Source organism: Silene latifolia, chromosome 3 (assembly GCF_048544455.1).
Source record: "Silene latifolia isolate original U9 population chromosome 3, ASM4854445v1, whole genome shotgun sequence".
In the NCBI taxonomy this organism is placed as follows: Eukaryota; Viridiplantae; Streptophyta; class Magnoliopsida; order Caryophyllales; family Caryophyllaceae; genus Silene; species Silene latifolia.
The window spans coordinates 75,353,421-75,497,599 of NC_133528.1; the positions used below are offsets into that span (position 1 = coordinate 75,353,421).

At 41.0% G+C, this 144,179-nt stretch overlaps 1 long non-coding RNA gene across 1 annotated transcript; it reads left to right on the forward strand.

The window, feature by feature from the left end:
* Positions 1–50,432: 50,432 nt before the first annotated feature.
* On the forward strand, positions 50,433–53,459 carry LOC141646142 (uncharacterized). Its single transcript, XR_012545377.1, has 3 exons — positions 50,433–50,643; positions 50,732–50,781; positions 53,091–53,459. It is a non-coding gene; the product is annotated as an uncharacterized LOC141646142 (long non-coding RNA).
* The last annotated feature ends 90,720 nt before the right edge of the window (positions 53,460–144,179 follow it).

Below are 144,179 nucleotides of genomic sequence, written 5' to 3' on the forward strand. Positions count from 1 at the left end.
AGTTTAATTTTAATCGGCTCGGCTTCTTTAGCTTTGATAGACGGTTTGGAAATATTATCGTCAGTTCCATAGGTGACTCGATTGAGTTTAGTGGACACTCGATCGAGTTCAGGGGTGACTCGATCGAGCCCTGAGTGTATTGGATCGAGGAACCTACTTTTGTCGAATGTCGTAGCTGAAACACGCGAAAAATCACCGTCGGGGGGTGCCTCGAACGAGCCTATGGTGTACTCGATCGAGTAGCTTGGTTCCTCAATCAAGCCTTGTGCTACTCGATCGAGCATCCTCTGCAATCCCGTCTTTTTTGCTTTTCTCGCTTTTCTTCAAATCCCATGTTTCAGTTTCATCAATTTCTTTTTCATCGTCACTTAGCTCCAAATTACCCAATCCCTTAGGATGCATATAGGGAACTTCATCATCATTAATGGGCATGTCCGGACCGTGATAAGAAGAATCACTCCTCAAAGAAATAGCATTAACTTGCTCATGTGCTTGTTTACCTTGAGGAGGAAGACCGGACTGTTATGAAGGATTTTGAGCCGCCATTTGAGCAACTTGAGTATCCAACATCTTGTTATGAGCCATTAGTTTAGAGAGCTGAGCCGTTTGCTTTTGTTGAATCATCAAAGTTTGTTGCAATAGAGCCTTCAATTCCGACATCTCATTACTTAGAGCTTGAGGAGGAGGTTGCATCTGTTGAAAACCTTCTTGATTTGGCTTAACAAAATTACTTTGTGGTTAATTGCCACGATTCGGAGGGATAATATAAGCATTCTGCGTCGGAGCTTGAGCAAAAGTATTCTGACTCCTTTCAGGGAAGAAGTTAGAATATGGAGTACCTTGCTTGAAAGACTGGAAGGCATGAACTTGTTCAATAGTACTCAAACACTTGGCCGCAGTGTGGCCATCTATCCTACATCTCTCGCAGGACACTTCTTGTTGAACCATATGAACCGTCTCTTGCTTACCCAAAGACTGAGTAGTCTTCAATTCGGCTATTTGAGTCGTTAGAGCCTCCAATTGCGCCGCAATGACATTGTCTGAACCACTTTCTCTCTTACTTCCTCTGGGGTTATCATACTTAGTTGTATGAGTAGCTATGTGATCGATTAAAATCCATGCATTATCGTCATTAGTATTTTCTTGGAATCTCCCATTAGCAGTTGAATCAAGCAAGGCTCTATGATCATCATACAACCCGTTGTAAAACTGGTTGCAAAGGAACCAAATTTCGAAGCCATGGTGAGGGACGGACCGAATTAGCCGTTTAAAACGAATCCAAGCTTCATTAAAGTCTTTGGTGGGACCTTGCTTAAAACTTAAAATCTGACTTCTAAGAGCATTAGTCTTCTGCGGTGGAAAATACCTCTTGAACAATGCAAGAGCTAGTGAAGTCCTGTTAGTAATTGCGTCAGTCTCCATATCCAAGTCACGTAACCACTCAGCTGCATCGTCTCTCAAACAGAAAGGAAATAAAGTCTGTCTGACTTGATCTTGAGTCACCCCAGCTGTCAAAGGAATAGAGCAACATGTTAGAGTAAGTGTCCTCGACAATAGTGCGATCACATGTTTAAATCTCATGATAAGAATATGCAAGGGATGATTCAATTATATAGTCAACTGATCAACATTAATCGGTAATGATTGGCTAACTAGAGTTTGACATTACCGTCGTTTGAAGGTGGTGATCAGTTGATCCCTTAAGGTCACACCTATAGGACAATTCCCTTAATATATAAGTTAATTAATTGTATATCGATACAAGTTAATTAACTTCTTAAAATTGAACAATTTGTTTTGTGAGTAAGAATGTTTATATATTATTGTAATTCTATTAAATAAGATTCATTTTAGTAATTAAAATGTTTGTATTACTAAAATTTTATTATTGTTTATGAAACAATGGAGATAAGAATGAATGGTTAATTATAATTACAAAATATTGTGAATTATATTAACATGACTCGTTTTATGCCATGTAATTATGAATTACTAGACAATTTGTTATTTGTGATTTATTTAATTTATATAATGATATTTAATTGTAAATATGCATTAAATTGATTATTAACATGTTACGTGCTACATGTTACATATTGTATGACCATATTACAAATAACAAATTGACAAACATAAAATGGATGTCCATTTTATGGGTGGACCGAAAAATTGGAGGGTTTTGGGGTTAGTGGGTGTTTTATTTTAATTGTTAAAATTAGACACAATCATTACCTAAAAACTAGCCTTGCATACCTATCATTTTGAGAAGAAAAAAAGCAAAAGGTGAAGGCCATGCATTGGCCTTCTACACCTCCCCAAACAAACACCCCCTCCATATAATGAGAAAAGTGTTCTCATTTTTCCCAAATGAAATATTAACATTCTTATATGATCATTCTCACACATCTCGAAAATTAGTTTTAGATCTCAAATTGTTCAACCAAATTCTAATATCACATTATATTATTACTAGAGTAGTAATACAAATATTATTAGAATCTTTAAGGAAAACTAGTATATTAATCTAGTTAATTAATATATTAGTATTAAGGTTTTTGTTTTGGGTGCAACAAAAGGAGAATCTCTACACTTGAGATTTGTTTTGGAGGATCATCCATAATCTTTAAGCTCAAGAACAAATAAGGAAGGTGTCCTTATTTGTGCCCAAAATTTTGAACCATTTACAATGTAAGGAGCATTGTTTTCTTCTTTATCTCTTCATTTTTGTTATGAATGCACTAGACTCTAAATGACTTTAGTTAAAGTGTTCGTTAGTTCACCATTAGAAATGTCTAATAATAGAAATATGAATCAAACAATTAGTATCAGAGCATAGGATGTTGCATACATAATCGATTTATAGTTTTTTCGAATTATAAGTAACTTAAATAAAACTAATAATTTGTGATTTATTAGATAATGTCACAAAAAAATATTGCATGTTATATATTCTGGTCCTAAAATGTATTTAGGTCATTTTGATGATTTATGGTATTTTATTGCTTATTTTAATGATTTTTAGTGATTTTATTACATTTTAATGGGTAAATTGGTATTTAAAATACTAAAAATAGTTAGACTTCGTTTCTGATCTTGAAATTTTTATATGACCTCACATGCATATTTTACTTATTGTATGTCAAATTTCGTATAAATTTGATTTATGTTGCATGATTTATGATTTTTATGAGATAAAAATGGAATAAATGGAGGTAAAATGGTTAAAAATAGTTAAACTTCGAAATAGCCAATGAAATTTTAATATGTTGTCACATGAACATTTTACTCACTGTGTATAAAATTTAAGATGAACTTGATTTATTTTCCATGATTTATGAATTTTTAGTGTAAAAATTACATAAATAGTGACTATTTTAGCAAAAAAATAGCTAAAATGAATTACATGGCATAAAAAAATTATTTTAGGTTGAATTGTTATCCCACATATCAGATCTAAAGTTGAAATTATTAGATTAATTTTCATATGCTTTAGATGTTTTATTTGATAAAACCGATAAATCGCAACTATATTTTTCTCGAAATAAATTCGAAAATTTTAACCTTGATTTTTGATATTATGAGTGTAATGGATATATTCCAGAATGTTCAAAATTTCAAAATTCAAATTTTGAAATTATTGTAATTTAATTTAGCATTATTTCATAAACGTTATGATTTTAGGGTCAAATATGAGTATAAATATTATATCAAGTTGAATTATTGTCAAAAATTGAGTGATGACTAATTTTTGAGTCCTAAGACAGTTAGGATAATTAACTTGGGCTAAAATTAGATTTTAGTATTATTTTGCGATTTTAATAAGTTACAAATCGTGAATTTCCATAAAACCGGGTTATATGTACGATAAGTTTAAATAGGGCGATTTGGCACATAACTTGGCATGATAGATACATATTATAATGCTGAATATTTCATTGATGAATGTCATATTTTATTTATGTAATTTTATCATAGTATGGCCTTAGTTTTAATCGATATTTCCCGTAATGTAAGGGGATATTGATTCGGTTGTAATTTAATGTGATCTCGTATCACTTTTATTTTTACTAGTTTTTCATATTACAAATGTATAATAGGAATAACTATGTATTTTATTATTATTTGTAATTCCGGAGTTCCTTCAAGACGGTCCATTCGGAAAGGCGTTCGACAAAGACAGTGTTCTTGGGAGGCATGCCACTTGAAGATTCAAGGGACCAAAGGAGTTGGTTTCCGAATTTGTAATAGATTATTTGATTTTCTATTATTAGGAAGGCCATACTAGGAATTTCTTATTTGCTTTTCATTTCTTTTAATATGTTACATACATTGCCAAATCGCCATAACAACACATGCATATCATATCGAGTCTTCCACCGTGTCAATTATAATTATCGACAATTCGACTTTTTAGCTCACTTAAAAATTGATAGATAATAAATTGACAAGTCATTCACTTTTAAAGGATTGAGACTTAGCCTTACCAAATAGTAGGAGCCCATGAATCTCAATTTCATAAGGGGTACAATACGATTTTTCGGGGTACTTCAATTGACGTTGGGTAATAAATAGTTATTACACTTCGAAAATTTGGTTGGTCTCAATGAAAGTATTTGCGATCGTAGCCGCAATAGGTTCGGGCTAAAGATGAACTTAACGTAAATTCATCGACCGAGAGTTCTAATTGTAGAATCGGTTAAGAGGGTTAACCCACCAAGTTATATTAGTAAAGGTTTAGAGGGCTCGTTTGCTCACATCCAAGTTAATATGAATTTTGGGTCTCGGAATCATTTATTATAGTTGGGTAAAGGTCATTATATAAATGCTTTACTTGTCAAATATGTTTACAAGTATTATGACGATAAATGTTAATTAATTTCCTTCATATCCGTTTTGTTGTTATCTTTTACCGTAATGGATTCATCAAACTCATTAACACCGATCACTATTGAATCATGTCACAAATCGTTCGGCGAAATTTGCTCACTAAACAACCTTGATACGACTAGAGAAATTCATTTTTGGCATTGGTTCCGATAGAAGTCTTAACTTTATTACTACTTCCTCACCTCCTATCATATCTAGCAACTTAGTGGATAAGTCTTGTGAAGACAACCTCACTAATACCATGAGATCCTTGTCTTTGGAAGCAAGGAGAAATGATGAAGCTAGTGGGAGTTTTAGCAAAAAGCTTGCTATCAAGAAGAGAAAGTTCAAAAGGAGGAAGAAAAGTAATAGGTCTAATTCAAACCATTGGGATTTAATGGCTAGTGGGACTACCAATAATATATGCCTTTATTGTCATGGCATGGGCCATTGGGTGAGGAATTGCCCCATCTTTTGGGAGATATCAATGATGGACTTGACGTTCCACTTGGTAATAATTCTTCCAAAATCTTTGTTATTGATATAAATTATACTTCCACCTCAACATGGGTATTGGATACCGGTTGTGGTTCTAACCTTTGTAATCATTTACAGGGGCTTAGAAACTTGGAAAAGCTAAACAAGGGTGATGTGGATCTCCGACTAGAAAATGGAGCTAAGGTAGCCGCCACTTCAAGAGGGACTTATGTACTTGTTTTAACTAATGGCTTTGAGTTGTACTTGTATAATTGTTATTTTGTACCTTCTTTATCTAAGAACATCGATTCCGTTGCCATGTTAGACATGGGAGGTTTTTATTTTGCTATTAAGAACAATTGTTGTGTAATTTCTAGAAGTAAATTGGTCATAGGCCAAGGCACTTCAATTAATGGCATTTATGTTCTTGAAACTTTTGACTCAAGCAAAGATATCTATAACATACAATCCAAAAGACTCAAAACAAGTGACCCAAATGAATCGCACATTTGGCATTGTCGATTAGGTCACATAAATGAGAAACGCATTAAAAGGCTAGTGTCGACTGGAATTATTAGACCATTTCATTTCCAATCATATGGAGTATGCGAATCTTGTCTCCTTGGCAAAATGATTCGTGCCCCTTTTAGTGGTAAAGGGACAGGAGCAAATGATTTATTGGGACTAATACATACCGATGTATGTGGTCCAATGAGTATCACCGCTAGGGGAAATTATGACTACTTCGTCACTTTTACCGATGATTTAAGTAGATATGGGTACGTTTACTTAATCAAATATAAAAGTGAAGCATTTGAGAAATTTAAAGAATTTCAAAAGGAAGTAGAGAACCAATTGAACAAAAGGATTAAAGCACTACGATCCGATCGTGGTAGAGAATATCTTAGCCATGAATTCGATTCTCACTTAAAGGATTGTGGTATTGTATCACAACTCACTCCACCTGGCACACCTCAACTCAATGGTGTTGCTGAAAGGAGAAATCAAACCCTACTAGATATGGTTCGATCTATGATGAGTCAAACGGATCTACCAGATTCATTTTGGGGTTTTGCGATTCAGACGGCCATAAAATCATTAAACCAAAGTCCAACCAAAGCTGAAGATAAGACACCTTATGAGATATGGAAGGGAAAAGTCCCAAACTTGCCATATATAAAAATTTGGGGTTGTGATGCTTATGTAAAGAACAAGTCTACCGAGAAGTTAGCACCCAAATCTGACAAGTGTTACTTTGTAGGTTATCCTAAGGACACTCGTGGATATTACTTCTACAACCGTCATGAGAACAAAGTGTTTATGGCTTATGAGGCTGTCTTTCTAGAATTGGATTACATTTCTAGGAGACAGAGTGGGAGAAAATTTGAACTTGATGAAGTTCAAGAACCACAAACTAGAGAAGAGGCGCAAGAAGATGTTCCTTCATCGTCTAATGAAGTTGTTGTTCCTTCCGAACCTAGGAGGTCAGGTAGAATTAGTCACCAACCCGATAGATACATGGGTATCATCGAGATGGACGACGAAATAGACGTCTTAGTTTTGGAAAGTGACGATCCCGCAACCTACAAAGCTGCAATTTCTAGTCCGAATTCAACTTTATGGCAAGAGGCCATGCAATCCGAAATAAATTCTATGCATGAGAACCAAGTATGGGACTTGGTTGATTTGCCTAAAGATGTGAGACCTCTTCAACGCAAATGGATCTTTAAGGTAAAGAATGGTATAGAAGGGCATGATGATGTCTACAAAGCGAGGTTAGTTGCAAAAGGTTTCACCCAAGTTCATGGTTTACACTATGATGAAACCTTTGCCCCCGTAGCCATGCTTAGATCTATTCGGATTATGTTAGCGATTGCCGCTTTTCATGATTTTGAAATATGGCAAATGGATGTCAAAACCGCCTTCCTAAATGGGTATTTAGAGGATGAAGTGTACATGACACAACCAGAGGGTTTTGTACATCCTAAAAATCCTAACATGGTATGCAAACTTAAGAGATCCATCTATGGTCTTAAGCAAGTATCAAGAAGTTGCAATCATCGTTTTGATCATGTAATAAAAGAGAATGGTTTCACTCGAAATGTCAAGGAACCATGTTTATACATGAAGTTTAGTGGGAGCAAAGTTGTCTTCCTAATCTTGTATGTAGACGACATACTACTCATTGGTAATGATATACCAATGCTTACCTCTGTAAAAGGGTGGTTAGTGAATCACTTCCAGATGAAAGATTTAGGAGAGGCACATCGCATATTAGGTATCCGGATCTATAGAGATAGAACTAAGAGGATATTGGCACTAAGTCAAGAGTCTTATATTGATAAGGTTCTTCGACGTTTCAGCATGGACAAATCCAAGAGGGGTTTTATTCCAATGGGTAGTGGGATTAGATTGAGCAAGTCTCAAACACCCACAGAACCTGAAGATGTTGAATGCATGAAATTGATCCCTTATGCTTCCGCCATTGGATCAATCATGTATACCATGATATGTACTCATCCTGATGTATCGTATGCTTTGAGCATGACAAGCAGATATCAAGCCAAACCAGGTGAAAGTCACTGGATAGCCGTCAAGAATATCCTTAAGTACATGAGAAGGACTAAGGATTCATTCTTGGTGTTTGGAGGAGATTCTGAGCTAAGTGTGAAGGGTTACACCGACTCGAGCTTTCAAACTGATAGGGATGATTTGAAATCCCATACTGGCTTTGTTTTCATGATTAATGGTGGTGCGGTTAGCTGGAGGAGCTTCAAAGAGTCGGTCATTGTGGATTCTACAACGGAGGCTGAGTACATTGTAGCATCAGAAGCTGCCAAGGAAGCCGTGTGGCTTAGGCAATTTTTGGAGGAGCTAAGGATAGTTCCTACTGCCAAAGATCCTATCACGATCTTCTGTGATAATAGTGGGGCTATCTTTCAAGCTAAAGAGCCCAAATCTAGTAACAAGTCTAGACACGTACTTAGAAAATTTCATGTAATTAGAGATTTCATCAAAAGGAAGGAAATAGCGATTTGTAAGGTTGGGACAGATGATAACATCGTTGATCCTTTAACCAAGCCTTTATCGCAGGCTAAGCATGACAAACATGTAATTTCCATGGGTCTTAAACGCATGCCAAGTTTGTATTAGATTATAAGATATGAAATGAAAAACTTTGTTTTTGGTTTGTTCATATATGATAATGGCATTTATCGTTTGAGTTTCATTATGTAAACTCATTTATTTACTACTTTGTTATATCCAAATAGGGTGTTGAAATAATATTGAACCCTATTAAAGTGAACTGGATTAACATAGTATTCGCCCCTAGTTATTTATAGGAGGTGACGTCTCGAAGTGACTAGAATGTGATGCGATTGATGGCAATTTCAAGTGCAATAGGGTCATGTTGGATGACTAGTCGATCACATAGACAGACTGTATGGGACACTCTGTCAGGCAGTGACCGCTTATAGAGTTCTCGAAATTCATAAAGCATGTTCGTGGCGAGAGCTACTATAGTATTCTTATGAGTCAATTCTTTTGACTAGAAACTATTCGCCCAAGTTGGCACAAGTTTCTGATTGGCTTTGATTTATACTCTACGACTATCTTAAATGAAGTCAAATGAGTATATTTTGGGTCATAATGAATTGTGGTTATACGAAGGGAATAGTGCGATAGGAACTGTCCACCCCTTTGTCAGGGTTATTTAAAATCTCAAGGCCACTCGAGGAGTAGTGAACTGAAATGCGTGGCCACGCTCGGAAGGTATCTGCGGCAGATAATTTTGGTCAGAAAGTTACTCTCCAGATCGAGGAAACCACTCAAGATATGATCAAATGCAAGTACGACCTGCAAGACACCTTGCATTGAGTGGGAGATTGTAATTGGACAAGAGAATTGGTGACGCACACTTGTCTTGAACAAGTGGGAGATTGTTGGAGTATGTGTCCTCAACAATATTGCGATCACATGTTTAAATCTCATGATAAGAATACGCAAGGGATGATTCAATTATATAGTCAACTGATCAACATTAATCTGTAATGATTGGCTAACTAGAGTTTGACATTACTGTCGTTTGACGGTGGTGATCAGTTGATCCCTTAAGGTCACACCTATAGGACAATTCCCTTAATAGATAAGTTAATTAATTGTATATCGATACAAGTTAATTAAGTCCTTAAAATTGAACAATTTGTTTTGTGAGTGAGAATGTTTATATCTTATTGTAATTCGATTAAATAAGATTCATTTTAGTAATTAAAATGTTTGTATTACTAAAATTTTATTATTGTTTATGAAATAATGGAGATAAGAATGAATGGTTAATTATAATTACAAAATGTTGTGAATTATATTAACATACTCCAATTATATTAACATACTCCAACTACTCCTGTGGATGGGAGAGCTGTTGTGGGGTTCCATACTCCAATAAAGAGGCTGGTTAAGATGCATAGCTGTGAGAGGCCAAAGGAGGGATATAGCAATGAGACATTTGGAGCTTACTCCTATAAGGAGGTTGCTGCCTCTCCTCCTAAAAGGAACAGTGCTGAAATGGGTAATGCTTCAAAAACTGTCTTATCTAATGGATAGGATAGGTTTTTGGAATATTAGAGGGATGAATAGAGTAGGAAAACAAAGAGAAATTAATACTTTTTTGCAAGCTAATAATATAGGTTTATTTGGTTTACTTGAAACAAAAATAAAGAATAAGGCCTTTCACAAGGCTTCTAGTAGTTTTTCTAATTGGTGCATCACTACTAATTCTGGATATCGTTCTGGAGGACGCATTTGGATAATCTGGAAACCAAGTTGTTTTAGGGTAAATGTGCTGGAATATAATGCTCAATATGTACATATGAAAGTTGATTCCTTGGTAGATAGGAGGAGTTTTTGGCTAACCATGGTGTATGCCTTCAATGGACATCATGAGAGAGAACCTCTGTGCGATAATTTGAGAAAGAACGCGAATTTGGTAACTGCGCCATGGGCAATTGCAGGAGACTTTAACTGTGTGCTGAATGTTTCAGAGAGAGTGGGGGTAATACCCCAGCTGGTGAAATGGAACCATTTAGAAGATGTGTTGCTGATTGTGGGGTAGTGGATATTGCTGCAATAGGGGCCTTGTATACCTGGAACAATAAGCAGAAACCTGAGGAACGAATATATAGTAGAATTGATAGATTCTTGGTCAATCAAGATTGGTGTGACTCTTTTACTGATATATATGCACACTTCATGCCTGAGGGTTTATTGGATCATACACCATGCCTGTTAAAGAGCACAAATCAGAGTCAGGGTAAAAGAAGCTTCAAATATTATAACATGTGGGGTGGTTCAGCGAAGTTTATTCCCTTGGTGAGGGAGAATTGGGATGCTGGTTTCACTGGTACTCCTATGTTCAGATTGGCAAAAAATTTGAAGAATATGAAAGCTGTTCTTAAGGAGTTGAATAAGGAGTGCTTCAGTGATATTGAGAATGCAGCTGCTATCCTTCAGAAACAGGTGGAGGGATTACAGGAAGGGATTAACAGGGATCCTACTAATGTGCAAAAAATTACTGAAGAGTATGAAGCCTCTCTTAAACTGTAGGAGTTATCTAAGGCCAGGGAAAGCTTTCTTTCTCAAAAGTCTAAACATCAATGGATCAAGGATGGGGATGCTAACAGCTCATACTTTTATGGTATGCTGAAAAGGAGGAGAAATATGAATAAGGTTGCAATGGTTGAGGACATGAATGGCAAGATGTGTGATACTCAGGAGCAAATTCAGAAGGCATTTATTGACTACTATCAAATTCTGCTAGGATCAAGTAAAGAAACAAAGAAGATTCATAGGAGAATCATTGCCCAAGGCCCTGTATGCAATGAGGACCACTGGTATAGCCTGAGTAAACCTGTAACTGGGGAGGAAATTAAGGAGGCTCTATTTAGTATTCCTGACATTAAGTCTCCAGGGCCAGATGGATACACTAGCAAGTTCTTTAAAGACGCTTGGGGGGAGATAGGAGGGGATGTTATAAGAGCAGTTCAAGATTTCTTCCAGAGTACGCAGCTCCTTAAACAATTTAACTCCACGAATGTTACACTTATTCCCAAGTGTGACAGGCCAAAGAGTGTGCTTCAATTCCGGCCAATTGCTTGTTGTAATGTTGTGTACAAGGTCATATCAAAACTTCTATGTTCCAGGCTAGCTGAAGTGTTACCACATATTGTTGGACAGAACCAGGGAGCTTTTATACAGCAGAGAAGCATCCAGGAGAATATACTAATCTGGCAAGATCTGATCAGGTTATATGAAAGGCCTCATGCTTCTGCAAGGTGTATGTTCAAAATAGACCTGCAGAAGGCCTATGAACAGTGGAATGGTGTTTTGTTGAGAATCTTTTGGAAGAGCTACATTTCCCTCCTGAATTCAAAGCTATGGTAATGCAATGCATAACTACAACTACTTTCTCACTCTCTATAAATGGTGAAATGTTTGGTTACTTCCAGGGGAAGAGGGGCTTAAGACAGGGGGATCCTCTCTCCCCTCTGATCTTCACATTATGTATGGAATATCTGACCCGTACCCTACAATATGCCTCATCAAAGTTTGAATTCAAGTTCCATCCTATGTGCAAAAAACAAAGACTTACTAGTCTAATGTTTGCTGATGATGTCATGTTGTTCAGTAAAGGGGATGCCACCTCTATGATGCTGTTGTTACAGTCATTTGCTACATTTTCTAATGCTACTGGACTGCAAGTTAGCGCCTCAAAGTCTAGTGCCTATTTCAGGAATGTGCCAGAGCAATTAAAGTCTGAGATACTGCAGTTATCTGGATTCAGTGAAGGGAGCATCCCATTCAAATACCTTGGTATGCCAATCCAGACTACAAGACTCAAAAAGCAATACTGTGAGTGCCTTGTGGATAAAATATGTGCTAGGATACATGGGTATGGGGCAAGAAAATTCTCCTATGCAGGAAGGTTAGTAATAGTCAAGAGTGTGCTTAATTCTCTCCATTCTTACTGGGCATCTATGTTTGTCATTCCCAAAGGAATCATCAAAAGCATTGAAGCAGTTTGTAGAAACTTCCTCTGGGATAACTCTGCATATTATAGAAGGACTCCTCTTGTGGGATGGGACACTATTTGTAGACCTAAAGATGAAGGAGGTTTGGGGCTCAAGGATCAGGAAACTTGGAATAAGGCCATGGTAGGAAGGTTGGTTGACTGGGTATCTACGCAAAGAGACTCAATTTGGGTACATTGGGTGCAAAGTAACTATCTTAAGGGTCAGGAGTAGATGGAATACAAGCCTAGTACAAATTCAAGCTGGGTATGGAGGAGAATTTGCAAGGTTAAGTACGAGATGAGGACTGGTTATGTCAATGGACAGTGGAATGTTCAACCAGGAGGTTTTACTCCAGCTGGTTGTTATGCCTAGTTCAGAGGGACAAGGCCAAGAGTTCACTGGGTTAAGACAGTCTGGAATGGGTGGGCCTTACCTAAGCACCAATTCTTGGGTTGGCTGGTTGCTAATGAGGCTTTGAATACAACTGCTAGATTAGCAAGGTTTGGGGTGGATATTGAGGACAGATGCTCTCTGTGTGGTCTAGTTTCTGAAAATATTGAGCATTTGTTTTGTGATTGCCTTTACAGTAGAAGAATTGTACGGTAGTTGAACAAGAAAACTGCTTGGGTGTTTCCTGTCAGGGATGCGATGGACTGGTGCATGCATAGAACAGGCACTATTCTTCAGAGAGGAATACAAATTGCTATGGTGATGAGCCTCCTGTACCAGGTCTGGCAACAGAGAAACAAAGGCAGGAATGAGAATGTTCTGATTTGTCCAGAAGTTATGGCAGGTACAATTTTGGAGGATATGAGATCAAGAGTTCGAACCCGAGAGAAAACAACGTTGACTTTTGCAGAACGAGATTGGCTTGTTAGAATGCGTCTTATAGAATGATATCCTGTGTATGATCACCATAATGTAATTAACTTTTTATTATTTATATAATTCTCACATTTCACCAAAAAAAAAAATATATTAACATGACCCGTTTTATGCCATGTAATTATGAATTACTAGACAATTTGTTATTTGTGATTTAATTAATTTATATAATGATATTTAATTGTTAAATATACATTAAATTGATTAATAACATGTTACATGCTACATGTTACATATTGTATGACCATATTACAAATGACAAATTGACAAACATAAAATGGATGTCCATTTTATGGGTGGACCGAAAAATTTGAGGGTTTTGGGGTTAGTGGGTGTTTTATTTTAATTGTTAAAATTAGACACAATCATTACCTAAAAACTAGCCTTGCATACCTATCATTTTGAGAAGAAAAAAAGCAAAAGGTGAAGGCCATGTATTGGCCTTCATCACCTCCCCAAACCGGTACCCCCTCCATATAATGAGAAAAGTGTTCTCATTTTTCCCTAATGAAATATTAACATTCTTATATGATCATTCTCACACATCTCTAAAATTAGTTTTAGATCTCAAATTGTTCAACCAAATTCTAGTATCACATTATATTATTACTAGAGTAGTAATACAAATATTATTAGAATCTTTAAGGAAAACTAGTATATTAATCTAGTTAATTAATATATTAGTATTAAGGTTTTTGTTTTGGGTGCAACAGCAGGAGAATCTCTACACATGAAATTTGTTTTGGAGGATCATCCATAATCTTTAAGCTCAAGTACAAATAAGGAAGGTGTCCTTATTTGTGCCCAATTTTGAACCATTTACAATGTAAGGAACATTGCTTTCTTCTTTATCTCTTTATTTTGGTTATGCATGCACTACACCCTAAATGACTATAGTTAAAGTGTTAATTAGTTCACCATCAGAAATGTCTAATAATAGGTATATGAACCTAACATAACAATATGTAACAAATTTCTCCATGTGCTAGGCGGGGTCCTCTCCTCCTTTTCCTCCAAACAAATTTCTCTTAACCAAGCTTATATATGAGTGCTTGATCTCAAAAGTCCCCTTATCAGTGGCAGGGAGCTTGAAGCCTTTAGGAATAGAATCAACCGTGGGTTCGAAATGACTTCCCAAGGTAGGTATCTTTGATGTTGTAGGAGTAACTGGTGCATAAATAAGAGTGTCCTCTTCAAAGGACGAATCTTCTGCAAAAGTATACCGCACGTAGTCAAGTGTACTCAAGTCTTCCACCTGACTTACCTCTATTTGAAACTTTCGTCTGTATCGAAAAGTCTTTTCTGGCTCGGGATCAAAAGGTATAATCTCTAACCTGTTAGACCTGGGCATACACAAAAACAACAAAAAAAAGATAAAACTGTCTCAAGGAACTAATGCTCCCTTAGACAAAAGACAAAAGTAAATAAAAACAAACATAAAAATTGTTGCCTCCCTGGCAATGGCGCCAAATTTAATTAGCTTATTTCAGTCGTTGGCCTATCAAAATAAATCCTAAATTATTTTTAACTGGTAGCTAATGGCAAAAAAGGATCGAATACACAGGGAGGCGAGTTAATTGTTCTAGTTTACTAATATTTAAGTTTGTCTTAAAGGTAACAATTTTATGGGGGGTTGAATGTTTGATTTCTAAACTAATTGCAAGGTAAATAAGACGATATCAATAATAATAAAGAGTTTAGGGATCGGGTTCACTAGGTAGTCATCCAAGGGTAAGATTTAATTCATTGATTGAGCAATTTATATTGTTGAAAGTCATATGGTCGGTCGATTCTAATATCTCTTTTTAGATCCAACTCAACATGCTATCGCTCTCATTAAGTCGGTCTAATTCAATTATCGTGGCATATACTAGTCTTAACCCGGTCGGTGAAAATCCTAGTTTATGCAAGACTAATTAATTAATTCTGATCAGTAATTAACTAATTAGAAGTAAGATAATAATTGAACAACAATCAAAAGCAACTAAGGGGAGGCATACATATGCATATAATTATGACTCATCAGTCAGGACTTCAAGAGTGCGGGTGTTGGCTTAGATTTCGACGTTGTCGGCGTACTGTTTGGCAAATCTAACGGCAACTTCGTCCCATGTGGTAATGCTATTGTGGTCGAGGGAATAGTACCATTGGCGGGGAATTGGTTCCAGGGATGATGGGAATATCCGGGTGAAAAGTTCATGCTTGACCCCCTTGATGGACATGTAGTCCTTAAAGGCCCGAATGTGATTGAGCGGGTCCTCCACTCCCTTAAACTTGGGTACATCAGTCAAGGTAAAGTTATCAGGCAATTGATCCCCAACGGATTCAAATCTGCGATTGTTCTCATGGTGGATGTTGTTACCACGGGCCAGGAGTTGTTCTTCCAAGAGCTTGAGCCTTTTTTCGGTTTCAGTCAAAGGCGGAGTGTTGTGTTCTCTGGTTTCCTTGTTTTCCAAGGTGTCGATACGGGTCTCGACACGGTCCAGGGTGACCTTAAGAGCGGTGAGCAGGCTGGCTAGCTGAGCAGTCGTGAGATCTCTGTTGTCATCGTCGTTGTTGGATGATGCTGAAGACGGGGCCATGGCTCTGAGGCGGAAAATGGCTCACGTTACATCCCAATCCGACATGGTTTACTGACTAAACGCAGAACTCAACAAGACGAGGACAACCGTGTGTGGTGCCTCGGTGCTGACTCGATTTATGATGTGGCGGTGTTGGCCAGACTTTGACCCACGTTCCACGTAATGGCGTGACGCCGTTGAACGAGTCTCGAGGTGAGACGACTCATAAGTAAAAACCCATAAGTATGTTTGCTTCGACTCGAGAGAAACGAGACGGAATTGGAATGGTGGACTGAAATTTTCGAAAATAGAAATTTTCAAAAAGATTCATTTGTCGTTTTATGGACGACTTCCGAAGAGTAGGGATCTTCAAAGGTCGACCAGTTGAAAAGTTATCTTAAGTTTATTTTCAAAAGACGGTTTGAGTTCGAGTTGCGGCAGCTATGGAAACAATGTGTCGTTTCCGAAGACGGCCTGAACATTCAAAATCGTATGTTTTTGAAAATCGAGTTTTGAAAGGTTTAAAAAGGTTGTGGTTCTGGGGACGGTGTATGGTTCTCAGGATTTGAAAAGCCTCGAAAAAGGGTGTGTGTCATTTTCGGGTTTTGAAAGAGCCATTGTGTCAGCGCGAGGTGGGTTAAAATCCGTGTCTTGACGTGGCGATTATAACGGCATAAAAAAGTGTTTTTGAAACGGTTGTAGAAAACCGGGTTTAAAAATCGTCATTACGACGGCCTAGAAGGCGTGTTTTTGAAATGGCGGTAAAAAATCGGGTTTGAAAATCGTCATTACGACGGCCTAGAAAGGCGTGTTTTCAAAATGGTAGTAAAAAACCGGGTTTGAAAATCGTCATTACGACGGCCTAGAAGGACGTGTTTTTGAAATGGTTGTAGAAAATTGGGTTTGAAAATCGTCATTACGACGGCCTAAAAAGGCGTGCTTTTTGAGATGGTTGTAAAAATTCGGGTTTGAAAATCGTCATTACGACGGCCTAGAAAGGCGTGCTACGGTCGGCGAAAGACTGAGGTTTGAAATGGCCATTATAACGGCGCAAAAGGGTGTTTTTGAAAGTTTGGAAATGACACGGAAGGACTTATGATCACATAGCACATAAGCACTCGTAGTTCATTATATTATGCATAATGCTGACACGGGTTTTGGCTTAAAAGGGTGGGTTACACACCAAGCGATCAAACCCCGATTTTCGATAGGGATACCAATCCAAACAAAATGTTTAAGGAGGGTGCCCTAGCCTCGTGCACGAAGGAAATGAAAGCTTTTTGACGAAACAGAAATATGTAACGTCAATGGTATGCTTGACTCAATCGGGATTCGAAACGCAAGGATGAGAAAACTCACGCCGACGGGACGAGCCAATTAGTTGATAAAGGTTAAGTTGTGGGCCCGGACAAGGAACCCGACTTATGACCGTAATATTAATTCATGCATTTCAACCAAGACCTTGTTTGAGTATCACCATCTAGGGATCATAAAGACACAAGTGTCCTATTTTCCCCCAGCGGAGTCGCCAACCTGTGGACATGGGCCACCTGCGACGCCCAGCCGATCTGTGGACATACAGCGGTTGGAAATCCACACTCGATGGCGTAAAAATGCTTTTGACCGGATCGTTTTAGATCGGTCAGTTTCGTCTCGGCAAGGGTCTCGAAACGATGCAAGTGATGTTCGGAGTCGCCACCAAGCATTTGTGGGATGCTTGGAACCCGTTCAAATCCACTTTATACCTAGGTCAACCAAGACAAAAAGTGGTGTTTGACATAGGTACTAAAGATAAGGAGTCGTCCCTCTTTAGCATCCTATCTCTAGAATGACTCTCGTTCGCCTTGGATAAGGTCGTCCACTATCCAAAGTTTCTGAGTAAGAGGTGAAGGTACGTATTGGGAAGCCCTTTAATCAAACACCCAATCCCGCCCGCGGTAACGGCCTCTACTGATCGATCGTGGTTGGTTAAATGCAAAAGTTGATAAAACAGGTAAATGCATGAATTCGCATGCACAAGTTTGAAGCTAATATGTGAGCTTTCTATGTCGGTTGTTTATCTAAATATCAAGTAATTAATGTCAAGTTGGATTTAGAGTTGATTTGCATGCAAGACGGAAATTAAACATCCATTTACCGAGTTAGGTTTATGGTACATAACGTGATCCATTTGTCTTAGAAAGGCGTTTTGCAAATATAAGATAAAAGGGCAGGTTCGTCATCTTATCCGTCTTGTATTCGGGTTAATCGAAGTCGGGATCTTCCTAGACGAGTGCTGAAAAGAAAGCAGGACCTGCATCAGGCAGCCTATTGAGGCGCGAGCCATCAGGCGATGCAAAGGGGCTTGTTCTGGTTAGAAAACTGGAAAACAGTTGGCCTATTTAGACGCGAGGCAGCTGATTGTCCAATGGGACGTCTTCTGACTGTTTAAAACGTTTGTAAAATAGTTTTTAAAGGGGCATTTGAACCCGTCTTTGTTTGAAAAGGTCGTTTAGACCGCTTTTGTGTTAATGTGAGGAACGGAACTTGAATAATCATCATTGTATTGACGATATTCGATGTCGGGTTCGGTTTTTCAAGCTTGACATTAATAGTTTTGAACTATGTTGATTATGAACTAGTTGTATTAACTTCATTTATTTGTAATTAGTCAATGTTTATCATCGTACTCGGGTTTAAACCGACATAGTATGTGGAACCAAGGATGACTTATGCGTGTATGACTAATATGTTTGTTTTTGAAATGTAAAGAAATGAATAAAAGGTTTTAAAATGCCTTTTAAAATGTAATTAACCAAATGTTATCACAGAAACACGGATTAAACCGTCATGGTATAAGGAACCAAAGGTGAACATATTTTATGGTTAAAAAGTTTATCATAAAATGATTTGAAATGGTAAAACCCGGTTATAAAATTAAATGAAAAATGGAAATAATGAATCTGACCTGAACATCTCATTGAGGCGCGAGGTACTATTGGTGACTAGGACCTTCTGTTTCCGGTCAAAATTCGGTTTTGGCTCATTCGATTCGTATTTTGGGCCATGTTATGCATGTTTTAGCATGTTAAGGTCATAAAAACAGATAAAAAGACATGAAAGAAGAGGATTATTACGCCCTCATACTTACATGCTAGGTTTGAGATGAGAAATCGACGGACGTGTAACAACTTTTTTGGCCGGAAAACTCGGTTGAAAACCATTTTAGCAATGTAATGAGTGTTTGTTTAGTTTAGTGATTGTGTAGTTTGTCGAAATGGACGGTCAAGTGATTTAATGCACAATGATAGTACCAAACAATGTGTAAGGCTTGTATTTTTGATCGGTAGGTCGAAAACACGTGTCGGTTTGTGACTTAAGAAGTCGAGTCTAGAATTTTAAGGGAGAAATGAGGGGGCAAACACTCGCGTACCTTCAAATGGTGGCATTTGAGGAGTATTTATAGAGGATTGAGTGGTTGTGTGCATTTTGAGCGACGTGGCCGCATGGCTACTCGAAGAGGCGCGAGCCATTTCGCAGGTCTTCGAGCTGTCTTGTCACTATCACGCATTTGAAATCATGATTTGTTCTATCCTAGGTTTTGCATGGCATGATTGTTGTACTTGACCATTCAAGTATACCGTGTATACTTAACATGAAAGCTTTGTGATGTTTATTTTTTGTGTTTGACTCGGTTTGACTCGTTGTTGGAGTCAGGATTTGAATTTTTTAGTCGGTTTTTAGTCCGGTGTCGGTTTTGACTCTAGTTAGTGTCATTGTGACCCCGTCGTCGTGCATAAAACACTCCAAGTACTTTTGAAAAATTTTGAAAATGTTTTGTTTTCGAAATCGTTTCGAGTTTTGCGATATATAGTTATACAAAACTGTCGATTAAACGCTGCGATTCCTAAGCATGTTGTAGTCCGATAATCATCGAGTGTTTGTTGGGGATTCAATAGATACTGGGTATCTACAGCAAAACAACTGGCTATGGTCAGATTTTGAAAGTTGAAAACAGGCAGCCTCTTGAGCGCAAGCTAGGGTGTGATTCAAGAGATGCCTTATGGTTGTTAAAACAGTTGTTAAAACCGTGTTTGTGCTAAATATGTGGAGTGTCATGTGAATGAATCATGATTATTACTATTATGTTAGTAATACTCATCATTGGACTCGTATTTGCAAGCTTCACAAGAATAGTTTACAAATAAAAGTGTAAAATGTGTATTCTTAGCCGTTTTATCATTGTACTTAAGTTAAATCGACATGGTATTTATGTTAACCAAGGATAACATGCAATATGACCAAGATAAAAGAAAATAAAAAGTAGAAGAGAAAAGTTTGATATGAACTAAATATGTTAAGTTCGTTGCTTTGTAATTAGTCAACATGTATCATCGTGGTCGATTAAACCAACATGGTATATATTAACCAAGTATGAATATGAATGTGACCGAAATGCTTGCAAATGTAAGTAAATGAGAAAATGGGAAAATATGAGAAAAGAATGTTTAAATGCTCATAAATTTATTATTAACCAACAAATATCATTGAGACACGGAGTAAACCGTCGTGGTATGATTAACCAAGGATGATTTTCGGAAATGGTTAAAAAATTGGTTGTAAGAAAATGAAATATAATGGTGAAAACCGTAAAAGAATATAAAAGAAAATGTTGAAGGGAAGATGAACACAAACATGTTTGGGGTTGAGTCAGAGAGGCCCTTAGGAGCGCAAGCTATGTGGTGACACAAGGAGCTCCTATCTCAGACTAAAATCCGGTTTTGGCTCGATCTTTCCATGTTTGAATCGTGTTATGCATTATTCATGTTTGTTATGTCATAAAAACAATAAAAACATGAAGTAAATGATTTTTTTACACCCTTATACTTACATGTTCGGTTGCTAACGAGAATTTCGATAAAGTGTATTCTTGTGAGTCGGAAAGATCGATTTAAAGACCAAGGTTTGTAAAAGTGTGTTGCTTTTAGTGTTGATTAAGTGTAGTTGGTCAAAATGATCGGTCAAGGGTTTTAAATGCACGATGAAGGTACCAAACAAAGTGTGTAAGTATCGTATTTTTGATCGGTAGGTCCAAAACACGCGTTGGTTTTTGACTTAAGAAGTCAAAGTCTAGAATGTTAAGGAAGAAAAGAGGGGTGTAGATACCCAGTATCTGCTGAGACTCCAACAAACACCCGATGATTATCGGACTACAACATGCTTTGGAATCGCGGCGTTTGATCGACAGTTTGTGTACAACTTTATGTCGGAAAACTTAAAACGATTTCGAAAATAAAACATTTAAAAACTTTTCAAAAGTACCTGGAGTGTTTAATGCATGATGACGGGGTCGCAATGACACTAACTAGAGTCAAAACCGACACCGGACCAAAAACCGACTCAAAAATTCAAATCCCGACTCCAACAACGAGTCAAACCGAGTCAAACACAAAAGACAAAACCATTCAAATGCTTCCATGTTAAGATTTCCCGGGATCATGCATGGTCAAGTACCAAACATGTGCATACAAATCCTAGGATAGAACAAATCATGATTGCATTTGTATGAAAGCGACAAGACACCTCGAAGACGTGCGACGTGGCTCGCGCCTCTTTGAGCAGCCCAGGTGGCAACGTCGCTCAAAACTCACACAACCACACATTCTCTTATAAATACCCCTTAAATGCAACCATTTGAAGGTTACGCGAGTGTCCGCCCCCTCTTTTCTCCCTTAAAATTCTAGACTCGACTTCTTAAGTCACAATCCGACACGTGTTTATGACCTACCAATCGTAAAAACAAGCCTTACACATTGTTTGGTACCGTCATCGTGCATTAAATCACTTGACTGACCATTTCGACCACTACACCATCACTAAACTTAACAAAGCACTCTTTCTACTTACTAAAACGGTTTTAAACCGAGTCTTTTCCGACCAAACGAGTTGATACACTTATGTCGGTTTCTCGCCATAAGCCAAGAATGTAAGTATGAGAGTGTAAAAATCCTTTTTTATCATGTCTTTACTTGTTTCATGACTATGACATGCTAAATCATGCATAACATGGTCCAAAACATGGGAAGAATGAGCCAAAACTGGACTTTTTTGTTGCGGCAGAGGCTACTTACGTAGCACGTAGGCTCGCGCCTAAAGCACCCTGCCCAGCCTTAAGTCCAATCCGTGTGTGGTAACTTCTTTTCATCTATTTTTATTTTCATATTTGTAATCGGTTTTTACCATTTCAAGTATTTTCAAACCATTTTCTACAAGTTTTAACCATAAAACGTTTTTCCCCCTTGGTTCTTAATACCATGACGGTTTAATCCGTGTTTCGGTGATAATATTTGGTTAATTACATTTAAAAGGTATTTAAAGCCTTTTATTTCAATTCTTTATATTTTGGAAGGTATTTTAAAGCCTTTCATCATTTCTTTACATTTTCAAAATAAATGTATTAGTCACCAACACAAAGTCATCCTTGGTTCTACATACCATGTCGGATTTTAACCCGAGTACGATGATGAGTATCGACTAATTATATTCAAATGAACTTAAAACAATTAGTTCATATTCATTTTCAAAACTATTCATGTCAATCTTACAAAGTCGAACCCGACATCGAATACCGTCAAAACAATGACGATTATTCAAGTCTCGTTCTTCAAATCAACACAAATACGGCCTAAACGGTCCTTTCAAACCAAAACGGGTTCAAATACCCATCTTTTAACACGTTTTATAAACGTTTTTCAATGGTCAGAACACGTCATATACCGTTGACTGACCCGCGCCTAAACAGGCCACTTCTTTTCCTATTTTCAAACCTTGAGAGACCCCCTTACATCGCCAATAGGCTCGTGCCTATTATGGCTGCCTGATGCAGGGTCTGTTCCCCTTCCAGCATTGGTCTAGAACGATCCCGACTCCGGCTAACCTGGATATAGGATGGATCAGACGATTAATTTGCTCATTCAAAAACCGTATTTGCAAAATGCCTTACTAAGACAAATGGATCACGTTATGCGCCATAAACCTAATTTGGTAAATGGATGTTTAATTTCCATCTTCCATGCAAATCAACCGTAAATCCAACTCAACATCTTATACTTGATACTTGGATTAAATCAACCGACTTAGAAAGCTCTCACATGTTAGCTTTAAACTATTGGATGCGCATTCATGCATTTAAACCGTTTTATCAACTTTTGCATTCAACCAACTAAGATCTATCAGTAGAGGCCGCTACCGCAGGCGGGATTGGGTGTCTGATTAAAGGGCTTCCCAATACGTACCTTCACCTCTTACTCAGAAACTTTGGATAGTGGACGACCTTATCCAGGATGTACGAGAGTCATTCTAGAGATAAGATACTAAAGAGCGACGATTACTTATCTTTAGTACCTATTTCAAACACTGTTTGTGCTTCGTTTAACCGAGGTATAAAGTGGATTCGAACGGGTTCCAAGCATCTCACAAATGCTTGGTGGCGACTCCGAACATCTCTAATCATTTCGAGAGCCTTGCCGAGACGAAACCGACCGATCTAAAACGATCTGGCCGAAAGCAAATTTTTACGCCGCCGAGCGTGGCTTTCAAAAGACCGCAGTATATCCACAGATCGGCTGGGCGTGCAGGTGGGCCCATGTCCACAGATTGGCGACTCCGCTGGGGAAAACTAGGACACTTATGTCTTTGTGATCCCTACATGGTGAGACTCGAACGAGGTCTTGGTTGGAATGCATTAATTGATATTACGGTCACGGTCGGGTTCCTTGTCCGGGACCATAACCTAACCCTTTTCGACCAATTGGCTCGTTTCGTCGGCATGAGTTTTCTCATCCCCGCGTTTCGAATCCCGATTGAGTCAAGCATGCCATTGACGATACACATTTCTGTTTCGTCAAAGAGTTTTCATCACCTTCGAGCACGAGGCTAGGGCACCCTCCTTACACATTTTGTTTGGATTGGTATCACTCTCGCAAATCGGGGTTTGATTGCTTGGTTTGTAACCCACCCTCTTAAGCCAAAACCCGTGTCAACATAATGCATAATATAATGAAACTGTGAGTGCTTATGTGCTAAGTGATCATAAGTACTTCTGTGTCATTTTCAAACTTTCAAAAACACCTTTTTGCGCAGTTATAATGGCTGTTTCAAACCATAGTCTTTTGCCGACCTTTGCTTTTCAACACGCCTTTCTAGGTCGTCGTAATGACGATTTTCAAACCCAGTTTTTATAACCATTTCAACACGCCTTTCTAGGCCGTCGTAATGACGATTTTCAAACCCGGTTTTTTATAACCATTTCAACACGCCTTTCTAGGCCGTCGTAATGACGATTTTCAAACCCGGTTTTTATAACCATTTCGACACGCCTTCCTAGGCCGTCGTAATGACGATTTTCAAACTCGGTTTTCTACAACCATTTCAAATCACCTTTTTACGCCGTTATAATCTCCGCGTCTAGACACGGATTTTAAACCATTTCGCGCCGACAATGGCTCTTTCAAAACCCGAGAAAAGAACACACCCTTTTCTCGAGACACTTTCGAGATCCCGAGGACCATACATCGTCCCCGAGACCTTTTCAAACATTTCAAACTCGATTTTCAAAACATACAATTTTGAATTTCAAAAGACCGTCTTGGGAAACAGTACATTGTTTTCCGATCCGACTCAAACTCAAACCGTCTTTTGCGTGCAAACTTAAGACAACCCTTTCAACTGACCGACTTGCGGAGATCCTTATCTTCAGAAGCCGTCCATAAAGCGAGAAACGAATCTTTTTGAAAATTTCTATTTTCGAAAACTTCAGTCCACCACTCCAATTCCGCCTCGTGTCTATCGAGTCGAAACAAACGTACTTGTGGGTCTTTACTTATGAGTCATCTCATCACGAGACTCGTCCAACGACGTCAGGCCGCTACGTTGGACGCGTGTCAAATGTTCGGTCAACACCGTCACGTCATAAATCGAGTCAGCACCGAGGTACCACACACGGTCACACTCGTCTGGTTGAGTCTGATCTTTGTCCCGTCCTTTATGTTGTCTGCGTTCTGTCTTTGAACCGTGTCGGATTGAGGTATAATGTGAGCCGTTTTCTCTGCCTCAGAACCATGGCCCCGTCTTCAACTTCGTCCATCAACAACAATAATAACAACAGAGATGTCACAACTGCTCAGCTAGCCAGCCTACTCACTACTCTTAAGGTCACTCTAGATCGTGTCGAGACCCGTATCAACACCCTGGAAAACAAGGAAACTGGAGAGCACAACACTCCGCCTTTGACTGAAACTGAGAAAAGGCTCAAACTCTTGGAAGAACAACTCCTAGCCCGGGGTAACAATATCCATCTTGAGAACAATCGAAGATTTGAACCTGTTGGGGATCAACTACCTGACAACTTTACCTTGACTGATGTGCCCAAATTCAAGGGAGTGGAGGACCCACTCAATCATATTCGAGCCTTCAAAGACTACATGGACATTAAAGGGGTTAAACAGGAACTTTTTACTCGGATCTTTCCATCATCCTTAGAACCAATCCCTCGCCAATGGTACTACTCCCTCGACCCGAAGAACCTCACTACCTGGGATAAGGTCGCAGTTGAATTTGCTAAGCAATATGCCGACAATATCGAAATCCAAGCCAATACCCGTACTCTTGAAGTCCTAACCTAGAATGACAAGGAGGGATTCACCGAATTCTTGACCCGTTGGAGTAGAGTAAGCACTCAGTTGGTCAGCAAGCTGAGTGAGTCAACTTTGGTGGAAAAGTTTGTCAACAATCTCCGCCCGTTATATGCCAACTTACTGAGGTACCAAAACATTATGACCTTCCAGGATCTGCAAATCCTCGGGAAATGCATTGAAGACGACCTCCGAAAGGGTGTTCTAACCAAAACCACCGGTAGAGGCTACCAGGGATCTACATCAACCGGATCTCGCCCTTATGGTAAGAGGAACAAGATTGATGAGGTCAACCACCTTGAACCAACCGCCAAGAGAGCTGAGCTCCCCCAGAGAGTGTTCACCAATATAGGGTTGACTTATGCAAGCACCCTAAAAAGGCTTATGGACCAAGGGAAATTACAACCGATCGGACCCACCCCGAATCCGTCTGATGCTAAGAAATCCCGCTTCTGGAACCATAATGCCTACTGTCAGTACCACCAAGGGATAGGGCATGACACGGAAACCTGCTTCAAGCTCAAACACATCATCCAAGATATGATCGAGAAAGGGGAATTGCCTTTGCCTCCACCAACTAAACCGAACAACAAAACGAACCCTTTGGGAATCCATGCTATCTCCGATGATGAGCCAACCTTGGACTGCTCACACCTGATCTTACCAATTGATGACGAGGTGAATGCCTTGGGGAAGGATGCCTCGGATGGGATATTTGTGTTTAGCGCCGCAACTATGCTTGCCATGTTCCAACAAGTTGAGGAAGCTATAGCTAGTCTCTCCGAAAGGATTACCCAACTTGACGATGCTTACCGCCGATTGATTTTCAATCCTCCAACACCACACCCGAGGGAAGGTCCCCCAAGTACCCAAAACTACCCTCACCAGGATGGATTGCTCCTGCGACCATTCTGGCATGCACCTCACAATAATCACCCCCACAATAATCAACCTCACAAAAACAATCCTCACAAAAACTACCCTCACAAAAATGTCCCTCACAAAAACAACCCACCGAGTAATACCCCTCCAAGGTACCCTCAGGATCCCGAAATCAATGGTATCAGGAGAGATGATGTTGAAGATGTCTATATTGTCCCAGGGAAAGTGAAGCAGGCGAAAGAGATCGGTCATCTTACCCGGTCCGGACGCCCCACCAAAACCCGAACAATTAAACGATCGCTCCAACAACGAATGACCAAGTTGTCCCGGACATGGCCACTCAACCCAAGGATCCTGAGAATTCGATCCTCAAACAACTGCAGAAAGCAAAAGCCGAAATTTCAATTTAGCAACTGATTGCCACGTCCTTCGAGCATCGACAAGCTCTACTACAAGCCTTGGGAAAACTGACTGTGCCCTCTACCTCCACCCCGGAAGAAGTGGTAGTACACATGACAAGGGATGTCCCTGATTTGAGCAACCCGGTCATCTTCTCTGACAAAGATATCCCTCCCTTCGGAGCCAACCACAACCTGGCCCTGTACATCACCGTACAGTGCCTCAAAAATAATGTGCCTATGGTCCTTGTGGATGACGGATCCGCGGTGAATGTCATTCCCCTCAAAACGGCTCACAAACTGGGTATCAAAGAAGCTGATTTGGTCCCAACCAATCAAGGAGTATGCGCTTATGACGGCACTCGTCGTAAGGTCGCAGGGCTTATCACTCTAACCGTCGCAACTGGACCACTGGAAAGGCAAACCAGTTTTCAGGTAGTTGACATCGACACCTCCTTCAACATTCCTCTGCGACGTCCATGGATTCACGCCGTCAAGGCAGTTACTTCTAGCCTGCATCAGAAAATCAGGGTCCCCTTCAACGGGAAAACGATCACGATTCCTGCCTCCCGGATCAAAGTCGTCATGAAAAAGGGAATGACCTCCCAAGCCATTGAGGAGGATGACAAATCAGCACCCTTTGATTGTGACCCGTTTGCCAACCTCACAGTCAACCGCATTCTGATGCGCCAGGGTTACTTCCCGGGTGTACCCCTCAATCCGCTGTAGAACACCTTACCTCCCTTGAAACAAGCTAGGGTCCCCAACATCCCCTTCGGACTGGGCTATGAACCTACCGATGAAGATATCCAGGAGATGAACCTCCTAGTTCGAAAGCGCAAGAAGCACGGAGTTATCCTCCGTCCCTATCATTTGACCCTCAATGGATACTTTGTCCCCGAGGGAGAGTGCGAACTCTACCATGGCTTCCCTGAGCCGATCTATGACTATGTGGCCAAGGTCAGACACCCGGGTGTGGAAGTCTTCCAGGACTGCTACTTCGTCCCCAAAAACACCGAAGCTGCATCAACCGAGTCTAAGTCGTCCCCATGCCTCGACGGACAAGTTGTCACTCTCCTCTTTGGAGAGGATAACATCAAGCACCTCGACTATGAGAACATCATCAATAATGCTCTAAGGGACAACCAGTTTGATCTCACTGCCTTGATCTCCGACACTGACCCAGAGAAAGCTACAAAGGGCTGGAGGAAAACCGTCAAGTGGACCGATCGCCAAGGCCGCATTCTCAAGATCACAACTGGAGAAGGCCCTATGTTCAAAGAGGGAAGTGAAGAAGAATCTGAGTCTGAGTCAGAGTCAGAGTCTGTCTTAGCTCCTAGCACTCCTGATGTCCCAGTCAAGGTCCTCTTCCCGCTGTTTTATCACAAGCTTGTGGCCGCTTTAGAAGCTGAGTCTACTAGGGTCATCCCCACTCCCATGGAAGGTAACAATCTAGAGCCTGTTCTAGGGGCCACCTCCTCTGATGTGTCACTTCTGACTGACCATGAGATGTCTGTCCTGTCCGAGCTTTTCGCTCGTGTCAACTTAATGAACGCTAAGTTTGCTTATGACTCGTCTCAATTTAACTGCAATGCAATTCTGAATGACTATGGGAATTGGACTTGAGTGACTACCCACCTCACTTAGCCAAAGAACTTGACAAACGGGAAACCAGGACCCCCATCATTGAGGAGACCGAACCTATTAACGTAGGAACCGACAACACACCTCAAGAACTTAGGATAGGGACAACCCTTGCCCCTCGGAAAGACAACAGTTCGTTGACCTCCTACAAGAATACAAGGACGTATTCGCCTAGACCTACAGAGATATGTCTGGGATCGACAGGGAAATTGCCGAGCACCGGATACCCATTAAGCCCGGAGCTAAACCCGTGAAGCAAAAACTGCGCCGGATGCGTCCTGAATGGGCCCTGAAAATCAAAGAAGAAGTGGATAAACAGTTCAAGGCCGGTTTCATCAAAGTGTTGGAATGCTCTGACTGGGTGGCCAACATTGTTCCCGTACCGAAGAAAGACCGGAGAATTCGGGTTTGCGTCTACTTCAGGGATCTGAATAAGGCAAGTCCAAAGGACGACTTCCCTTTGCCACATGTTGACATTCTGGTGGATAACACCGCCGAGCACGCCCTTCTATCATTCATAGACGGGTATGCTGAGTACAACCAGATCAAAATGGCTGAGGAAGACATGCACAAGACTGCATTCACTACAAAGTGGGGTACGTACTGCTACACGGTCATGCCCTTCGGCCTCATCAATGCCGGAGCTACCTATTAAAGGACCTCTACCACTCTCCTACATGATATGATGCACAAGGTGGTAGAGGTATATGTCGATGATATGATTGTCAAGTCAAGAGAACGGGACGGCCACATCAATGCCCTCCGGAAATTCTTCGCTCGTCTGCGGAAATATAACATGAGACTAAATCCTCAAAAATGTGTATTCGGGGTCACCTCCGGAAAACTCTTGGGACATGTCGTCAGTAAAAGAGGCATTGAGATTGATCCAACCAAAATCAAAGCCCTTCAACAAATGCCTCGGCCTAAGAACAAGAAGGAGATTTGGGGATTTCTCGGTCAGGTTCAATACATCAGCCGCTTCATAGCCAAGCTCACCATGATTTGTGAACCAATATTCAAGAAACTTCGCGCCTCCGATCACACCGATTGAGACGACGACTGCCAAAAGGCCTTCGACAAGATAAAGGAGATCCTATCCAAACCTCCTGTCCTCATGCCACCTCAACAAGGGATTCCTTTATCCCTATACATGACTGTCACCGACACAGCCATGGGAGCAATGCTAGCACAAACAGTCGAGGGTGAAGAACGAACCATCTACTACATCGGCAAGAAGTTCATCGATTACGAGACAAGGTACACCTGACTGGAAAAGACATGCCTTGCCCTAGTATGGTCAACAAAGAAGCTGCGACATTACATGATCAGCTACACGGTCCACATCTATTCCAAGATGGACCCGGTCAAGTATATCTTCGAAAAACCCGTACTAAATGGAAGGCTATCTAGGTGGACACTCATGCTGTCCGAGTTTGACCTTAAATTTGTACCCCTCATGGTTATCAAGGGAAGGGCAGTCGCCGATTTCCTAGCATAAAATCCCGTCAACGAGGATCCAACGACCGACACATGGTCACTTCCTGACGAGGACATCCTTTGTGCTGACTCCGACGCATGGGACCTATACTTCGATGGTGCATCTAATCTGAGAGGCTTCGGGATAGGAATCCTTCTAATATTACCAGAGGGAGAACATGTTCCGATCTTGGTCGAGATAGACTTTGCCGTCACCAACAATGCCACTGAATATGAAGCATGCCTCATCGGCCTACAACCAGCTATAACACTTGGCATCAAGAGACTGAGGGTCCACGGCGATTCCTCGCTCATTATCAATCAGGTGTCCGGATCATGGAAAATCCGAAGTGACAGTTTAGCTCCCTACCGAGCGAAAATCAATCAAGAGGCCGGGTTCTTCGACCAAGTCGACTACTTCCACCTGCCGCGAGAGGAAAATCAATTTGCTGATGCCCTGGCAAAACTTGCCGCCCTCGTCAACATACCCGACGATATGACATCAATGCCCCTATGTGTCGAGAGAAGGAGTGAGCCAGCTCACATTTGCGCCGTTAACAACGACGAGGAAAGCCATAATGAACCCTGGTACCAAGTCATCCTCAGCTACAAAACCAAAAACGAATTCCCTCCCAACTCTGATTCAAGAGGACAAAGAGCCATCCGTTTACTTGCATCACAATTCGTGATAAACCAAGATCATGGGAGAGGTCCACGACGGAGAATGTGGCCCTCACATGAGCGCAATGATGCTTACCCGAACAATCATGCGGCTAGGCTACTATTGGACCACCATGGAAGCCAATTCCCGTAACTACGTCAAACGTTGCCACAATTGCCAAATCTTCGCCAACATACAACACATACCACTATCCCTTTTATACACCATGATATCACCCTGACCTTTCTCAACCTGGGGCATCGACATCATCGGGAAAGTCAACCCGATAGGCACCAAGGGGCATTGCTTCGTGCTCGTCCCCATTGACTATTTCACCAAATGGGTGGAAGCACAGTCATATGCAATCTTGACCGCCAAACAAGTGGCCAAGTTCATCCAGAACAACATCATCTATCGATATGGGGTACCCCATGAGATCATCAGCGATCAAGGCTCTCACCTCCGGGCGGAAACACAAACCTTGCTGGACAAATACAAGATCAAACGACATCGATCATCCCACTACCGCGATTGGAGGAGCAAACTCCCATTCGCACTCTGAGGATACCGAACCTCCATTCGAATACCAACAGGCGCCACACCCTTCTACCTAGCATACGGTATGGAGGCGGTTCAACCGATAGAGTTAGAGGTCCCTTCTCTATGCATCCTACTGGAGAGTCAAGTCCTTGAGGCGGAATAGACCCGTCGAAGGTACGAACAACTCACTCTTCTAGACGAGCGGCGGCTCAACGCCTTGCACAACGTCCAGTTATACCAACGACGTATACAACGGCATTCAACAAGAAGGTTAAACCCAGGAACATCCAGGAGGGCGACTTGGTCCTCAAGTCGGTTCGAGCACCACTACCCGTCGATCCGAGGGGAAAGTTCAAACCCAACTGGGCCGGACCATACCTGGTCAAGAAAATACTTTCGGGGGGCGCAGTGAAACTAAGTGACCTAGACGGGGAGGATTTTACAAACCCGACCAACCTAGACCAACTCAAGAAATACTACCCTTGAACCGTAGGAACCAACGACCTAACCCTAGTTTTACAACTAGCAACCACCTTAACCCTTTTTAAGTCAAGTTCCTCAACGCATTCTGATTTGAAATTGCATGTTTTATCGAGTCTAAGTTGCGGCACCTTGCCCATTTCTAATGCCCTTTAATCTGTCAAAGGCAACATCCATTTGCACTAAACAAAAAACCCCTGAACTACGAGCATGGTTTGATTTCACCTCTTCAGGTGGATACGTAGGCAGTCATTTCTTACACAAGAAGGATACAACCATCCCCATAATCCAAAAAAAAAAATCCCCATAATCAAAAAAACATCACCCATATCATCCCCATCAAACAAAAAGAGGGAAAGAACATTCCCTTTCCCACAAAATACAAAAAAGAAGCCTTTCTCCCTTCCTACAAAAATCCCACCTCCCCGAGTGCAAATGTTTAGGACGATTCAAACCGAATTGCCTTTACAAAATGGATGGAAGAAACAAGCATTCACAATTTTAACACGAGCAATCCTCTTATTTAATTAATAATGGGAGGGATTACAATTTCAACGACAATAAAGCTCAACGAGTCTACAACTTGTCAAAGCTAAGGTGTCGACTAAAACACCTCACATAGTAAAACTAGCACAAAACACACAAAACATAGCTTGTACAACATAATAAAAACTCACAACGCTAATACAACATAATAATAAAGTCGGTAATGGAGGTCTTCATTCTTCCATTCTACCCTTGCCTTTTCCCTCGGGGTACATCTTCTCCTTGTTCTTCTTGTTGGCCCGCCTAGCATGGACTTCCTCCTCAGAACGGATCCTCAACGGATCTACAACGGCGACGGCCTACGGTCTATTGCAAGACCCCATGTTCGGCCCATAACGAGCCCATGCACGGCCCACTACATTTTTGGGACCCGAGATTCTCCTCTGTGGTGGCCTCATTACATTCGGGCTAAATCCATCAATATAATCCTCAAAGAAGGCACGGTTGGCCTTGCCAACCTCTCGATACTTCAAGTCGACGACCTCGTCCTTACGAGACTTGGCCTTTCCTCCAAGGATTGGGCTCTTGACCACTTGACATAAGCGGGAGTCACCCATGTCGTGGCGACGGGGTTTGGTACCTCCCAAAGCGGCCGAGCGTCCCACCATCTTTCGAAGACCTCCACAAGCTCGGAGTTTCAGAAAACGTTCTCTTTGATACGAGTATCTTGAGCGGGCACCTTTTGTTGACGCCCCATTTGCCTCATGAGCCTTTCGGGATAGATGAAGGAAACTACCTTCAAACCCACCGCCATCAAAGAACGAGGACTAGCACCCGAAGGGGGAAACCCCGTGAGGGACCTCAAGTGCCACCATGGCACCACCCAACGGATATGAGGACCGCCCTCCTCTGCCAATCTTGCGGCCCAATAGGCCTCGGTGGAAGCAAAACTATCCGAGTACAACTTCTTCCTCATAGTAACGTAACGGAAGGAATAAGAAGAAGAATCAACCGGAGGCTCTACATACCTTAGCCTCTCCAATAGCCACACTTGGAGGATCCTTGGAGATCCAAACGAGGGAGCTTCTCCATAAGAGCACTTCTTATCCAAGGCTTGGATGATCTCGCCAAGTACCAACCATGATGGATCCCTACCATGCTCCATTTGCTCAACCACATGCACGAGGGTCATGCTACCATAGCATTTTAGCCCCTCCTTCTTCAAAGCATCAACAAAGAGGTATACATGGAGAAGGAAAAAGGCAAGAGCCCTTCTCCTAGCCACCTCCGGAACTATGGCATCCAATCGGTTTGAGAAGATGTTGATAAGATCCAACATATCCACACCATGAGGAGCAAGGAGGAAGTTGACTTGGCTTGTTGACAAGCCCAACATGGAACGGAATTTCTCCTTATAACACAACCGAGTCAGAGGAAGCACCGGAACACAACCCGGCCACCCACCAATGGCCCCAACTTCTTCGACAAGAGGACAAATTTCACCTTTCGGGAAAACGAAAACGTAATGTTTCGAATCCCAAAACCGAGAACATGCTTCGAGAAATGAGGATTGCACCTTGACTTGACGAAGCACCAACAATTGACCAACTCCCATGCAAATGAGTTGATAGTTTTTGGGAGGCGACAAATCCCGGCACCATTGTCGCAACGCATTCTCAAAGGCAGCCATGAAATATTTTTGTGGAAGAAGAAGAGGTTTTGTAGAGATGTTTTTCGTGTTTCGGATGATGAAATAATGAAGCACAAACATCACTATTTATACAAAACAATCAGCGCGTTTTTCAGAAAAAGGGAGAGCTGCTTCCTATCGCCAAGTAGCTTGCGCCTCTTTGGGCTTGTTCTCAGAATTCCCACCTTGAATTGTCCCTTTCAAGTTGTGTTTTCTCCTGACACCTCAAACCTCCCGCTGGATTGCTCGCGCCTCTTCGGAATGGTCCAGGACATTTTGTGTTTTCTCACACTCACATTTCCTTGTTTTCGCGTTTTACGAAATCCAACATGGTTTCCATGGCGCAGCTTTAAACATACGGATTTTTCTTTTTTTTAAAAGGGGGGAAGGGCTAGTCGCCCCGATCCGCAACGAATCGTTTCCATGTCGGACGAAATTCCTAAAATTTTTCGCTTTTTAACACTTTTTCCAGCAAAAATAAAATCGAAAATCGATAACACGACATCAGTTTTCCTCAAAAATTCAAGCACTCACAAATCCGAGTCTTGATCTCACAAAAATCAAAAATCAAATACACTCAAAAAAATCTATTCTAAAATTCACCCCTGGCGGTTTGAGTTTGAATTTTTTTCTAGTCACAAATCAATTTCAACAATTTCGATGCAATTTAATTCAAGACACGATTTAATTGCTCAATTTCCAAATCAATCCTTTTGAGAAATCCAAACGTGACGACTTGTCGCGGAATTTTCAAAATATCATTTCAAATTTCAATTTTAACTTTGAGTCACCGTGATTAATTTCGCTTTGACATACTTTCTACGTGTTTGCATTTATGCATATGCGCTACCTGTTGCCTGTTTTCTACACTAACGATGCAGGAACTAGTGCGAAGCAAAAGGGGAATTGACAGCCGACAGTGCTCTTCCGAAACACAACACAAAAAAGCCAAAATCACAAAATGAACCACAATCCAAAAACACATGTATACAAACCGCCTCACACAAAATGTAAATATGTACAAACAAAAGTCCAAGACACGGACAAGCTACTACAATTACTCAGCACCCCCCGTCGGACCAGTCTCGGTCTCCGAGGAGTCGCAGCCAAGGTAGACATCACCATCTGCTCAGACTCCCTCTCCGGAGAACTCTCCAGCGTCTCGTGGTCCATCACGACGTGAAGCTCCTCCGCCGCAGCTAACTGAGCCCTGAGAGAGGCAATCTCCGCAACGCGTCCTCACGACACCTCAACTCCTGGTCTCGACTAGTGATCTCCTACCCCTGGACCTTGATCATCGACCTAGCTTTGTCCAGCTCAGCACGGACCCGAGCAAGTTCCGCCGGATCCGCAGTACCCTGCAAAACATAATACAGATCATTAAGATCTAAAAACGTGAAATGCAACACAAAATACGCAAAAACAACATACAAAAAGCACCTGAGTAAGCCGAGCTTCCCTCGCAGCCAGGTCACCAGTAAGTGCCCTCCACCGGTTAGCCATCCGCCACAAAGCCTGATGACTATCGGTCGTCACCTACAGCCAAGAAGGTCCTTCAATACAATGCAAGGCAAAACATAAATGGAGAAAAAAATGTTCGGATCAGGAACTCACCATCAGAACGCTCAACCTCCACTCCATGCCAACGTCGGTCACCTCAACGACCGCAGGCTCTGGCAGGCGCAACTGTAGCTCCTCACCACCCGACCCCTGAAAGGTGGTCTCCGCCGGGAAAACTGGGGGTTGAGTCCTCATCAACGCATCGACCTCCTGCAATTTGGATCCACAACGAAGGTAACAAACCATTTCATCAAAGGAGGCAATGAAAACAAAGAAAAGAGGAAAACACACCTCGATCGGGTACCAAGCAAGCCTCGACAACCGGAAGGTGTCGTAGTCGACCTCCCGCAGCAACAGCTCCTCACCTCCCTGACCGTGAAGGTGCTCCTCAACCTCATCGGGGGTCGACTCCTGGAATAACACCCTAGGCGGATCGACCGGTACCACGAAAGTCTCAGTAAAGCACTGACGAGCTAAACGCTCGCCCAGGTACCAAACCGGCTCGATCACTGTCTCAAGGTACAAACGCTGGGAGCTGCGAGGCCGCAAACGCTCCCTGACAACGGCCGGCACGTCTGTGTAGTGCTCCCAAGGCCACCCGACAAACTGCACTCAAGGCAAAGCTAATCAACCAACTAGGGGCTTCCTAAGCTACCTAGTCATCATATCTCTATCTATTTCTACAAAGAAGGAGTAAGGAACAACTACTTACGCCAGCAACTCGAAGGGTGTTCACACGACGCCTGCAGTCCTCGTAAGTCGACTTAATCAACTTCTTCTGAGCCACCGTCCAAGCTCTCATGGCAGGGTAAGTCGAAGGGACACCACCAGTGGTCCCCGGACGCAGAGGGATGAAGTAAGCATACAACCAAGCCTGTAACCAAACACAGCAAACACAAATCAGCCAATCTTTCAAAAATTGCCAAAATCAAAATCAAAATCAAAATCAAAATCAAAATCAAAACTACAAAAAGACACTCGTACCTCCAAGATGTGGCCGGGACCAACCAAAGCAGGGGCACTACCATCCTCCACTGCCTCCGGACGCACCGCTGCATGCATGTACCGGGTAAAACTCGCCAAGGCCGGCGTAACCCAGTCAAACTGGCCTAAAGTGTCAAGGTCAGCGAGCAGAGGAAGTACCTTGGTCGACAAGCGCTCACCCTTGTCACCAAAGTACGTGGCACCCAAGAAGTACCATAATCACAACCGCGCCTCCTGCGCGTCAGCTCTAGCCTCAGCCTCCGGACTCGCCAACGGCGCAGGAGCGTAGCCCACTACTCTCCCTCTAAAGTGGTCTCTCATATACGAGCTCGCGATCAGGTACGGGGTAACGTCAGAAGGCTCGGGCAAAACGGTGCCGATCAGATGAGTAACCGCAGGAGAAGACACCCTCTCCAGTGTCTCTGTGAACTCAACAGGCGTCTCGCCACAGGGGCGGCCGGATATCATGGCAAAGTCCTCTAAGGTCACACCGACCTCCCCGAACTCCATGTGGAACGACGACGTCGTATCCCAGTACCGATCCAACATGGCACGAATCAGACACATGTTCGACCTAATCGAAGACCTGTGAATGCCCCGCCAAGCAGCCACCAACGGCCCAAAAGCTGACCTCTCTATCAACGCCCTCGTACCGGCTCGGAGAACGTCGTAGAAGCCCAGACAGGTAGTGAAACCTGAGAAAGTCCTTATGGTGTCGATCTCCTGAAATCAAAAACAAACAACGTCAGAACACCTATTCAGGTCTGACACTTCAAAAGCGACGAAAGTTCAATCAAGTGACACAACTTACCAGGCCCTCATGTGCGCGGTAGGAGATGTGCATGTCCAGTCGAAGCAACAACTGGCTACCATCGAAACCCTCAGCCCAAGCAGGTGTCGCCCGCAGGTTCAGCCCCTGCGGAGCGGTAACCCGTCTGGCCTCCCAACCCGCGACGTGAACGTCGTCCTCGACCGTCTCCGCCCTCCGTCTCTTCTGACCACGAGAATCAACGTGACGGATAGGAGGCATCTAAACAACCTTAATGACACGTCTGTCGCGTACCTCTCAAAAATACCAACTGGCTCTAACTAATATAGCTAGGGAAGTCGGGTCGAATCCACAGAGAGGTAGGAAATTGTCAGCTAAGTCTAAGTTCGTCAAGGTAACCAAATGGGGGGGTTTTTAAATATGATTGTCTAAACTAACAGGAATAAGGAAAAGAGAATAAAAGAAAGGAAATAAACAGATAGAGAGAAATAGCTAAGACAACGGTTCACCATAATCATTCAGTCAAGTAATCTAGGTCTCAGGTCAATGCAAATACGGTCTAAGGGGTAGCGAACGTCACCTTTCGGTCCTTAATTCACCCTAAAGTGTAAACAGCTTAACTTTCGCCCTCACTGCAATACTCCATTGTTCGCTACTAGTCTCGCCTTTTCCAACCTTTCGGTCCAGGTCAAGGATCACTAGGAATTAAAGGTCTAATTGCGTCGACTCTATTAGAAGGATACATTTAATTGTAGCATTTAACCAACAAAGACTATACTAGCATTAACCCAATAAATTGATTACTGTTCCCTCATGATTATGGATCCCCTATAGTCTTAGCCAAGGGAAATTAGCTACTCATTACCATTGAATTAACAATAACGATAAATAGGTAATTGGGATTAAACATTATAACAACTAAATAAGATCGAATCAAAGCAATTATTACGACAACGATAAATAGAGAGGAATCTAAAGCAATAAATAAGATTTAGAATAAAAGTAGAATGATAATACCAATCGCAAAATCCAAATCCGAGTAGTAAAGTGTAAAGGAAGGATAAAATCCCAAAGAACAGTGACAGAAATGTCGAATAATAACAACGTGAGGGAGGAAAAGATAGGAGTAACGTAGTTCACTCCTTCAGTCTTATACCAAAAATCCATCCTAAAACCTAATCTATGGACTAATTACAAAAGCCCATAATATGATTAGGCGGAAATTAGCTAAAACACAAGAAACCACTCGATCGAGTAGAAATAATCTACTCGATCGAGCACATCATCACCAAACCACTCGATCGAGTGGAAACAAATCACTCGATCGAGCAGTTTCTGCAAAAACTCCTCGATGTACTCCTTAAACTGCTCGATCGACCAATCTTGAGCAAATAAAGCATTCGATCGAGTAAGAAACTACTCGATCGAGAGGTCTAAGCACGTTAAACCTTGAAATGCTTCCCGAATCCAGCTCACGCGTCTTCCAAGTGTTAGATTTCCAAGCTCCGGCTCCTTATTCTCCATGAATGCGTACAATTGGGACAAATTAGGCTCGATTTAGCTCCTCTTCGGTTAATTCCTGCAAATTACATCAAACGAACCAAAGTAGAATATTCGGGGGTATTTGTAGCCAGATGCTACATAAAAAGTACAGAAATGCGTGTAAAAATGAGGTATAAACCTTATATAAAAGACACGCATCAAATCTCCCCAAACCAAACCTTTGCTTGTCCCCAAGCAAATATGAATGCAACTAAGGGTAAACAATGGAACGGGACCAACGCATCAGCTACGAATCACCCACTAAAACCAAATTAATGCAACAAAATGACAAAGTGGCAAATGAGAAGTGCAAACGAGTTAAATCAATGTTTCAAACTTACTGAACCGTCAACCTTGCAAGATTCAAAAGATATCGGACTCTCACGGGTCGCTCGTCACTCAAAATTAGGCACAAGGTGAGTATATATGTGAAGGATAGAAAGAAGTAAGACACTCACCTAACTCGATCTATAAGAACATGCATGCAGTTAACATGAATAAAGTCTCTACAACCGTACATGTGCATTCCAACCATACTAGTGACCAAGACACATGCCGAGGACTTACATTTGGGTAAGTGAGATAATGGGTAAGAAGGGGCTAAGATGGATTTGGATATGTGGAGTTAATAGCCAGGCTAGCAACAACGGATCCAAATATAAACTGCATCCCAACTTCGTACTCAATATAGCAAGATGAAACGGTGCAAAACCATGCACTAAACTCACGAAACACCAAGAACTCGTCAGCTCCCCATAAGATATGAATAAGACATGGGAGCGAAAATCATTAACCAGTTTCTTTTTCACATATGATTTTTTTCTTTTCTTTCTTCTTTTCTTATTTCGCTTTCTTTTCTTTTTCTTCGTTCTCTTTTTTTTTCTTTTCCGTTTCATATTTTTTTCCAAAAATTCTTTCATTCCCTTCAATTCTTCCACCATCTTCTGAAATCAGATATAATAACCATATTGCAATAAAACATTCCAATAACTACTCGTCACTAGCTCGGCTAGGGTAGGAAGTATTATAGAAAGTAGTTAATAGGACAAAAGGGCAATTTGGCTATGTGAGGCTCATGGGTGAAATGAAGTAAAGAGAATTGCCTCTCCTAACATGTGTCACCATCCACAGACCGAATGCATACAGGTATTAAAAAGACTAGACTCATGCTTATGCAAATTGATGTTACATGCCTTAAAGAGAGTACTACTCACATCCTAAATGAAACCGGTCATGAATGTCACCAGTTTATAAAGCTCTAACCTCAGAATGTAATGTAGCATGCCGACAAATTGAATCAAGTCTATTCGTTCAGATAAGAAAGGAACAAAAACTCGTAGATTATGCACATACTCATGCTAACTAAATGTCAAGATTATGCAGGGCTCAAGTAATGGTTCAAAGTAGCGTCACAGTTCAAACGTTCCGACTCAAATTAAACATGAAATTTTTGAAATTTTATGGTTTTTATATGATTTTTTTGGAATTAATTAAAACAACAATGCATGCGGAAATAAATAAACGTGCAAGCAAAAATGCAAGAAAACATGCAGACACAGATATGGATGCATACCTCCCCAAACCAAACCGTACAATGCCCTCATTGTACCAAAAATAGGGAAAGAAATGCAAACTAAGGAGAAAAGGATAAATGGATTCGGAAAACTTACAAAACATCATATAGAGGGACCTCCCCAAACCGACCATGAACATGGGAGGTCAAAGAAAGTCAAGCAGTGGCTCCGTAGACGTAAAACAGCGGCTGGAAGTCATAACCATTCGATCGAGCACTTGGAACAGCTCGATCGAGTGAACTGCTGCATGGAAGGCCTCGATCGAGTAGAAAACCACTCGATCGAGTAAGCATGATTTTGGTTCTGGTCGATCGAGGACAATATCACTCGATCGAGTGAAGACTACTTCAAAAAGTGCTCGATCGAGCACAATATCATTCGATCGAGTACTTTGACCTGCAAAACACTCATTAAAAGCAAGGAAGTACATGGGAAGTTCGTAAAACAGCGTCTAAAGTTCAACGTAAAGCTAAAGAAAAATAAATAGTTCAACAAAAGTACAATAAAACAGTCCGGGCTGCCTCCCGGAGAGCGCTGGTTTAAGAGGTCCCGCACGACCTTTCTGGCATCAAGTTACTGGCGCGTCAAGCTCGTCGAAGCGCAAGACTTTAACACGATTGTCTACTTCATTCGCCTCGTGGTAATGCTTCACATATTGGCCATTCACCTTGAATCTATGGCCTTCGGAATCTTCAAGCTCCACGGTTCCAAATTTAGTAACAGCTGTTACCGTATACGGACCACTCCACCTGGACTTCAACTTGCCAGGAAATAATCTCAGCCGGGCATTAAACAGCAACACCTTTTGCCCAACATGAAACTCCCGAGGTAGAATTCTCTTGTCGTGCCATCTCTTCGTCTTTTCCTTGTAAATGCGCGAGCTGTCATAGGCATTAAGCCTAAACTCTTCCAATTCATCTAGCTGCAAAAGACGATTCTCACCACACAACTTAGGATCATAATTAAGCTCACGAATTGCCCACCAGGCCTTACATTCCAATTCAACAGGTAAGTGACACGATTTCTCATAAACTAACCTATAAGGTGATGCACCAATTGGTGTCTTAAAGGCAGTTCTGTAGGCCCATAATGTGTCATCTAGCTTAAGACTCCAGTCCTTCCGTGATTTAGAAACTACCTTAGACAAGATCTCTTTCAACTCGCGATTAGAGACCTCTACCTAACCACTAGTTTGGGGATGATACCCCAAACCACGCCGGTGTTGGACACCAACTCTAGACAGTATGGAAGTTAGTTTCTTTTCTTTAAAATGCATCCCCCCATCACTAATGACGACCCTAGGGACACCAAAGCGGGGGAATATGATCTTTTTAAACATCTTTATCACGGTCTTAGCATCACAATGAGGTGAGGCAATTGCCTAAACCCATTTTGACACATAGTCTACAGCTACTAAGATGTACCTGTTACCCTTACTGGATGGGAACGGTCCTTGGAAATCAATGCCCCAGACATCGAAAACCTCAACCTCTAAGATACCGTTCTGTGGCATCTCATGTCTCTTTGAAATGTTCCCTGATCGTTGGCAAGCATCACAAGCTGAAACAAAAGATTTAGCATCAGCAAACAAAGAAGGCCAGTAAAAACCAGACTGAAGTACCTTAGCCACGGTGCGCGATGGACCGTGGTGACCACCATAGGATGAGGAGTGACAGCCTTCCAGGACTATTTTGGTCTCCCACTGCGGAATACACCGTCTGTAGAGACCGTTTGCACATTCCTTGAACAAGTAAGGATCATCCCAGAAGTATTGCTTAGCGTTATACAGAAAACGCTTCCTCTGCTGATGAGAAAGGTCAGGCGGCAGCTTGCCACTGACAACGAAGTTAGCTATATCTGCATACCAAGGTTCTTGGTCAATAATAGACCATATAACAGCAATAAAAGTATCGTCAGGAAAAGAATCATCAATAGATAGAGAAGCTTCCCCTTCTTGTCGCATCAGTCGCGACAAGTGATCAGCTACAACGTTCTCAGCTCCTTTCTTATCCTTAATCTGCAAATCAAACTCCTGAAGAAGGAGTATCCATCTCAATAGCCGTGGTTTAGCCTCCTTCTTAGCAAGAAGATGCCTCAAAGCTACATGGTCAGTAAAAACAGTAACTTCTGACCCAACTAAGTAAGTACGAAACTTTTCTAAGGCATAAACTACAGCTAGCAGCTCTTTCTCTGTGGTAGTGTACTTCACTTGAGCCTCATCCAGAGTTCGGCTCGCATAGTAGATAGCATTCAAAGCTTTATCTTTCCTTTGGCCTAGCACCACTCCTAGTGCATAGTCACTCGCATCACACATAATCTCAAACGGCAAGTCCCAGTTAGGCGGCTGTATGATCGGCGCGGAGACTAAAGCCTGCTTTAACCTGTTAAAAGCAGAAAGACAAGCATCAGTAAACATAAAAGGGGCATCCTTAAGTAGCAACTGTGTAAGTGGTTTAGCAATTTTGGAGAAATCCTTGATAAACCGGCGATAAAAGCCGGCGTGACCAAGGAAGCTCCTCACCCCCTTAACATTAACAGAAGGTGGTAATTGCTGAATCACTTCCACCTTCACTTTATCAACCTCTATTCCCCTATCAGAAACTAAGTTCCCTAAGACAACTCCCTCGTTGACCATAAAGTGGCACTTCTCCCGATTCAAAGACAAGATTAACCTCAATACAAATACTGCAACACTTTCTCAAGGTTAGACAGACAGTTAGAAAAATCACTTCCATATACACTGAAATCGTCCATAAAAACTTCCATGATAGACTCAATATACTCCGAAAATATCCCCATCATGCACCTTTGAAAGGTGGCAGGGGCATTACACAAACCAAAAGGCATCCTGCGATAAGCAAAAACGCCTTGAGGACAAGTAAATGTAGTCTTAGCCTGATCGTCTGGGTGGATAGGGATCTGAAAGAACCCTGAGTACCCGTCTAAATAGCAGAAAAATTTATGAGAAGCTAACCTTTCTACCATTTGATCAATAAAAGGAAGGGGAAAGTGATCTTTCTTGGTGGCGGCATTCAGCTGTCTGTAATCTATGCACATCCGCCAACCAGTCACTACTCGAGTAGGTATTAATTCATTCTTTTCATTCTTGACTACAGTTGTCCCTCCTTTCTTCGGGACCACCTGTACTGGACTAACCCATCTAGAATTACCAACAGAATAAATAATACCTGCGTCTAGCAGCTTCATTACCTCAGCCATCACAACATCCCGCATCTTCTAGTTCAGTTAGGCGACCCCCTGTCTCGCAAGGTTTGTGATCTTCCTCCAGCTCTATCCTGTGCATACAAACATCGGGACTAATCCCCTTGATATCGTCCAGTGAATAACCCATTGCCTTCCTGTTTTTCTTAAGTACAGCTAACAAAGAGGTCAGCTGATCATCATTAAGCTTGGCACTAACAATGACTGGATATTGCTCTGTATCGTCTAAGAAAACATATTTAAGATGAGAAGGGAGAGGCTTACGTTCCGGTACTTTTACCTCAATGGAGCAAAGAGTGCTAATCATTTGTTCCACCTGCTCTCCCTCGTGCTCATTTAAATCATCAACGAGCAAATCCAACGCAGCGTCATCGTCGTCTGGGCTATCTGCACACTCATCAAAAAGCATAAGAGCTTCTAGTGGGTCCTTCATAAAAGAACCCGACCAGAAGTCATAAATAGACTCGTCAATAATATCGACCGAATAGCAAGTGTCCTCTATCATTGGTCGAGCCAAAGTACTGGGCAGACTGAATATGATACCGTCATCCCCTACTGCAAGAGTCAAACGGCCTTGTCTGACATCAATCACGGCCCCAGCTGTACAAAGGAATGGTCTTCCTAAGATAATTTGGGTCCGGGTGTCCTCAGCTATATCCAAAACAATGAAATCAACTGGGATAAAGAGCTTACCTATTTTCACAGGCACGTCCTCTAAGACACCTAAGGGCCTCCTAACAGATCTATCAGCCATCTATAGGGTAATGTTAGTCACTTTAAAATGACTCATCTTCAGTTTCTTGCAGATAGGAAGGGGCATGACACTGACACTGGCACCTAAATCGCAAAGGGCCTTATCAATAACCATGTTGCCTATAACACAAGTAATAGAAAAGCTGCCCGGGTCTTTCATTTTAGGGGGACCCTTATTCAAAAGCAAATTACTAGACTCTTCCATAAATGAAATCGTCTCAAATTCACTCAAATTTCTCTTACGCGTCACAATATCTTTCATAAACTTGGCGTAAGTGGGTACCTGAGTAACAATTTCGGAAAAAGGGACAGTTACCTGGAGGTTCTTCACAATGTCCACATACTTACCGTACTGTTGCTCGATCTTTGCGTCCTTCAGACGACTTGGGAAGGGCACTCTGGTAGCAATGAGCGGACCCGCAACTTTTCCTTTACCTTTATCAATGCGTGACGTCTCCACAGCAGGGGAAAATGACACGGTGGCGGTATTAGATAGTAAATTTGGATCCCCGCCACTTAAAGTACTGGATCGAGTACTTTTATCAGTCGATCGACCGTTCTCTTCTTCTGTTTCACTCGATCGACCATGTTTATCACTCGATCGAGTGATTTCTTCAGCATAGTTACTCGATCGAGTAAGATTATCACTCGATCGACCAACATTGAATTCTGCACCTCTCGATCGACCACTATTTTCACTCGATCGAGTGATAGGATGAGTTAAACTGCTCGATCGAGTAGAAAAGTCACTCGATCGAGTGTTTACAGCACACGCAGCAAGTATTTCTTCCAAAAACTCGTCTAAATCATCATCCGGGTTATCGTCAGCTATCAAAACCTCGTCTCCTTCATGAGTAAGGTCATTTTGAAAATTCATTGCACTGACTGGATCGCATATTGGAAGAAGCTTGGCTTGGTCTGTCGCGAGTGTTAACTGCGCGACTTGTTCTTTCAATTCCGATATAACCGTTTCAGATTGCCGTGACATACTCATCATAATAGATTTTAATTCGGCAATTTCTTCACTTGCAGAAGGAGGAATCGGTAGCGGAGCTGGCGTGGAAGGGGTAGAGACATTCTTTATTTCTTCATATAGCTAAGAGAAAGGAACTCCCTGCTTGTATTTCTGATAAGCAAGAACGCGCTCTATACTTTCCATGCACAAGATAGGGTCGTGCCCTTCCATGCCACATCTACCACATGGCTCTGTATGCTCTGTAATCGTAGGCATCTTGGCAAATAAACTTTCAAGCAACAACTAACCTGCAAAACTAATCAAAACTTTGCAGGAATGAGATCAGCCTCAAGGAATAAATTCCTTGAGACAAGGGACAAACTTAATCAAAGCAACAAAATTGCGCCATCTCCCCGGCAACGGCGCCAAAATTTGACACGTCTGTCGCGTACCTCTCAAAAATACCAACTGGCTCTAACTAATATAGCTAGGGAAGTCGGGTCGAATCCACAGAGAGGTAGGAAATTGTCAGCTAAGTCTAAGTTCGTCAAGGTAACCAAATGGGGGGGTTTTTAAATATGATTGTCTAAACTAACAGGAATAAGGAAAAGAGAATAAAAGAAAGGAAATAAACAGATAGAGAGAAATAGCTAAGACAACGGTTCACCATAATCATTCAGTCAAGTAATCTAGGTCTCAGGTCAATGCAAATACGGTCTAAGGGGTAGCGAACGTCACCTTTCGGTCCTTAATTCACCCTAAAGTGTAAACAGCTTAACTTTCGCCCTCACTGCAATACTCCATTGTTCGCTACTAGTCTCGCCTTTTCCAACCTTTCGGTCCAGGTCAAGGATCACTAGGAATTAAAGGTCTAATTGCGTCGACTCTATTAGAAGGATACATTTAATTGTAGCATTTAACCAACAAAGACTATACTAGCATTAACCCAATAAATTGATTACTGTTCCCTCATGATTATGGATCCCCTATAGTCTTAGCCAAGGGAAATTAGCTACTCATTACCATTGAATTAACAATAACGATAAATAGGTAATTGGGATTAAACATTATAACAACTAAATAAGATCGAATCAAAGCAATTATTACGACAACGATAAATAGAGAGGAATCTAAAGCAATAAATAAGATTTAGAATAAAAGTAGAATGATAATACCAATCGCAAAATCCAAATCCGAGTAGTAAAGTGTAAAGGAAGGATAAAATCCCAAAGAACAGTGACAGAAATGTCGAATAATAACAACGTGAGGGAGGAAAAGATAGGAGTAACGTAGTTCACTCCTTCAGTCTTATACCAAAAATCCATCCTAAAACCTAATCTATGGACTAATTACAAAAGCCCATAATATGATTAGGCGGAAATTAGCTAAAACACAAGAAACCACTCGATCGAGTAGAAATAATCTACTCGATCGAGCACATCATCACCAAACCACTCGATCGAGTGGAAACAAATCACTCGATCGAGCAGTTCCTGCAAAAACTCCTTGATGTACTCCTTAAACTGCTCGATCGAACAATCTTGAGCAAATAAAGCATTCGATCGAGTAAGAAACTACTCGATCGAGAGGTCTAAGCACGTTAAACCTTGAAATGCTTCCCGAATCCAGCTCACGCGTCTTCCAAGTGTTAGATTTCCAAGCTCCGGCTCCTTATTCTCCATGAATGCGTACAATTGGGACAAATTAGGCTCGATTTAGCTCCTCTTCGGTTAATTCCTGCAAATTACATAAAACGAACCAAAGTAGAATATTCGGGGGTATTTGAAGCCAGATGCTACATAAAAAGTACAGAAATGCGTGTAAAAATGAGGTATAAACCTTATATAAAAGACACGCATCACTTAACGACGTTCTGTAACGTCCGTCTGGTCGGTCGAGGAACCCTCCTCCTCCTGGTAAACCTCCTCCCAGAGGTACCAGCCTCAAACCATGTCTGAGCTTTCCCAATGCCAGCAGCTCCAACAACGGGCCCCTCATGGACCTCAGCGGCTCTCTCAGCCCTAACAACCTCCTCGGAGGGCCCCTCCTCCTCAGAAGCATCCTCCATTATCACGTCAGGCGCACTGGCGGGAGTACTGATCGGCCCTGTCCCAAACACGTCCTCTAAAGCCGCAGCAAGGGACCCATTAGGTCCCGAACACTCTCCTGCAAACAAAGAACGTCAACCGAAATTTCGGCATTACGACGGAGTAAACGGACAAATCCAAAAAAAAAAAACTGCAAAGCAGAACAAGGGCAATCCCGCCCAAACCCAACCAAACAAAACAATTTACAAAAAACGCACAAAAAAATACTCGCCCTTCTTTTCAAGCAAAAGACGAGTCAAAAAAATAACCACAACAAAAATGGCACCCCAAGACCTGCACAAGGTCCGCCAACAAACCATATACATTCCCGATGCAATGGGGTATTTTTCTACAGCTCGAAAAGACAATTTCTACGCCAATTTGAGCACAAACAGGTCAAGATTTTAAAATGCGACCACAACGAGGCAACGTGATTTTATCACGTCTCAAAGCGACCTAAACTACCAATAAGGTCCGTTTCAAAACAAACTGACTCAATTCAAGCCCAGACGGGCGCTTATTTTGTCAGACATAAGACCGTCACAGAAGGCAAAAATTCCCATTTTCCCAACAACACCCAACAAAGGTCCACAATGGCAAACACGGTCTTTCCCGACTACAATACAACCTAGTGGGGCCCATTACCCAAGCAAATAAACTTGACATTATGAAATGAGACGGTTTCTTCGCCTCACTCACGTTTTTCGAGCATAGGGGACGTAAACGGGGACCAAAATGCAAACTAAAAGCACCCCTATACTCCTAAACAGGTTTCTAACCTAATGCAATCGTCAATTTCACTCGAAATAGGCTCAATCAAAAACCCCCAAATCGATTTTAAGGGTATCAATTTTCGCCCTAATTCAATCAATCAAAAAGACCAACAAATTCAAATGGATTCAAGAGGAAATACATACCTTGAGATGACATGTTGATGATGGCACGAACTCAAGCAAGCAAGAAGACCAACAATGGCGATTTGTTTGTGTTTAGTCGAGAGGATGAAGAAGACGAATTGAGAATGACGAGCAAGCCAATCTCGCGTCTTTTATAGAAAAATAGGGAAGCCCCTTTACCTCGCCAAGTAGTTCGCGCCTCAATGGGGTGCTCCCTGCTTCATTCAGCGAAACTTTGGGCTTTGGCCCAATTTCCCATAACAAACCTTAAATCTTCGACGACGGCAATTAAAACCGTCATTCCAAAAATAATAGTGAAAATTCAAAATTCACTTTTCCTTCAAAATTCAAACAAACGGCGATTAAAACTGCCACTTCAAATTCAAAAACAAATAGTGAAATTCAAATTCACTATTCCTTCAAATGTCAACGGTGGCAACATAAACCGCCACTTCAAAAACAATAATAGTGAAATTCAAATTTCACTATTTCCACGGCGACATCAAGAGTCCGCTATTTCAAAACAAGCCCATCCAACGCGGCTATTCTCACGGTCGATCAACCGACCCCACCATGGCTGACGAGCCTTACAACGCACGGCGGCTGGCGAGCCCTCCTCATATACGCACCATGGCTGGCAAACCTTACTATGCACCGCGGCCGGCGAGCCCTCCTCATATGCGCACCTCGGCTGGAGAGCCCTCTTCATATACACACCGCGGCTGACGAGCCCTCCTCATGTATGCACCATGGCTGGCGAGCCTTACTAAGCACTGCGGCTGGCGAGCCCTCCTCATATACGCACCATGGCTGGCGAGCCTTACAACGCACCGCGGCTGGCGAGCCCTCCTCATATACACACCATGGTTGGCGAGCCTTACTACGCACCGCGCCTGGCGAGCCCTCCTCATATACGCACCATGGCTGGTGAGCCTTACAACGCACCGCGGCTGGCGAGCCCTTCTCATATACGCACCATGGCTGGCGAGCCTTACAACGCACTGCGGCGGGCGAGCCCCTTCATATCCGCAACACAGCTGGCGAGCCTTTGTCCGTAAACAAGATACAATCTAAGGATGTATCCCGAAGATGCCTCGAGTGCGACTCCTTATCAAGCTGGCGAGCCTTTGTCCGCAAACACGCGAGGACATATCCGAAGCTGCTTCAGGTATGACTCCTTCTTATGGCTGGAGAGCCTTTGTACGTAGTCTAACGGACTTTAAATGACTCGTATAGACAGTCGACAGACTCTAAACTATTCCCGACGACAGGTCCTTGGCTCATACCTTAGAGTCGCCTTGGCGTCGCCCTTCCCGACGGTAGGTCTATGGCTCGAATCCTTTCGAGCCGCCTTGACGTCGCTTGGGTCTCCAGGTTGTAATCTTTGATTGACCTGGGGACTCTACTTTGACTTTCGCCCGGTCCAAGCCTCAGTCAAAGTGGGGGCTCTGTAGATACCCAGTTTCTGCTGAGACTCCAATAAACACCCGATGATTATCGGACTACAACATGCTTTGCAATCGCAGCGTTTGATCGACAGTTTGTGTACAACTTTACGTCGGAAAACTTAAAACGATTTTGAAAATAAAACTTTTCAAAACTTTTCAAAAGTACCTGGAGTGTTTAATGCATGACGACGGGGTCGCAATGACACTAACTAGAGTCAAAACCGACACCGGACCAAAAACCGACTCAAAAATTCAAATCCCGACTCCAACAACGAGTCAAACCAAGTCAAACACAAAAAAACAAAACCATTCAAATGCTTCCATGTTCAGATTTCCCAGGATCATGCATGGTCAAGTACCAAACATGTGCATACAAATCCTAAGATAGAACAAATCATCATTGCATTTGTGTGAAAGCGACAAGACACCTCGAAGACGTGCAACGTGGCTCGCGCCTTTTTGAGCAGCCCAGGTGGCCACGTCGCTTAAAACTCACACAACCACTCATTCTCCTATAAATACCCCTCAAATGCGACCAATTGAAGGTTACGCAAGTGTCCGCCCCCTCTTTTCTTCCTTAAAATTCTAGACTCGACTTCCTAAGTCACAATCCGACACGTGTTTACGACCTACCGATCGTAAACACAAGCCTTACACATTGTTTGGTACCGTCATCGTGCATTAAATCTCTTGACCGACCATTTCGACGACTACACCTTCACTAAACTTAACAAAACACTCTTTTTACTCACTACTACAAATCATTTCAAATGAAGACGCTTTCTCCATGACGCCTTAATAAGCGTCGAAGCCCAATGTTAGGCGGGATTTAGTTTTAGGAAACAACGACGTCGTTTGGAGTAAATGTATCCTCCTTTCTAACCCTAATGCAAATTCTAATTTCTTAACCACCTAAATTCTCAGAAAATCCGTCTCTCACTCTCCCTCCCTTCCTCTCCCTCTCTCTATCTGGCATGTACATCTCTCCAAGAAAATGAAGATCTCAATTATTCTTTGAGAAGTGTCCCTTCAGATCAATATTTTGTGCATTCCTCGTCTCATAGAGGTAAATCTTATCTTTTCATATTTTGGTTATCGTTTTGAGTTTTATTGTCTCTTTAATTTAAAAGATGATTCCTATGTCAAAAATGCAGGGTCCCTCGCTTAGATCTACAACTACCTGAATTGATATTCAAATATTTGGGTTAGTTATTATCTATGTTTTCTAATTTTTGCACTATTCCAGTTTTATGTATGTGGTGATTCTTTTGAATGCCTGTTGGTTTCTCGCATCTATAGGTTTAAATTAGTCGTACCCCCTTTTCAATTTTACTTGTAATCTCACTTTGTTACGGTTTCCCTTGCATAATTAGCTTTTTCCTGAATTTTCTCACATCGAAGCTTCATTACATCTGACTTCAAAGTTAATTAGTGTATCTTACTTGAAATGTCAGGGTTTGACTTAACTTCTTATTTTTTAGTAATTCTTGTGTTGTTTTTTCTTTTGGCGGACCATTACACATCTCACTGATCTTAATTAGAGATTAGCTTTTATAGCCTTTTATGTCTATGGCTTGCAATACCTTCTTTTATAATGGCAAATTTGTGTTCAATCTTTCATTAGATACCAGTCTTCTAGTCTAATGAGTGTTGTTTCGAAAAATACTTATTCAATCTAATAAATTATGTTTCTCTGTTAAAAGGTATGACATTCAGGTGCTTCTTTCATAGTTCGTTAATTTTATGTGTCTTGCCAAAACTTGTATCCCCTCCTTGTCAATTTGTCTTTGATTAAAATACCCTCACAAGGAATATAAAGGTAAACATTGATTGGGATGAAGTGATTATCTAATTTCAAGTTTGTGCACCGTAGAGCAAGTGTGATAGATTTGACAATCGAACTTCATTTATCATTTGGATTGAGCTCCTCTTGTTTTTCCAAATGTGCTAAAACAATGTTAGACTTAAGGCTTAATTAGCTTTGAATTATGTAGCAATTAATATTGTTTCTCCTTCCTGATTTTTATTCTTATAAGTTACAATTAGAATAGCGTGTTCTCAAATATTTTACTTTAGCATCCGAACCTATTGTTGAACGTCTAGAATTTGCATATTTAATTTAATCTCTTATCATCCACATTTTATAGTTATTAGTTTTACATAGATTTTTTTTTCTAAAACCAAGGTGCTCTCCGAAGTGATTAAAAGGTTGATTAATCAAGAAGTTAGCTGGCTTAACTTCTTTTATAAGGGTAGGTACTGAACTCCTAACATAACGTTTGATTTATTTTCTTATTAGGATAACTAACCCAGACGGCTCATCTTGTCCAGATTCTTTACTCGATCACAATGTTAGTGACGTATGACATATTAAGCTATAGCCCTTCCTCCTTGATTCTATACATAATGGAACTTGTTTCTAATTAACCAATATTAACCCCTTCTAATAATAGGATATCTAATCCTACCTGCAGTTCTATTTCTGACATCTAGCATTATGCATTTTGCAGTCTGTTCTGGTCTCACAAGATTATCCTCAACTCTACATTTGTTTCTTTGGTACGACACATGATAAGCCCCTACCATTAGAATCATTCTTTGAATGCCTCGTTGCAACTTGGTTCCTTTGCATTTTTTTACACCATTTAAGGGGGTTTTTAACTGGTAACTTCCTAATCATCAGCTCATAGAGACTCTCTACTAGTATCTATTGGATGGATTTAATCTACCTAGTGGGATTGTGCCGCTTCATTTACCTTTCCTCCATTTCCTTCAATACTACAACATATCCTAAGACGGGATTTTGTTAGCCGTGCCCCTCCCTTTGTGAGAGTATTTTAATCAAACGCAAATAAATAATTAAGATGGAGGGAGTATTAATAAACTATGACGAATTAATAGGATTTTTCGAGATGTTTGTCTGTCATACTAACAATGGTAGACCCACAGATGATTTCAACTTGGTAGTTCATAAGTTTTTATTCTCACATTCATGAAGTTGCATTCTTTTATGAATGTTTTTTTGTAAACAATGACCGGTTTAGTAGGGTAGACATTTTTGCCGGCAATGCTAAACATTTTTGCTTGATTGTAGTGTGTTTTGTGTCTACTACCAGCCTAATGGTATATTTATTTAATTATTTTACCTTCATCTTTTCTGTAGTTATGGTTATGCAATGGAGATATACTCTTATACGAATTTGAACAGGCTGTCTCATAGTGGTGAACTTCTTACCCTCAAATTTCAAGTCTTGTTGAATGTGTGTATAAATTTGCTGGCTCTCAACTAACTAAATTAACTTCTTTGAATTGACTCTCTCATACACTAATACGCTACAGGTAAGACGCAGTGTGTTCTCTGCAAAGCATTGTTTCCAGCTGAATTTTTCCGATTATTAATTTTTGCTGTTTAAAATTTGCTTTATGAACCTGTTTTAGAGCTTAGCTAGTATACATACATCAGTTTTTAACATTTGGGAAACTATCTTAAGGTGGAATTGGCTTTTAATGCAGCTCTGAACAATAAAGCTTTTCTCGGTGATTAATGGAAGGTTTCAAGTGAAGCACATTGAGTCTATTTTTGAGGAAATTTGCCAGTTTTTTTCTTATTGTTACAGAGTTGGACAGGGAAGTTCTTGAAGTGAAGATCAAAGAGACAATACAAGAGCTTGAAGTAATGTAAATGTTAATTGTTTCCTACCAATATTATAGTGTAGTATGTATATTTCTTGTGTGTTTTGGAAAAGTGTGGGTTAATGATTTAATATATTGTAAGGTTGTAATCCAAATTTTGTATTGTTATTAATGTTCATCTACTTTGTACTCGCGGTAAAAAAAACACTTTGTACTCGGCTATTTCTTTTATCAATGATAAATTTTGATGGGTTACTCTTCAAGGATCTTAACATTTAGCTCCTTTTAATTTGCTGGAGTATGTTGGGATATAGGAGAGAATTGGAACCAAAAGAAACGAGAGAGGGAAAAGTACGGAGAGGTTCAAAGATTCATGATGTATAATAAAGTGTCAGCAATTCTTGACAAAAAAAACGTCGAGAAATTTTGACGAAAAAAAGCGTCGTCTTAAAAAGAGGCCTTGACGCAAAAAAGCGATAAGAAGGGTGACATTAAAAAGCGTCAAAAAATCCTGACGCCCCGAAAACACGCTTTTTAAGCGTCGAGAAATAAAATGGCGACGCTTTTAAGCGTCGAGAATAGCCTTAAAAAGTGTCGAGAATGCAAGGGATTTGTTGTAGTGACTTACTAAAACGGTTATAAACCGAGTCTTTTCCGACCAAACGAGTTGATACACTTATGTCGGTTTCTCGCCATAAGCCAAGCATGTAAGTATGAGGGTGTAAAAATCCTTTTTTTTATCATGTCTTTACTTGTTTCATGACTATAACATGCTAAATCATGCATAACATGGTCCAAAACATGGGAAGAATGAGCCAAAACCGGACTTTTTGGTTGAGGCAGAGGCTACTTACGTAGCACGTAGGCTCGCGCCTAAAGCACCCTGCCCAGCCTTAAGTCCAATCCGTGTTTGGTCTCTTCCTTTCCCCTATTTTCATTTTCATATTTGTAATCGGTTTTTACCATTTCAAGTATTTTCAACCCATTTTCTACAAGTTTTAACCATAAAATGTTTTTCACCCTTGGTTCTTAATACCATGACGGTTTAATCCGTGTTTCGGTGATAATATTTGGTTAATTACATTTAAAAGGTATTTTAAAGCCTTTTATTTCATTTCTTTATATTTTGCAAGGTATTTTAAAGCCTTTCATCATTTCTTTACATTTTCAAAATAAATGTATTAGTCACCAACACAAAGTCATCCTTGGTTCTACATACCATGTCGGATTTTAACCCGAGTACGATGATGAGTATCGACTAATTATATTCAAATGAACTTAAAACAATTAGTTCATATTCATTTTCAAAACTATTTATGTCAAGCTTACAAAGTCAAACCCGACATCAAATACTGTCAAAGCAATGACGATTATTCAAGTCTCGTTCTTCAAATCAACACAAATACGGCCTAAACGGTCCTTTCAAACCAAAACGGGTTCAAATACCCATCTTTCAACACGTTTTATAAACGTTTTTCAATGGTCAGAACACGTCATATACCGTTGACTGACCCGCGCCTAAACAGGCCACTTCTTTTCCTATTTTCAAACCAGGAGAGACCCCCTTACATCGCCAATAGGCTCGCGCCTATTATGGCTGCCTGATGCAGGGTCTGTTCCCCTTCCAGCATTGGTCTAGGACGATCCCGACTCCGGCTGTAACATCCCGTTTGATGTCTATGAGTGTCTTGGTATTGGATTTGATAGTTGATGATATTATGGAGCTAGCAGCATTAGAGGATGGTAGTTGGTTATGTATGGAGTTGGTGTCGTGAGAGATATATATGTGGTAGATACGATATAGTGAGTCATGTTGTGGAAGTAAACATAGTTGGTGGAGTGGGTGTTAAGAGTTCATGTTCTATGTTCGGTCGAGTTCTTGAGTCCTTAGCTAAGTTGTTGTGTCTTGGTCGAGTCTGTATGGTTGTTTTTATGTATGGGTTGAACTTCGGGGACGAAGTTCCTTTTAAGGAGGGAAGACTGTAATACTCCGTATTTATAAGTCTTGGGGTACTCTGTCGAGTAGCCCTTACTCTGTCGAGTAAGGGTAAGTTGCGAGATAAAATAGTTTCGACTTTGTTGGGTACTCGATCGAGTAGTTTGGGGTACTCGATCGAGTAAGGGGTACTCGATCGAGTACCTTGGGTACTCGATCGAGTGTCCGGTTTACGGGGAGTTTTCTCGGGTTTTGTTAATTATGCGATTAAGGTATTTAAACATAGTCGTCATTGTTTTAAATCACTTTTACAAAATCTAAAACCCTGTTTAAGAGAGAAAGCAGCCACTTCATCTTCCTAATCGCATTCTTAGCAATTCCCGGAGTTCAGACGGTCGGTTCTTGTCGTTTTTCGTGTCGTTGGATTCCTTGCGTCGAGGGTAAGCTTTTAATATAGTTTTTATAATGTTTTGTTAAGATTGGTTAAACCCTAATTTAGGAATTGAGGGTTTTGGTGTGTAGTTTGTGATGTGTAGTCTTTATGTGCTGTATGATAGGAGGAGAATTCGTAGAGGAGCCGTTTTGATACAGCTGTAGATACCGTCTGCGTGTTGTGCTTTCCAGGTAGGATTTCTACTCGTATTAGTCCCATAATGGGATATTGGTGATGTCTTTGTAGTTAGTTGTTTGATATGATGATTGTGATTGTGATTGTGATTGTGATTGGTTGTCTATGGCTCTCGAGATGCGTTCTCGGTTGAGTGGGGTCACTTGCGGGAGTGACTTCACGCCCTAGTTTCGCCCTTCGTGGAACCCGCCACGGGAGGGGATGTGCACATTAATGGGACGGGGTTATCGCTCGTACGATGAGCGGGGCTTAGGTGGGAACGGCTGCGGTCCCCATCGCGTGGGCTGGTCCGGTGGACGATCAAGTATTGAGACGATGGGAGTTGGTGGTGTGTGTGTGTGTGTGTGTTGATTCAATTGTCTGCTTATCTTATTGTTGATATATGTATTGAATTGTGTGATTAATCGACCCCGTTTAAATGTTTTAAAAATGTGGTGATCCATTCGGGGTGGTGAGCGTTATTGAGCGAGTGTGATATGACGCGTATGGGATAGCCGGGATGAGTCATCACGTGGCTGTTAGAAGTCTTCATTTGTGTCGACGAAGTCTAGTAGCTTTGATAGTTTTAGCTGTAGACCGTATGAGAACCTTGTAATTCCTTTTATTAGTTTTGGTTTTGGAACCTGTAATCACTTAATCTATAATTACTTTAAAAGTACGTTTCTTTTTTGTCTTATGATATTCAGTACCTCGGGCAACCGAGATGGTAGTATCCTTATACCTGAGTGGTCCTGGTAAGGCACTTGGAGTATGGGGGTGTTACAAATGGTATCACTGTAATACTCCGTATTTATAAGTCTTGGGGTACTCTGTCGAGTAGCCCTTACTCTGTCGAGTAAGGGTAAGTTGCGAGATAAAATAGTTTCTGACCTGTTGGGTACTCGATCGAGTAGCTGGGGTACTCGATCGAGTAAGGGGGTACTCGATCGAGTACCTTGGGTACTCGATCGAGTGTCCGGTTTTACGGGGAGTTCTCTCGGGTTTTGTTAATTATGCGATTAAGGTATTTAAACATAGTCGTCATTGTTTTAAATCACTTTTACAAAATCTAAAACCCTGTTTAAGAGAGAAAGCAGCCACTTCATCTTCCTAATCGCATTCTTAGCAATTCCCGGAGTTCAGACGGTCGGTTCTTGTCGTTTTTCGTGTCGTTGGATTCCTTGCGTCGAGGGTAAGCTTTTAATATAGTTTTTATAATGTTTTGTTAAGATTGGTTAAACCCTAATTTAGGAATTGGGGGTTTTGGTGTGTAGTTTGTGATGTGTAGTCTTTATGTCTTTGTATGATAGGAGGAGAATTCGTGAGAGGAGCCGTTTTGATACAATTTGTAGATACCGTCTGCGTGTTGTGCTTTCCGGTAGGATTTCTACTCGTATTAGTCCCATAATGGGATATTGGTGATGTCTTTGTAGTTAGTTGTTTGATATGATGATTGTGATTGTGATTGTGATTGTGATTGGTTGTCTATGGCTCTCGAGATGCGTTCTCGGCTGAGTGGGGTCACTTGCGGGAGTGACTTCACGCCCTAGTTTCGCCCTTCGTGGAACCCGCCACGGGAGGGGATGTGCACATTAATGGGACGGGGTTATCGCTCGTACGATGAGCGGGGCTTAGGTGGGAACGGCTGCGGTCCCCCCCGCTGGCAGGGTGGTCCGGTGGACGGTCGATATTGAGACGATGGGAGTTGGTGGTATGTGTGTGTGTGTGTGATTCGGTTCAAATTGTCTGCTTATCTTATTGTTGATATATGTATTGAATTGTGTGATTAATCGACCCCGTTTAAATGTTTTAAAAACTGTGGTGATCCATTCGGGGGGTGGTGAGCGATTATTGAGCGGTGTGATATGACGCGTATGGGATAGGCCGGGATGAGTCATCACGTGGCGGTTAGAAGTCTTCGTGTCGACGAAGTCTAGTAGTTTTGATAGTTTTAGTGTAGACCGTATGAGAACCTTGTAATTCCTTTTATTTGTTTTGGTTTGAACATGTAATCACTTAATCTATAATTACTTTAAAAGTACGTTTCTTATTGTCTTATGATATTCAGTACCTCGGGCAACCGAGATGGTAGTATCCTTATACCTGAGTGGTCCTGGTAAGGCACTTGGAGTATGGGGGTGTTACAAATGGTATCAGAGCGACGATTTTGGAACCTGTAACAAATGAACATAATGAACATAGGGAGTCTAATAAAATGAACCTGGTGTATGTGTAATGGGAGCCGGTGATGCTAGGTTTTGGGTGAGTAGGCGCCCTCACTTCAAAATCTTGGCCCCATGATACTTAAGCCAGTCACATGGTATGGGAACGTGGAGTCCGTGTGTATATGTGCGACGTGTATGTTAATTGTGCTGTATATGGTTTGTTGAAAGCATGTTGCATGATAGTTGGCTTACATGTTGGTTGGAATCGTTGGAAAAGTATATGAGAATGATGAATGATATGGTAGAAAAAGAAAGTAGTTCGTATATGATGATGTGTGATGAAGTGGATTTGTAATGTTGTTGTATTAGCAACATGGGAATAGGATTTGTAGTGTATGGGTGTGGTTTGTGTTATGAAAAGTTATGAAAATTTAAAACATGCGGGTAATACATGATTGAAAGTTGAATGTTATATGAGCATGATAGATGGTAATGTTTGGCTTTTGGTAAGTAGTAACATGAAGAATAGAGGTTCAATGATATGTGTTTTATATAACGAATTGGATGAAAAGCATGATGGTTGTTTATAACGTGGCACTTGATAACACGAAGTAGATTATTTTGTTAATTGTATGAGGAGTCGCGCAGATTTGAATGCGTAGTTGTAATCATAATGTTGAAATAATAATGAATGCATAGTACGTTAGGGTATGTGAGATAACATTCGGGTAGTATTCACGAGTCTGCATGACTCGATTGAGTGGGTTTGATTCGATCGAGTGGGTACTTGTCGTTATTTTGACCAGAATCGTGTTTTTGGGCACTCGATCGAGTACCTCGGGCACTCGATCGAGTATGGGGTCACTCGATCGAGTAGCCGGGCTACTCGGTCGAGTAAGTCATAGATCAGAAGGTCTGTTTGGGTTCTGGAGTCGGGGCACTCGATCGAGCATGTTTGGCACTCGATCGAGTAGCCTCAACTCGATCGAGTAGGTTCTGGTACTCGATCGAGTGGGGTCTGTGCAGGTCATATGCGTGTTTCGGGTCATATGCGTGTTTCGGGTCATATGTTTATCTTTTGACATTCGTTGCATATTATGTTTAATTCAAAGGTGTTGTATTACTTCTTTATGCATTGTTTTACGTATGTGTTGGTCCTGAAGCGTAAGTTACCCAATCTTATGATGTAAAGAGTGGCACTATGATGAGTATGAGTTCGGTGGGGAGGACATGAGTTATATGTGATTATGATAGATGGTGGAAAAAGAAAAGGAAGATTGGTATAGTTTATTGAGGCATGGCGTACGTTTTGCGAGACGGGATGAGTGATATGATTATGTGTTGAGTAATGTAAAAATAAGTGAATATAGACAAGGGATGATGTGAGTATAATGAACGTGAGAATGAAAAGATTGAAAGTAAGAATGTGGATAGTGGCAGCTTGAGATGTGTAAAGAGTTAAGGAGGGAAATGGTTAGGAGTCGTGTGGGTTATGGATTTATGTAGTGAAAGTTCGTTTAAAAGGGTTGAGAAGAGTAATATATAGTGAACTTTGTGGAGACATGTCGCGAGGTGTATTTGTAGACAGTGAGTGAGTTTGGGAGGTTTGGTTTATTAAAAGATGAAACTACTGTGTGATTTTCTGGGTAATTAACGGTATTAAATGAATTCTGATTTCTAGAGATGTAAAAAGGGGGATACAATTGTTTGAACATTAAACGTTGGTTCTATGGATAGATTAGTGGCAAGTATGAGTGATAGCATAATAAGAGAAAATCCATGGTAAGAAAGAGTGAGATGATGTCGGTAGAAAATAATGGAATTGAGTTTTGGAACAACGAAGGGGTAACCAGATTTCTAAAGAGTTAGCTAGAAGGAATAAGGAGTTGAACTATTAATTGGTATTATTGAATGTAAAGAAAAGAAGGATAAAAGTAAGCTGAGGAAAATGTTCACCGGAGCTATGTGATATAAAGATAAGAAATCATCGAAATATGTGATGGTATCACGAGGATGTTAGCTAAAGGTTATATAGGAGTTTCAGGGCAACATGATTGGTAATGAGTTTCGAGGAATTAAGGGAGTAAGGAGTTGGTGGAGTATTGGCACGATACGAGATATTTGGTGGAGAGTTGGATGACAATACAAATAAGATAGCATTGGGAATAATGTTGAGGTAATTTTGTGGATGGGTTTGATGTTCGTTATTTGCAATGTTAACCAAAAATGGTAGAAAAACCAGGTTATTTTGATATGAGTGTAAGAGATTTGATATACGAGCAGCGGTGGCATTGTGGTGTTATCACTAATGGCTAAGAGTGATGGAATATTAGAAAGGTAGCAATTCTAAAGAGGTTGATTTGGTAGGGACCTGATTGTTGTGTATGATTGTGAGAGGGTATAAGATGTGGTTAGATGAGGCGGACGCTATTAGTTGAATAGTGAAGGTGTGATTATATTTGGCAGGAAGTGATGGTTGTGCGAATGGGGGAATGTGTTATGAGGGGCATATGAGTTAAACTCGGGCGGCAGGTAATTTTTTTCGAGTGGTGACTTACGTGGTCAGGATTGACTAGTTGGTTGTGATTACGGGTCTGTGATATGTGTAAATGTTTGTGTGAGGTTCTGACCTCACAAGAAGTGGTATGGTGTGATAATTATAAAGTTGTTTTATGAATGTTCTGTAATATATATGTTGGGCACGGTAATTTAATTGAATGATCTCCAAAAAGGTAATAACTTGATTGATTTGACATGGCTAGTTATAATTTTATGTGTATTGATAACACATGTGTATTCCGGGAAATGGCAGAGAGGATGTTCATGAGATGCTTATCTGTTTATCCATATAATATGTTGCGTGGTGATTTAATAAAGTGGATTTAAGTAAGTTTTTCTTGTCTGAGAAGTTATCTTTGCGTCGGTATTTATGGGTATTGTATGCGATTGTGATGTCTATCGGTGTGGTTGTGGTGCCTCGGGTGGTGATCGGGCACGGTACATAGTGTCTTTGTGATGCGGGTATTTTCGCACTACGGTGTGGCTATTGGTGGCGGTGTTGTGATGCCGTCACCGGTTGTGGTGGAGTAGGCGGGATGATTATGATTCGAGTTTCGAAAGTACATACCAGTTATACATAGATTGTTGTTTTGTTTGATGTTGCTCTCTGCGAGTGTCGGTTTGTCTTTGATAGACGGTTGTCTTGCTTATTCATGTTTTCTTTACCAGGTTAAGTTGGGAATGAGGTAGAGTATGATGTGAAATAGAGTTGTATATGTTTCGTTGTGTCATGGGATAGTGATAATCTGTTGATAGGACACAGTTGTGAGAGGTTGTTACAGTAATTGATCTTGTTTTCGGATGAGACATCGGTAGACATGGTAATGGAAAATGATTCGTGGAACATGTGTTGTAATGATACGAAAGCGGCAGGTAGTTCATAATCTTTTGTTGAGACAGTGAGTTTAGGGTGTTGGGGAAATTAGTGTCATGTTAAGTTGTGTATGAATTTTGCGGTAATGGAAGAAAGAACTTGAGGATCTAGTGTGCGTGTACGTAACGAGTGCGGATCGTGAGTTATGCTTCTGGGAGATAAGTGCCTTACATAGAGAGGTATGTTGTTTGGCAAGTAATAATGAAGAGCGGGTATGGTGATTTGCTACGAGTTTATGGTATAGGTTAGGTGCGATGCCGAATGAGTTGAGGAATGGGAAATGTTTATGTATGGGAGCCTTGGATATAAGAATGGTGAGTGTTTGGTTTATAGACGGTTATCTTTGCTTTGTGGTGGTACAGAGGGTAATGAGATATAGATATGGTTTGGTATTAGTGAGTTACGAGGACGTAACATTTGTCTTAAGAAGAGTAGGATGCGATAAAACAGATTTTGATGGTTGTACATATGGTAATATATTCGGAAGTTGAGTCTTGATGTAGAATAAAAGATCGATTCGTGTTGTGGGTGATTTTATTAAAGGTCATGACCGTGCTTGTAGTAGCGTGATGTTTAGGAGTGTGAGAATATTTCGCTAGTATTGACAGTTGGATGATGAGGTTACGAGTGTGAGTAAACTTCGAGGACGAAGTTCCTTTTAAGGGTGGTAGAATGTAACATCCCGTTTGATGTCTATGAGTGTCTTGGTATTGGATTTGATAGTTGATGATATTATGGAGCTAGCAGCATTAGAGGATGGTAGTTGGTTATGTATGGAGTTGGTGTCGTGAGAGATATATATGTGGTAGATACGATATAGTGAGTCATGTTGTGGAAGTAAACATAGTTGGTGGAGTGGGTGTTAAGAGTTCATGTTCTATGTTCGGTCGAGTTCTTGAGTCCTTAGCTAAGTTGTTGTGTCTTGGTCGAGTCTGTATGGTTGTTTTTATGTATGGGTTGAACTTCGGGGACAAAGTTCCTTTTAAGGAGGGAAGACTGTAATACTCCGTATTTATAAGTCTTGGGGTACTCTGTCGAGTAGCCCTTACTCTGTCGAGTAAGGGTAAGTTGCGAGATAAAATAGTTCGACGACTGTTGGGTACTCGATCGAGTAGCTGGGGTACTCGATCGAGTAAGGGGGTACTCGATCGAGTACCTTGGGTACTCGATCGAGTGTCCGGTTTTACGGGGAGTTCTCTCGGGTTTTGTTAATTATGCGATTAAGGTATTTAAACATAGTCGTCATTGTTTTAAATCACTTTTACAAAATCTAAAACCCTGTTTAAGAGAGAAAGCAGCCACTTCATCTTCCTAATCGCATTCTTAGCAATTCCCGGAGTTCAGACGGTCGGTTCTTGTCGTTTTTCGTGTCGTTGGATTCCTTGCGTCGAGGGTAAGCTTTTAATATAGTTTTTATAATGTTTTGTTAAGATTGGTTAAACCCTAATTTAGGAATTGGGGGTTTTGGTGTGTAGTTTGTGATGTGTAGTCTTTATGTGCTGTATGATAGGAGGAGAATTCGTAGAGGAGCCGTTTTGATACAAATTTGTAGATACCGTCTGCGTGTTGTGCTTTCCGGGTAGGATTTCCTACTCAGTATTAGTCCCATAATGGGATATTGGTGATGTCTTTGTAGTTAGTTGTTTGATATGATGATTGTGATTGTGATTGTGATTGTGATTGGTTGTCTATGGCTCTCGAGATGCGTTCTCGGCTGAGTGGGGTCACTTGCGGGAGTGACTTCACGCCCTAGTTTCGCCCTTCGTGGAACCCGCCACGGGAGGGGATGTGCACATTAATGGGACGGGGTTATCGCTCGTACGATGAGCGGGGCTTAGGTGGGAACGGCTGCGGTCCCCCATCGGGTGGTGGTCCAGGGTGGACGTCAAGATTGAGACGATGGGAGTTGGTGGTGTGTGTGTGTGTGTGTGTGACGGTTCAAATTTTCCCGCTTATCTTATTGTTGATATATGTATTGAATTGTGTGATTAGTACTTACCCCGTTTAAATGTTTTAAAACTCGTGGTGATCCATTCGGGGTGGTGAGCGATTATTGAGCGGTGTGATATGACGCGTATGGGATAGCCGGGATGAGTCATCACGTGGCTGTTAGAAGTCTTCGCCGTGTCGACGAAGTCTAGTAGTTTTGATAGTTTTAGCTGTAGACCGTATGAGAACCTTGTAATTCCTTTTATTAGTTTTGGTTTGAACATGTAATCACTTAATCTATAATTACTTTAAAAGTACGTTTCTTATTGTCTTATGATATTCAGTACCTCGGGCAACCGAGATGGTAGTATCCTTATACCTGAGTGGTCCTGGTAAGGCACTTGGAGTATGGGGGTGTTACACCGGCTAACCCGGATATAGGACGGATCAGACGGCTAATTTGCTCATTCAAAAGCCGTATTTGAAAAATGCCTTACAAAGACAAATGGATCAAGTTATGCGCCATAAACCTAATTTGGTAAATGGATGTTTAATTTCCGTCTTGCATGCAAATCAACCGTAAATCCAACTCGACAACTTATACTTGATACTTGGATTAAATCAACCGATTTAGAAAGCTCTCACATGTTAGGTTTAAACTATTGGATGCGCATTCATGCATTTAAACCGTTTTATCAACTTTTGCATTCAACCAGCCAAGATCGATCAGTAGAGGCCGCTACCGCGGGCGGGATTGGGTGTCTGATTAAAGGGCTTCCCAATACGTACCTTCACCTCTTACTCAGAAATTTTGGATAGTGGACGACCTTATCCAGGGCGTACGAGAGTCATTCTAGAGATAGGATGCTAAAGAGGGACGATTCCTTATCTTTAGTACCTATGTCAAACACTGCTTTGTGCTTCGTTTGACCGAGGTATAAAGTGGATTCGAACGGGTTCCAAGCATCCCAAAAATGCTTGGTGGCGACTCCGAACATCTCTAATCATTTCGAGACCCTTGCCGAGACGAAACCGACCGATCTAAAACGATCCGGTCGAAAGCATATTTTTACGCCGCCAAGCGTGGCTTTCAAAAGACCGCTGTATGTCCACAAATCGGCTGGGCGTGCAAGTGGGCCCATGTCCACAAGGGGGTGGACTCTCGCGTACCTTCCAATGAAGAGAGAATGAGGGTATTTATAGAAGATTATGTGGTGTTGGTTGATTGAGGTGGTTTTTGACGACGTGGACTGGGAGGGAGCCTTTTCAGGCGCGAGTTGTCCTGTCATTTTCGCAAATTTGGATTTTCTCTTTTCCTCCATCCTATGTTTTGTTGTAAGAACCTTAATACCGTGTCATTGGGTATTTGGGTGTTATTTGGGGAGGGTTTTTTGTGTGTTGGATTCGACTTTGAATCGGGTTGAGTCGAGTTTTGAATTTTGAGTCGGTTTTGGGGTCAGAGCCGGATTTGACTCTAATTAGTGTCATTCTGATCCCATCGTCATGCACAAAACATTCTAGGTATTTTTAAAATGTTTTGAAAAGTTTTTCATTTTCGAAATCGTTTTTCGAGGGTTCTGACGAATCGTCATATTGAGTGTCGGTTAGAAGTTGCGATTTTGTGACATGTTGCAGTCCGATAATCATCGGGTGTTTGTTGGGATTCCGCAGATACAGGGTATCTGCACACATACCACATGGATCTCTCTACTAATGGGATGCGGAGAGATTAGGTTATTGTGGGCTACCAGAGACCATAACTCAGGTGACTAACATATAGCCTTCTTAGTTTAATCTGTCCGTCATACATTAGAAACCTAATAGGTATCTATACTGAGATAATAGACTGACCCAAACTTTTTAAGACAAAAATAAGCCCATATTTAACACAGGGTAGTGCATCATTCTATATTTGGGTTTAACCTAATAGATAGAGCATAAATACAATTATTACCGAATTAATAATTTGTCCACATATATTATTCTATTAGGCCCATATTTTTTACGATGGCAATTATGAGTTTCAGCCAACAAATCTAAGATCGAGTATCGACCTATCATATCAATTGAAATTCCATATCATATTTGATTTTATCTATATACTCCCTTGTATTGTAAATAAACTTCCTAATTCTTCATATGCACAAGGATTAAGGAAAATGCACTACTCCACCTATAATTAAATTTGGATCACACAAATACACTATCTCGTACAATTAAATTTGGACCACAGAAAACTTTCCCAAAAATAGTACTCCCTCCTATTCTAAATAACCTTCCCTCTTTCCTTTTTTATTTATTCACAATATCTTCTCTCTTTCTTTATTTAATAGAGTTTTATACTTATTTTAATCACCTCACCTCCACAGCAATCTCCCCACAATACTCATACTTTATCTTATTATAATCACCTCACCTCCACAACAATACTTATTTTAATCAACCCATTCCACAATAATACTCCACAATACCTTCCCTTTCTCCAATTACCTTATCCTACCACAATATTTTAGCTTGTTTAATTAAAACACCCTTAATTTACGTGACACCCATGAATAAGGAGAGTTATCTAGACTATGAGGGAATAATATGAAAGCTAATCCCCTCAATTCACAATAAACCTCCCATTTCATTTTGGCACAAAAACTAAGGAAACACACTACCCCACTATATAATTAAATTTGGACCTCACAAATACACTACCCCACCATACAATTAAATTTGAACTACACAAACACTTACCAAAAAAGAAAATAGAGAGGTTATTGTGAATAACCGAAAAAAGAAATAGTGAGATTTATTGTGAATTGGAGGGAGTATTATGAATTGACAAAAGAGAAAATATGAAAGTTTATTCAGAATATGAGAGAGTACTAAACTAGTACTCCGTATTAACTACTTGGATGTATTGGGGTAATTTAAATTGGGTAAGTTTTGTCAAGTCTAGGTAGATCGTGTGACAGATTTGGACGTTGGGGACGTTGTGGTAGTCAATAGTCATGGATGACCACACTACAGACTTCAGTTAAACAAAGTTCAAATAGTCTGGCACCTGAAACGTTAGGCCACTGTCAAAAATCTTACTGCGATTTTTTTTAAGATCTTCTGACATTCTGAGGAAAATACTTGATTAGAATTAGTTAGTCATCAAATGAGTTTTCTCTAAACATTAGATGGTGGATCTCCCATCTTCCATTTTGGGATTAGTAAACCCTGAGTCTGCTCCACTACATACATACAAGCCGACATGCACAAATATAGTAAAACAATCGAGTTAAAAACTTTTTTTCCATAGTTAGTCCTTTTCAGGTTATTTTAATCTGAAATTATAAAACGAGATTTTGTAACAATTTAACAGACAAATGTGATCATTTCTGAAAACAAGTTAGCATAAACTATAACACTGACTGAACCATTCTAATTACATTTGACCATAAAATGATTATAAAATTCGGCCTTATTGTTTTAGATCCAAATAAGCGTCTTAAACAAGAAGGTGATTTTTTTTCCATAGGCAAAAAGGGGGACACAGGTTTTGTATTTCTAAATTTGCCAAATGTAGTGCTCTATATACTCTGTATATTTTGGGTACAATATTAATCCCTTTTATGATGAATATATCTGTCAAAAGTTTAAAACGGGTCAGATAGTATTTCACTTATATAGATAAGACAAATATTTTTGTTCTTCTTTAAGCTTTTTCCTTTTGTTTTATTTAACATACTTAACCCTAAGTTAATATTAAGACGGATACTTCATACTTGCGTCTTAAAAAGAAGTCGTGATTGGTTAAATTAGGAGTTTATCAATAAAAATCATATTTATTAAAACAACAACCACAGAGCGTATGTGATGCTCTGATTGAAAATCAATATATCAAAGGCCCACTTCCCATATGTGAATTAATTAAAAGTTTATTGTTCATTTTACTACATTCTAAAATTATGCAATTATTACAAATTGTTTAACACAACAAAATATATATTTACTTTTATTTATTGTTCATTTTACCTTTATTTATTGTTACATATTTACTTTTAACACATAAAAATATCAAATACGTATAAGGACAACTTGGTAATGTTGTGGGCCAAATAAGGAATATTACCATTGGTGTGATACGTCTGTATTAGATAAGTGTTACTATTGGACTGGTATGGAGGGAGTATATGATCTTTGAGCATTATACCTCAAAAACAGTTGAACAAAAAAAATATTATTTATAAATGTGTGATATGGATTAAAAATTTGAGAAAAAAAGAGGAGAATATTAACTTTTAAGTGAAAAAATAAAAAAGTAAAATCAAATCAAAAAATCTACTACACGGGAATATTGGATTTTAGAAAACGTTAGTCGCCCCATTTTTTAGCTAAGATGGATGCCAAAGTTACATACTTTGACCTAGACAATGATGATATGCTACATTGCTACTGATTTTTTTTTTTTGGTGAGATACATTGCTACTGATATGGTTGTACAAAAATTACTTTTTTGAGTAAATGCAAGTAATAAGAAAGCAAAGATCTACATAAACGAGAAAATTACTAGAAAATTTATTAAACAATTAGTCTTGCTGAAGACGAGTCGGAGCAAGTGACGGATAATGCCACTCACAAAACGGATAGGGGGGGACAAGGTGGGGCACCTCCATGTGCTTCCCTCTCTCCTCTATTTGGGTCATTTGTGAGGGAAAATGGTATCCGTCACTCCAAAGTGACGGATACGTGCCGTCACAAATGAGATTTTGTGTTTATTAAAATGTATGAAAAAAATTAGACATAAATTCTCATTTGTGACGGCAATATTTTGTCACACGCTTGTGCCATCTCACAAGAAGCAAGTTGGAGAGCAAATGGGAGGGTCGGAGGGAGGTAGTAATAGGTCACAAGTTTGTGACAGTCACAGGTAAGACGGTCAGTTAGAAACTTGAACATGCAACCCATGTGAACTAAGACAGATCACAACATTAGAACATAATAGTTTTAAGGGTTTTTTGTCAGAAATTACATTTTATTTAGGGTCATTTGTGAACAACTACCTTTCATTTTATTTTTGACTTTCAACTATCTTTTATTTCTTCATTTTGCGAAAGACTACCATAAATCCACTTCCGGCGAAAAAAAGTCAACTTTTCGGCATTGACTTGCTCTTTTCTCCTATTTTCAAACATATAACCCATATTTCTCCCTTTGTTTACCCAACAAAATCTGAAAAAGCTCCTCTCCATGCCCAACACCTTATCAAAAGTTTGTTCAAGGCAATACTAACGCATCAACCATCTCAATCTCCATCTCCATCTCCATCGTCACCTTTACTACCACTGTTACTCTGTCACCTTCATCCTTACATTTCAACAACCTTATAGAGTACTCATGATTCATCAACCTACTGTCCATCTAAGTCATATTAAAGTACCTTCTTTCTTTCTTCATGGTAAGATGGTGGTTATAAGAAAACTAATGAGATAGTAGCACACAAGTGATCCTAAGAGTGAATCCATGATTATTTTCGAATAGTTAACACTCGGAGTTAATTTTGCCAAAAAGGCCATAATAGATCATTATTGTTGAAAAATTATTTACCATGTTAAGATTAATGCAATGATGATTTCGTTTCGGTGATTAGGATTTCGGTTCAGGTAAGAGATAGACAAATTGAGGTGATTAATGTTGGGTTTAATCAATCTTTATAATTGATTATTAGGGTTATGAAGTAAAGAGTTAGATTTAACATGAAATGGTAAGTCAACGCCGGAAAGTTGACTTTTTTTCGCCGGAAGTGGATTTTTTATAGTCTTTCGCAAAATGAAGAAATGAAAGGTGGTTGAATACCAAAAATAAAATAAAAGATTATTGTTCACAAATGGCCCTAAATAAAAGGTAATTACTCACAAAAAAACCTAGTTTTAAAACACACTTTGAAATGTTTGACAAACAGATTAATAAACAGTATTTTTATAGAAAAAAAAAACATAAATCTCACATAGGATATCTACCAACTTCAAGGTAAAATCGGACAAAAACTTGGTTATTGCAAATTAAGAAAACACAATCGAGTCTTGAAACCTTGATTTTTCTTTTTGAAAGTTTCCTTTTAGAAAAAAAATTCGTAGACTTAAAATCCATGTGGGAAATATATGAATGGAGCGGCATTGCGGTGGATGAGTATGAGAAAATGGTGTGAATGGAAGGAGACTTGAATAGGTGGTAGCAGGACCACGGAAAGACAATGGTGTAGTGGAATTAGTGTTGGAGTTAGTGCTTCAAAAGAAGCAAATGGTAATTCCCAATTTATTCATGAGATAGTTTTCCAAATTGATTGTGCATTCTCCCATACTTGATTTACAAGATTTTCCACATTATTGATTGTGTAGTATCCTAAAATTACCATTTTACGATACTGACTTTGTGATTCACCATACCCATTTCACTATTATATAAACCCATCCATACCATACCAAAAAGACACAACAATGATTTCCTCTTGTATTTTTCTCTAAATATTTCTCTTGTGCTAAGCTGATATTTGGCAACGTTCTGCAAGTAGTCCTCATTCTGAGTCTTTGTCGTACACCTTAGACTCGGACGTCGTGTAACCCTGGGGGTTGGTTGCCAAGAGGCCGTGTGTATCGAGCGGGGCAAATTCAACTTTAGGGCAGTGATTCTATCACGCCACGACATTTTTCTTTTCAACTTCTGTAAGTTTATCTGTTCATTGTTCGTCTAGTAGTCCTAACGTCTACAGTCTAAAGTTGAATTTATTTTTTTTTCTTGCTCGCTAAATTTTTTACTTAAGGCGATATGGCTATGTCGGTTTCTGCTTATCCGTCACCAAAATTCGAATTTTATTTTTATTCTTATTTTGCATATATTACGGTCTCCTTTTGCATATATTACTTTTTATTTCTTTACCGCCTACTGTAATCTATACTTGGTTTTAGTCAGCAACAAATTACAATACTTGGTGTTGCTAATGATTTCGATGATATGGATATCTTACCTAGTATTGCCTGAAACAAGTTCCCACCTTGGGCTATTCTTTCTATTGGTGCTTTGAGCTCTTTCTTCGGTTACGGTGTTCTTTGGCTTGCTTTTTCTCAGACTGTCCTTAACTTGTCTGGCTAGTAAAACTCCATGTCCTTTCCATCTATCTTTTTTTCAGATTCTGTTAATTTGATTTGTTATTTGAGTGCTCATTTTGGTGTTTTTAAGTGTTTTCATGAGTTTGTGTTTGCCCATTTTGCCAAATGATGGAGTTCTCGTGGTTTCATCAGACTTCAATTGCCTTTTTTGTTAAACAAATATGGTTTTTCTGTTGGAATCTGATTGTCTTCTTTGGGGATAATGGGTAACTTTATATATATATTTATTTATTTTTCAGAAATTGGAAGGATTTTGATCCATGTTTTGTTAATTTGCATAATTATGAGTTATTATGCAAACCCATCCGTGAGATTCACCATTTTTTGGTGTTTTAGTCATTAATTCCGTAAAAGCGTTTCGATCATTTTGTTACCGCCTAGGTCAATTGGTATAATTGTCGAGCTTTTGAAATTGATGCATGTAGCATGTTTCAGTATGTAGTCTGACAGCAGATTGCTGACCGAATAAGGATTAGACCTTGAGAAGGAATATTTGGCTGAACTGACCAACTATTGTGTAAACCAAAAAAAACAAAAATGTTTGAGATATGAATATATGTATGAGACAAATTTTGTTTTTCGGTATGAAACAAATTTTACCTTTTATATGGCTGATCGAATAAAGCGAGTATGTGACCTACCAAAATGTGTGACAATCTAATATATATTAACACTTTCTTTATGAATATTTTACTACTTTGTGTTGTCACTTATGTATATCGTGGCAACATGTGGGGGAAGTAGGTTTTTACTCTGCTTGTTATTCAGTATACTTTGAAAAGTTGTGTTTCCTCTCTAAGTTGTGAAAAATGGTTCCCTATGTGATATACATGGAAATATATGGAATGTGTTAAAAGAAAATATTGTATGATTAAGTGCAATACAAAATTGGATCTATTATAATTGGTTGTGACAAAGTATAATTTGGCATCTTGATTTATGATGTTAATTTCCTGTATGACAATGTTGATCTTTGGTGACATGTTTTAGAAAGGGTAATTTTTTGTCATCATCTTATGCTATCTTAAATGTTAGCCTTGAGCCTATAATATTGACCTTTGTCACTACTTGAAAGTTTTGTAGTTGAGCTCAAAGCTTTACGAACTTTATTTGAAATTACATTGTCCAATTCTTATGATCGTTAATGATTGGTTTAAAAGGTGTGTGCTTAGTTAAAACTTTGAGTAAGTTGTGGATTGTGGGGGCATCTAGTGAAGGTATGACTACTATTAACCTTGTCGTAAAACAATTGAGTTTCAGTGATGGAAGTGGTTATAATGGCAATTACATGGGATTGATTTATAATTGTGAATACTCTGATATTGGGATTGTATAAACTTGTTTTTCCGATTTGAAAATTTGTGAATGGTTGTGTGGTAATACATGTTGGAGTAGTTACTTTTTATTTGGTTATGTTTATTTTGAACCAAGAAAAGGTAAAAGACGCATAATCTATATTTATTTGGTTTTGATTTTGCGATGTTTCTTTAACGGAAATTATTGGTGATAATTGGAACACTAATATATGTGTTATTTAAGATGTATTCTTGAGTTTATACATGACAAGATGAAAGGTTGTTACATTTATATATATGATGTTTGTATGCATTATGAGAGATATCATATAGCTTATATCGTTGTTATAGGTGATGGACACTGTGGTTTTTGTAAGCTAATCTATGAAAACGATTGTATCTTTCGGAATGAGTTTGCAATTTAATTGAACGTCGAATAATTATGAAATTTATTTGACCTTGGAAAACGGTGTCTTTCATAATGCTATATCATGAAAGTCATAGATGCATAATTGCTTTGTTTAATATATAATGGAGTATGAATATATTGTGAAGAATTTGCGGGATAAAAAGCTGAATGGCTAATTGGTTGTATTTCTTTGTGGGAATATTTTGACTCCATTAATTGTCATGCATCATAATCTGAAGCATCAGGTTTTTTGGCAGATTATCAAGAGTGGTGGATAATCTGATCGGATAATGTGTTCACAAAGGTTGTGAATTGTAAGTGGATATTGAGATCCCTTACACAATGTGATATCATGATAGTACGTACGTAAATTACGAAGAGGATATTGAGATCCTTCTACCAATGGCCATGGTAGATGTTGGTGTAAGTGGCACCACGAGGAATGGGTTTAAAGCCTATTGGGTGTGAATCGTGACGGGGCTCCCCCACTTGGGTTTACCAAGTTCAATGAGTCGAACGAAGTCACGAGGATCTCATGTTGTAATACTAATACCATTCCTCTTTTAATAAAAGTGATGTAGTATTCTTACTATATATTGAGCTATTTCTGTCATGTGAGGAAGGTTGAGCTATGCTCTTAATAAGTTCATAGTCCTTGTTTAAGGATGGTTTGTGACAGTCAAACCTGATGGACTTACCTATGTGAATGTGGGGAAATGCCCTACCCCTATGAGGTCTTTAGGCTTTAAGACCTCTAGAGCATTCACGAGATCCCAGGCATGTGAGGGGCACCTTTTATGACATTTCGCGAGGACGAACACAGATTCGAATGCAGGTTTGTGCGCAGTTATCCGTTCCAAACCAACGTGGAGAGTCCAATGCCAAGAGCAACTCGATACGGCTGTAGGAGGTAATTGTATGCACTGGGTGACAATTCAATTCCTCAGGAACATTGTCATCTTAAGACTTACGTTCCGTTGCCTTATATCAGCTATTCTTTTTCTCTTCTTTTGAATCATGTGGGGGATTGTTGGAGTTAGTGCTTCAAAAGAAGCAAATGCTAATTCCCAATTTATTCATGGGATAGTTTTCCAAATTGATTGTGCATTCTCCCATACTTGATTTACGAGATTTTCCACATTGATTGTGTAGTATCCTAAAATTACCATTTTACGATACTAACTTTGTGATTTACCATACCCATTTCACTACTATATAAACCCTTCCATACCATACAAAAAAGACACAACAATGATTTCCTCTTGTATTTCTCTCTAAATATTTCTCTTGTGCTAAGCTGAAATTTGGCAACGTTCTGCAAGTAGTCCTCATTCTGCGTCTTTGTCGTACACCTTAGACTCGGACGTCGTGTAACCCTGGGGGTTGGTTGCCAAGAGGCCGTGTGTATCGAGCGAGGCAAATTCAACTTTAGGGCAGTGATTCTATCACGCCACGACATTTTTCTTTTCAACTTCTATAAGTTTATCTGTTCATTGTTCGTCTAGTAGTCATAACGTCTACAATTAGGGTTGAAGTCATCAAATGGAAAAGGCGGAAAAGGTGGATCCAAAGTTTAATTTTGGTATTAATTGGGCTTATTTTAGTTTGGGTTCAACGTATTAGTTAGGGTCTTTATTTGGAAAAATTATCAAATTATTCAACAAATTATTGTATAAATACTCATTATTCAAATAATTGTAAAAAAAAACAATTATTGTATAAATACTCATTATTCAAATAATTGTAAAAAAACAAAGTTTTTTTTTTAAAAAAGATACGGAGTAATAGTTACAATAAACCTTCGAAAATTAGTTTTGTCCCTTTTCAAATGGCACGATAATTAAAACAATTAAAATTTAAAACATAGACTACAAATTGTACGAGTATATGGTTACTCATTTATAGTATGAGGTAAGCCTTGGTCATTTGAAGTTGTGGTCGATCCGGATTACATGTTAAGATTTATGAGAGTTGACCCTAAAAAGTAAGGGCTGAGTCAAATTTAGACACGTTTACATATATACAATAATTTTTTTTTTTTTAGAAAACCCGGAAGGGTATTACTTCATAGATAAAAGATCGTGAGCGGTACAATCAACAATGTTTTGAGTCACGTCATCGTCCCATCTTCTACACCCAACAAACCATGGGTCGATGTGTGCTAAGGTATGAGCGACGCTATTAAAATTCCTACGAGTGAAAGAAAAAACACAGTAGTCAAACGAAGTACAAACATCAAAAATCTCGTCGTAAATCAAAAAAATATCGCTTCGGCCTTGTCTCCGCTTCTGCAAGTCGTTTATGACACTCAAGCATTCACCTTCCACAACAATTCGCATCATTCCTCTTCGTTTAGCTTCACGAACCATTGCAAGGATAGCTAAAGCTTCCGCCTCCATCGGATCTCGCTCCTCATTCTCCTGCTCCGTCAGGGCCCACAACATACCACCCCCCGCATCTCGACAAACCGCTCCCAAGCCTGTCCCAACGCCGCTAATAACTCCTTCATCCATGTTGATTTTGACCTCCCCAAGCCTTGGCCTAACCCACCCGTCCTCTCCCTCACCCTGCACCTCACCCGACCCGCCACTGCTTCCCTCATCAACCCCTTTTCCCTCCAGCAATTCCCGTAAGATTCCACGTACCCTCCTTAACACCGCATCAGGATGGATCGTCTTGCCCTCAAAAACCCACTTGTTCCTCGCCTCCCAAATCGCCCAACACCCCGTCATGAAGATCAGGCACTCTCTCACGCTCCACTCCCTCCACTCCTCCTCCACCCACTCCCTCACCCGCTCAAACCCCTCGCCCTTCTTTAGCTCCATCCCGACCCCTTCCCAAACCCATCCCACCCACCCACAATCGCGCACACGATGAAAACACGACTCCTCAAAACAGTTACAAATCGGGCACAAGTTGTCAGATCCATTTCTCATCCGAGTTGCTATGTTAGCTCGTGTGGCTAAGGCGTCGAGGCACAATTGCCAGAAAAAAAATTTAATGCGAGGGAGAGCGTCACTCTTCCATACCTTGTTCCACAATGCTTGTTCAGCCGCACCATTAGATTGCCCTGGGACCTCCTCTTCAGCTGCGCTTAATAGACGGTATGCGGTTTTCACCGTGTAAATACCATCTCGTTCCGGATCCCAACAACATCCATCAACCGACTTATTATCACTAATACGTATCCTAAGGACCCTCTCTTGCTCGAAAGGCAGAAAAAGCTCCCTATCCCTCGTCACATTCCAGCCCGTACCTCCCTCATTCATGAGCTCCTGCACAAGCATATCCGCACTAGTATTCCTTCTCGGAGATATAACCCTTCGAGTTTGAGTCCCGTGGATCCATGGGTCAGCTCACACCCTTGTACTCGCCCCATCTCCAATCCTCCGTCGAATACCCAAGTGTAGGACCTCTCTCGCCTCCCATATGCCTCGCCAATTATAGCTCGGGTTCGCTCCCAGTTGGGCTTCCAAGAACGATGATTCGGGAAAGTATTTACCCTTCATAATCCGCGACATTAGGCTATCAGTATTCGTTAGCAAACGCCAGCTTTGCTTAGCAAGCAAAGCTTTATTGAAGCACATATAATCCTTAAAACCAAGCTCACCTTTGCATTTAGGTTCGCATAGCCTCGACGACGCCACCCACGGAATTTTCCGTTTCCCTCTATCCGAGCCCACCAAAAACCCGAGACAAGAGATCGCAATTCGTCGCAAAAATTAGCCGGTAACTTCAAAACACTCATAGCATAAGTGGGAATACATTGGGCCACTGCCTTTATCAACACTTCCCTACCTGCTTTTGAGAGTAGCATACCTCGCCAACCTTGTAACATCTTACAAATTTTGTCTCTGATCACCATGGAAATAACCCTCTTCGAATGACTAACCATAGTTGGAAGACCCAGATATTTGTCTTAAACATCCACAATCCGAACCCCAAGAGCCTCAGCTACAGCTGCCTTCCTAGCCATAGTAGTACCATGACTAAAAGACACTGTTGTTTTCCCCAAATTGAACATCTGACCCGAAGCTACTTCATAGCGAGTAAGAATGTCCTTCACACGGGCAGCCTCCACCACATTGGCCCGCGTAAAAAATAAGCTATCATCGGCAAAGAGTAAGTGAGTCACACACGACACTTGAGCAGCCACACGGACCCCATGAATAGCCCCGGATTCCATAGCCCTTCGCATCATACTAGATAAGACCTCGGCACACGGGATAAATAAATAGGGTGATAGCGGATCCCCTTGTCGAAGTCCGCGCTGTGGAACGAAAGCTTCTGCCGGGCGCCCTTTAACAAGCATCGAAAAAGAGACCGACCGTATACAATGCATTACACGGTTAGTCCAAGCAACATTGAAACCCATCGTAAGCAGAACATTCTCCAAAAAATCCCACTCTACCCTGTCTTATGCCTTAGCCATATCGAGTTTTAAGGCCATATGACCCCCGTTGCTTCGTGAATTCTTCATGTGGTGAAAGATTTTAAAAGCAACAAGAATATTATCCGTGATAAGCCTTCCGGGGGTGAATGCCGATTGATTTTCCAACACAATATTATTAAAGAATATCTTGAGCCTATAAGCCAAAACTTTAGAGAAGATTTTATAAACCACATTACAAAGGCTAATAGGTCTAAAATCCACCATTTTATCGGCAGCCTTCTTCTTAGGAATAAGGACGATATGGGTATGATTAATACCCTCCGGGAAGGGTGCCCCACGAAGCACATTAAGCACCATTGAGGTCATTGACGGGCCGACAATATGCCAATAAGTTTGATAGAAAAGAGCGTTCATACCATCGGGTCCTGGTGACTTAAGCGGATGCATTTGGTTAAGAGCTTCAATGATTTCCTCCTCTCGGTAATCACTTTGTAATAAGGCGTTCATCCATCCCGTAACACGCCCCTCAATCCCAGCTAAGACATCCGCAAAATCATGTGGGTTAGATGTTCGAAACAGCTCAGCAAAGTACCCATTTACAACGGCCACAACTGCCTCGTTCCCCTCCCTAACACGCCCTTCCCCGTCGATCAGCTTCCCAATATGGTTTTTTTGCTTTCTTTGAGTCGCTTTATGGTGGAAAAATTTAGTATTCCTATCCCCTTCTTTATCCCATAAAGCCCGAGACCTTTGTCGCCACAAAATTTCCTCGTCACAAAGCAGCCGCGCAATTTCTTTCGTGATTCTCTTACGCTCCTGCACTACACTCGCAGTTCGATCACACCCATCTAGGACCTGCAACCTACGCCTCTTCTTTCTAAGTGTGGACATGGCCCACCTGCAAGCCCCGGTTCAATCTGCGGGCATGAAGCGTTCTTTTGAAAGCCACGCTCGGCGGCATAAAAATGCTTTCAACCGGATCGTTTTAGATCGGTCGGTTTCATCTCGGTAAGGGTCTCGAAATGATTAGAGATGTTCGGAGTCGCCACCAAGCATTTGTGGGATGCTTGGAACCCGTTCGAAATCCACTTTATACCTCGGTCAAATCGAAGCACAAAGCAGCGTTTGACATAGGTACTAAAGATAAGGAAATCGTCCCTCTTTAGCATCCTATCTCTAGAATGACTCTCGTATGCCCTGGATAAGGTCGTCCACTATCCAAAGTTTCTGAGTAAGAGGTGAAGGTACGTATTGGGAAGCCCTTTAATCAGACACCCAATCCCGCCCGCGGTAGCGGCGTCTACTGATCGATCTTGGTTGGTTGAATGAAAAGTTGATAAAACGGTTTAAATGCATGAATGCACATCCAATAATTTAAACCTAACATGTGGGAGCTTTCTAAGTCGGTTGATTTAATCCAAGTATCAAGTATAAGATGTCGAGTTGGATTAATGGTTGATTTACATGCAAGACGGAAATTAAACGTCCATTTACCGTATTAAGTTTATGGTGCATAACGTGATCCATTTGTCTTAGTAAAGCATTTTGAAAATATGATTTTGAATGAGCAAATAGTCGTCTGATTCGTCCTATATCCGGGCTAACCGGAGTCGGGATTGTCCTAGACTGATGCTAGAAAGGGAACAGACCCTGCACCAGGTGGCCACATGAGACGCGAGCCTGTTGGCAGTGTAAGGCGGTCTCCCCTAGTTTTGAAAATGAGAAAGAAAAGGCCTGCTTGAGGCACGGGTTAGTCGACGGTTGTATGCCGTGTTCTGACTATTTGAAAGACGTTTAGAAAACGTATTGAAAAATGGGTATTTGACCCGATTTGGTTAGAAGGGGTCGTTTAGACCGCATTTGTTGATTTGAGGAACGAGACTCGAATAATCATTATTGTTTTGATGATATTCGGTGTCGGGTTCGACTTTGACAAAACTTGACATGAATAGTTTTGAAAATGATTATGAACTAATTGTTTTATGTTCATTTGAATGTAATTAGTCGATATTCATCATCGTACCCGGGTTAAAATCCGGCATGGTATGTAGAACCAAGGATGACTTTGTGTTGGTGACTAATATGCTTGTTTTGAAAATGTAAAGAAATGATGTAATTAGTCGATATTCATCATCGTACCTTTTAAATGTTATTAACCAAATATTATCACCGAAACACGGATTTAACCGTCATGGTATGAGGAACCCAGGGTGAAAAATGTTTTATGGTTAAAAGAAATAAAATAAAATAAAAAGGTTCGGAAATATTTGAAATAGTAAAAACCGATTGTAAATATGAATATGAATTAAAGGGAAATGACGAGAACAAACACGGTTGAGTTCTGACCTGGACACCCCATTGAGGCGCGGGTAAACCGACGAACCAAGGGGCTTCTGTCTCAGGCCAAAAATCAGTTTTGGCTCGTTTATTCCATGTTTTGGTTCATGTTATGCATGTTTTAGCATGTTATAGTCATGAAACAAATAAAAACATAATAAAAGAAGGATTTTTACACCCTCATACTTACATGCTTGGTTATAGCGAGTGACAGACGTAGGTGTAACAATTCGTTTGGTCGGAAAAGACTCGGTTTAAAACCGTTTTGGTAAGTAAAAAGAGTGTTTTAAGATTAGTGACGGTGTGGTGGTCGAAGTGGTCGGTCAAGTGATTTAATGCACGATGACGGTACCAAACAATGTGTAAGGCTTGTATTTACGATCGGTAGGTCGTAAATACGCGTCGGATTGTGACTTAAGAAGTCGAGTCGAGAATTTTAAAGGAGAAAAGAAGGGGCAGACACTCGCGTAAGTTCTCAAATGGGGGCATTTGAGGGGTATTTATAGGGAAATGAGTGGTTGTGTGAGTTTTGAGCGATGTGGCCACCTGGGCTGCTCAAAGAGGCGCGAGCCACGTCGCGGTTCTTCGAGTTGTCCTGTCACTTTCACACAAGAGCAATCATGATTTGTTCTATCCTAGGATTTGTAGTCATATGTTTGGTACTTGACCATTCATAAATCCGGGAAATCTTAGCATAGAAGGCTTTGAATGTTTGTTTTTTTTGTGGTTGACTCGGTTTGACTGGTTGTTGGAGTCGGGATTTGAATTTTTGAGTCGGTTTTTGGTCCGGTGTCGGTTTTGACTCTAGTTAGTGTCATTGAGACCCCGTAGTCGTGCATTAAACACTCCAAGTATTTTTGAAATGTTTTGAAATGTTTTATTTTCGAAATCGTTTTAAATTTTCCGACGTAAATTGTACACAAACTGTTGATCAAACACCGCGATTCCAAAGCATGTTATAGTCCGATAATCATCGGGTGTTTGTTGGAGTCTCAGCAGATACTAGGTATCTATAGAGCCCACACTTTGACTGAGGCTTGGATAGGGCTAAAGTCAAAGTAGAGCCCCCCGGTCAATCGAAGATTACAACCCGGAGACCCAAGCGACGTCCAGGCGGCTCGAAAGGATTCGGGCCAAGGACCTACCGCCGGGAAGGGCGACGCCAAGGCGACTCGAGGGTACGAGCCAAGGACCTGTCGTCGGGAACAGTTTAGAGTCTGTCGACTATCCGTGCGGGTCGTTTAAAGTTCGTTAGACTACGTACAAAAGCTCGCCAGCCATAAGAAGGAGTCATACCTGAGGCATCTTCGGATATGTCCTTGCGGGTATGCGGACAAAGGCTCGCCAGCTTTGGTGCGTATGTGAGGAGGGCTCGTCAGCCGCGATGCGTGGTAAGGCTCGCCAGCCATGGTGCGTACCTGAGGAGGGCTCGCCAGCCGCGACGCGCAGTAAGGCTCGCCATCCATGGTGCGTATATGAGGAGGGCTCGCCAGCCGCGATGCGTAGTAAAGCTCGCCAGCCATGGTGCGTATATGAGGAGGGCTCGCCAGCCGCGACGCGTAGTAAGGCTCGCCAGCCAGGGATCGCCAGCCACGACACGTAGTAAGGCTCGCCAGCCATGGTGCGGTCGGTTAATTGACCGTGAGAATAGCCGCGTCGGATGGGCTTGTTTTGAAAGTAGCGAACTCGTGATGCCGCCGTGAAAATAGTGAATTTTGAATTTCACTATCAATGTTGTTGAAATAAGCGGGTTCCGCGAGGAAGCCCCCTGTTGACATTTGAAGGAATAGTGAATTTGAACTTCCACTACTCGTTTGTTTGAATTTGAAGTGGCGGTTTTGATCGCCGTTTGTTTGAGTTTTGAAGGAAATAGCAAATTTTGAATTTTGGTATCACGTTTGGAGTGACGGTTTATGTGCCGCCGTTGACATCTGAAGGAAATAGTGAATTTGGAATCTTCACTATTATTTTTGAAGTGACGGTTTATGTGCCGCCGTTGACATGTGTGGGAAATAGTGAATTTGGAATCTTCACTATTATGTTTGAAGTGATGGTTTATGTGCCGCCGTTGACATGTGTGGGAAATAGTGAATTTGGAATCTTCACTATTATGTTTGAAGTGAAGGTTTATGTGCCGCCGTTGACATGTGTGGGAAATAGCGGAATTTAATTCCCAACTATTATTTTGGAAATGACGGTTTTAATTGCCGTCGTTTGAAATTCGAAGAAATAGCGAATTTGAGTTTTCACTATTATTTTTGAAAAAATATTTTGAAGGAAAATAGTGAATTTTGATTTCACTATTATTTTTGAAATTGACGGTTTTGGTTGCCGTCGTTTAAAATTTGGAGAAAATAGTGAATTTTGAATCTTCACTATCATTTTGTTTTTTTGAAGGAAAAATGGCGGTTTTGATCGCTGTTTGTTTGAAATTTTTGAAGGAAAATAGTGAATTTATATTTTCACTATTTGTTTTTGAAATTGACGGTTTTGATTACCGTCGTTTGAAATTTTTGAAGGAAAATAGTGAATTTATATTTTCACTATTTGTTTTTTGTATTTGAGAAAATGACGGTCCTTAATATCGTCATTGAAAACTTGAAGTTTATTACGGGAAATTGGGCCAAAGCCCAAAATTCGCTGAATAGAGTAAGGGGAGGCCTGGTTTAGGCGCGAGCATCCTGGCGAGCCAAGGGGACTTCCCTATTTTTCTGTAAAAGACGCGAGGTTTGGCTGCTCGTCATTCATCATTCATCTTCAATCCTTTCGACACAAAATCCGCCATTAAAGGACCTTTGCTCACCTCCATTCGTGCTATCGACCATAATGTCATCTCAAGGTATGTATTTCCTCTTGAATCCATTTAAATTCGTTGGTCATCTGATAGATTGAATTAGCGCGAAAATTTTACCCTAGAAAATTGATTTGGGCGTTTTTGATTGAGCCCATTTGGAGTGAAATTGATGATTGCATTAGGTTAGAAACCCGTTTAGGAGTACAGGGGTGCTTTTAGTCTGCATTTTGGTCCCCGTTCCCGCTCCCTATGCTCAAAAAACGTGAGTGAGGTGGAGAGACCGTCTCATCTCACAATGCAAAGTTTATTTGCTTGGGTAGTGGCCCCCACTAGGTTGCATTGTAGTCGGGAAAGACCGTATTTGCCATTGTGGACCTTTGTTGGGTATTGTGGGCAAAATTGGAATTTTTACCTTTTGTGACGATCTTATGTCTGACAAAATAAGCGCCTATTTGGGCTTGAATTGAGTCAGTTTGCCTTGAAATGGACCTTATTGGTAGTTTAGGTTACCCTGAGGCGTGATAAAATCACGTTTGCCTCTTTGCGGTCGTTTTTGAATTTTTGACCGGTTTGTGCTCAAATTGGCGTATAAATTGCCTTTTTGAGCCGTAGAAAATATTCCTCATTGCATTGGGAATGTATTTTGGGTTGTTGGGGGACCTTGTGTGGGTCTTGAGATGCCGTTTTTGTTTGTTGTTTTGACTCGTCTTTTGCTTGAAAAGAAGGGCGAGTCGTTGTTTTTTGTGCGTTTTTGTGAATTGTTTTTGTTTTGTTTGGTTGTATTTGGGCGGGGTTACCCTTGCTTTGTTTTGCAGGTTGTTTTTTTATTCCGGGTTTGTCCAATTCACGCCGTCATAATGCCGAAATTTCGGCTGACGTTTTTGTTTGTTTAACCTTGATCGCAGGGGACCATTTGGGACCTATGGGGTCCGTTGTGGAGGCCTTGGAGGAGGAAGATGATCCTGGAGGGGGAGGGTCGACTGTTTTTTATTACAGGCTTGGTTGTGTTTCTCCCTGGCGGCCTTTGCCCGGCCAATGATCGGGTATCGATCGTTGGTCGTTGTCTGTAGAGGTTCGGACGACCGATGAACGGGGTTCAATACGGGCGTGTTATCCCATGTTGCCACTTTTGATCGTTGTCGAATTCTGGTGATTGGAGGCCAACATCGGGGTAGTGTCCGTTTTCATGGTCCTCTTTCACTCTTGAATTCTGCTGATTGGAGGTCAACGTCGGGGTAATGTGCTGAGTTATGATCCTCGGTTGTCGTGTCGTCCGAAGTCTTCCAGGCATCATTTTTCTTTTTGTCGTGGAGCAGGAATGAGGTATTACCGTCATGGTAACCACCTCTGCTTCCGTTGTTGCTCCTTTGTCTCTTGTGTTGCTCCCTTTCTTTTATGTTTGAGAGGATAGAGAGTGCTTAGTTCGGTAGGTGACGGATAGGCCCCAGTTCGTTTTCTTAGGCCAGCGTCTGTATGATAGATGGTTATTTTAGGCCAGTGTCTGTATGATTGATGGTTGTTTTAGGCCAGTGTCTGTATAATAGATGCCTATACTGGATCTTGTTCGTACGGTCAGTTGTCCGTATCAAACGTGTGCCGATGTATTTTGCGTGAGGCGGTTTGTATATATGTGTTTTTGGATTGTGGTTCATTTGTGATTTTTGGCTTTTTTTTTTGTTGTGTTTCGGAGGAGCGCTGTCGGCTGTCGATTCTCCTTTTGCTTTGCACCAGTTCCTGCATCGTTAGTGTAGAAAATAGGCAACATATAGCACATATACATAAACGCAAACACGTAGAAGCATTTGATTGAAAACACAAAAATTAACCAAGATGACTTGGAGTTAAAATTTGAATTTTGAAAATTGAAATGAATTTTGAAAATTTTTGCGGCAAGTCGTCGCGTTTGGACTCCCAAAAGGAATTAATTTGAAAATTGAGCAATTAACTCGTGTCGTAAATTAAATTGCATTGAATGTTGAAATTGATTTTTGACTCGAAAAATTCAAACTCAAACCGTCAGGGATGAATTTTAGAAAATATTTTTACGAGCATATTTGATTTTTGAGGTCAAGACTCGAATTTGTGAGTGCTTGAATTTTGGAGGAAAACTGATGTCGTGTTATCAATTTTCTATTTATTTTGATGGAAAATCGTGAAAAAGCGAAAAAATTTCGGAATTTTGATTGACATGGAAACGATCCATCGCGGATCGGGGCGACTAGCCCTTCCCCCCTTTAAAAAGAAAGAAAAAATCCGTATGTTTAAAGCTGCGTCATGGAAACCGTGTCGGATTTCGTAAAACGCAAAAATAAGGAAATGTGAGGGTGAGGAAACACAAGATGTCCTGGATCATCCCGACGAGGCGCGAGCGTCCTGGCGGGAGGTTTGAGGTGTCAGGAGAAAACACAACTTGAAAGAGAGAAGTCAAAAGTGGGAATCCTGGGAGAGGGCCTAAAGAGGCGCGAGCAGCCTGGCGATGGGAGCCAGCTCTCCCCTTTTTCTGAAAAACGCGCTGATTATTTTTGTATAAATAGTGATGTTTGCGCTTCATTGTTCCATTATCCGAAACTCAAAAACATCTCTACAAAACATCTTCTTCTTCTTCCACAAAAATATTTCATGGATGCTTTTGAGAATGCATTGTGACAATGGTGCCGGGATTTGTCGCCTCCCGAAAAGTATCAGCTCGTTTGCATGGGAGTTGGTCAATTGTTGGTGCTCCGTCAAGTCAAGGTGCAACCTTCATTTCTCGAAGCATGTTCTCGGTTTTGGGATTCGAAACACCATGTTTTCGTTTTCCGGAAAGGTGAAATTTGTCCTCTTGCCGAAGAAGTTGGAGCTATTGGTGGGTGGTCGGGTTGTGTTCCGGTGCTTCCTCCTACTCGGTTGTGCTATAAGGAGAAATTCCATTCCATGTTGGGTTTGTCGACGAGTCAAGTCAACTTCCTCCTCGCTCCTCATGGTGTGGATATGTTGGCTCTTATCAACATCTTTTCAAACCGATTAGATGTCAACGTTTCGGAGGTGGCTAGGAGAAGGGCTCTTGCCTTTTGCCTTATCCATGTGTACCTTTTTGTTGATGTTTTGAAGAAGGAGGGGCCAAAATGTTATGGTAGCATGACCCTTATTCATGTGGTTGAGCAAATGGAGCATGGTAGAGATCCATCGTGGTTGGTGCTCGGCGAGATCATCCAAGCCTTGGACAAGGAAGGCTCTTGTGGAGAAGCTCCTTCGTTCGGATCCCCAAGGATCCTTCAAGTGTGGCTATTGGAGAGGCTAAGGTATGTAGAGCCTATGGTTGATTCTTCTTCTTATTCCTTCCGTCACCTTACCATGAGGAAGAAGTTGTACTCGGATAGTTTTGCTTCTACCGAGGCTTATTGGGCCGCAAGATTGGCGGAGGAGGGTGGTCCTCACATCCGTTGGGTGGTGCCATGGTGGCACTTGAGGTCCTTCACGGGGTTTCCCACTTCGGGTGCTAGTCCTCGTTCTTTGATGGTGGTGGGTTTGAAGGTTGCTTCCTTCATTTATCACAAAAAGCTCATGAGGCAAATGGGGCGTCAACAAAAGGTGCCCGCTCAAGATACCCTTATCCAAGAGAATGTTTTCCGGAACTCCGAGCTTGTGAAGGTCTTCGAAAGGTGGTGGGCCACTCGGCCGCTTTGGGAGGTACCAAACCCCGTTGCCACGTCATGGGTGACTCCCGCTTATGTCAAGTGGTCATGAGCTCCGTCCTTGGAAGAGAGGTCCAAATTCCATAAGGACGAGGTTGTCGACTTGAAGTATCGAGAGGTTAGCAAGGCCAACCGTGCCTCCTTTGAGGAGTATGTTGATGGGGCTAGCCCCGATGTGATAAGACCACCAGAGAGGAGAATCTCGGATCCCAAGAACATGGTGGGCCGTGCATTGGCTCATTTTGGGTCGAACATGGGGCCTTGTGCTAGACCGGAGGCCGTCGCCATCTTAGATCCGTTGAGGATCCGTTTCGAGGAGGAAATCCATGTTAGGTGGGCCAACAAGAAGAACAAGGGGAAGATGTACCCCGAGGGAAAAGGCAAAGGTAAAATGGAAGAACGAAGACCTCAATTACCCACTTTATTATTATGTTGTATTAGTGTTGTGAGTTTTTATTACGTTGTACTAGCTAGTTATTGTGTGTTTTGTGCTAGTTATATTATGTGAGGTGTTTTAGTCGGCACCTTAGCTTTGACAAGTTGTCGACTCGTCGAGCTCTATTTGTTGTTGAAATTGTAATCCCTCCCATTATTAATTAAATAAGAGGATTGTTCGTGTTGAAAATTGTGAACGCTTGTTTCTTCCATCCATTCTATAAAGGCAATTCGATTTGAATTATCCTGAACATTTGCACTTGGGAAAGGGGTATTTTATGAGGAAAGGAGAAAAGCTTATTGTTGTATTTTGTGGGAAAGGGGAATGTTTTTCTCCTTTTTTTTGATGGGATGATGTTTTGTATGTGGGTGATGCTTTTTCTTTTTTATTATGGGGATGGTTGTATCCTTCTTGTGTAAGAAAAGACTGCCTACGTATTCACCGGAAGAGGTGAAATCAAACCATGATCGTAGTTCGAAATGTTTTGCAAATTTTGATTGGGTTTTGTGGTTGTATCCCTCATGTATAAGAGGGACTGCCTACGTATCCACCTGAAGAGGTGAAATCAAACCATGCTCGTAGTTCGAGGTTTTTTTTGTTTTAGTGCAAATGGATGTTGCCTTTGACAGATCAAAGGACCTTTGAAACGGGCAAGGTGCCGCAACTTAGACTCGATAAAACATGCAATATCAAATAAGAACGTATTGAGGAACTTGACTTGAAAAGGGTTGAGGTGGTTGCTAGTTGTAAAACTAGGCTAGGTCATTGGTTGCTATGGTTCAAGGGTAGTATTTCTTGAGTTGGTCTAGGTTGGTCAGGTTTGTAAAATCCTCCCCATCTAGGTCACTCAGTCTCACTGCGCCCCCCGAAAGTATTTTCTTGACCAGATATGGCCCGGCCTAGTTGGGTTTGAATTTTCCCCTCGGATCGACGGGTAGCGGTGCACGAACCGACTTGAGGACCAAGTTGCCTTCCTGGATGTTCCTGGGTTTGACCTTTTTGTTGAATGCCCGTTGTATACGTCGTTGGTATAGCTGGACGTTGTGCAAGACGTTGAGTCGCCATTCGTCTAGAAGAGTGAGTTGCTCGTACCTTCGACGGGTCCATTCCGCCTCAGGGACTTGACTCTCCAGTAGGATACGTAGAGAAGGGACCTCTAACTCTACCGGTTGAACTGCCTCCATGCCATATGCTAGGTAGAAGGGTTTGGCGCCTGTCGGTGTTCGGATGGCGGTTCGGTATCCCCAGAGTGCGAATGGGAGTTTGCTCGGCCAATCACGGTAGTTGTCTTGCATTTTCTTGATAATGGTAACAAGAGTTTTGTTAGCTGCCTCGACCGCTCTATTGGTTTGGGGACGATAGGGGGATGATCGATGTCGTTTCATTTTGTATTTGTCCAGCAAGGCCTGAGTTTCCGCCCGGAAGTGAGAGCCTTGATCGCTGATGATTTCATGGGGTACCCCATATCGGCAGATGATGTTGTTCTGGATGAACTTGGCCACTTGTTTGGCAGTCAAAATTGCATATGACTGCGCTTCCACGCATTTGGTGAAGTAGCCGATGGCGACGAGGACGAAACAATGCCCCTTGGTGCCTGCCGGGTTGACTTTCCCGATGATGTCGATGCTCCAGGTTGAGAAAGGCCAGGGTGAGGTCATTGTGTATGAAAGGGATGGCGGTATGTATTGTATGTTGGCGAAGATTTGGCAATTGTTGCAATGTTTGACGTAGTTACGGCAATCAGCTTCCATGGTGGTCCAGTAGTAACCTAGCCGCATGATTTTTCGGGTAAGCATCATTGCGCTCATGTGAGGGCCACATTCTCCGTCGTGGACTTCTCCCATGACTTTTTTGGCTTTGTGATGGTCAATGCAAAGGAAGAGAATTCCTTAGGGTGTTCTTTTGTATAGTTGATTTTGGTTTATCATGAATTGTGATGCAAGTAAACGGATGGCTCTTTGTCCTCTTTGATCAGAGTTGGGAGGGAATTCGTTTTTGGTTTTGTAGTTGAGGATGGCTTGGTACCAAGGTTCATCATGGCTTTCCTCGTCGTCATTGATGGCACAAATGTGAGCTGGCTCGCTCCTTCTCTCGACACATAGGGGCATCGATGTCATGTCGTCAGGTATGTTGACGAGCGCGGCAAGTTATGCCAGGGAATCAGCAAATTGATTTTCCTCTCGTGGCAAGTGGAAATAATCGATTTGGTCGAAGAACTCAGCCTCTTGATTGATCTTTGCTCGGTAGGGAGCTAAACTGTCACTTCGGATTTTCCATGATCCCGACACTTGATAGATGATGAGCGAGGAATCACCATGGACCCTCAATCTCTTGATGCCAAGTGTGATGGCTGATTGTAGGCCGATGAGGCATGCTTCATATTCAGTGGCATTGTTGGTGACGGCGAAGTCCTGTTTGACCGAGATCGGAACATGTTCTCCCTCTCGCGATATTAGAAGGATTCCTACCCCAAAGCCTCTCAGATTAGATGCACCGTCGAAGTATAGGTCCCATGCGTCGGAGTCGGCACAAAGGATGTCATCGTCAGGAAGTGACCATGTGTCAGTCGTTAGATCCTCGTTGACGGGATTCTCTGCCAAGAAATCGGCGATTGCTCTTCCCTTAATAACATTGAGGGGTACAAACTTGAGATCAAACTCGGACAACATGAGTGTCCACTTAGACAGCCTTCCGTTTAGTACGGGTTTTTCGATGATATATTTAACCGGGTCCATCTTGGAGTAGATGTGGACCGTGTAGCTGAGCATATAATGCCGCAGCTTCTTTGTTGACCATACTAGGGCAAGGCATGTCTTTTCCAGTTGGGTGTACCTTGTCTCGTACTCGATGAACTTTTTGCTGATGTAGTAGATGGCTCATTCTTCGCCGTCGACTGTTTGTGCTAGTATAGCTCCCATGGCTGTGTTGGTAATAGTCAGGTATAGGGATAAAGGAATCCCCGGTTGAGGTGGCATGAGGACAGGAGGTTTGGATAGGATTTCCTTTATCCTGCCGAAGGCCTTTTGACAATCGTCGTCCCAATCGGTGTGATCGGAGGCACGAAGTTTCTTGAATATTGGTTCACAAATCATGGTGAGCTTGGCAATGAAGCGGTTGATGTGTTGGACCTGACCGAGAAATCCCCGAATCTCCTTCTCGTTCCTAGGCCGAGGCATTTGTTGAAGGGCTTTGATTTTGGTTGGATCAATCTCAATGCCTCTTTTGCTGACGACATGTCCCAAGAGTTTTCCGGAGGTGACCCCGAATGCACACTTCTGAGGATTTAGTCTCATGTTATACTTTCGCAGACGAGCGAAGAATTTTCAAAGGGCGTTGATGTGGCCGTCCCGTTCTCTTGATATGACAATCATGTCATCGACATACACCTCTACCTCCTTGTGTATCATATCATGTAGGAGAGTGGTAGCTGTTCTTTGATAAGTAGCCCCGGCGTTGATGAGACCGAAGGGCATGACCGTGTAGCAGTATGTACCCCACTGTGTAGTGAACGCAGTCTTGTGCATGTCTTCCTCAGTCATTTTAATCTGGTTGTATCCGGCATACCCGTCCATGAATGATAGGAGAGTATGTTCGGCAGTGTTGTCTACCAGAATGTCAACATGTGGCAAAGGGAAGTCGTCCTTTGGACTCGCCTTGTTCAGATCCCTGAAGTCGACGCAAACCCAAATTCTTCCGTCTTTCTTTGGTACGGGCACAATGTTGGGCACCCTATCAGAGTATTCAGACACTTTGATGAAACCAGGCTTGAACTGTTTATCCACTTCTTCCTTGATTTTTAGGGCCCATTCAGGACGCATCCGGCGTAGCATCTGCTTCACATGTTTAGCTCCGGTCTTAATGGGTATCCGGTGCTCTACAACTTCCCTGTCAATCCCAGGCATGTCTCTGTAGGACCAGGCAAATACGTCCTTGTATTCGTGGAGGAGGTCAATGAACTGTTATCTTTCCGAGGGGTCCAGGGTTGTCCCTATCCTAAGTTCTTGAGGTGTGTTGTCGGTTCCTACGTTAATAGGTTTGGTATCCTCAATGATGGGGGTTCTAGTTTCCCGTTTGTCAAGTTCTTTGGCTAGGTGAGGTGGGTAGTCACTCAAGTCAAATTCCTCATAGTCATTCAGAATTGCATTGCAGTTAAATTGAGACAAGTCATAAGCAGACTTAGCGTTCATTAAGTTGACACGAGCGAAAAGCTCGGAGAGGACAAACATCTCATGGTCGGTTAGAGGCGATGCAGCAGAGGAGGTGGCCCCTGAAACAGGCTCCAGGTGGTCACCTTTCATGGGAGTGGGGGTGACCCTAGTAGACTCAGCCTCTGAATCAGCCACGACCTTGTGATAAAATAGTGGGAAGGGGACCTTGACTAGGACATCAGGAGTGTTAGGAGCCATGACAAACCCTGACTCCGACTCAGACTGAGATTCAGATTCTTCTTCGCTTCCCTCTTTGAACATAGGGCCTTCTCCAGTTGTGATCTTGAGAATGCGGCCTTGGCGATCTGTCCACTTGATGGTCTTCCTCCAGCCTTGTGTAGCTTTCTCCGGGTCAGTGTCGGAGATCAAGGCAGTTGGGTCAAACTGATTGTCCTTCAGGGCGATGTTGATGATGTCCTCATAGTTGAGATGCTTGATGTTATCTTCTCCAAAGAGGAGAGTGACAGCTTGTCCATCGAGGCATGACGACGGCTTAGACTCGGTTGATGCAGTTTCGGTGTTGTCGGGGATGAAGTAGCAGTCCTGGAAGACTTCCACACCCGGGTATCTGGCCTTGGCCACAGAGTCATAGATCATCTCCGGAAAGCCATGGTAGAGCTCTGATTCTGCCTCGGGGACAAAGTATCCATTGAGGGTCAGACGATAGGGACGGAGGATAACTCTGTGCTTCTTGCGTTTTCGAACTAGGAGGTTCATCTCCTGGATATCTTCATCGGTAGGCTCATATCCCAGCCCGAAGGGAATGTTGGGGACCTTAGCCTGTTTCAAGGGAGGTAAGGTGTTCTTCAGTGGATTGAGGGGCAAACCCGTGACGTAACCCCGGCGCATCATGATGCGGTTGACTGTGAGGTTGGCAAACGGGTCACAATCAAAGGGTGTTGATTCATCAGTTATGGCATTCACAGCTTGGAATCCCCACATTTCATTATCATCTTCCTCAATGGTCTGGGAGGCTATTCCCTTTCTCATGACAGCTTTGATCGGGGAAGCAGGAATTGTGATTGTTTTCCCGTTGAAGGGGACCCTGATTTTCTGGTGGAGAGTCGAGGTAACTGCCTTGACGGCGTGAATCCAGGGATGTCCCAAGAGCATATTGAAAGAGGCGTCGATGTCGACCACCTAAAAACTGGTTTGCCTTTCCAGCGGTCCGGTTGCGACAGTCAGAGTGATAAGCCCCGCGACCTTGCGATGAGTGCCATCATAGGCGCGTACTCCTTGGTTTGTCGGGACCAAATCAGCTTCCTTAATACCCAGCTTGTGAGCAGTCTTCAGGGGAATGACATTCACCGCGGATCCATCATCCACAAGGACCATGGGCACATTCTTTTTGAGACATTGTACGGTAATGTACAGGGCAAGGTTATGATTGGCTCCGAAGGGAGGGATATATTTGTCAGAGAAGACGACTGGGTTGTTCAAGTCAGGGGCGTCCCTTGTCATATGTGCCACTATCTCTTCAGGGGAAGAGGTTGAGGGCACAGTTAGTTTTCCCAAGGCCTGTAGCAAAGCATCTCGATGTTCAAAGGATGTCGCGATCAGTTGCCAGATCGAGATCTCGGCTTTTGCCTTCTGAAGCTGTTTGAGGATTGAATTCTCAGGAGCCTTTGGTTGAGTGTCTACTTCTGGGACAACTTGGTCGTTTGTTGTTGGAACGACCGTTGGATTGTTCGGGTTCTGATAGGGGCGTCCGGACCGGGTAAGGTGACCGATCTCTTTTGCTCGTTTCTCTTTTTCTGGGACAAGGTAGACATCTTAAACGTCGTCTCTCCAGATGCCGTTGATTTCAGGATCTCGAAGGCACCTTGGAGGGGTATTTCTTGGTGGGCAGTTTTTGTAAGGGATATTTTTGTGAGGGTAATTTTTGTGAGGGTAGTTTTTATGGTTTTGATTATTGTGAGGGTGATTATTGTGAGGATGATTATTGTGAGGTGCATGCCAAAATGGTCGCGGGTAATTTTTGTGAGGGTAGTTTTGGGCGCTCAAGGGATTCTCCCTCGAGCGTGGTGGTGGAGGATTAAAGATAAGCCGGCGGTAGGCATCGTCAAGTCGGGTAATCCTCTCGGAGAGGCTGGCTATGGCTTCCTCAACCTGTTGGAACATGGTGAGCATAGTTGCGGCACTGAACACAAATATCCCGTCCGAGGGATCTTTCTCTAAGGCATTCACCTCGTCATCAACTGACAGGATGAGGTGTGAGCAGTCCAGAGTTGGCTCATCGTTGGAGATGGCGTGGATTCCCAGAGGATTTGTTTTGTTGTTTGGCTTAGTCGGCGGGGGTAAAGGCAATTCCCCTTTCTCAATCATGTCTTGGATGATGTGTTTGAGTTTGAAGCAATTCTCTGTATCATGCCCTTTCCCTTGATGGTACTGACAATAGGCATTGGGGTTCCAGAAGCGGGATTTCTTAGCATCAGTCGGACCCGGGGTGGGCCCGATTGGTTGTAATTTTTCCTGGTCCATGAGCCTCTTCAGAGCACTTGCGTAAGTTGACCCTATATTAGTGAACACTCTCTAGGGGCGCTCAGCTCTCTTAGAAGATGGTTCAACGAGGTTGACCTCATCGATCTTGATTGTTTAGCCGTAAAGGCGAGACCCGGTTGAGGTGGGTCCTTGGTAGCCTCTGCCAGTAGTCTTGGCCAAGACACCCTTCCGGAGGTCATCTTCAATGCGTGTCCCCAGAATTTGCAGATCTTGGAAGGTCTTGATATTTTGGTACCTCAGTAAGTTGGCATATACTGGGCGGAGATTGTTGACGAACTTTTCCACCAAAGTTGATTCACTCGGCTTGCTGACCAGCTGAGTACTTACCCTCCTCCAACGTGTTAAGAACTCGGTGAATCCCTCCTTGTCGTTCTGGGTTAGGACCTCAAGGGTACGGGTATTGGCTTGGATTTCAACATTGTCGGCGTAATGCTTAGCAAATTCAACTGCGACCTCATCCCAGGTAGTAAGGTTTTTCGGATCAAGGGAGTAGTACCACTGACGAGGGATCAGTTCCAAAAAGGACGGAAAGATCCGGGTGAAAAGTTCATGTTTGACCCCTTTAATGGCCATGTATTCTTTGAAGGCACGCATATGATTGAGCGGGTCCTCCACTCCTTTGAACTTAGGTACATCAGTTAGGGTAAAGTTGTCAGGTAATTGATCCCCACCAGGTTCGAACCTTCGGTTGTTCTCAAGATGGATATTATTACCCCGGGCTAGGAGCTGTTTGATGCGTGTCATTTATATGATGTTTTACACCCTATTTTACACGCATTTCAGAGCTCATTTGTGTAGTTTAAGCTACTATTTTCCCTATTTCCGTCTACTTTCGTGTTTTTGTGTAATATTGCAGAAATGTGAAGAATTCAGCGGAAATCGAGCCAAATCCGTCCCTAAGTACTTAGCATTGCATTTGACATGGAGTAAAGACTCGGGAAGCGAACTTGGTGCGCGTATCGAGGCCTGAAAGACAACTTTACGAAGTTTTTGGAGCCAAGTACCAGCTAAAGCAGTCGATCGACTGACACATCTGGTCGATCGACCGGAGCACGACTATCAGAAGCTCCTGTACAGTGCAGTTCAGTCGATCAACCAGTCCCAGTGGTCGATCGACCACACCGTTAATCTGACGCAAAATTGGAAACAAGGAAGCCCATTGTAATTAGGTTTTAGGAAATAAGAATCACGTTATATTCCTATATAACGTAACCCTATTATCAGTCATTACTATCAAGTCTTTATCATAGAATTTTAAGGGATCAAATTAATTAGGGTTCTTTAGATTAACTTTCCGTCAATAAAAGTTTCCTTTTGCATTGGTTTTGATCTTTTGTCTGCAATTCTTTTTCCCTACGGTATTTTCTGTTCCTTCTGTTCAGTTTATTGCTTTAATTCCTCCATAGTTAGAATTGTTAGTTTAGATTTCCCAAAGCCATATCATTGCTTTATGTTATTTATTTGTTTAGTTGATTTAAGTATGAATTTGTTTGCTCTATTAGTAAATTTTATTGCTGTTGTCATCAATATCATGAGTAGCTAAATTCAATGTGCTGAGATGTAGGGAATCTGTAGTGTAGGCGGCATAAAATAGGAAGGCTGAAATCGCGCCATGGCCGATCGACTGGCCTACTTGGTCGATCGATCGGCTCTGTGGGATTTACTTCGTTTTAATTAATTTAATTGCTATATTTGACGAATCGAGTGCACGCGACTAGTTGAATGCTTAGGAATTGACCGACCCGATAAGATCGAAAGATAGGGGAGGGAGATAGACTACTTAATTAAGACGACTAAATTAATAAGATCGAGAGATAAGTTAATTTAGACTTTTAAATCACTTTTCAGGACGAGAGTTAGTATTAGTGATATTAGGGACCCGTAGCCAGATCGAAAGATGCTACCTGTTAAGAATGGACCGAGAGGAATTTTTATTTTCCCGTCTCACGTGATTGACTCGGACTTACCTAGGACACTGCCGCCGAAACTATAGTGAACCGACCATTTTAGCACTCTTTTAATATTTGTTTTCCTCTTAATTCTTTAATTACTCGTTTATTTGCCTTAGTTTATTTTAAATTTAATTGCCTTTAGTTATAGAACCATTCAAATCAAACCCCCCTCAAAACTGTTACCTTAGACTAAAATTAGACTACTATTAATTGCATCGCCTCTCTGTGGTTCGACCCTGACTGCCACTAGCTATAGTAGTAGTTTGGACTATAACTATTATCTTTGGTACTCTACGACGGTATCAAATTTTGGCGCCGTTGCCGGGGAGGCAATTGTTTAATTTTTTAGTTGTTTTCATCTTAGTCTTTTTCTTAGTTTAAGGGACATCTGTTCCTTAAACTATTCTCATATTCTACTTGTAGTTTCCTCTTATGCGCAGGTCACAGGGTGGTGTACCGAGACCATTGGATCCTGAGATCGAAAGGACTTTGCATGAGTTGAGACGATCATCTAGAGTATTGCCGACAGAGGAAGAGCTGAGTACTCTGTCCAGTTACTACGAGAACGAGCTATTTGAGGAGGATCCACCTTCTTCTCCTATTTCTACTTCTTCAGTTAAGACCGTCACATCTCCAGATATGGCTGAAGAAGCAAGTATAGCCAGTCACTCAGAGCCGAAAGCTGAGAATCTCTGTAAGGGATTCGCATTACCAGGGACGGATAGAAAATTCGAATCGAAACCGTCTTACATCAACTTGGTTGAGAGAAACCAATTTGGGGGAGCTGCAAATGAAGATGCAGCTAAACATATGGAGATATTCATTGACTACTGCTGTTCCATACCCCCACCAGCAGGTGTGACCCAGGACCAAGTAAAGGAGACGATGTTCATATTCTCACTTCGTGATGCTGCTAGGGAGTGGTACCGAGACCTGGATCGAGCTGCTAATGGGATAACTGACTGGAATTCTCTAGCCCTAGCGTTCTATAAGAAGTATTTCTCTGCCTCAAAGACCAATGCGATTAGAGCTCAGATCACGAGCTTTAAACAGGGTCTAGATGAAAATTTTCATGAGGCATGGGTCCGTTTCAAGAAGCTGGTGCGATCTATTCCGCACCATGGGTTCGAACAATGGAGCCTATGTAATCAGTTCTATAATGGGTTTTATGACGATCAGAGAGCTATCCTGGATGCTGCAGCTAATGGCAGATTCCAGGAGAATGTTGGAGAGACTAAGGGGTGGAAGATTATTGAAGACATGGCCACCCATAGAGCTGAGCATGGAAATTCCCGGGGTAATCAAAGGAGAGCCGCTGAATCTCCTTTTGTAGCTGCATTAGAAGCTCTCACGGCCAGATTTGATAAGTACGAGTTGGGAGGAGCTTCAAAAGGAGGGATCTATCAAGTGAATGCTGTGTCAGACGGTCCTTTCGTCTGCAAGAGATGTGGAGGAGAAGGACATGTTGCAGATTTTTACAGCAGTCCCTATGAGGCTTGTGCTGCTTTTCAACATTACAGGCAGACAAACACTTATTTTGAGCCGAATGTCCATCCAAACTTGAGGTGGAGTAGCCAAAATGTCCAAAATCCGACTCCACCTCCACAGCAGCAGAACTATGTGCCCCCTCATAAGCAGCAACAGCCATACCAAAAGCCTCCGTATGTCCCACAGCAGCAGCAACAGTTCCAAAACTCCGATTTTACGGAGTTGAAAAATTTATTGCTAAAGGAGTCTCAAGCTAGAGAGGCCGGGATGAAAATGTTGGAGTCTCAGATCGCTCGACTGGCTAGCAAGAGTGCAACTCGAGTTCCGGGAAAATTACCGTCGCAGCCGGATCAGAAAGAGACCATAAATGCGATCACTTTGAGGAGTGGGTCTACACTTGATGGGCCCGCTATGGTCGAAGATGTCACTGAAAAAGATGAGGCGGAACCAAGCAACAAAAAGACGATCAGCAGGTATATCAGTCGATCGACTGACATACCCGGTCGATCGACCAGTCCGCGAAATAGTGCAGCTTCTGGTTCTAAGGAAGTCAGTCGATCGACTGACCAACATGGTCGATCGACTGAAAACGCTGCTGATAATGAACCTTTTCGTCCTCCAATGCCAGACAACTTGAGGGACCACTTATTTCGGGGTACGACAACTCCGAAATTATTGAGGCAAGATCCAAATGTTGATGGGTCAGTTCCGTTTCCAAAGTATGACCCTATGACGATTAATGGTTCATTTCTGAGATGGTCTGAAGAAGGTTCAAGCTACAACAAGGACAAGGTAGTGGATTTTCAGCCTAAGTGCACTGATGCCGGTATGAGAGATCTAGAGGAGAGGGCTAAGTTGCTTCTTACAGCCCCGTATCCAGAGAGATTGGTGCCGACGAAGGAACAGGTATCGTTTAACAAATTTGAAAATGTTATTCGTAGTTTAAATGTGCAATTTCCTTTCCTTGAATTAGTTAATCAAGTGCCTGCTTACACGAAATTTATGAAGCAACTTTTGTCTAAAAAGAAGTCACTTGATACTGTACAATCTGTTGCACTAACTGAGGAGTCTTGTTCTTATTTGACTCATACTGCACCTCATAAGCTAGAAGACCCGGGTAGTTTTTCAGTCCCATGTAATATTGGCACCTTTTCTATTGAGAAGGCCTTGTTTGACCTAGGAGCCAGTATTAGTGTTATGCCTTTGAGTCTTGCTAAGAAATTGAAATTGACTAGGTTTACAGTTACTAGCATGACAGTACAGATGGCTGATCGTTCTGCGGTCCAGCCTATAGGAATCTTAGAGGATATTCCTGTGCAAATAGGAAAGTTCTTTTTCCCAGTTGACTTCGTTGTACTAGATATACCTGAGGATGCTCACATTCCTATCATTTTGGGTAGACCATTTCTGCACACTGCTGGTGCAGTTATAGATGTTGGCTCAGGGACATTGACCTTTAAAGTAGGGAAACCGTCCATTATTTTTGCCCAGACAGCTAAGAAGAAAGATCCTATGTGGCCAGTCACTTGTAATACGATTTCTGAGAAGAAATCTTATTTTGTGCTTTCTGATATGCCTGCCCCTATGCCTACTCCTGTTATGACACCTCCGCCCCTGATTGGGAGCAAATTGGAGGAAGATTCTTCTGTTTTAGATATTGCAGGAGCTGGTTTGGGAAAGGAAGAGCCGCATGTTGCTCCAGCTGTGAAGGAGCCAATCGTTCAAAGAGGCGGTCTAGGATGTCTGAGCTATGTAACTGATGAGGAGCCTGATGAGGAGCCAGTCAGAGTGACGGAGTCCGATTTGGATTTTGACGAGCCAGACGAGGTCATTGACTGGGAAGATGTCCAAGATGTTGATCCGTTGAGTTTTGCGGATGTTGAAGTTGTTAGGAGTGCAGCTGAGGAGATGAGCACTGTAGAGGCTACTTCTTGTAGCCAGGAGCCGAGCAAATGGGCCATTCCGTGGCCATTCTTGATCAACTATTAGTTGATTAAGGCTTTTTAAACATAACATTTTTATTGCTTTTGTTAGACTTTTTATTGTTTTTGTTTGCGCGAGACTTCGCTTTAATAAGTTTGCTTAGGATTTTAAATACTTTAGTCTATTACTTTGGGTTTTGCGCAATTTTGGGCGCGTTATTATGTGTATTTGCAGATTTATAGACCATATTAGCTCAATTTATTCAGCTAATTCGGAGAAAATCAGAACTTACAGCAGGTTTTCCGGTCGATCGACTGCCTCCTATGGTCGATCGACTGAGCCGCGACACCAGGAGCTTCTGTTCCTGTTCACTCTGGTCGATCGACTGCCTGATGTGGTCGATCGACCATTTTCGCTGTTGTACCTGTTCACGGCCATTCCCCTGCTGTGTTTGGTCGATTTGCGGAAGTTGAGGGAGTCTTTTCCCACTTTATTCCCCGACTCATTTCTGTTTTCTTCTGTTTGTCTTATTTTGCACATAATTTTGCGTTTCGTAAATTGCTTTCTCGGAATTACGCGCGGTGTTTTTGTTTCTTTTCAGGTACCTATGGTAGCACTGCTGGCTACTGAAACCTCCTAGCTCACGATGGTTTGGGGAGGTTTCCTTTTGCGCTTAAAGTCTTGTGAGTTTCCGAGACCTTCTTTCATGTCAATTTTAGTTAATTTATCGCAAATTCCCGTTTCCCGTTTATTTCATAACATGATTTTGCACAATGGGGACATTGTGTGATTTGGTTTGGGGAAGGGTTTTGCATTGCATTCACATGTTTTATTGCATTTCTGTTTCACGTTTATTTCATTTTGCATTGTTTATTTCATTTCCTCTTATATACACAAAAATTCAAAAAAATTGAAAAATCTCAAAAATTCAAAAAATATCACGTTTATTTTAGCATGTAGGTCGAGTCGGAACGGTAGTATTTCAATGATAACATCGCATTTGCAGCCGTTCATGCCTAAGCCGTGCTAAATTGACATGTTATAAGTAGAATCATATATGCATATCTACGAGTTTTCGTTATTTCTTGCTGAACTTTAAACTTGACTTAGATTTTTGGCAAACTACTTATATTTCTGAGGTTTAGAGCTTATAACTGGTGTCATTCATGACCAGTTTATCTAGGATTGTGAGTAGTTACTCCTTATGAGACATGTTATATCAAATTGCATAAATATGAACTTAATCTGCTTAATACCTGTATGCATTCGGGTTCGTGGCTAGTTGACACATGTGGAAGAGGTCACCCCTTTATTCATTTATCCCATAAGCCTCACACTGCCAGAAATAGCCTTTTTGTCCCGTTAACTACATCCTACACTTAGCCTGCCCTTGTCAAGCTAGTAGTTTATGTTCTTGGGATTGTTACTTTGTTTTTGGTAGCTAATGCTCATTTTGAGATGATGTTGGGAAGATGAAAAAGGAAGGAAAGAAAGAAAAAATAGAATTGAAGAAAAAAAGAAAACAAAAAGAAAAAGGGAAAAACAAGTTCGAACTATGGTCGGTCGACTGGACTCATCGATCGATCGACTGAAGCCCGAGAAAAGAAAAGAATCAAAGTCGCATAATTCAAAGTCTTTATTAAATGGCGATTTTTGCTCCGATGCTGTATTTGTATCTTATGGAGAGTTGACTAATTATGGAGATTGTGAGATTTGTGTTTACTATTAGCACCGTTTCGATTGAAATCTTGAGCAAGAAGTTGGATGTTGTTATTAATTTGGTTCCCTTAGTTACTAGCTTGGCTTTTAACTCTGTTTTTACCAAATTTGTCTTAGCCCCTTTTTACCCATACCTCACATATCCATATTTACCTCGGCATGTGTCATGGTCATTTGTTTGGTTGGAATGCATATGTACGGTTGTAGAGATTATTTTCATATTAAATTGCAGGCATGTTCTTATAGGTCGTAGTTAAGTGAGTGTCACTACAAGATGAATTCTTTCTATCTTTTTCATATATTCACCTGTGCTTATGTGTGATATGAGCGAACCGTGAGAGTCCATAATGATAAGTCTCTATAGTTGACGGTTCAGCAGTTTTTAATGACTACATAACTCGTTTGCATGATTCATATTGCTAGTTGATTGTTAGTTGTTGCACTAAACTGGTTTAGGCTTTACAGTTTGCATTTCGCTCTGAGATTGAAGTCGTTCCATTAGGTTTTAGGATCGAGTCTAGTTCTTGCTTGGGGACAAGCAAGGGTTTGGTTTGGGGAAGTTTGATGCGTGTCATTTATATGATGTTTTACACTCTATTTTACACGCATTTCAGAGCTCATTTGTGTAGTTTAAGCTACTATTTTCCCTATTTCCGTCTACTTTCGTGTTTTTGTGTAATATTGCAGAAATGTGAAGAATTCAGTGGAAATCGAGCCAAATCCGTCCCTAAGTACTTAGCATTGCATTTGACATGGAGTAAAGACTCGGGAAGCGAACTTGGTGCGCGTATCGAGGCCTGAAAGACAACTTTACGAAGTTTTTGGAGCCAAGTACCAGCTAAAGCAGTCAATCGACTGACACATCTGGTCGATCGACCGGAGCACGACTATCAGAAGCTCCTGTACAGTGCAGTTCAGTCGATCGACCGGTCCCAGTGGTCGATCGACCACACCGTTAATCTGACGCAAAATTGGAAACAAGGAAGCCCATTGTAATTAGGTTTTAGGAAATAAGAATCACGTTATATTCCTATATAACGTAACCCTATTATCAGTCATTACTATCAAGTCTTTATCATAGAATTTTAAGGGATCAAATTAATTAGGGTTCTTTAGATTAACTTTCCGTCAATAAAAGTTTCCTTTTGCATTGGTTTTGATCTTTTGTCTGCAATTCTTTTTCCCTACGGTATTTTCTGTTCCTTCTGTTCAGTTTATTGCTTTAATTCCTCCATAGTTAGAATTGTTAGTTTAGATTTACCAAAGCCATATCATTGCTTTATGTTATTTATTTGTTTAGTTGATTTAAGTATGAATTCGTTTGCTCTATTAGTAAATTTTATTGCTGTTGTCATCAATATCATGAGTAGCTAAATTCAATGTGCTGAGATGTAGGGAATCTGTAGTGTAGGCGGCATAAAATAGGAAGGCTGAAATCGCGCCATGGTCGATCGACTGGCCTACTTGGTCGATCGACCGGCTCCGTGGGATTTACTTCGTTTTAATTAATTTAATTGCTATATTTGACGAATCGAGTGCACGCGACTAGTTGAATGCTTAGGAATTGACCGACCCGATAAGATCGAAAGATAGGGGAGGGAGATAGACTACTTAATTAAGACGACTAAATTAATAAGATCGAGAGATAAGTTAATTTAGACTTTTAAATCACTTTTCAGGACGAGAGTTAGTATTAGTGATATTAGGGACCCGTAGCCAGATCGAAAGATGCTACTTGTTAAGAATGGACCGAGAGGAATTCTTATTTTCCCGTCTCACGTGATTGATTCGGACTTACCTAGGACACTGCCACCGAAACTATAGTGAACCGACCATCTTGGCACTCTTTTAATATTTGTTTTCCTCTTAATTCTTTAATTACTCGTTTACTTGCCTTAGTTTATTTTAAATTTAATTGCCTTTAGTTATAGAACCATTCAAATCAAACCCCCCTCAAAACTGTTACCTTAGACTAAAATTAGACAACTATTAATTGCATCGCCTCTCTGTGGTTCGACCCTGACTGCCACTAGCTATAGTAGTAGTTTGGACTATAAATATTATCTTTGGTACTCTACGACGGTATCACTGTTCTTCCAAGAGCTTTAGCCTCTTCTCAGTTTCAGTCAGAGGTGGAGTATTATGTTCTCCAGTTTCCTTGTTTTCCAGGGCGTCGATACGGGTCTCGACGCGATCCAGGGTGACCTTAAGAGCGGTGAGCAGGCTGGCTAGCTGATCAGTCGTGACATCTCTGTTATTATCGTTGTTGTTGTTGTTGACAGACGAAGTTGAAGATGGGGACATGGCTCTGAGGCAGAAAAACGGCTCACATTACAACTCAATCCGACACGGTTCAAAGAGTGAACGCAGACAACACAAGGATGAGACAAAGGTCAGACTCAACAGGACGAGGGTGACCGTGTATGGTTCCTCGGTGCTGACCCGATTTATGACGTGACGGTGTTGACCAAACTTTTAACACGTGTCCAGCATAGCGGCGCGACACCATTGGACGGGTCTCGTGGTGAGACGACTCAGAAAGTAAAGACCCATAAGTACGTTTGCTTCGATTCGATAGACACGAGGAGGAATTGGAATGGTGGACTGTAGTTTTCGAAAATAGAAATTTTCAAAAAGATTCATTTGTCACTTTGTGGACGGCTTCCGAAGATAGAGATCTCCGTAAGTCGGTCAGTTGAAAGGGTTGTCTTAAGTTTATTTGCAAAAGACGGTTTTGAGTTTGAATCGGCTCGGAAAACAGTGTATTGTTTCCCAAGACGGTTTTAAAATTCAAAATTGTATGTTTTGAAAATCGAGTTTGAAATTTGAAGAGGTCTCGGGGACGGTGCATGGTCCTCGGGATGTCGAAAGTGTCTCGAGAAAAGGGTGTGTGCTTTTCTCGGGTTTTGAAAGAACCATTGTCGGCGCGAAACGGGTTAAAATATGTGTCTAGACGCGGCGATTATAACAGCGTAAAAAGGTGATTTGAAATGGTTGTAGAAAATCGAGTTTGAAAATCGTCATTACGACGGCCTAGAAAGGCGTGCTGAAATGGTTATAAAAAACCGGGTTTGAAAATCGTCATTATGACGGCCTAGAAAGGCGTGCAACGGTCGGTAAAGACCGAGGTTTGAAACGGCCATTTTAACGGCGCAAAAAGTTGTTTTTGGAAGTTTGAAAATGACACGGAAGGACGTATGATTAAGTAGCACATAAGCACTCACAGTTCATTATATTATGCATTATGCTGACACGGGTTTTGGTTTAGAAGGGTGGGTTACACACCAAGCAATCAAACCCCGATTTGCGAGAGGGATACCAATCCAAACAAAATGTGTAAAGAGGGTGCCCTAGCCTCGTGCTCGAAAGTGATGAAAGCTCTTTGACGAAACAGAAATGGTAACGTCAATGGTATGCTTGACTCAATCGGGATTCGAAACGCGGGGATGAGAAAACTCACGCCGACGAGACGAGCCAATTGGTCGATAAAGGTTTAGGTTGTGGGCCCGGACAAGGAACCCGACCGTGACCGTAATATCAATTAATGCATTCCAACCAAGACCTCCTTCGAGTCTCACCATCTAGGGATCACAAAGACGTAAGTGTCCTAGTTCTCCCGAGTGGAGTCGCCAATCTGTGGACATGGCCCACCTGCAGGCCCCGGTTCGATCTGCGGGAATGCATCGGTCTTTTGAAAGCCACGCTCGGCGGCGTAAAAATGCTTTCGACCGGATCGTTTTAGATCGGTCGGTTTCATCTCGGTAAGGGTCTCGAAACGATTAGAGATGTTCGGAGTCGCCACCAAGCATTTGTGGGATGCTTGGAACCCGTTCGAAATCCACTTTATACCTCGGTCAAATCGAAGCACAAAGCAGCGTTTGACATAGGTACTAAAGATAAGGAAATCGTCCTTCTTTAGCATCCTATCTCTAGAATGACTCTCGTACGCCCTGGATAAGTTCGTCCACTATCCAAAGTTTCTGAGTAAGAGGTGAAGGTACGTATTGGGAAGCCTTTTAATCAGACACCCAATCCCGCCCGCGGTAGCGGCCTCTACTGATCGATCTTGGTTGGTTGAATGCAAAAGTTGATAGAACAGTTTAAATGCATGAATGCACATCCAATAATTTAAACCTAACATGTGAGAGCTTTATAAGTTGGTTGATTTAATCCAAGTATCAAGTATAAGATGTCGAGTTGGATTAATGGTTGATTTGCCTGCAAGACGAAAATTAAACGTCCATTTACCGTATTAGGTTTATGGTGCATAACGTGATCCATTTGTCTTAGTAAAGCATTTTGGAAATATGATTTTGAATGAGCAAATAGTCGTCTGATCCGTCCTATATCCGGGCTAACCGGAGTCGGGATCATCCTAGACTGATGCTAGAAAGGGAACAAACCCTGCACTAGGTGGCCACATGAGGCGCGAGCCTGTTGGCAGTGCAAGGGTGTCTCCCCTGGTTTTGAAAATGAGAAAGAAAAGGCCTGCATGAGGCACGGGTTAGTCGACGGTTGTATGCCGTGTTCTGACTATTTCAAAGACGTTTAGAAAACGTATTGAAAAATGGGTATTTGACCCGATTTGGTTTGAAGCGGTCGTTTAGACCGCATTTGTTGATTTGAGGAACGAGACTCGAATAATCATCATTGTTTTGATGATATTCGGTGTCGGGTTCGACTTTGACAAAACTTGACATGAATAGTTTTGAAAATGATTATGAACTAATTGTTTTAAGTTCATTTGAATGTAATTAGTCGATATTCATCATCGTACCCGGGTTAAAATCCGGCATGGTATGTAGAACCAAGGATGACTTTGTGTTGGTGACTAATATGCTTGTTTTGAAAATGTAAAGAAATGATGAAAGGCTTTAAAATACCTCCCACAAATGAAATAAAAGGCTTTAAAATACCTTTTAAATGTTATTAAGCAAATAATATCACCGAAACACGGATTTAACCGTCATGGTATGAGAAACCAAGGGTGAAAAATGTTTTATGGTTAAAACAAATAAAATTAAATAAAAAGGTACGGAAATATTTGAAATAGTAAAAACCGATTGTAAATATGAAAATGAATTAAAGGGAAATGACGAGAACAAACACGGTCGAGTTCTGACTTGGACACCCCATTGAGGCGCAGGTAAACCGACGAACCAAGGGGCTTCTGTCTCAGGCCAAAAATCAGTTTTGGCTCGTTTATTCCATGTTTTGGTTCATGTTTTAGCATGTTATAGTCATGAAACAAATAAAAACATGATAAAAGAAGGATTTTTACACCCTCATACTTACATGGTTGGTTATGGCGAGTGACCGACGTAGGTATAACAACTCGTTTGGTCGGAAAAGACTCGGTTTAAAACCGTTTTGGTAAGTAAAAAGAGTGTTTTAAGATTAGTGACGGTGTAGTGGTAGAAGTGGTCGGTCAAGTGATTTAATGCACGATGACAGTACCAAACAATGTGTAAGGCTTGTATTTACGATCGGTAGGTCGTAATACGCGTCGGATTTTGACTTAAGAAGTCGAGTCGAGAATTTTAAGGGAGAAAAGAGGGGGCGGACACTCGCGTAAGTTCTCAAATGGGGGCATTTGAGGGGTATTTATAGGGAAATGAGTGGTTGTGTGAGTTTTGAACGACGTGGCCACCTGGGCTGCTCAAAGAGGCACGAGCCACGTCGCGGTTCTTCGAGTTGTCCTTTCACTTTCACACAAGAGCAATCATGATTTGTTCTATCCTAGGATTTGTAGTCATATGTTTGGTACTTGACCATTCATAAATCCGGGAAATCTTAGCATAGAAGGCTTTGAATGTTTGTTTTTTGTGGTTGACTCGATTTGACTCGTTGTTGGTGTCGGGATTTGAATTTTTGAGTCGGTTTTTGGTCCGGTGTCGGTTTTGACTCTAGTTAGTGTCATTGCGATCCCGTCGTCGTGCATTAAACAGTCCAGGTATTTTTGAAATGTTTTGAAATGTTTTATTTTCGAAATCGTTTTAAGTTTTCCGACGTAAAGTTGTACACAAACTGTCGATCAAACGTCGCGATTCCAAAGCATGTTATAGTCCGATAATCATCGGGTGTTTGTTGGAGTCTCAGCAGATACTGGGTATCTACACTAAGAGATTTTACAATTTTACCGATGTTAATACTCTTCGATTTCGTAAGCTCGGCCGCATAGTCACACACCATCGCAGGGAGATCAGTTCCACCACTATCCGAAACCCGCGTAATAACCTCATCACACCCCTCTTCACCTACCCATGATTGCTCAAATCTAAACGGTCTTCTCCTTCTTTCTCGTTGCCCGTCACGACCACCCAGTATGAGCTTCAGCGGAGAATGGTCAGACCATTCTCGAGTCATGTGAATAAGCTTCGCATATGGGTATAAATCCTGCCAATTTTTCGTCACCATGGCTCTATCTATTCGACTTTGACGGTTATCATCTCCCACCTGACCATTATCAAAAGTAAAAGGAAGTCCTTCATAAACTACGTCCCTTAGGCCACAATCATCAACCGAACTTCTAAAATTGTTAATTTTCCATTGAGGCCGCTCCCCTCCCCTCATCTTGTTAGCAAACAAGATCTCATTGTAATCCCCAATACACAACCAAGGACCCGAACCTTCAGCTGCAAGAAGGCGTAATTGTTGCCATGAAAGATGCCTATCTTGAACTGCCGGCCAACCATAAAACCCCGTAAAACTCTAATTAACATCCCCAATCTCCAAATCAACATCCATGTAATGAACCGACATTGACCTAAGCACACATCGAACTCCTTTCTGCCACAAAAGAGCCAAGCCACCAGACCTACCTACACTATCAACCTCCAAGCTCTCGTACCCATCTACCGACTCGCTAACTTTACGCATCTCTCTACCACTAAGCTTTGTCTCACAGAGAAAAATCACAATAGGGGCCTCCCTCCGTATTATATTACGGAGTCCGCCAACTGCATCGGGGTTGCCCACCCCCCTGCAGTTAAGGCTCAAAAGATTCATTGGGCCCGGCGGGGTTGAGTCCTCTCAAACTTCGCCTCGGATGAACACACATCCATGAAAATATGTAGCTTCTTACTCACACCCGACACTTCCACCTCCTCCTCATCACGTCGCTTTTAGATGCCACATGTACCGACTGCACACCCCCATCCACTGGCCTTTTATCACGCTCTTTCCTTGTCCATTTCTTCGCTACCGTCTTCTCCCTATCTTCCTCTCTTCCCTCGCCCATGTCCCCTTCCTTACTACCTATTCCAACACTAGAATGCACCTCCTGATTTTTCCCAACCATTCCCGACAGAACCACCCCACTCCTCCCTTCAGCAATTTCACGCTCCCCTTCTCCATGCAGCACTTTCCTATAATTATCCTCACCCACCCCTTCCCCAACCTCTGCCTCCATGTGAACAATGTCCAACCCCGTCATGCCAAACCCTTCCACTTGAGTCTGTTGCTTCTTTTTCTTAGTAGCCAAAGAAATAACATATAATTTTCCTATCATCTTCTCCACATTTTCCTCCTCCATGCGTCGTTGCTCAGCCTCGAAATCCCGGTTCAATACCTTTGCCACTTTCGAATTCAGCTCCACATTTGTCTTTACCACTTTCCTCAGCGATGCACGTAGCCATCTCCCAAACCTTAGCTCAGTCTCCTCATACGGCCCCTCATCACATTCTTTCTCCCCATGCCCATGTATACCACACCCATAACAAAATATGGGCAGACGCTCATACTTCACATCAAAATTAGTTAGCAGTCCATTCGGCATCCTCGCACTAGTACAAGATCGAAAAGGCTTCCATACATCATGCAAAATCCTAACCCTAACAACTATTTCAAGTTCCGGATACTGAGTCGTATCGAACATCACAAACATGCCCAGCTGCGCAGCAAGTCTCCGGATATTTGCTTCATTTGACCTCCCCCTCAAAGGAAGGTCATAAATTCTCGACCAAAATGGAACATTATAAAGCGGTGTATCAGTTAATTTTCCGTCCTCACAAGGGTCAATAAAACACCAAATATATTTATCGAAATGCCAGGCCTGCCCGTCAACAACCTTAGCCTTATCTTTATCACAAGCGAAACGAAAAGCAAAAATTTTATCCTTTGCATCGAGAACATTACCTATAACAGGGTTCTTCAAATTCCATAACTTCGTCATGGTGTCAATTGCCGCTTTCACATTTATCGCTTTGGACGCCCATAGTTTTCCTACGAGCAATAGTTCGTTACTATTCCTTTCAGTGATGTCGTCACCAGTTTCCCAGACAAAATTGTCATCTTCGCTCTCCTGTGTTTCCACAACCGGTCGCTTCCCAGCGCTCTTATCTCTAAGGCGGTTATCCCCCATAGAGAGAAACAGGCTTCGCTACCCTAATCGAAAGCCAGAAAAACAACCAAACGAACCAGAGGCCAGGCAACGAACAACCAAGGGAATAAAAAAGAAAAGAGGGGAAGGAGAGATAGAGAGAGAGAGAGTGAGAGAGAGATCCTCGAACAAGGAGGAGGAACACGGACGAGCGAAGACGGAATCTCCACAGAAAATTTTAGGGAGCCCTCAAAAACCCTAGGAGCACAGAAACACACACATTTCATATATACAATATTGATTATGCATTGTTTGATAACAAGGTAAAATATTAATGTATGATATTTATATTTGATCCTTATACTTAGAAAATTAAATTAATAAGTTGTTTGGATGATTTCGTTCAAGTAAATTACAAAACATTTTTATTAGGGCATCCATGTGCAATTTGTTAATTTGTAACAAAATTTATAATTCAAAACTAAAATTTTAATATAATTTGATACGAAAGTTAAATAATTTTTTTACACTATTTTATGATAATGATGTTAAAATGGCATACCCGTGCAATTTGCACGGGTTTAAGACTAGTGTCTTACAATGAGATAATCCATTACCTCTCTCTTATCACAAAAAAAAAAAAAGAAACAAAAAAATTGAGACGATCCTTTTATATTTTTCACCTATAATTGTACAAAATAGGCCTAGAAAAAAATTTTCTCCCAATATAACAAGCAATTTTACTATTGTAATGATCAAATTCTTGATAAATAGGTCAAATCATAATTAAAAATTACCAAAAGGAATACTATGTTTGGTCTCACAACCTCTTATTAGAAAAACCTTAAAAAAAGATTATGGAATTTTGTTATCTTAATATTGATTTCGGCGCCACGGACTAAATGTGTTTTGATTTTGTTAAATTTTCGCATCCCCTCTATTGAGTTCCTAGAATCGCCAGTGATTTTCAATATAAGTCTTTGACTTTAATATTTACAAACATATATTTGTTCAAAAATTATAAAATGTTACCATTAAATACCTTACGAAAAGCTGTACAAATAGTTATGCTTGATATTTTTCGGGAAGAATAATGAGTAGTTGTAGTTCCCACAAGGCCACCAAAAAAAAAATCTCCCATTGCAATGGATGATGGTCAGTTGGTGACATCCTTTGCAAAAGAGGCTAAATCGTCGCATAATTGAAATTTGCTACCTATTTCGATCCCAAACACACCCGCCGCATAGTCATAGACTCAAAGTCCCAAATGAGAAAGTCTATTATGGATTAGAAGCATCGCAAAACACTTGTGACAGATGTTATATATACTCCCTTCGTCCCGCTTAATTGTTGTCCTTTGGTTTTGGCACAAAAACCAAAAAAAGAAGAGGGGGTCAATTACTAAATGACAAGTGGACCAAATTGAGTTTTTTTGGCAACTGACAAGAAAGGTTCTTAATTTGCACGTAAGACCCTCCGAACAAGCCGGTGGGCCTCTCCGTTCAAGTTCCTACATACATAGCTAAAACATAAACAATGGAAATAAGCAGATAAAGAAACAATATCATCCAGGATTCCTTTAATTTGGTAGTGATGATCCTCCTTCCCAGCCCATTGAAGAATGAGTTGAAAGCAATCGGAGGAAATCTTAAGATGGAAGATATCACGTCCCCTGGCCCATAGGAGCCTCCTTAACCCCTAATGCCTCAGCTTGAAGAGGGGATTCCGCACGACACTTTGTACTTCCTTCAAACCACATCACTCCAGATTCCTCAAAACAGCCTATCCGGCAGCTGCTGCACTGGACCTCTCCCAACTTGTATCTATCTTCTCCCTTACCATTCTACATGAGCCGAAATCACCCACCCCATAAATGGGTCTCCCGTCCTTGATCATGGCGATCTCATTGTCCCTCTCCTGGTCGTTCTGGCTGGATCCATGTACCATACCCACATTTCCCACACCGTCATCCGAGGCTTTTAAGGCCAATGACACCAATCGATTGTAACAAATGAAGAAGCTCTTGGGATTGACCTCCACCCCTCGAAAGACTACACCATTTCTCAGGTTCTAGATACACACTATGATAGCCAAGAAAAGAATAATGCGAGTCTTACTATACTCCAGCATCTTCAAATAACGAATCCAGTTAATAATCCAATCGCCAACTGTAATTCTAGATGACTGTATAGAGTTTATACCTAGCGGTGAGCTTGCCCAAATCCTAGAGACGAAGGCACATTCCCTAAAAATACGATCAATAGTCTCCATCTCTTGGGCCTCCGTCCTACATAAGGGGCATTTCGAGTCCCTTTCCATATTGCGTTGAACAAGTTCCCATCCCATAGGTAGAGAATTTGTTAGGATCTTCCAAATAAGAATCTTCCAAGATTGCGGCCCAGGTAGTCTCCATAGCCTATTCTTGCAAAACCTTTTCCTTTGTTGACTGATCCTGCTCTTATCCGCTGTTGAAGACCTCTTCTCAAAGTAATCCTTGAAGATAACCCCATATCCACTTTTAACAATGTAATTGCCATTTTTTGAAAGTGGCCATATAACCTCGTCTGCATTTTGCGTTGCTCTTAGCGGAATGGCCAAGATCCTATTTACACTTTCTTCCTCAAAAATCAACTTGATCAACCCTTCATTCCAAATCCCATTTTCAGAGGTAAGGTCCTTGACCCTAAGATCCTTTAGGAAGTTAAATTCCGGCAATAGAAGATTCTCCACAGGTTCCGGGATACTTCCATTAACTCATTTTGAACTCCATACATTGAGGTCTGACCCTAGTCCGGGCCTCTAGCAGATGTTGTCAAAGATAAAACCCAACCCATGCATAACGCTTCTCGTCCCCCATGAAGTATTCCCTCTTGGCCTAGACGTTAAGCCATTTTGAAAACCAGGGCTACCAAAAATTTTCCCTTTAAAAACGGAGCAAAAAAGGGAATTTTCCTTCGTCACAAGCCTCCAAGCATGTTTTGCTAGTAAAACCTTATTTAGGCACTCAATATTGCGTATACCAAGTCCTTCCTCGCTTTTTGGTAAGCTAGTGAACAACCTACTACACCAGTGAAGAGAATTTCCTGATCTACATCATGTCCACCAAAAATGTGACAAAAGAGAGTTAATCTTGTTTGTTACACTTATCGGTATTTTGAAGACCGATAGAAAGATATTTGAGATATTCGATAGAATAGATGAGACCAAAGTTAATCTCCCCGCTGGTGAGAGGAAAACACCATTCCAAGAGGAAATGCGCCTCGTTACTTTTTCAATAAGGCCTTTGAAAATTGATTTCTTGGTACCTTGAAAATCAGTAGGCATACTCAGGTATTTACCGATCCCTTGGTTCCTTTTAATTTTGAGTACGTTGATGCAAGTTCGTATCTTTTCTAACTTCATGCTTGGACTAAAAAGGATTCCACATTTGTCGTTATTTATGACTTGACGAAGCCCTACAATATCCATTAAGGAGCTTCTTAAGTTGGTGAATTGACTTACCCTTATCCTGTAAGAAGAATATCGAATGATCAGCAAAGAAAAGATGAGTTAAAGGGTTCACTCCCCGACAGATCTGAATTCCATGAACGCGTCCTTTCCTTTGAGCATCTACCAATGTTGCAGATAAAACTTCCATACAAAGGAGAAACAGGTATGGTGATAGCGGGTCTCCTTGCCTTAAACCACACTCGGATCGGAATTGTTGAAGTGTTGCCCCATTGAACAGAACCTCATAAGTAACGGTACTGACACAATTCATGATCAGCCTAATCATCCTTTCTGGGAACCCTAGTCTTGAAAGGACCGCTTGTAGGAAGTCCCATTTAACCCGATCATAAGCTTTACTCATGTCAGCTTTGTAAGCAAATTTCCCGTGTTTATCTTTCTTATGTGAATTAATCTTATGGATTGCTTCGTGTGCGAGAAAAATATTGTCACTTATATGTCTGCCAAAAACAAAGGCATTTTGATGATCCCCAATCAGGAACCCCATAATCTTTGTGAGTCGATTTGTGATACACTTGTTGACAACCCTCATGAGAACATTGAACTTTCTCCGGGTTATCACATTTTGGTATTAAGACAATAAAAGTGCTATTAACCTCCCGTAACACCATCCCTGAATTTAAGATTGATAAAACCGCCCTAGTGAAATCATGCTTGACCACATGCCAGCACTTTTGATAGAAAATCGCTGGGATTCCGTCGGGTCCCGGGGACTTCATTGGACCCATCTGGAAAACAGCCCGTCTGACCTCCTTTGCCGTGAAAGGAAGGCTCAACATATCTTTATCATCATGTTTAACCGTAATGCTCAAGTGTTTAAGAATATGGTCATAGTTATCAACATATTGGACAGTATTGCCCATGAAATGATTCGGTCCTGATGATGAATACAGATCCACAAAGAATCTTTGAAAGGTATTACTGACCTCATTAGGAGTGTACGACCATGTTCCGTCCTTATCCTTCACTCCCAAAATGAAATTCCGTCCCGCTCTGCCTTTCACCCAATTAAAGAAGTACTTTGTACAAGTATCCCCGTCAACCATCCATTTAAGCTTAGCTCTTTGCTTCCAGTAAATCGCAGCTGCCTTGGCATATTCTCGGACTTCCTCATTTGCACGACCATACTCCTCATCACCACCACCATTTATTGCAATCTTAATAGTTTCTTCAAGTCTCTTATAAAAAATGTCCCATTTCCTTGACCATTCATTTCGCTTATCAAGCGCCCATACCAAATTGAGTGTGAATTATCAAATTGCTTATCAACTTCATTCTTAAAATAGAAATAACAAAAATTGACTAAAACACCCAAAAATAAAATAGGACAACTAACGATGAGGATAGAGGGAGTACTTTGCAACGTAATATTCAGTTGCAGCCTTTGGTTCAGGCCACCATCTTAATTCATTGACCATATTTACGCGACGGAAGTCCGTTAAGCAATCTTAATGCTAGTAAGTTTAAACACAATTCATTTGTTACATACTTACATCTTTATTACTTTTCCATTTCCAGTAATGTAGCTTGACCGCTACACCGCTGCTTATATGAATACCATCAGTCGACGCTGGGGCATACTCTTATTTAGATGCCAAAACTATGATAAAGTTTTCTAGAAGCCCGATTTACATGATCCGTAAATAAAAACATTTATATCAACGAAATGAATTATACCACGTCATTAATTAAAAACTGCTTTTATAATTTATAAATGTATTTGGAGAAAAATATATCAACACCGCCTTAATTACTCAAGTATTTGCGAGTCTCGAGATGCACTGTGATTGCCAACGCAAACATCCAGCTTTTAAAGTATTGACTCAGAAAGGCCCAAAGTTTCTGCAAAACTGAAAGCAAGTAGGACATGGAGAACATGCAGCTTTACAGCACAAGCACCCTGATTTGAGCCATGGGTCAAACAGAACATCAATGATTAGAATGACAAGAATAGCAATCACATGAACTGACGAACAACCACATCCTTTGACCACCTTTGTCAAACAATGACTAGAATAGTAGCTTTGCATCCTTACAACTGTTTTGTGTCTCAAGACGTCGTAACACAATGAGGGTTCCTCTGGAAATTTTATACATTCTCCAAGTCTTGGCAGGACTACGAGCCCCGGCTCTGTAAAGCCACTAATTTGATCGAGAGACTGGCGGCTACGAAATGGTAAAAGTACTGTACTCGTGTTAGTCAGTGGCAGTGCTGGACTAGGTTGCACAACACGCCTAGTTTTGAGCGTTCTCGTGTCGGACACCGACACTCGTAGGACACACCTGAAAACGTTCTGGACACGCCTTGAACTGTGCCCCCAGTTTTTATGTTAAAAGAAAACGTGTCGGACACGGTTCAATATGGTTGGACACGCCCCGTGTCCGCTGGACACACCAAATAAGTAACTTTGAAATCAAAATCTCACTTTATTAGTTATCACGACATCTCACTTTTCCATTTTCCTCTTACATCTCACTTATCCCCTTTTTTCTCTTTCATTGCGACGCCTTCCCGCCTCCCCTCGCCTCAGTCCGACCGCCGTGAGCCTCCCCTTCCCCGCTGTCAGCCTCTGCTCGCCACGTAGCTCGCTTTTTCATTTTTTTTCCTAATTTCTCAATCTATATTTTATTTCTATATTAATCTCTATATATATTATACATAATAATAAGTTTCTAAATAATCAAATTAATCAAAATCAATCATTATAATGATTATTATTGTTATTATTATTAAATTTGGGGGTTTTAAATTTGGAGTTTGTTGTTTTTTCGGAAGCTAGGGTTGGTTTGATTTAGGGATAATTTTCGGAAGCGAATACTTGAGTTGTTATTCCCACTTATTGAAAGAAGTTTAATGAATAATTACAATGGTGCAAAGGATGATGCGTGAACTCCCTTTTTTTAGCTTTTGGTGAAAGATTGTTTTCAACTTATTTCTGGTGCCTTTTAATGTTAATATATTTTGCGGAAAATATTCGGTTTGATGACTATGATGAATAGTATTGTAAGACTCGAATTTGGGCTTGTAATTTGGAACCTTTGATACTTTTTATTTAATTTTGTAAGATTTGAATGCTTATTTAAATTTGGGTTTATAATTTGGAAATTCGTAGCTTTTAAGACATGCTGATTTTAACGTATAAGACATTAATATTGGTTGTCATTTTACGATTTTGTGGCTTTAAAATGTTTAAATGACCAAAGTTTGTTGGTTATAATGTTCTTCAAATTCCCTTTATTTTAATATGTATATTGATTTTTTTTTTGCCGTGTCCGTGTCCTGAAAATTTTGAAGTGCCGTGTCGCGTGTCCGTGTCGTGTCCGTGTCCGTTTTCGTGCAACCTAGGTGCTGGATTTAAACTCAGAGTGCGACAGATTATGGTATAAGAGAAATTCGAAAAGAGTTAGAAGATTTTAATTAAAAACTTTGAAATTCTCATCCTTCAGCAAGGGCGAGCGCTCGCCCCTCCCTAGCTCCAACACTACCGGTAGTTGTTGCTGCACAAATACGGTCATTGTGAGTTGTGACCCTTAAAACCGCAATAATTTTATCATAACGCGGGCTGGCCGCCCATAATTAGTATCATGGTCCTCATATTATGAGATTTTAGGCATTGTAGCGAAATACGTACAGATATACACGCACTCCAAAAACAATCACAATGACCTTCGAAACTTGATGAGGAGCGGTCGATATGGTTGTGCGGCCAGGTTCCATTCAGTGGTTTTACTTGGTCAACGCAGTTTTTCTTACATAAATTAATCTTGGTTTAATCTGGGATTTCAACTTTAATACTGTATTTAGGACATCTAAGTTTTTTAGTCCGTAATTCTGTGGCCGACAATACTAAGATTTAACAACGACACTAAAATGAAATAAGAAGCCACTTCACCTTAGCAACCTTATCTATTTCAATTGGTCTTCCTTGTGACGGGTTACCATTTGTGACGGATATTTTGTCAGTGAAAATGGTAACAAAATGGATTAGTGGAGAAAGGGAACCACATGAATAGTGTTGCAGAGAGAGAAAAAGTGGGTACTTTGTGAGATAAAATGGTATCCGTCACTCAAGAGTGACAGATATGTACCGTCACAAACAAGAATTTGTGTATCTATTTTTTGTGATTTTCATCTAGTCTTGCTATAGACGGATATATTCGCCTATAGTTAAAGATGGGTCAAATAGCTTGAAAGTGGTGACATTTTTTGACCCCACCCCCCCTTGTTACTTGTTCTATTAGGGATGTGGTATTGTATTTGACACGTCTTTAATTATAGACGGATATGTACCGTCTATAATGACATTTTGTGATTTCCATAAAACAATCCGTATTCTAAGATAATAATTGAAAAGGCTACACAATCATGAATAACATATCGAACGATTACTTTTTTTTGAGGGGAAAAGCCCGAAGGCTTACTGGATTAAAGAGAGATCATAAAGAACAACATTGTTCGCAATCGGTGGTAAACCATCCGACCACTCGACTCTACCAAGAACCCTAGGTCTAATATTAGCTAAGGCGTGCGCCACACTATTGTTCAGACGACAAGTATACGACCAAGAAATAACAGAAAACGAATTACATAACTCGAAAATATCATCTAAAATTAATGACAAGATACTCCTCGCTGCGGCTTTATTTACTCTTCAGCTCCTCAATGACAATCAAGCAATCGCTTTCCACCATGATTCTAGAATTGCCCTTCCTCTTCGCCTCCCAGACACCTTCAAGAATTGTAACCGCCTCAACTACCTGGGGATCCAACACCTATTCCTGCATGACTGAGACTCCTCACAGCACCATACCCTCCTCATCCCGACATACCACTCCTAGACTCATCCCAACCCCCTCCTTAACCCCCGCATCGACATTCACCTTCACAACCCCTTCCTGCGGTGCACCCCATCCCCCCATCTCCAGTTGCTCCTCTCGTCTCTCGTCCCCTTCCCTCCTCTTATTCCGCCAAAGCCCTCCCCCTTGATATCCTCCAAGACATTTGTAGCTCTTCTAGTAACCCGTAAAGGATCCGCCACCATCGAGTCAAACACCACTTTGTTCTGGTGCTCCCACAAAGCCCAACACCCTATCATAAACAAAGCGTGCTCCCGACACCCAAACTCCCTCCAACGTGTTTCCACCCAATCCCGCACTCCTCCACCTCCCTCCCCTTCCTCTTCCTCCAACCCAAGATCCTCCCATACCCTCTTAGCTACAGGACAATCACGAAATAAGTGAAGACTCGACTCCAAAGAAGAATTACAACAAGGACATAAAGAAATCTCACCTCGAAATCGAGACGCAATGTTCGCACTCGTTGCCAAAGCCTCACTGCACAACTGTCAAAAGAAGAACTTCACTCGGGGCCATACCGGGACATTCCAGAGCCTATTCCACAACCACTTCTCCTTCTCCCAATCCGACGCCCCACCCACCTCCAAAGCCTCACTCTCCCCAACTACCCGACGATACGCCGACTTAACTGAATACAACCCATCATTTTCCGCGACCCAATACCACTCGTCACGGGGCCTATTCTCACTAACCCGAAAATTACTAATTCGTTCTTGCTCAAAAGGCAGGAATAACGAATGTAACACGTCCGCACGCCACCTTCTCCCCTGCGGCTCTAGGAGATCAGCCACCAACATATTATCGTACCCCTGCACTCTGGGAGATAAGATATGTTCCGTTTGGGACCCAGGCAGCCACGCATCTGTTTGAAATCATATTTTAAATATCACATATTTTGGTTTAAAGTTTTAGTCATAAAAACTTAAGGATCTTATGCATGCAAAACAAATACAAGAGTAAGGATAAAAACGGTTCCTTACATTTGATATTTTAGATATGGCACAAGTAAGGTCTCCTACGTTCACTTGTTCTTGAGCTATCCATATGTTAGGATGATCCTCCAAAGACTTCAAGTATAGACGTCACTCCTCTTGATTGCACCCAAGATTATCCCTTATCTCTACTAAATAATATGTGCTAGATATTTGTTTAGTAGTTTACCTTAAAATTGATTACTAATACTCATATATTACTCTAATAATATTAGTAATTTGATTGAACAATTTTGATTGAATCTTCTCATATTTTAGATGAAGATTAAAGAGTAGAGAGAATAATGCATAACCTTTGCATGTATTTTGATTGGACAAGAATATAGAGAATGAGTAGAGAACAAAAGTCCTCTAAAGTGGAGGAGGCCACACGGTTTTAGGAGTGGTAGAGGACCAATATATGGTCCTTCACTTTTACTTTTGTTCTTATCAAAACCTTAGGCATGTAAGGCTAGGTAAGTAGTGTCATGATGAGGTTATTTTAGCTTATTAAAATAAATCACCACCATCCACTAAACCCACTACATTTTGGTCCACTTCCATAAAATGGACTACCATTTTATTTTGTCAATTTGTCATTTGTCACACAATATGTCACATGTAGTATGATACATGTTATTAATTAATTTCATGCATATTTATCACATAAATATCATTTTATAAATTAATTAAATTACATACAACAAATTGACTAGTGATACTTGATCACATAAATAAAATGGGTCATATAATTATAATTCACAACATCTTATAATTATAATTAACCATTCATTCTTATCTCTATTGTTTCTCAAACAATAAACAATTTTAGTAATAAAGCATTTTTATTACTAAAATAAATCTTATTTAATCTCATTAAAATAAGAAATAATATTCTCTCTCACAATTGAATTGTTCAATTTTAAGGAATTGATCAACTTGTATCGTCATACAATTAATCAACTTTACAGATAAGGGCATCATCCTTTAGGTGTGACCTTAAGGGATCAACTGACCACCACCGTCCCACGACAGTAACGTCAAACTCTGGCAAGCCAATCGTTACCGATTAATGTTGACCAGTTGACTATAAAATGAATCATCCCTTACGTATTCTAATATGAGATTTAAACATGTGATCTCAATATGATCAACAATGTGATCGCATTATTGTCGGGGACACTCCAACAATCTCCCACTTGTCCTCGACAAGTGTGCGTCACCAATTCTCTTGTCCTATTACTATCTCCCACTCAATGCAAGGTGTCTTTCGGGTCGTACTTGCAAGTGATCACATCGAGAGTGGTTTCCTCGATCTGGAGAATAACTGATTGACCGGAATTATCTACCATAGATACCTTCTGAGCGTGGCCACACATTTCCAGTTCATTACTCCTCGAGTGGCCCTGAGATATTTTTTTTAACCCTGACAAGGGTGTGGACAATTCCTATCGCACTATTCCCTTCGACTAGCCACAACCATCATAACCCAAAATATGCCCATTTGACTCCATTTACGAAGGTCGTAGTAACATAAATCAAAGTTAATCTGAAACCGTGCCACCTTAGGCGAACAGTCTTTAGTCAAAAGAATCGACTCATTAGAATACTATAGTAGCTCTCGCCACAACCAGGCTTTATAAATTTGCCAGAACTCTATAAGCGGTCACTGCCCGACAGAGTGTTCCTAACAGTCTGCCTATGTGATCGACTAGTCATCTCACATAACTTTATGGCACTTGAACTTGCCATCAATCGCATCCCACTCTAGTCACTTCGAGACGTCACCTCATACAAGTGATTATGGGCGAATACTATGTTAATCCGGGTTCACTTTAACGGGGTTCAACATTGTCATACAACCCGTTTGGATGTAACAAAGTACAAGAAAAGAGTTTTTAAAGTAAAAACTCGAACGACAAATGCGATTATCACATATGGATAGTCAATGCCTGATTACTATTTCATATTCTATAATCCAATTTGATATTGTATGTAGTTGTTCATTTCAATTCAATTGAAATGACATGACTCATCATGTTTAGCCTATGATTAGGCCTTGCTAAGTAGGTTTTAGCAACTCCTTGCTCAACCTTGCTACATACTCGTTTTCCTTTCGTAATGCATACCTTGTATTACAAAACTTCCTGAGTACGTTCTGGATCCAATCTAGACATAGGCTCTCTAGTCATAGAATAGCTCCCACTGTTTTTCACACTGTGCGGGACCCATCCCTCTCGCACATCTCATGACTGCAAGTGTACTCAATTTCCGTTGTAAACATCTCTCATTGTTCTTTATTGCCTAGAACGATTCTAGCAAATCCATTTCTTAAATAACATAGCCACAATGGTTCTTTAACCATCTTTAGGTGTTTCGAATACGTTTTTTGTCCGAAACCTTATGCAATCTCAACAATCATTAGTGTAAGCCCTTACACAAATTTGTGAATTGCATCAAAAACACTTAACTTTCCATCCTTAATGCTTCTTAAAGCACTTAAGAATAATCTATATGGCTATTTGATAACTATTACTTAAATTCGATTTTGAAACAATTCATCATACTCAAAGTATATGAAGTGCTATACATCATTACTCATTTAATGATCCGGCAACGGAAGCAAATGGAATCAATCAAATATGTTCAACTTGATTGAACTAGTCATGAATCTTATCAACATAAGACTTCTTATTTGACGCTAATATCATGTGGATTTATCTCCATAAATCTGGATATTAAAGATGTATTATATTTCTCCAAGTCTTAAATCATTCCCAATGATCAATATTTCATCCACATATTAGACTAATTAAAATTACCGTAGCTCCCACTAAACTCCATGTATAAACACAACTTCTCGACTTATCGAGAAAAGTTTTATAACATGATCTAAACATTGATTCCAACTCATTGATGTCCTACTTAAGACCCTCTCTTAAGTTTCACATTATCTTAGGATTGCAAGAATCTACGTACAAAACTCAAGACATGTATTGAATACATTCCTTCTAATTGAAGATGTGGGTTTTAGATTCACTCGCTATATATCTCATAATAAAACACAATCCCTAAGAAGATCCAAATAGACTTAAGCATTTCAACTAGTGCAAAACCCTTTGCCACCAATCAAGCTTTGATATCTAACAATTCACTTGGAATTTATTTCGGATTTTCATGGCTCTAAGCCTTGTATTGAGTTATGACTTAAACACTCTCATGTAAGTCATTTGTAAGTTGTAAGCTCTTTACTTTCTTAAAAGTAACATGAATTCATTATCTTCAACAAGTGATACCTCCTAGGTTTCGAAGAAACAACGTCATGTAGCCAAGAAAAACTAGTTTCTTGCGACATACAATTTTTTGACACAATTCTTTTGTGGCTCTTGAATAATTTCTCCCACTCTGTCTTCCAGAAATAAACTTGTATTCTAGAAAGACAGCTTCACGAGCCACAAACCCGTTGTACTTGTGATTATTGTAAGGAAAAATGAGCATTTGTTTCTTGTGAAAACTTACAAGCATGGTACCCTACCATTTCATATCTCATATGAATCGTTTTAGATTTAGTGGAAAAATTATTTAGACAATATGATAAAATCCCCAAAAGGATCAAGTAACTCAAAGTAACTTGATTAAAGTCCAAACCATATCGAATAGCGTTTGATTTCTTTATCCAACCACACATTATCCCAAAATGCGTGCTAAGAGAGATTAATTTTTGATACTATATCACATTTCCTTTACCTTATATCAAAGTCTTCACTTTGATAATCCCATCACGACTAAATCGTGATTCCTGGAACTCTTTGAACTTCTTCAAAAATTTCCCTATTTACCTTATTAAGTGAACACATTAGTGTCAACTTAAATCGTTGGTAAAAGAAAATGATCAACCTATTCTGGATCAATGATTTACAACCTTGATCTCCTTTTCAACCAAAAAGCACGAGATATCTTGCTTTGAATACAAGATACACATATACCATAAGATTAACAATCTAATGTTCCAAGAGTACTCGATAACTCTTTGCGTTCATCATTCCAGAATTTAAGGTTTAATCTTGGGTTACCAATTTGAGTCTTGCACCATCTATATGATATATCATTCTAGTTTGGTTTAGAATAATCACCTTGATAATGGGCTAGCCATACATCAAATCGTGGTGTATAGGGTCACAAAAGTGAAACCTCTTTTGTATCTTAACAAGATTATATTCTTATTTAGAGTTTATGTACTTAATAGTCGTAATTAAGGTACAACTTTAAACCCAAAACTAGTTTGAGTACACAATGACTCTATCTCACGACATTTTTGATGCTAGTCGTCATATTCTAATCATCTTATGTATCGAATACAATGATGAAAACCACCACCGGTTTCTAATATTGACGAAGTAGTACTAGAAAAATTTATGTCAATCAAATGAACATTTAAAAAAGAAGGTCTCAATAGATGTCCCACAACTAAGTTGCTGATTCTTCAATAATTTGGGGTAGTTTCTTTTCTAGCGTCCAACACTTCCAAAATGGAAACTTTATCGGTCGGGATTGATAGGTTTAGTATTGTTTTTCTCAATAACTTTACTTTTACCATTCCTTGTATCAATACCATTCTAGTTTTACTTCTTGAACCTCATCCTTTCCTGAACAATTAAGAGAATGCTCCCACTCATTTCAATGAATCTTTACTTAGAGAAGCAAAGTTGAATTTTATGAAGTCTACTCTTCAATTCAATCGTTTAGTCTTAAAACTTTCATTGAAGTGGTTGCTTTATTTTGGTCAATTACGATTTCTTATAAATCTAGTTACCAAAATGATTTAACATTTCAATGTACTTAACTCAATTAAGCATATGAGAAACAATTCATTGTAAGTAGATATGTTAGTCAAGAATCAAAAACCCTTTTGATTACGAATAACTTTTATCTATAATCTTCACAAGAGATCCTTGTAATGGATATTACGAGGTTTTTAGAAGAAAATTCAAATTTGTCTTTAGTTACGATGTTTTAATGGAGATTTGAATCGAAATGATATCGTATATAAATTGTGGTGAAGAAATAGAACGATGCGAACGATGCGACAACGGAATGATGAAAACTAACATTTATCGTTATAATAATAATACTTGTAAACAAGTAAAACATTTACATAGTGACCTCTACCCAACTATGATAAATGATTCCAAGATCCAAATTCATATTAACTTGGGCACGCTTTGGCGATACAACCCTTATCAATATAACTCGGTGGATTAACTCTTTAATCGATTCTACTTTTAGAACTCTTGGTCGATAAAATTACATTAATATTTATCTTTAGCCCAAAACACATCCGGCTATGGTCGAGAATACTTTTGTTGAGTTCAACCCAAATTTCGAATAAATGTGTCCATGATCCAAATTCACATTAACTTGGGCACGCTTTGGCGATACAACCCTCATCAACATGAATTTGGTGGATAGACATTTATCACCCACTTCCCCTACGTAACAAGGTTTGTACCCCGGTCTGGCCGAGCGCACTCCCTCACGAAATAGGTTTTCATGGTTTCTATTTTTTGGTAAGGTTAAGTCTCAATTGTTTATTTTAGCGAGAGGTCATGTCAATTTATTATCTATCACGTTTTAAGTGAACTACGATAATTGTAATTGACACGGTTGATAAACTCGATTTAAAATGCATGTTTAGTTATGACGATTTAGCGATGCATGCAACATATAAATAAAATGCAAAGCATAAAAATAAAATCCTAGTATGGCCTTCCTAAAAATAGTAAATCTAATATACTATTACAAATTTGGAAACCAACTCCTTTGGTCCCTTGATCTTCGGTCTTGGCACGCATCACGAGGTAACACCGTCTTCATGGAAACACCGGGAAAAATACAAATAATAAATAAAATTACATAATTTCCTATTATACCTATGTAATAAAAATAAATCTATTAAATTACAAAACGGTGATACGAGATCACAATAATTACAACAGAATCGATATTCCCATACATTTCGGGTAATACCAATTAAAAACTAAGGCCATACTAAGTAAAATTACATAATTCAAAAATTACATAAACCAAAATTATGACAATCATAAATAAAATGCAGCAATATAATATGTATGAACATGCCAAATTTTAAGCTAAATCGCCTTAAAGAGCTAATATCGTATATTTTATCGGTTTTTATGGATTTGCGTGATTTAACTTATTAAATCACAATATGTTACATAAACTCATATTTATATTCAAGTTAATTATCCTAATTCACTTAGAACTCAAAATTTAGTTTTTACTAACACTTTGACAATAATTCAACTTGATTTGATAACATTGTTCATAATGGACTTAAAATTACAATTTTATAACATAAACTTCAAATTAAATCAAAATAATTTCAAATAATTTCAAAATTTGAAATTTAAACTCATGAACATTCTGGAAAAATACCATGATACTCATAATGTTCAAAACTTAGGTTAAATATTTCGAAAAATTATCGAGAAAAACAATGTTGCGGTTTATCGGTTTTAACAAATATGACCATTAAAATATGAGAAAAAATATTTTCATCAACTTTTCACTTTTAGATCTGAAATATGTGATAAAATGCAACATGTGACGTTTTTCTTTAGTCATGAAGTATGTTTTAGCATTATAACTAATTATAGTCACTATTTATGTGATTTTTTCATCAAAAATTCATAAATCATGCAAAAGACTTCACTATAGCCAAAAATTTTACACACATCTTATAAAATTGCATGTGATAACATACTAAAAAATCATGATTAAATTCGAAATATAACTCATATTAACCTATTTAACCTTTTAAATTCGATTTTAACATATAAAATTCAAATTTTGAGCAAAACAACTTATTTTAACATGAAAATTTACAGGCCATCAGTATGTATTACATGTGAAAACATATCCAAATACCACTGAAAAATTCGAAATTTTGCTATTTTTCGTCCAAAAATGACATTTTTCTCATAAAAATCACATTTTAATGCCAATAATATATAAAATGAACAATAAAATCCATAAATGAACCAAAATATCCCAAATACATTTTAGGACCAGAAACTTTAACATGCAAAGTGATTTCGTGATATATCATAATAAACACAAAATTACAAGTTTTATTTGTTAATAAGATTAACTCGGAAAAACAATAAACCGATTTGCATGCAAACAACCTAAGGCTTTGATACCACTTGTTTGAAATCATATTTTAAATATCACATATTTTGGTTTAAAGTTTTAGTCATAAAAACTTAAGGATCTTATGCATGCAAAACAAATACAAGAGTAAGGAGAAAAACGGTTCCTTACATTTGATATTTCGGATATTTGGGCACAAGTAAGGTCTCCTACCTTCACTTGTTCTTGAGCTATCCATATGTTAGGATGATCCTCCAAAGACTTCAAGTATAGAAGCCACTCCTCTTGATTGCACCCAAGATTATCCCTTATCTCTACTAAATAATATGTGCTAGATATTTGTTTAGTAGTTTACCTTAAAATTTATTACTAATACTCATATATTACACTAATAATATTAGTAATTTGATTGAACAATTTTGATTGAATCTTCTCATATTTTAGATGAAGATTAAAGAGTAGAGAGAATAATGCATAACCTTTGCATGTATTTTGAATGGACAAGAATATAGAGAATGAGTAGAGAACAAAAGTCCTCTAAAGTGGAGGAGGCCACACGGTTTTAGAAGTGGTAGAGGACCAATATATGGTCCTTCACTTTTGCTTTTGTTCTTATCAAAACCTTAGGCATGTAAGGCTTGTAAGTAGTGTCATGATGATGTTATTTTAGCTTATTAAAATAAATCACCACCATCCACTAAACCCACTACATTTCGGTCCACTTCCATAAAATGGACTACCATTTTATTTTGTCAATTTGACATTTGTCACACAATATGTCACATGTAGTATGTTACATGTTATTAATTATTTTGATGCATATTTATCACATAAATATCATTTTATAAATTAATTAAATTACATACAACAAATTGACTAGTGATACTTGATCACATAAATAAAATGGGTCATATAATTATAATTCACAACATCTTGTAATTATAATTAACCATTCATTATTATCTCTATTGTTTCTCAAACAATAAACAATTTTAGTAATAAAGCATTTTTATTACTAAAATAAATCTTATTTAATCTCATTAAAATAAGAAATAATATTCTCTCTCACAATTGAATTGTTCAATTTTAAGGAATTGATCAACTTGTATCGTCATACAATTAATCAACTTTACAGATAAGGGCATCATCCTTTAGGTGTGACCTTAAAGGATCAACTGACCACCACCGTCCCACGACAGTAATCTCAAACTCTAGCAAGCCAATCGTTACCGATTAATGTTGATCAGTTGACTATAAAATAAATCATCCCTTACGTATTCTAATATGGGATTTAAACATGTGATCTCAATATAATCAACAATGTGATCGCATTATTGTCGGGGACACTCCAACAGCATCATGCCAGACCCTAATCGTAAGACCATCCCCAATCCTCGTACGCCACCCACTGTCCAAGGCTTTCCTAGTTTCCAAAATACTCCTCCACATATAGCTTGGACAATTTCCCAAAACAGCAGACATAACATCATGGAACTATTATTAGGCAACAATCATGAATACCCTGTCGAACGGTAACATAATTTGGAACACATACCGAGGGTTTTTTCTCCGAGAATTTTATTTTGAAACCTATGTTTAAAGGAAGGAAGGTTCTCCCTTTTTCCTTCTCTGTCTATTTCCATTCTCTATTACTCCAACCATCTACTCGAGGGTTCGATTTTAATCCGCAATATAGTGCACTCATTTGAACCAAAAAAAAAAATGAATAACACGTATGCACTTATAACATCAGGGTCGTCTAATCAATTTAAAATGCCCTGTTCTAAATGCTAAAATGAGGCCCCAAAAATACAAGGAACCATATTATATATTATATATTACGTTTAAAGTAAAACAAAAAAAATTGTTTTTTATAATATATTAATAGAGACATGGTTTTGAGGCCTTTTTATGTTATAGGGCCCGGTTTTAAGAACTTATAAGAAACCCCTCTCAGACGGCCCTGAATTAACATATAGTCTTTATTATTTAGTCTTCTTAGGCTACTAAGATTTACATTTTATTAGTAGTAAATATTAGAAGTTAGTGTTTTGTATGCTAAAGCGCTTAATGTTGCTAGATACGTTAGGACTTAAGACCTTATAAATAGATGTCATTAGTTGTTGTTGTTGGATAAATGTGAGTATATGCTTAATTTCCAGAATTTAGCATAAACTAAAATCTTAGCTATTAATTAAGCGATAATTAAGATTGTAATGTGTGGACAAGGCCCTCGGGAACTGCGTCCGCGGGATCCACACTAGGCATAATCGACTCGAGGTTCTTTCGAATCGAATTAAGACAAATTAGAGTCGCCACCAAGTTTTTTGGGAACTTGGAACCGTTCAAGTCAACTTTACACCTTTCATCGAAAAGCATAAAGCCCATCGACTACGAGTGATTAAAGATAAAGACTTGTACCCTATATCACTCGATTTGAATGACTCTCGTAATCCAATGGTATTTAGACGGATCCACAAACCATAGATCTTGAGTAAGGGGTGAGGGTACGTGTTGGGAAGCCCATGAGGACACCCAACCCCGCCCGTCAATAACGGCCTCTACTAAGTCAAGTGTCGGATTTCAAACAAGGTCATAGCTACTACGATATATGAAATGCAAACATCGTTTTAACCCTAACATGTGAAGTTTCTATGTCGATTTAGATGCAACTAAACTAACTTTGTCAAAGTTGTAATTTAGCATGTGGGTTGATTGATCTAAGCAACATACAAACGAGAGCAAACAAGGCTTAGGGGGAATGGGGGAGCCGTTGGGATCTACCTATTACAAACCAGGCATTTCATGCCGACACAACAACAAATTAAAGATACAACTCGATCTAAATACAAAGCTACATACGGAACCATACACGACACAAACCACGGCCATTCGGCCTAGAAAACCGTGCACAAAGGGGGTGACTCACGGCCTACATGACACACGGCCTTGGGTCACTCCTCGTAATGCGTGCTTTCACTTAATCCCATCGAATTAGACATAGGGCTACGCACCAAAGCATGCATTAGCATAAACCGGGCCATGTTGCTTTAGACAACATGCGGTTTACTACGCTCCTACAAGCATTGGGGAACAACCGTCTAACCAAACAAGACCAAGGTTTTTTGAAGAGGTTTTGACTCAAAAGAAGTAAAACAAACTCGAAAATTACAACTCGATAAACAAACGATAAATTACAAGCTATCAAACGACAAAGAACAAAAGATATAAAACAAACGAGACAAGGAAAGACGTGGCCAACCCCACGGCCTAAAGCCACGGCCCCCAGACACGGCTACCCTAATTCCTAGGTCGGGTTCATTATTTAGAAGGATTTGCAAAGCGATACGGGAGATACATTAGAAAACGATGATAAAAAAAGGTCAGAAAGCTTCGCTTAGAGTCGAATATTCTACACGGTCCAAAGGGGGGTTGAATTAGGTCAAGTTTGCAAATTAAGTTAACTCATCGAGTGTTAATAAGAAGGTGCTAATCACGCACTCTTATACTAGCGAGAAATTAGGTGAAAAAGAAAGATGCGTTCAATTATTTACAGAATTGTTAGTTGATTTTTAAAGCTATGTCGATGCACCCTAATATGTCTAATTAGGTTATTAAATTAATTTAATGTCATCTAAATACGTCATAGGTTAACAATCAGAGGTTAAACTAACATACAACGGGCCCTAGGGTATGTCGAATTGGCCGAAATAACAAAGGGGTCAAAAGCGAAGAAAGTTAGACAATCGTTTTATTTATGCCCTACCTTGAACACGAGGATATGTAAATGAGACGGGGGTGTACGACCGACTAATGTAGCGGTTTCTTTTCCCATCTCAAGTCAACGCGGGTGTTCATGGTGGTACTTTAACTCATACTCGGACTAACTAGTTTCATAGTTAATTTAAAACAATCGATAAACAAACGAAAAAACAAACAAAAAAAGACAATAAAAAACGAGCATAAAACAAACGAAGCAAAAGGGAGAAGAGGAGGATTTGATGCACCCTCAACCTACATGTATCGTTGACACCGTCTTGGGTCGTAATCGATGGTAGATTTTATCTCGAGAGGCCGTCGTCGACGAAGAATAAAGCAAACACGCGTTTTGGAAACTTTCTGGACAGCGATTTTCAAACGATGATATCTCCCTCGTTTCACGACGAAAATTCGATTTAAAAGATGTTTTGAAAACTAGAAAGAGAGGAGAACAGGGATCTTAAAGCAACCCCTGCTCGTTTTGGGTTATTGGGCACGAAAAACGAGCACAAACAGAACTGGACAGACAAGAATAAACCAAAAAAAGAGTGTTATTTCACTGTTTTTCGAGGGATTTCGTGTACTCTCAAGGGCAATTTGGCTCGTAAATCTTTGTCTAATATGTAGATGGATGTTATGTGGTTAATTAGGAACAAGAAACTCGAGTTTTGATGAAGGTTTGATGGAGGAACGAAAGGGTTTTCGAAGAGGACACACAAACAGTTGAGTTTGTGTGTCGGTTTTGTTTAGGGTTTTTGAAGGATGTTTAGGGTTTGTTTCTGAGGTTTAAAGCTTGTGGGTGATGGTTGGATGTATGGAGAACTTCGAGGAATGAATGTATGGTGAAGGGGTGGTATTTATAAGGAGTTAAAATAGGTTAAAAGAGAGGGAGGGGCAATCGGGCTTCATCCCGTATGGCTGCTGTCCAGCCGTTTTTGTGAGGGTTTGAGGGGGGTTTTCTTGGTGATTAAGCTAGGATAATATGGGTAGGATACTAGGGTATGGGTTAGGGTTAATGGGTACGGGTCTTGGTAGTGTTTGGAGCGGGTTTGGGCTCGGGAATGAGCTGCCAAAACAAAGGGCTGCTCGGTTTAGTGCGGGCTGTTTGGGGCCTGTTTTGGACGAGAATTTGGGCCGTGGTTAGGGGGTTCGAACAAGGGTGGATGGGTATAAGCTTGGGTTGGTTAATGTACTCGAGATTCGTGCCAATTCGTAAAGGAAACGGGCTCAAAAACCGAGCTAAAATCGAGCTCAAAAACAAGTGTTCAAAACGAGTTCTTTTCGATTTTCAAATCGATTTTTCAAATCGATTAACCCATTAAAATAAATGACTTTTCAAATCAAATATACTCATAAAATGATTTTTCAAATCAATTATTTATTTTATTTTCAATAAAATAAACTTGGGAAAATAAATTCAAAATAAAATAAAATAAATTGAATTTACCTAAAAAACCATAATTTAAATATCATTAACAAAATGAACTCACTAAAAAACATTAATTTAAATATCATTTAAAATAATAAAATGAATTCACTTAAAAAAAATTAATTTAAATATCATTTAAATTAAGAAAATACTTCATCGACGACGCCCATTCTACCTCGTAAACGAGCTCCAACTAATGACAATGACAATGACAACTAAAGAATACATGTGTCCTATCATCATCGGGTGTTTGTCGGGTTCTCTATAAATTCCAATATCGACGGATACGGGTATCTACAGAGCCCCCACTTTGACCGAGGCTTGGACAAGGCGAAAGTCAGTATACCCCAGTCCCTTTCGACCGAGGATTCTTCGGGTCGTTTATAGTCCATTAGACTTACGTACATAAGCTCTTGACCATAAGAAGAGACCATACCGAAACTTCGTTGGAGATTGACTCTTGCTTCTGTTGCGTCGAAATATCATCGTTGGTCATCGACCCATAAACTGTATAAATGGTGGATTGAGCCTTATCCTTAGGCGCCTACGTATCCGTTTCTGACGGAATCAAACCCGCGTCGTAGTTTAAGAATCGCGATACATGCCCAAAGTTTATCATCTGCTGGCATTTGTCCAAAATTCATCATCTCCGACATTTGCCCAAAGTTTATCATCTCTTTGGCACTTGTCCGAATGGGACGGAACTTTCCAAGGAGGTTGCCGCCGCTTTCATCATTTGCTTTCAGCTACGGAATTCTTCCATCTCATACTCTTGTATTGAATTTGAATTCTTGGTGGATGTCATCCTTTACATCTTGATAATGGTCTCGAAGCCTACGGCTTCGAGCCCCGATTCTAATGGCTCTAAAGTCGAAGACTTTAGAGCCCCCAGTTGAAGCATATCCTGCTATATTTGAAACACAAAAACGTACTAGCAATAATCATCACATAAGCACATTTGGATCATCGATCTTGAAATTGGATTATTTTGAAAGATTGGGTCATCGACCCGAAAATTGAATTTGAAAATTTTGAATGATTGGGCCATCGACCCGAAGTTTGAATTTGACATCACTTGGAATGTTGGGCCATCGACCCTAGGCTTGAAGTTGAAGTGTTGGAATGCTGGGTCGTCGACCTAAAATTAAATCTGAATGACTGGGTCATCGACCCGAAATTTGAACAAGTTGAAAATTTTGAATAATTGGGCCATCGACCCAAATTTTGAATTTGAAATGAATCCCTTGGATGTTGGGTCGTCGACCCAAAATTTGATGCAAAAAGTTTTTGAAATTTCGGAATTCTGAAAACTTTGGCATTTTGAAATCGAACCTTGACGGGTGAGCAAGAAATACGACTCAGACACTCTGTATGACCCGTAAATAACGTGGGCGTAGCCCGCTACCGCAAAACAAAAAAAGAAAATAAAACCGTAAGTGTGCACGGGCTTTAATTCAAATATGGACTTGTCGAGGGTAGAAATGTAAATCGGCCGTTCTGGCGCTCCCCAAAATGCGATAGATGTGCGAAAACCCGATGCATCGTGCCAAAGACTGGTGTGGACTGGGGCGGGCCTAAGAGGCGCGCGACCCAAGGCCCACACGGCTCAGAAAAACGGTACCCTAGGGGTCTCCTCCTAGGTGTTTCCTTCCCTTATACTTTCTATATATAAGGAAGAGCTGTATTGCCAAATTTATTCTGCTTTCTTCCAAACTGGTGCAAATAACATAAATCATTATGAATAATCTAGCGAGTGCTATGCGAGCGTGGGAGACAGACTTCACTGGCGCAGAGAGACAAGAATTAAAGACCGCTCAACGGGCGCAATTACTTCCCTTACGCCAGATCCCCCTTCAACCTGCGTTGTTGGAACACTGCCTTAGCTATTGGGATCCTCTGAACCATGTCTTTGCTTTTCCTGAGGGGGAGATCTGCCCTCTACCCGAAGAGTTTTCTGCCCTGGGAGGATGGGATGCTGAGGCCATACCGGCTATACCTAAATTTCATTCAGGGTGGCGTGGAACATATCTAGACTGCCTTGGCCTTTCCAGACGGAGTCCGAGGGGATAGTTCGGTGACGAAGTCAACCTTTTTGCTATCCATCGGAAATTTTGTATCTTGCGAAACAGTACTTTACTGCCAGCGTATTGCCGCAGGGCCTTTGGATTGATCATGCTTCACCTCTATGTCTTCGAAGGTAGAATGAACAAGACAACTTGTGTAGGACAAGCGAAGCTTTTGTCCATTGTGTCTCAGATGGAGACGGGACATAACCCTTCCTGGATTATTCTTGCTGAAACTCTCGGGGTTTAGATGCTAAGAAAATGAACCACGGTATCGATTGGTCGGGATGCTCCCGTCTATTGAGTAACAAAATCTATTCTCCGATTTCGCATCCTTGATTAATTTTCCTTTATCACAATTCTTGCCACGTTTTTGTTGCATTTTGCCACGATTTTGTCACGATTTTTTTGCATTCGCCACAATTTTCTTTGTATTCTCGCCATGATTTTTGTTGTATTACGCCACGATTCCTGCCACAATTCCGTTTTTTTTTTCTTCTTTTTTTCTTCTTTTTTCTTTCGTTTTTTTTTGTCACGTTTTTTTTTTTTTTTTTTTTTTTTTTTTTTTTTTTTTTTTTTTTTTTTTTTTCGTCTTCTTCATGTTTTCTTTTTTTCTCTTTTTTTTCAGGTGTGGCTTTGCGAGAGATTTTGGCTCTTTGCCCCGCCGCGTGAGCCCAGCTCGTATCTCGCTCGTATGCTGACTATGCGTGACAAGCGATATGAAGACGAGCATCAAAATGACCTTGCCTATTGGCGAAACAAATTGACAGAAGGGGAAGGTCGCCCTCTTTGCTGGTTCATGCCTTGGCTTCGCCTCAAATCCTTTACTATCCTTAGGAAGATGACAAGACCGGACGTTTGCAGCCTACGGGTTTAGAGAGGTCTATTCACATTTACCCCCGATCCGCGTCTGCGTCGGTGGGCGCAGACAAATAATTCCCAAGTGTGAGGTCATTGGGACGAGCAAGAGAGCCGAATTCCTCTATATGTGATGATTGGCTCAAGAGGTGGCACCAAAGGCGTCTTTGGTACGTATCTGCGCGCCCTCAGACTACCTGGGTATCCCCGTCTTATACTAAGTGGCTTAAAGAGAAGACCGAATCAGGTAAGGACTTGTGTCGGAAGGATGAGCTTGTCGACATCAAATATTATGACAAAAGCGACGATCGCGACTTCTTTGTTAACGATCTTTCGTCCGCATCCGGACTGAAACTAAGACTGAGGAGACTCCTAAGACTGACTCACAGGCGACAGGTGTGTGGAAACGGTTGGGTTCAAAGGCACACTCGGGCTCAGCCTTAGAAGGGAGGCTGGGTCCTCGCTTGAGTGTAAAAGATAGGCTGGGCCCTCGGGAGGAAATGATGATCCCTCCTAAGAAGCGCGCTAGACAGAACACAACTACCCCTCCCGCACAGGAGCCTCGGTCACGTGACCCAAAAGGCAAAGGGAAAAAGAAGATGTAGGAGCCTTCGACTCCAAATATATTATTTGATACTACTACTTATTATTTGTTGCTAGTTGTTTTTTTTTTTTTTTTTTTTTTTTGAAGGATGTAACGGGCATCGCCCGATCTTTAATAAGACTTTCTATCTATTAAAAATTCCAGTTTCTGCATAAAATTTCATTTTATTCAAAGAAGGGTCGGTTGTACTCTTTTAAAGAGTCGCCTACGTATCGTTATCAACGAGAATCAAACCGAGCTCGTAGTTCCACAAAACAAATGCGCTACAATCATCGATTTATAACGCACAAAAAGCAGCGAAGCAAAGGTGCCATGCCTAGACTCGCTCACGAGCACCGCAATTCAAAATTTTTATTTTACGACATTGAGAATGAGTTCTACGGATAGTATTTCTTGATTGATCCAAATTCGTCGGATTCGCAAAGTCATTTCCATCTAGATCATCGATCGATTGCGCCTCCCGATAATATCTTCTTTACAGGTAAGGACCGCCCAGATTCGGCTTGAATTTTCCCCACGGGTCAATTGGTAGTAAAGCGCGGACGGACTTTAGGACTAAATCCCCATCTTTTATTCCTCGAGGTTTCACCTTCTTGTTAAATGCCCTTTGTATCCTTTTCTGATAGAGTTGAACATGGTGTAATGCATTTAACCGTCGCTCGTCGAGCATGACCAAGGAATCATACTGGCTTGCATGACCCCGGTCGACTTCAGAGACGACTTTCTAATAGGATCCTTAAAGAAGGTACCTCTAATTCGATAGGTGAAATCGCTTCCATCCCATATGTTAAATAGAACGGAGTTGCTCCAGTGGCCGTGCGGATAGACGTTCGTATCCCCACAAAGTGCGAACGGTATCTTTTCGGCCACTCGCGATAATTGTCGGTCATCTTTCTGAGAATCACAGTGATTGTCTTGTTAGCGGCTTCTACTGCACCATTTGTTTGAGGTCGATACGGTGACGACTTGTGGTGTTTAATTTTATACTTTTCAAGTATTACGGCAGTTTCAGCCTGGAAGTGAGTGCCATGATCGCTAATGAGCTCATGCGGCACCCCATATCTGCAAATGATTTCATTCTGAATGAACTTTGCTACCTGCTTTGCTTGTAGAACCTTGTACGATTTCACTTCTACCCACTTCGTGAAGTAATCGATGGCGACTAACATGAAGCAATGCCCACCTGTTCCAGATGGGTTGACCTTTCCAATAATGTCAATTCCCCATGTTGAGAAAGGCCATGGTGATGTCAAAGTATATAACAGTGAAGGCGGCACGTGCTGTATGTTTGCGAAGATTTGACAATTATGGCAATGTTTGACATATTGGCGACAATCTGTCTCCATCGTGGTCCAATAATACCCTAATCTCATGATTTTACGAACCAGCATATGGGCATTCATGTGTGGGCCACACTCTCCGTCATGGACTTCTTCCATGACTCTTTCGCATGATTGGTGAGTCTATGCATCGCGAGAAGGATATTTTGCGCGGTCTTTTTGTACAATTGTCCGTCATTGGTTATGACGAATCGAGCGGCTAGCATTCGAATAGCGCGCTTCCGCGGTTATCCATGTCGGGTGGATACTCTCCGATTCTTTAAATTTGAGAATAGCATGATACCAGGGTTCGGCCTCGGTTTTTTCGTGTCTCCGATTAACATAAGCAGGTGATGATCTTCGTTCGACACATATCGGCATAGTATCCATATGATCGGTATGTTGATTAGAGCGACTAGCTTTGATAGTGCATCAAAGCAAACTGGTTTTTCGTCTCGGGGAGGTGCACGTACTTGACCTCGGTGAACAACTTTTCTAGTTCTTCGATTTTTGCTTGGTACGGAGCCAAGCTATCACTTCGGGTTTTCCACGTCCCGGCTACTTGATTGATCACTAATGACGAGTCCCCATGTACTACAAGCTTTTTGATGCCTAACTCGAGAGCACTGTGCAAACCGAGTAGGCATGCTTCATATTCAGCCGCGTTATTAGTGACGTTAAAGTCCAACTTGATCGAAATAGGAACATGTTCACCTTCCGGTGAAATGAGTAGAAATCCTATCCCGTATCCCCTATAGTTCGATGCTCCATCGAAATAGAGGTCCCACGTATCATGGTCTATGTGAACGATATCTTCGTCGGGAAACGACCATGTATCCACAACCTCAGTTTCTTCTATCGGATTATCCGCCAGGAAGTCTGCAACCGCCCTTCCCTTTATCACTTTCAGCGGTACATATTTCAGGTCGAACTCGGAAAGCATTAGAGTCCATCTTGACACCCTGCCGTTCAGAACCGGTTTTTCAAACAAGTATTTGATTGGGTCCATCTTCGAGTGGATGCAGACACTATGATCGAGCATGTAGTGCCGTAACTTCTTTGTCGCCCATACTAAAGCCAAACATGTCTTTTCGAGCTGAGTATACTTGATTTCATACTCCAAGAACTTTTTACTAATGTAGTAAATTGCTCTTTCCTCTTTATCGACTATCTCTGCCAAAGATTGCCCCCCCATTGCAGATCCGTCAGAATCGTAAGATACAACAAAAGTGGTAACCTTGACCGTTGGTGGGCTAAGCACGGGAGGGGAAGATAGTATTTCTTTGATCTTATCGAACGCCACTTGACAGTGATCATCCCATACGACGTGTTCCCCGACCTTCAATTTCTTGAAAATTGGCTCGCATATCATCGTTAGCCTTGCCACGAACCGACTTATATATTGGATTCTTCCCAGGAAACCTCGAATTTCCTTCTCGGTTTTCGGGTGAGGCATTTCCATTATGGCCTTTATTTTCGATGGGTCCACCTTGATGCCACGGTGGCTGACGATGTGGCCCAACAATTTGCCGGATGTGACTCCGAATGCGCATTTTTGTGGATTCAACCTCATGTTATACTTGCGCAATCGTTCGAAGAATTTGCGTAGTGTACCAAGGTGGCCATCACGCTCCTTTGACTTGACAATCATGTCGTCGACATAAACCTCGACCTCCTTGTGCATCAAATCATGTAGCAATGTTGTCGCGGTCCTCTGGTATGTGGCCCCTGCGTTTATCAACCCAAGAGGCATTCTTTGTGTAGCAATAGGTTCCCCATTGCGTTCGAACGCTTGATCTTATGCATATCTTCTTTCGCCATCTTGATCGATTATAACCAGGCGTATCCATCCATAAAGGATAGTAACGCGTGTTTTGCCGTGTTGTCAACCAGGATGTCGATGTGAGGTAATGGGAAATCGTCCTTCGGACTTGCCTTGTTTAAATCCTGGAAGTCCACACAAACCCCAACTTTACCATCTTTCTTAGGCACTGGAACGACGTTAGCCACCCAGTCGAGTATTCGACACCTTGATGAACCCGACTTTGAGTTGCTTGTCGATTTCTTCCTTGACTTTCAAAGACCAATCTGTATGCATTTTGCGTAGTTTCTGCTTGACCGGCTTATATCCCGGCTTGATTGGGATCCTGTGCTCCGCAATTTCCCTATCAATGCCTGGCATGTCTTTGTAGGACCATGCGAAAACATCTTTGAACTCATGCAACAAATCAATGAACCCCTGTCTTTCGGTGGGACTTAAAGTAGTTCCTATTTTAAGCTCCTGTGGTTCTAAGGTTGTACCTACATTGATAGTTTCGGTATCTTCGATGATCGAAGTTTTTACATTCGTACTCTTCCAACCCTTTTATCAATGTAGAGGTGGTTCCATTTCTTCTTCTTCTTCTTCTTCGACCAACTGTTCATCCTCGACCTCAGTCTCAATGTCATTATTAAAACAATCATTTTCAAAATTTGAATTGCAATGTAAGTAAGACAAGTCGTAAGCAAACTGGTTCATATTATTATTGATTTGAAATTGCGCGAAATGCGCTAACATTTGAGCCAACTGATCAGAGCTTAGTGGCGAGATAGGGGTATTCGGGACAGGCCCCGGAATACCACCATTAGGAAAAGGTGCATAGGAAGGGAAAGCTAGGGGAGGGGTATTTTCAACACCTGACTCCTTAGACTCAATCTTAGGACCTACCTCAGACTCAGACTCAGACTCCGACTCAGACTCAGAATCGGTAACATCATCTGGCTTGAACATCTCTCCTTCTCCCGTTGTCAACTTGAAAAGAAGTCCTTTGTTGTCAGTCCACTTGATTGTTTTCCGCCATCCCGTGTTGGTCCTAAGAGGATTTACATCGGTGATGAGGGTAGATGGGTCAAACCGCTCGCTTCTCAGGATCATGCTTACCAAATCTTCGTTTGGTATTGGTGATTTCTTCTCTTCACCGAAAAGGAGACCCATAGCTTTCTCGTCATTTATTGGATCCGGTTTGGTTTTCTACGGCATCACGGTCAGAATATCTTCGGGGATGTAGTAGCAATCTTGGAATACTTCGATTCCCGGGACCATAAGGTTCTTCTTTGGGTCAAAGATAGGTTCGGGAAGTCCATGCAAGGGAGTTCTTCCCGGACTTTCACGAAGTGACCATTGAGAGTTAGGTGATACGGTCCCATTTTAATATCTCGATCTTCGATCGTTCTTCCCCTCTTTTCCCGTAGATCTTTCTCAGTGGGCTCATATCCAAGCCCGAAGGTTACTCCTTTGGCTACGGGTGGTTTCGACTTGAAAGCCTCCTCCTTTCTAGGATATAAAGAGAAACCGAAGTACTTCCCAGTTCTGAGAATCACCTCGCAGACATGACTTCCCGTATATAGATCCATATTTTTGGAGTTCAGCTCGATCATGTTGACAATCTCGAAACCACATGCGTCATTGGTAGCTTCGACCCTTACTTCGGAAGTAATGTCTCCTCCTCCGCTACAGATGGTGGCGTGGCGTCAATGGTGACGGTTTTGCCATTGAGTGGGACCTTGATTTTTCGATGCAGCGTTGATGTTACGGCCCTTGTAGCATGGATCCAAGGCCTCCCCAACAATAAGTTGAAGGATGAGCAAATGTCAATGACTTGGCAACTCACTTTCTTTTCCACTTGCCCAGTCTGTACTACCAGGTCGACAAGTCCACTCACTCGACGCACAGTGCCATCGAATGCCCGAACTGTCTGCGTAGTGGGGATGAAGTCATTCTTCTCCAAGCCCAGAATATGCGCCGTTTTCAGAGGGAGTACGTTGACAGCCGATCCGTCGTCAACCAAGGTCATAGGGATGTGCTTGTTGAGACACACGGTAGCAATATAGAGGGCCAGGTTATGTCGAGGCCCGAACGGTGGCAGATCTTCGTCGGAGAATGTCACAGCGTTGGTAATCTGAGGCCGATTCTGGGCGATGTGAGTGACCATGTCCGCAGGAGTAGTATTTGACGACACGGTCATGTTCATCAAAGCTTGTAACAAAGCTTGACGATGTTCGAAAGAGCTTAGGATAAGTTGCCAGATAGACACGTCGGCCTTAGTCTTTTGGAGTTGCTTGATGAGGGAAGCCTCGGAGGTCGACCCTTCACCAAGAACTTCGACCACCACCGGCTCTTTGAGAGGTGTCTTGTTCGGGGTATCTTTAGCTTTCTCCACACGATACGGGCGTCCGGATCTAGTCAAATGGTTTGACTCTAGGGCATCTTGCCTCACCTTTAAGATTTCTTCTTGGGTGTGAGGAATTGTCGCACCTTTGACGAGGTAAACATCATCCTCGTCATCAGCCCAAACGCCATTGATTTCATTGCCGCTTCGGAGTATGTAAGGAGTACAATCGACAACAAAATCCCCGAATGTAATCTCGTTTCTCGAGCTTGGTAGGAATTCGGAGCAATCTACGAATATTCTTCCGACGAAAACCCCTTTTAGACGACATGGGCGGATCAAGTGAGAGTAATCGACACTATCTTCGGTAGAGACAAAGTTAGTGTGGTCGCCAAACGGATTGGTGACGTTGTTGGGCTTTATGGCCGGGATTGGGAGCGTTCCGTTCTCAATCATATCTTGAATTTCGTGCTTTAGTCTAAAGCACCTTTCGGTATCGTGTCCCTTCCCTTGATGAAAGGCACAGTAGGCATTCGGTTTGTACCATTTGCCTTGTTGTTCAGCAGGTGGATCCGGAGTTGGACCAATGGGCTTCAACTTTCCTTGGGCCATGAGCCTTTGGAGAGCATAGGCGTAAGTGCACCCGATATCGGTGAATACCCTCGGAGCTTGGCGCGGAGGCCTTTTTGACTGTCCATCTAAGAGATTGACAGTTTCAACAAAGTGGGCCGCTGCGGGCGCTTTTGCTTTAGACGACGAAGCCCCTTGGTATCCCTTTGGCTTTTCAGCTTCAGCTATTCGGACATCGTCCTCTACCTTTATCCCGATCCTTATCAATTCTTTGAAAGAACCAAAATTTTGGTATTTCAGAGCATTGCGGTAAACAGGTCGTAAATTCTTCACGAACTTATCTACCATTTCAACTTCATCAGGCTTCTTAGCTAACTTCACGCTTTCAGCGCGCCATCTTGCGAGGAATTCAGTAAAGCCCTCTTTCTCCTTTTGTGTCATAACCTCCAAAGTTCTTATGTTGGTTTGAATCTCAACATTGTCAGCATAGTGCTTACAGAACTCCACCGTAATATCTTCAAAAGTGGGGAAGTTCTTGAGGTCAAGATTGTAGAACCACGCCTTTGGGTGTTCTCCCAGAGATTGGGCAAAAATTTCGAGAGAGCATATCGGCGGTACTCCCTTGATCTGCTAAGTACCCTTTATAGGCCTTAACATGGTGGATGGATCTTCGGTGCCCTTGAACTTTGGGATGTCGGTGAGTACCATGTTCGTGGGCGCTTATCTGAACCGGGGCATAGGCCCTAGCATTCTCATAGTGAATGTTCTTCCCCTGGGAGAGCTTTAAACGGTCCTCAATGAACTTGAACCGTTTCTCCAGATCAGTCAGAGGTGGGGTAGATGAAGCGGAGTCTTCACCTAGCTTGGATTCGATTGCATCCATTCGGGTCATCATGAGGTTCACGGCCTCAGTAAGCTTGTTAACAGCATCTTCCATTGCTTGACGTCGGGTTTTTGGCGGCCTTTCTACAAGAAAACCCCGTACTGAGTCAATATTTAAAGTAAGAGCCCCTGCACACTTAAGGACACGACCCCAACTTGACTCAAACAAAGACTCGACTTGAGATTGATTAAACAAGGGTTCGACTCACGGTTTGATTTAGACATCGGTTCATTTTAGACTCGACAAAACGACATGACTCAAACTGTCATAACTCGATTCTAAACTGGACTTGGTGTGACTAAACCCGTGATTGGGCTAACATAGCCCATGGGTTCATGTGAAACGTCCTAAAGGGCCTAGCTTGGACGTTTTTTGTGGACTATCCTAGACCAAAGGTCGACCAACATGACTCAAAGCCCAAGAGGTGAGCTTGGGTGACCCAACAAGGTCGTGTTCTAGACTCTTGGAATGAAAAAACGTCTAGCCTAACACGGCCAGGACCCGGACACGACTCGACGCATTTCATGCTTGGTTGAGGTTCGAGAAACATTTTGGATCGGATTTGGAAAAAACGAAGGATTGATTTGAAAATGAGATTTGAAATGGGCAGCATGCCGGCTATAAAAGCTCATTTTGGGCCGAAATTTCTAGTCCTATTTGGGCAGCATTCCGCGTTTTTAAAACCATGCTAGTTTGAAAGTAAGTTGTTCAAAAGTTCGGTTTTGAAAAGGACATGGGAATTTTCGAAAAAAGACTTGGGAAAACAAATTGCACATTGTCATTCTCATGTTATAAGGATGTATGTTCCTAGACATCTCTAAGTCTCGGCAAGTCTTCTACAAGAAGGTCTATGCCCTCCATCCTTTTGCGGTCTTATAGAGCAAGGTGTCTTAAGGTAAAGTACCTAGAAGATCGTCCCCACCATCAAGAACCACGCGAGGCGAAGTGGAAGCGAGCAATGTGCAGCTTCCGAGCATAGTGGGACGTCGCCCCCCACGCATCACGAAGAAACATTTGGGACGGCCCGGCAAGTCCTTAAGGGTTTATGCATGAATCGTAGCACTATGAGTAATGTTTTACTTTCCAACACTTTCTTTTCAAGTTTCACCTCGGAGGAAAAGACCCTAGAAACACAATGTAACTAGTCCTCTTTTCCCCAGTGAGTCGCCAAATCGTGGACAAGGCCCTCGGGGCTGCGTCCGCGGGATCCACACTAGGCATAATCGACTCGAGGTTCTTTCGAATCGAATTAAGACAAATTAGAGTCGCCACCAAGTTTTTTGGGAACTTGGAACCGTTCAAGTCAACTTTACACCTTTCATCGAAAAGCATAAAGCCCATCGACTACGAGTGATTAAAGATAAAGACTTGTACCCTATATCACTCGATTTGAATGACTCTCGTAATCCAATGGTATTTAGACGGATCCACAAACCATAGATCTTGAGTAAGGGGTGAGGGTACGTGTTGGGAAGCCCATGAGGACACCCAACCCCGCCCGTCAATAACGGCCTCTACTAAGTCAAGTGTCGAATTTCAAACAAGGTCATAGCTACTACGATATATGAAATGCAAACATCGTTTTAACCCTAACATGTGAAGTTTCTATGTCGATTTAGATGCAACTAAACTAACTTTGTCAAAGTTGTAATTTAGCATGTGGGTTGATTGATCTAAGCAACATACAAACGAGAGCAAACAAGGCTTAGGGGGAATGCGGGAGCCGTTGGGATCTACCTATTACAAACCAGGCATTTCATGCCGACACAACAACAAATTAAAGATACAACTCGATCTAAATAAAAAGCTACATACGGAACCATACACGACACAAACCACGGCCATTCGGCCTAGAAAACCGTGCACAAAGGGGGTGACTCACGGCCTACATGACACACGGCCTTGGGTCACTCCTCGTAATGCGTGCTTTCACTTAATCCCATCGAATTAGACATAGGGCTACGCACCAAAGCATGCATTAGCATAAACCGGGCCATGTTGCTTTAGACAACATGCGGTTTACTACGCTCCTACAAGCATTGGGGAACAACCGTCTAACCAAACAAGACCAAGGTTTTTTGAAGAGGTTTTGACTCAAAAGAAGTAAAACAAACTCGAAAATTACAACTCGATAAACAAACGATAAATTACAAGCTATCAAACGACAAAGAACAAAAGATATAAAACAAACGAGACAAGGAAAGACGTGGCCAACCCCACGGCCTAAAGCCACGGCCCCCAGACACGGCTACCCTAATTCCTAGGTCGGGTTCATTAGTTAGAAGGATTTGCAAAGCGATACGGGAGATACATTAGAAAACGATGATAAAAAAAGGTCAGAAAGCTTCGCTTAGAGTCGAATATTCTACACGGTCCAAATGGGGGTTGAATTAGGTCAAGTTTGCAAATTAAGTTAACTCATCGAGTGTTAATAAGAAGGTGCTAATCACGCACTCTTATACTAGCGAGAAATTAGGTGAAAAAGAAAGATGCGTTCAATTATTTACAGAATTGTTAGTTGATTTTTAAAGCTATGTCGATGCACCCTAATATGTCTAATTAGGTTATTAAATTAATTTAATGTCATCTAAATACGTCATAGGTTAACAATCAGAGGTTAAACTAACATACAACGGGCCCTAGGGTATGTCGAATTGGCCGAAATAACAAAGGGGTCAAAAGCGAAGAAAGTTAGACAATCGTTTTATTTATGCCCTACCTTGAACACGAGGATATGTAAATGAGACGGGGGTGTACGACCGACTGATGTAGCGGTTTCTTTTCCCATCTCAAGTCAACGCGGGTGTTCATGGTGGTACTTTAACTCATACTCGGACTAACTAGTTTCATAGTTAATTTAAAACAATCGATAAACAAACGAAAAAACAAACAAAAAAAGACAATAAAAAACGAGCATAAAACAAACGAAACAAAAGGGAGAAGTGGAGGATTTGATGCACCCTCAACCTACATGTATCGTTGACACCGTCTTGGGTCGTAATCGATGGTAGATTTTATCTCGAGAGGCCGTCGTCGACGAAGAATAAAGCAAACACGCGTTTTGGAAACTTTCTGGACGGCGATTTTCAAACGATGATATCTCCCTCGTTTCACGACGAAAATTCGATTTAAAAGATGTTTTGAAAACTAGAAAGAGAGGAGAACAGGTATATTAAAGCAACCCCTGCTCGTTTTGGGTTATTGGGCACGAAAAACGAGCACAAACAGAACTGGACAGACAAGAATAAACCGCGAAAACAGAGTGTTATTTCACTCTGTTTTTCGAGGGATTTCGTGTACTCTCAAGGGCAATTTGGCTCGTAAATCTTTGTCTAATGTGTAGATGGATGTTATGTGGTTAATTAGGAACAAGAAACTCGAGTTTTGATGAAGGTTTGATGGAGGAACGAAAGGGTTTTCGAAGAGGACACACAAACAGTTGAGTTTGTGTGTCGGTTTTGTTTAGGGTTTTTGAAGGATGTTTAGGGTTTGTTTCTGAGGTTTAAAGCTTGTGGGTGATGGTTGGATGTATGGAGAACTTCGAGGAATGACTGTATGGTGAAGGAGTGGTATTTATAAGGAGTTAAAATAGGTTAAAAGAGAGGGAGGGGCAATCGGGCTTCATCCCGTATGGCTGCTGTCCAGCCGTTTTTGTGAGGGTTTGAGGGGGGTTTTCTTGGTGATTAAGCTAGGATAATATGGGTAGGATACTAGGGTATGGGTTAGGGTTAATGGGTACGGGTCTTGGTAGTGTTTGGAGCGGGTTTGGGCTCGGGAATGAGCTGCCAAAACAGGGGGCTGCTCGGTTTAGTGCGGGCTGTTTGGGGCCTGTTTTGGACGAGAATTTGGGCCGTGGTTAGGGGGTTCGAACAAGGGTGGATGGGTATAAGCTTGGGTTGGTTAATGTACTCGAGATTCGTGCCAATTCGTAAAGGAAACGGGCTCAAAAACCGAGCTAAAATCGAGCTCAAAAACAAGTGTTCAAAACGAGTTCTTTTCGATTTTCAAATCGATTTTTCAAATCGATTAACCCATTAAAATAAATGACTTTTCAAATCAAATATACTCATAAAATGATTTTTCAAATCAATTATTTATTTTATTTTCAATAAAATAAACTTGGGAAAATAAATTCAAAATAAAATAAAATAAATTGAATTTACCTA